Source organism: Mesoplodon bidens, assembly GCF_964165515.1.
Source record: "Mesoplodon bidens genome assembly, chromosome: 9".
In the NCBI taxonomy this organism is placed as follows: domain Eukaryota; kingdom Metazoa; phylum Chordata; class Mammalia; order Artiodactyla; family Ziphiidae; genus Mesoplodon; species Mesoplodon bidens.
Window position 1 is genome coordinate 100,781,280 of NC_138166.1, and position 132,989 is coordinate 100,914,268.

General features: G+C 59.9%; 9 protein-coding genes across 35 annotated transcripts in view; 5 read left to right on the forward strand and 4 right to left on the reverse strand.

Moving 5' to 3' along the window:
* Positions 1–6,123: 6,123 nt before the first annotated feature.
* On the forward strand, positions 6,124–24,415 carry NOS3 (nitric oxide synthase 3; the record flags this gene model as incomplete). Its single annotated transcript, XM_081244500.1, has 26 exons — positions 6,124–6,281; positions 7,553–7,670; positions 7,988–8,136; positions 8,242–8,404; positions 9,975–10,066; positions 10,159–10,300; positions 10,501–10,640; positions 10,744–10,918; positions 11,410–11,511; positions 12,049–12,243; positions 12,369–12,442; positions 12,619–12,763; positions 13,005–13,109; positions 15,942–16,009; positions 16,578–16,694; positions 16,799–16,973; positions 18,732–18,864; positions 18,992–19,070; positions 19,186–19,373; positions 19,904–20,076; positions 20,692–20,902; positions 20,985–21,072; positions 22,092–22,213; positions 23,008–23,156; positions 23,544–23,738; positions 23,827–24,415. The coding sequence occupies 26 exons, from the start codon at positions 6,124–6,126 to the stop codon at positions 23,986–23,988; spliced, it is 3,618 nt and encodes a 1,205-aa protein (XP_081100626.1). The 3' UTR covers positions 23,989–24,415.
* A 1,078-nt stretch (positions 24,416–25,493) lies between these two features.
* Positions 25,494–33,387, reverse strand: ATG9B (autophagy related 9B; the record flags this gene model as incomplete). Its single annotated transcript, XM_081243686.1, is given in 19 exon segments — positions 25,494–25,621; positions 25,708–25,831; positions 26,588–26,684; positions 26,865–26,985; positions 26,988–26,997; positions 27,167–27,398; positions 28,087–28,286; positions 28,467–28,617; positions 28,766–29,048; positions 29,051–29,110; positions 29,113–29,428; positions 29,432–29,509; positions 31,859–31,996; positions 31,998–32,004; positions 32,515–32,676; positions 32,866–32,922; positions 33,066–33,073; positions 33,076–33,119; positions 33,234–33,387. Coding segments are annotated over 19 exon segments (2,370 nt in total), but the record flags the coding sequence as incomplete, so codon positions are not given.
* Positions 33,388–35,962: 2,575 nt separating this feature from the next.
* Positions 35,963–53,273, forward strand: ABCB8 (ATP binding cassette subfamily B member 8). 4 transcript variants are annotated; one of them, XM_081244876.1, is made up of 17 exons: positions 35,963–36,135; positions 40,195–40,507; positions 40,842–40,997; positions 41,073–41,167; positions 41,316–41,421; positions 42,295–42,456; positions 42,537–42,622; positions 42,748–42,845; positions 43,282–43,387; positions 46,560–46,593; positions 46,811–46,947; positions 47,142–47,236; positions 47,381–47,514; positions 48,198–48,345; positions 49,981–50,231; positions 50,930–51,058; positions 53,109–53,273. In XM_081244876.1, the coding sequence occupies exons 1-16, from the start codon at positions 36,041–36,043 to the stop codon at positions 51,053–51,055; spliced, it is 2,142 nt and encodes a 713-aa protein (XP_081101002.1). In that variant the 5' UTR covers positions 35,963–36,040; the 3' UTR covers positions 51,056–51,058; positions 53,109–53,273. The 4 variants fall into 4 exon arrangements, with proteins under 4 accessions (XP_081101002.1, XP_081101000.1, XP_081101001.1 ...); XM_081244874.1 differs by lacking the exon at positions 53,109–53,273 and adding an exon at positions 51,356–53,103; XM_081244875.1 differs by lacking the exon at positions 53,109–53,273 and adding an exon at positions 51,456–53,103.
* Positions 53,274–54,966: 1,693 nt separating this feature from the next.
* On the forward strand, positions 54,967–58,886 carry ASIC3 (acid sensing ion channel subunit 3). Its single transcript, XM_081244877.1, has 11 exons — positions 54,967–55,581; positions 56,339–56,489; positions 56,692–56,819; positions 56,977–57,178; positions 57,272–57,328; positions 57,431–57,578; positions 57,869–57,960; positions 58,088–58,167; positions 58,269–58,340; positions 58,538–58,596; positions 58,710–58,886. The coding sequence occupies exons 1-11, from the start codon at positions 55,048–55,050 to the stop codon at positions 58,786–58,788; spliced, it is 1,602 nt and encodes a 533-aa protein (XP_081101003.1). The 5' UTR covers positions 54,967–55,047; the 3' UTR covers positions 58,789–58,886.
* A 1,073-nt stretch (positions 58,887–59,959) lies between these two features.
* CDK5 (cyclin dependent kinase 5) lies at positions 59,960–63,936 on the reverse strand. 3 transcript variants are annotated; one of them, XM_081243444.1, is made up of 12 exons: positions 63,805–63,936; positions 63,131–63,195; positions 62,948–63,015; positions 62,755–62,815; positions 62,600–62,656; positions 61,844–61,939; positions 61,639–61,713; positions 61,403–61,499; positions 61,158–61,227; positions 60,542–60,602; positions 60,350–60,430; positions 59,960–60,240 (listed from the first exon to the last, which is right to left on the reverse strand). In XM_081243444.1, exons 1-12 carry the CDS (start codon positions 63,839–63,841, stop codon positions 60,154–60,156), a joined length of 855 nt encoding a protein of 284 aa, XP_081099570.1. In that variant the 5' UTR covers positions 63,842–63,936; the 3' UTR covers positions 59,960–60,153. The 3 variants fall into 3 exon arrangements, with proteins under 3 accessions (XP_081099570.1, XP_081099569.1, XP_081099571.1); XM_081243443.1 differs by having other exon boundaries at positions 63,107–63,195; XM_081243445.1 differs by lacking the exon at positions 61,639–61,713 and having other exon boundaries at positions 63,107–63,195.
* Positions 63,937–65,685: 1,749 nt separating this feature from the next.
* On the forward strand, positions 65,686–81,986 carry SLC4A2 (solute carrier family 4 member 2). Of its 2 annotated transcripts, none has more exons than XM_081243441.1 (23): positions 65,686–65,862; positions 68,128–68,241; positions 69,959–70,124; positions 70,284–70,525; positions 70,606–70,724; positions 72,251–72,483; positions 72,583–72,725; positions 74,155–74,335; positions 75,659–75,794; positions 75,911–76,076; positions 76,222–76,336; positions 76,465–76,649; positions 76,781–77,006; positions 77,159–77,374; positions 77,457–77,605; positions 77,744–77,938; positions 79,497–79,757; positions 79,871–79,960; positions 80,162–80,328; positions 80,671–80,924; positions 81,022–81,312; positions 81,473–81,646; positions 81,749–81,986. In XM_081243441.1, the coding sequence occupies exons 2-23, from the start codon at positions 68,191–68,193 to the stop codon at positions 81,778–81,780; spliced, it is 3,792 nt and encodes a 1,263-aa protein (XP_081099567.1). In that variant the 5' UTR covers positions 65,686–65,862; positions 68,128–68,190; the 3' UTR covers positions 81,781–81,986. The 2 variants fall into 2 exon arrangements, with proteins under 2 accessions (XP_081099567.1, XP_081099568.1); XM_081243442.1 differs by having other exon boundaries at positions 65,687–65,862; positions 81,022–81,191.
* Positions 81,987–82,122: 136 nt separating this feature from the next.
* Positions 82,123–86,792, reverse strand: FASTK (Fas activated serine/threonine kinase). 9 transcript variants are annotated; one of them, XM_081243569.1, is made up of 11 exons: positions 86,334–86,539; positions 85,919–86,074; positions 85,371–85,793; positions 84,694–84,873; positions 84,435–84,574; positions 83,395–83,608; positions 83,134–83,293; positions 82,826–82,917; positions 82,619–82,733; positions 82,427–82,560; positions 82,123–82,334 (listed from the first exon to the last, which is right to left on the reverse strand). In XM_081243569.1, exons 2-11 carry the CDS (start codon positions 86,046–86,048, stop codon positions 82,237–82,239), a joined length of 1,686 nt encoding a protein of 561 aa, XP_081099695.1. In that variant the 5' UTR covers positions 86,049–86,074; positions 86,334–86,539; the 3' UTR covers positions 82,123–82,236. The 9 variants fall into 9 exon arrangements, 6 of the variants coding, with proteins under 6 accessions (XP_081099695.1, XP_081099696.1, XP_081099698.1 ...); XM_081243570.1 differs by having other exon boundaries at positions 82,427–82,541; positions 86,334–86,538; XM_081243572.1 differs by lacking the exons at positions 85,919–86,074; positions 86,334–86,539 and adding an exon at positions 86,585–86,792 and having other exon boundaries at positions 82,427–82,541.
* Positions 86,793–87,080: 288 nt separating this feature from the next.
* On the reverse strand, positions 87,081–89,562 carry TMUB1 (transmembrane and ubiquitin like domain containing 1). 3 transcript variants are annotated; one of them, XM_081244389.1, is made up of 3 exons: positions 89,472–89,562; positions 88,138–88,556; positions 87,081–87,840 (listed from the first exon to the last, which is right to left on the reverse strand). In XM_081244389.1, the coding sequence occupies exons 2-3, from the start codon at positions 88,524–88,526 to the stop codon at positions 87,489–87,491; spliced, it is 741 nt and encodes a 246-aa protein (XP_081100515.1). In that variant the 5' UTR covers positions 88,527–88,556; positions 89,472–89,562; the 3' UTR covers positions 87,081–87,488. The 3 variants fall into 3 exon arrangements, with proteins under 3 accessions (XP_081100515.1, XP_081100516.1, XP_081100517.1); XM_081244390.1 differs by lacking the exon at positions 89,472–89,562 and adding an exon at positions 89,223–89,297; XM_081244391.1 differs by lacking the exon at positions 89,472–89,562 and adding an exon at positions 88,910–89,188.
* Positions 89,563–92,324: 2,762 nt separating this feature from the next.
* The window catches only part of AGAP3 (ArfGAP with GTPase domain, ankyrin repeat and PH domain 3), a 58,329-nt gene continuing 17,664 nt past the window's right edge, over positions 92,325–132,989 (forward strand). For 4 of the 11 annotated variants that reach the window (XM_081243628.1, XM_081243631.1, XM_081243633.1 and 1 more), the window contains exons 1-9: positions 121,646–122,659; positions 123,800–123,858; positions 124,118–124,205; positions 124,391–124,476; positions 124,622–124,763; positions 125,171–125,305; positions 125,446–125,573; positions 127,198–127,356; positions 130,794–130,886. In XM_081243628.1, coding sequence (XP_081099754.1) covers positions 121,768–122,659; positions 123,800–123,858; positions 124,118–124,205; positions 124,391–124,476; positions 124,622–124,763; positions 125,171–125,305; positions 125,446–125,573; positions 127,198–127,356; positions 130,794–130,886 — 1,782 coding nt within the window. In that variant the 5' untranslated portion in view covers positions 121,646–121,767. Of the gene's footprint in view, positions 92,939–121,645; positions 122,660–123,799; positions 123,859–124,117; positions 124,206–124,390; positions 124,477–124,621; positions 124,764–125,170; positions 125,306–125,445; positions 125,574–127,197; positions 127,357–129,698; positions 130,630–130,793; positions 130,887–132,989 lie in introns of those variants that run through there. The other 7 variants (XM_081243635.1, XM_081243636.1, XM_081243637.1 and 4 more) reach the window with 6 other exon arrangements.

Genomic DNA, 132,989 nt, shown 5'->3' on the forward strand with positions numbered 1-132,989 from the left:
TCTCTGTCCCCGTGAAGCACATCAGTCCAGCGTGGGGCCTTCTTATAGGAAGATAAAGCTGGTGAGGGTGCGAACGTGACAGCAGGGGCCAATCATGGGGCAGGGGCCCAGAATGTCCAGGAAGCCAGGATTCTGTCTTTCTCCCCTGGGGAAGGAAAAGAAAAGGGCTTGGAGCGCTTCCCCTCTGGATTCACAAGGCAGAACACCATCTAAATCAGGCTCCTCTAAATCAGAGGTGGACCAATTCCTGCAGCAGCCTAGACTAGAATTAAGGAAGCCAGACAACAGAATGAGGACCCAGGAAAGCCCCAGATCACCGTCGACAGCAAATATACCAGGAATGGCTCGTTTGCTGGTCACTGGGGGTCAGGGGGCTTATAATCTGGTTGGGAGGATAGGAAAAAAGATAACACAATGACTGAAGGTGTATCAGGGTTTGGAATCAGGGTCTCTCTATCTCACAAATCAGTAGCAGTGATATAAAGTCTTCTCCGCCCACACTGGTTTGGAGAGAGTGCCTGTCCCCGCCCCGGGCACCTGAGAGGCAGGGGGAAGGGATTCTGCCCAGCCAATCTCCAGTGACGGTTGCTACGGAATTTCCATGCTGGGCACACTTGTTGCTCAAAGCCTTAGTTCCCGAGAGACCCAGCACCACAGCAAACCACACCAGCAAACTGGGCCAGACTGAGGGATTGAAGGAGAGGAGGAGAGGGGAAGGGGGTAGGGCCCGTCAGACTGATCCCTGACACCCATGGCCTTCTACATAGGGCCCCCATGGCCTGACATAGGGGCCCCCATGGCCATCAACCGAGAAGCCTCAGCCTGACCCCAAAAACTCCTCATTTTCACTCTGGATCCCGGGAACAAAGGGCATTTTCAAGTCCCCAAGGGTGTGAAAACATTTATGTCCACCCTGATGTTCTTGGTCCAAATTAGCTTTGGAAGGTCAGGGACCAGAAGGAGAGGCAGGTCACAGACTGAGCCCCAGGTCACACTGCCCAAGGGTACACGCACACGCAGACACACATACACACGTACATACACCCTCAGATATACACACACATCCATACACAATCACAAATACTCACACACACACACACACACACACACATGCACAGAATCCACTCAGGGCCGCAGTTCAGAAGCAAGAGTCTAAACCTCAAGAAGAATCAAGGCCTGGAGGCACCAGGGTTCCTTCAGGAAGTTAGTGCCCTCCCCCCAGGAGCTCCCAGAGGTCGACGGTCACTGTCACTCCCAGGGCAAGGTCTTGGGATTCTCCCATGACTTTCTTACCAGTCTGAGAGCAAGGAAGCAGAAGTCTCCAGAACAGGGCCGATGTGCCCTAGGGAGCCCACCTGTGGGATGGGGTGGCATCTACAAGCACCCTAACCCTAACCACGAGTCCCCAGCAGCTGCCAGAACTGCGTCCTCTCACGGGAGCCAGGGGGCACCTGCTGCCCACACCCCGGGCCCCGCTGGACGTGCTCCCTGCGCTTTCAACTCACCACACCCCTGGGGTCTGCGCAGAAGCAGGGGGGCTCCCCAGGGAAGGTCTGGGGGTGGGCTGGTCAGGGTCATCATCAGGAACTTCAGGCTTACGCAACCGAACCACTTCAGGGTCCCAGAGGGATAGTGTGGACCCACCAGCCGAGCTGGGCCAGAGGCACCCACCGCTGTCCCTCCAGCACGCTGGGTCTCATTGTCTGAGGGTCTGGGTGTCTGAGCTCAGGCCTCTGCTCCAATCTCTTCTCTCCAGCTCTCTGCTGCCCCCATGTGGCTTCCTCAAGAAGGGCCGGGCCGCTTGACGCCACCCCAGTGCCAGCCAGGAGCCCCTTTCCGACAGGCAACGTCTTCCAAAGCCTGAGCCCTGAACACCCCAGACCCTGCCCAAAGCCCCTCCCCAAACACCCAGCCTCCGCCTTGCAGTCTGGAAGCTCAGCAAACCTCTCCGCTCCCAACAGGAGTTACATCCTGAGGAGGACAGGGGCCTCCCTGGGCCACAGAGGGCTGCCCCACTCCCCTCTGCCTGCTTCCCCGCCTCCCTTCCCTGGGCTTCCCACCCAGGCTTGCCAGCAGGCAGGAAGGAAGCTGCTCATAGCGGGGAGGGTGGGGCACTTCCAGCTCACACTGAACAACCCCGGGTTGGGCTATAAAGAGCAAGGGCCTTCCGCTCCTTCCCCCTCCACCCGCCACCTTCCACAGCCCCTGCACACACCCCAGGAGCCAGGCCCTTCCCTCCCCCAAGGTCAGCTCATCCCCCAAGCCCTACGCGGCTTCCTGCTCCAAGAGGGAAGTCAGGAGCAAGGCTTATTGCCTTCTGAGGGGTCAGGAAGCGCCAAGGGCCTGGCTACTCACCCACAGAACGTCTGTCACCCTCCCGGACCAGGACTGATGGGGCTGGGGGCTGGGCTGCCCCCCCACCGCCCCCAGTGGCAGAAAACACCGCCACTGTCAGAGACCGAAGGGCTGGATTCCCAAACAGATCCTCTGCAAAGTCCCTTCCAGCTTGAAATACCATAATTGAAAATTTAAATTCTTGGGAATTCCCTGGAAGTCCAGTGGTTAGGACCCGGTGCTTTCACTGCGGGGCCCAGGTTTGATCCCTGGTCGGGGAACTAAGATCCTGAAAGCCGTGCAGCGTGGCTAAGAAAAGATAAATTAATTAATTTAAAATTCTTTCCTACCAGTGGAAACTTCAACTATGTGGGTTTTGAAATTATTGTTTTTTCAGCAATTACTTTTTTTTTTTGGCCATGCAGCATATGGGATCTTAGTTCCTCTCAGTTCCCTGACCAGGGATAGAACCCCACACCCCCTGCAGTGGAAGGGCAGAGTCTTAACCACTGGACCGCCAGGGAAGTCCAGCAGTTGTTCTTTAAAATGCAATAGCTAAGAAGAGCAGTCAGCCACTGAGCCGCATGAGCCTTAATGCCCAATGGGGATGGCTGGCAAAGAGCAAGGCAGGGCCTGGGGAAGGATGGGAAAGGCCCCATCCCAGAGGTGGAAGAGTCAAAAACCGTCAGGCATGCCAGAGTCCATTTTGATGGAAGTTAAGTCACGCAGGGCAGTGCCAGCCAAAACTCCAGGAAAAGCGGCCAAAGGGAAACTTCCCTGTGGTGAAAGCCTCACCTCTGATTCTCTAGCTGTACTTTTTCTCCCTCTCTTCCTAAAATCCCTGCTGTGGCTTCTTCTACCCAGATCCCCACCAAAAATTCAGGGCCCCCTGGTCCCCGCCATCCATGCAGCTGCGCTGAACTGTCCCCAACCTCTCTGTGGCCAGAGAAGGCCCCCTCTTGGCTCCATCACCTTCACCAGCCCAGCCCGTGCCCTCTGCCCACCGCGACCCGCCAGCCTCACTGACTCCTTTCTCAGCGGTCCCTCTCCTACTGCCTCTGGAACACAGCTGCAGGCCCCTGGGGGGCTGCACACATGTGCAGCTGAACAAGCCAATGTTCACAAAGCACCTGTTTGGTGCAGGAGATGCAGGCCTGAGGAGAGCAAATGAGTAGAACTTGCTCTGTGCTTCCAGAGCACACAAGTTCATTAGGAAGAGAAATCGGACAGAGCAAGCTGCCCAAGAACTGCTGCTGGGAGGAACCAGAGCAAGAGATATTCCCGTGGCCTGGGGAGCCTGGAGGAGGGGGTTGGAGGAAGGCCTCACAGAGGAAACACAACGGGGCCGTGTGTTGGTCGGATCCTCCAGGAAGCACACCAAGAAGGAATTGGAAGCATAGGAGATTCATGCCTGTGAAAGATAACAGGGAGGGAGGGAACGCCTCTGGAACAGGATGCAGGTCTGACACCTGTGAAAGGAGAGGGGAGGGAGGACCGGATGGGAACAGCCTCAGACCACAGGGATCCCTGAGATGGTCTCATCAGGCCAACAGGAACGCTGCAGGAAGACCACCTGGAGAGGCCCCTGGTGGGCAGCGACATGAGCCCACGTACCTCGGGGGCTCAGGGACTTTCTGAAGCCTTGGGGGAGCATGTGGTCTTGGGTTGGCTGCTGGGCAGAGTCTGAGGGCATTATACCTGCATCTCCTGCAGCAGGTCCCTTCTGGTCCTCCTGGGCTGCCAAGGCTGGGCCATGAGGAAGGAAAAGAAAGATCTCCTTTAGTCAGAAGGCTAAGGGAGAGGAGGAGGGGGCGGCATAAGCAAGGGCCCAGGGGCAGGAAAACACAAGGACAGTTCGGGAATCTGTGAGGAAGCCCATTTGTCTAGATCAGAGGGTGTGAGTAGCACATCTGGGAAATTGAGGGCTGGGCCAGTGTGTTGACCTTGGGTTGAAGGTCTCAGGGGGAGCCAAAGCATGACGTTAGCCCTGATTTCGAGATGAATCTGGCCGTAATGTGGAGCGCGATTGGGAGGGGAGACCCCAAGGTCCGGAGTCCACAGGGAAGGGCTATGGTCAGTGCTGCAGGCGAGAGGTCGTAAAGACTTCAGCATCTGATGCTTGTTGCCACCTTGTCCCAGGGGAGGCCAGCCACAGCTCCATTAACTGGAATCCGGAAAAAGGAGTCATTCTCAGTCATGTGCATGTTAGGTGGTGGCTGAATGGGAGCCAGAAGTGGGGTCTGTCTGCCTCAGCCATGGTGGGGAAAAGTACCTGAGAGCTAGGCGCCTGGCTCCCATCTCCTGCCTCCCTGAGAAAGGAAGGTGAGCGGGGTGGGGCCTCGGGCTCCAGGGCCATGGGGGGCAAGCCGGGATGAGCACAGGCCCTGTGCTTCTGCATCTCACCTGCCCCTTGGCTGAGGGAGGGGCAGCAAAGTTTTCTGGAAGCCCAGGAGCTCAGGCTTGTCCGTGTCTACAAAGCCCCCTCACCCTCCTGCCTCCAAACTGGCAGACCCCCCCTTCTTGGTGTGATCCCAGAGCTCCCAGCACGGCCCGTTCCTTCCGGCTGGTCCGCCTGCCCGCCCCCCACCCAGGTCCACACCAATCATATCCTCCACTGCTTTTCAAAGTAGTCCAGCCAACACAAATCTACATGTTTGTTTGTCTGCCGGTCTGCCTCTCCCTGTCTCTGCCTATCCCAGTCTCTCAACTTCCGTTTCTTTCTCACAGTTTCTCTTAGTCTCTGTGGTCTCAAATCCGCCAGGCTTGGATCACTGTAGACCCAGAAGCCCCAGCTCATGGCCTTTCTCCAGCCCCAGATGGCTTAGAACTACAAAGCCCAGCATGCACTACTCCTTGAGGTGCCTGAAGAGTGCCCATGTATACCACTTGCATTCTGGGAATTGTAGTTTCCCTTCACCACCACCACCACCACCACCACCACCCCCCACCCCCGCTCTTGCTAGGGCCCCAGGATTTCCCCAGTGGTCAGTCTCTGCCCCAGCCCTGACTGCTGGGTCTGTCTGCTGACCTACCTCCCCCAGGGAAGCATGCGTCACTGTATGACAGGGTGGGCGTGGAGGCCCTGGATGGCAGCTTCCTGCCCTTTTGTGTCCCCCACTTGAGTCACAGGGGGCGGGGGTTCCAGGAAATTGGGGCTGGGAGGGAAAGGGATACCCTAATGCCAGACCCAAGGGCAAAGGGTCACGGTATCCTTGCTGGGCCTGTACCCCCAAGAACCCCCAAAGACTCAAAGGTAGGGGTCCAGGAGCACTTAGATGTAGGGAAGGTGGTGAAGGAGAGCACCGGGGTGACCCTAGAGGTCCCTGTGGTCACTAAGAGCAGGGACTCGTTGCCTGTTACTGCCACAGTGCCTCCCTTCTGTCTGACCCCTCAGGGCAAGGCCAGCAAGGGTGAGGTGGAAGACCTGCACTCTGGTCAGATACAACAGAAGGGTCTTTCTGGCGCTCTGGCTAGCCCACCCCACCGTCCCCCTGCACCCCAGCTCCTGCACTCCGGCCCCAGGGGTCTGCCAGGCACCTGGGTTCCCACTTATCTTCCCTCGTCCTCAGAGCGGAACCCAGGCGTCCGGCCCTCCACCCTCCGGGCCTGCGGGCATGGAGCCGAGGCTTTCGAGCCTCCCAGCCGGCCTTGTTCCTGTCCCATTGTGTGTGGGACAGGGGCGGGGCGAGGGCCAGCAGTGGAGAGCCCCCTCCCACTGCCCCCTCCCCTTCCTAAGGAAAAAGCTGAGGCTCTGCCGGGAGCCACAGAGCAGACGCGGCTGAAGCCGACATGGGCAACTTGAAGAGCGTGGGCCAGGAGCCCGGGCCACCCTGCGGCCTGGGGCTAGGGCTGGGCCTCGGGCTGTGCAGCAAGCAGGGCCCGGCCTCCCCAGCACCCGAGCCCAGCCGGGCACCGGCACCCGCACCCCCACCCGCGCCAGACCACAGGTGAGGGCTGCAGAGGCTAGGAACAGGTGGCAGGGGGGCAGGTCAAGGCCTAAAGGCCCAGCTTGGAAGGGCTGGAGCCTGCAGCCCAGTCAGGAGGGCCAGGTCGCCAACCCAAACGGCTGTCAGCGTGGACAGAACAAGATGGTCAGGGAGGCTCAGACAAGAGATCGGGATCCAGGCCGGCAGGCAACAGGTGAAGGTCGGGGGTAAGAGTGCCAGCTTACCAGGTGCGAAGGGCCAGGGTCTGAATGCTGCTCTGCTGCCAAGAGCTGTTTGACTTTGAGCAAGTTACTTAACCTCTCTGAACCTCCGTTTATACAAAATATGGATATAGCAGTACTTGACCCCATGGAGTTGTTGTTAAGTTTCTAGTTCACGGCAAGACCGACAAACAGCCATGATTATTTAAGAGGAGTGGAAAGGAGCTGGGGAGAGGTAGGTACAAGGGAGTGAGAGGATGGGGGAGAGACGGAGGCACTCGGGAGGAACTGAGAAGGGAGAGCAGCTAGGCCCTTTTCCCCTGCTCCAGACCCCTCCTCCCACTGGCCATCAACCCCAAAACTGACCCTGCAGTCCCAGACCCCAGCAGGGGCGCCCCTGGGGCAGAGGTCCCTGGAGACAGTAAGGACGCAGCCCGAGGCCAGGTGGGGTGACAGGCCAGCCGGGGTGGCCGGGCTGCAGGCAGCTCTGCGCGGAAGGGCGAAGGGGCCGGGGGGCCTGGCCGCACAGGCGCACGGAGGCCTGCGTCCCTCCCTTCCTCCCCGAGGCTGGGCTGGCAGCCCTGGGAGGAAGTGATAAGGCCTCTGAGGCCGGAGGGAAATCTGGGCTGAGGAATCCCTGCTGGGGTTTCCTGGGGCTCCGTCCCCTCCAGGCCGGGCTCATCTCAACCTCAGGGGGCTGGACACCCCATGTCCAGAGGAGGCAGTGGGGATGAGGACCCAGCCTTGGTCCAGGGCCTCAGGATCCCAGCGCCGCAGCCCCGGGAGCCCACGGTCTGGCTGAGCATCCAGAGGAGTGAGGCGGGCCTGGGTGGAGAAGGGGCGGCTCTGCCCGTGTGGCCCTTGGCAAGATCCTTAACTTCTCCGAGCCTCAGACCTCTCATCTGTAAACGGGGTGCACTATTGCTTACCTTCCAAGGCTGTTGCGAGGGCTGGGAGGAAGGGTGAGAAAGCACATGGCAAGCAAGCAAGCAATCATTGGATGCTTAATGCTGTCGGAGAGGTCTCTGGGGCACGTCCAAAGGGTCACACACTTTTCTCCCATGACCCCAGCCTGGCTCCCAACAGCCCCCAGCTAACCCGGCCTCCGGAGGGGCCCAAGTTCCCTCGCGTGAAGAACTGGGAGGTGGGGAGCATCACCTACGACACTCTGTGTGCGCAGTCACAGCAGGTAAGGCCTGGAGCCCCCCATATCCCAAGTCAAGGTCAAGATGGCTGAGGCCCGTCCCCTCAAAGGGAGAGGAGACCAGGAAGAACCTGACGAGCTAAGGAACGTGCAAGGGGCTTTGATCACTCTCAGCCTCCCTAACCCAGCCCAACCTCCCGGCTATATCCAGTCTGGGGGCGGGGGGGGGCCCAACCCACACCTCCCGGGACCCTCCCTCCCTCTGCCCCAGACTCTGCCTCCAGGCCCTGCCCCCCAGCCCCAATCTGGTCCTGACCTGATGCTCCCTCCTCTCTTGGCCACCGCCCCCCACCCCAACCCAGGACGGGCCCTGCACCCCCAGACGCTGCCTGGGCTCCCTGGTGTTTCCACGGAAACTGCAGAGCCGACCCTCCCAGGGCCCTCCACCGGCCGAGCAGCTGCTGAGCCAGGCCAGGGACTTCATCAACCAGTACTACAGCTCCATCAAGAGGTAAGCCCCTCCCCCGAGACCCGCAGCCCACCCTCGCCAAGCCCTCACCAAGCCTGGGGGCCCTCCCCCGCCCACGGCTTCCTCTTGCTCCCCTCTCCTCCCCAGGAGCGGCTCCCAGGCTCACACAGAGCGGCTTCAGGAAGTGGAAGCCGAGGTAGCGGCCACGGGCACGTACCAGCTTCGTGAGAGCGAGCTGGTGTTCGGGGCCAAGCAGGCCTGGCGCAACGCCCCCCGCTGCGTGGGCCGGATCCAGTGGGGGAAGCTGCAGGTGAGGCTGGCTAGCCAGCACCCAGTGTGGGGACGGGGGACACAGGAGAGGAAAAGATGGGGTGCAACAGTTCCTGAGGCTTCCCGAGGGGGTCCCGAGCAGTGGGGAGACCCCGCCCATTCCCTCTACCCCAGGGGAGCCCACAGCCCGGCAGCTAACACCTGGTCATTAAGCCCCATAGCAGCGCCTTGGCTGTCCGGTGGGGAGAATCACCCAGATGGACAGAGGGACGCACTGAGTAGGTGAGGACAGCTGAGCGGTGATCCCTGGGGGGTGTGGTCAGAGCAACGAGAGCAGTTCTTCCAAAAAAGGCCCCCAGGCTTCCCTGGCGGCGCAGTGGTTGAGAGTCCGCCTGCCGATGCGGGGGACACGGGTTCGTGCCCCGGTCCGGGAAGATCCCACATGCCGCAGAGCGGCTGGGCCCATGAGCCATGGCCACTGAGCCTGCGCATCTGGAGCCTGTGCTCCGCAAAGGGAGAGGCCACAGCAGTGAGAGGCCCGTGTACCGCAAAAAAAAAAAAAAAAAAAAAAAAGGCCCCCGCTTACCCAGCCCAGCGTCCTCACCCCAAACACACTGCTCCCTCCCAGTCCCCCAGACCCTGGGCCTCACACCCTCCTTCACATGCCCTGCCATGTGACTCAAGCTCCCCTGGGCTACTGGAACAGCCTGTGGCCCGGCCCTACCAGAAATAAGCTGACCCACAGGGGAACTGGATCCATGACCTTGGCCTCCTTAGTTGTAACCGGACACCAGAGATTTTGGAAGAAAGCCATGTGCTGAGTAAATCCCAAAGGAGGCTCAAATAAAATCAGAACAATCCTGTCTGACACTTAACAAAACGCTTGAACTTGTTCAAAGCTCTAGCTCAACTCTGAACCCATCAGAGATTCCGTATTTGACCCCGCTGTTGGCCCCAGGCCAGCCACTGTCACCGCTGCCCCTATCACCAACACAAGTCCCCTCCTCCCTGAAGCAGGAAAGGGACCTCCCAGCCTCTTGCTGGGGCCTCCACCCCACCAGTCAGGATGGCTCCTCCTTGCTTTGGAATGTCAGGGTGGGCAGAGTCCCCGGAGGCCACCTACTGCAGCCACCCCCCTTCCCATCATCCGTGTGCTCAAGGAGAGTCAGAAGACTGGCTGGGGTCACCTGCTTTTGCTTGAGCACCATGAGAAATGGGGAACTCGCCACCCACACCCCCAGGTGGCATCCCCATCAGTTGGTGCCCTGCCCCGATCATCAGTTTGGCAGTGACTGTGTCCCTCCTCTGTACCAGGTGCCAGGTCAGCTTCTGTAGGGATGGGGAGACACTTGCCCCGGCAAGCAGATAAGGAACAGGCCAGACTATGCCGGGTGTGTGGGGTGCAGGGCAGGAAGGGTCGGTGTGGGTGCAAATGGTCAGGGAGGCTCCCGAGAGGAGAAAGAACCATGGTTCACAGCTTGTGACCCCCCCCCCCAGCCTTCGAAGGCTGCAGACAAGGTCACTAGTCCCTGCCCTGCGTCCTTGCCTTCTCCTGGGGCTGATACTCAAGACCCCATCTCCCTCCTGTCTCCCTGCCTCGGATGGCTCAGGTGTTTGATGCACGGGATTGCAGCTCTGCACAGGAGATGTTCACCTACATCTGCAACCACATCAAGTACGCCACCAACCGGGGCAACCTCCGGTGAGTGCCCCCCGCCCTGCTCGAGACCCCGACCCCTCCCCCAGGCACAGGCAGTGAACTTGGGCTCTGACCAGCTCTCGTCCCCACGTCAGTTCGGCCATCACAGTGTTCCCCCAGCGCACTCCGGGCCGCGGAGACTTCCGAATCTGGAACAGCCAACTGGTGCGCTACGCGGGCTACAGGCAGCAGGACGGCTCCGTGAGGGGGGACCCAGCCAACGTGGAGATCACCGAGGTGGGCGTGGGCAGGTGGAAGCGGGGAGGCCAGCCCGAGGGCTCTGGGAGGAGGCAAAAGGGTCCAGTCAAAGAGCGGTCAGCGCATCAGGGAGAGGCGACCTCATTGAGACGAAGGATGGGAGATGCCAAAGAAGGAGGTCCCTGAGGAGGACACAAGGTTGGGCCCCTCATTCCCATCTGCGGCCCCTCTCCCCGCAGCTCTGCATCCAGCACGGCTGGACCCCAGGAAACGGCCGCTTTGATGTACTGCCCCTGCTGCTCCAGACCCCAGATGAGGCTCCAGAACTGTTTGTTCTGCCCCCCGAACTGGTCCTCGAGGTGCCCCTGGAGCACCCCACGTGAGCACGAGAGGGGCCGGGATGGGTGGAGGAGGGGGCTGCCCAGGGGGTGGCCAGGTAGGCAAGGCTCCACAGGGCTGATCCCACGCCCTCACGCCCCCAGGCTGGAGTGGTTCTCGGCCCTGGGCCTGCGCTGGTACGCCCTCCCAGCAGTGTCCAATATGCTGCTGGAAATTGGGGGCCTGGAGTTCCCTGCAGCCCCCTTCAGCGGCTGGTACATGAGCACGGAGATTGGCACGCGGGACCTGTGTGATCCTCACCGCTACAATATCCTGGAGGTGAGGACCAGTGGGGCGGGGGGGTTGGGGGCATGTACAGGATGTCGGCAACATGGAGAATCTGAACAAGGTCAGGTCCGGTCTGCCTCCTGACCTAGAACTGCAGAGGAGGGCTCTGGGACCACCAAGGTCAGGGCAAAGGGGTGTATGTGCCTGCGTGCGAAGACGTAGTTATTTTTCTGGGGATAGGAGCTGTAGCTGTAGCTTTCATCAGTTTCTCAAAGCATATTTTGACTCAAAACATGTTAAAACCCATTTTAGAGATGAGAAATTAAGGCCCGGGGCTGAGAAGTGGCCAGCCCCAGGGCCCCTCTCTGCCCTGTGGTGCCTTTGCAGGCAGGAACCTGAATCAGCCCCAAATGAAGCAGTCAGGCCTCCTGCTGGCCACCCACCCACCCTCACCCCTTCCACTCACGAGCTGGAGACAAAAATGTTCTCCGCCCACCCTCCCCCATCCCCTGCCAACCATTGCTGTGCACCCCTGCTCCCAGGATGTGGCCGTCTGCATGGACCTGGATACCCGGACCACCTCATCCCTGTGGAAAGACAAGGCAGCCGTGGAAATCAACTTGGCTGTGCTGCACAGTTACCAGGTACACAGGCCCCAACTGGCCAGGAGCGCAAGGGACTGGGGCTGGAAGAGAGGGAGGCACTTAGAAACTGGGCCGGGGGTCGGAGAAAGCTGGAAGGAGTTCCCGAGTCTGAGCGCCACGGGGCCCGCCAGGCCTGTAGTCCCAGGCGCTGTAATTATGGGAACCTAGCCGATTAGTGCATGCTCAGTAATTCTGGTCCCCAGGGCATACTGGGTATTGCAGTTTGTGGGACCCACTGGATTCTGGAAACTCTAATTCCAGGACGAGGGCGTGCTGAGCATTGTAATTTGAGGAAACTAGTGCCTGCTGAGTACTTCTATGTGGTCTCAAGGGTTTCGGCTATTTTGGTGTGGGAGGCATACAGAGAACACAGATTGGAGCTCCTTTTGCCTGCTGAATTTGGAGCCTGACCACGCGTGCCGCAGTTAGGGACGACACTGGTTCAGGGAAGACCGTAGATGTTAGGTTTGGGGTGACGGACGCGCAGGGTCTGTGGGCTGAGTCTAAGTCCGTCCCTCCTGCCCTCCCTCACCCCAGCTTGCCAAAGTGACCATTGTGGACCACCACGCTGCCACAGCCTCCTTCATGAAGCACCTGGAGAACGAGCAGAAGGCCAGGGGGGGCTGCCCTGCCGACTGGGCCTGGATCGTGCCCCCCATCTCGGGCAGCCTCACTCCAGTCTTCCATCAGGAGATGGTCAACTACATCCTGTCCCCTGCTTTCCGCTACCAGGTGCCCACCCCACTGGCTCATGCGCACCATGCCAGCTCTAACTGAGCAGCCCCAGGGGCCTCCAGCCTTCTGTTCTCTCTCCTTACCTCTCCCTCCACTCCCGCCCCCCCATCGCTTCCCTGTAGCCAGACCCCTGGAAGGGGAGCACAGCCAAGGGCACCGGCATCACCAGGAAGAAGACCTTTAAGGAAGTGGCCAAGTAGGTGCCCTGGGAGGGCTGCCCTCCCTCCCACACACCCAGACCCTCCCCCCATCGCCAGCAGTGGTCTGGGCACTCCACCCCTCCACACCCACCAAGACCTTGCTTGGGTCACGCGCCTGGGGAGGGCCTGTCTCTGTGCGCCTGGGACCCCTTCACCCCACCCTTGCCCACAGTGCGGTGAAGATCTCTGCCTCACTCATGGGCACCGTGATGGCGAAGCGAGTGAAGGCGACAATTCTGTACGCCTCCGAGACCGGCCGGGCCCAGAGCTACGCACAGCAGCTGGGGAGGCTCTTCAGGAAGGCCTTCGACCCTCGGGTAGGACTGAGCCCAGAGGGCAGGGATCTGAAAAGAAGGGGGGGGGTCTGCCCCCACCTTCAGACACACCCTGGAGAACAGGAGAGGGTCACAAGGCAGGGCCCACAAGGAACCCCGGGATCCTCAGGGATTCAGGGACGGAGTCGGGGCCTGAATCTTGCCCTGCTGAGAGGGCTAGAATAAAAAGAAGCAGGACAGCGCAGCACAAGTCCCCAGGACATGGTCTTCTCCTTGGCCACAGGTCCTGTGCATGGATGAGTATGACGTGGTGTCCCTGGAGCACGAGACACTGGTGGTGGTGGTGACCAGCACCTTTGGGAACGGCGATCCCCCAGAGAATGGAGAGGTGAGGCCTGCCAGGAAAGGGGCCGCTGGGAATGAGGGGAGACTCACAATTGGAATGGCTGGGCAGGACCCCCAACCCCATGATGGAAAGCGGAGATGCCGTGAGAGTAGGAGCGTGGACAGTCCACTGGGACCCAAGGGCCTGCACAAGCCACACTCCAGGCCCACCCTTGCGGCTGCCCCCCACACACACACACACACACAGACACACCTGCTTAGCTGGGTCCCCAAGTCATTTCCATTATCAGAGCAAGTGCTTAATACACGGAAAGCACTTCCTGGCTGGCCAGGCATTGAGAAATGGGAAAGACGGCACTTAAAGCGAGATCTCAGCTTTGTCATTTCTTCTTTTCTTAACAAAAGAAAAGAGCACTGCTCAGATGCCAACAGAGATTAGGAAACTGCACTGTCTGAACAAATCTTGAAAGAAACAAACTAGAGACCCACCACTGAATACGTTATTGTTAATCACTGTCCTTCCTGCTTCTCTGTCTCTGGCCACCCCCAGAAGCATTCATTTCTGGAGCCCTTATGTGCTTCTGTTTCTAAATGCCTTCTTAGCACTAAGTACCTCCTCAAGTCCCCTAGAGCAGAATGCTCACGGAAGCCTTCTCCCCTGCCTTGCTGCCCATTCAGTCCTGCTTCTGATCTGCCTTTTAAAGAAACTAGAGTCACTCACTTTTTTCAGTATAAAAGTAAGAGTTACATCCATGTGACCCACAACCCTATCAAGACAGAGAACATTTCCATCACTTAGAAAGTCCCCTTGTCAACTCCCCAAGTCAAGCCACCTCCCCATCTCCCCACCAAAGGCGACCACCGTCCTGAGTCCTATCGCCTGGTCTAGAACATCACAGATAGGGGAGCACGGTATGCTGGCTTCTTTCACTCACCCTGCTTTGGACGTTCATCTCGCTGTTGAGTGATTCAGTGGTTCATTCCTCTCCGTGGCTGAGCCACGCCCGTGGCATGAGCCGCTTATTTCTCTCCTTCACTGCTGACGGACACCTGGGCCGTTTCCAGCACTTGGCTATTGTGAATAAAGCTGTTATGAACATTTCTGTACAAGGCTTTTGTGGCCTTATGTTTTCATTTCTCTTGGATAAATACCTAGGAGTGGGACTGCTAGGTCAGTGGGTAGATGTTATGTTTAACTTTTTTTTTCTTTTTTTTAATGAAACTGCCGTACAGCCAAACCAACTGAACTGAACCCTTAAGTTCCGTGCATTTCAATGTATGTACACTTTACCTCAAATTTTTCTAAATGGAGCAAACCTAGGAATTTGCCCTACAGAAAGTGGCATATATTTACTAACAACACAAACAAGAATATTTATAGCAGCATTGTTCATGATATCCCCACACTGGAAACAGTTCCCCACACTGGAAACAGTTCAAATGACTCTCAGCCGTAGAATGGATAAATACATCACGGTCTATTCAAATGCAATGCAGCAATGAGGTGAACAAAATACAACCACACCCAACAAAACAGATGAATCTCAAACATCACACAGAGGGAAAGAAGCCAGACACGAAAGAATCAGACCATGGGCTCACTTTGTATCAGCTTCAGAAAGAGGCAAAACAATTCCGTGGGGTTTTAATCAGGGGACCGGGTGGTTACCCCAGAGAGGGGGTGGGGAGTAAATGGGGTGGGGTGACCCCAAGGTGACTTCTAGGATGCTGGTGATGTTTCTTGACGGGATGCTGATTACACAGGTAGGTTCAGTTTACAAAAATCTGTAAAGCTGTGCATTTATAACATGGGTGCTTTTCTGTATGTACATTACACTTCAAGAAAATGTTCAACAAATAAAATTAAGGTAGTACTTGCTAATTACGGTGAACCTATAGACTCATCATCTAAATGCATCTACAGTTAACCCTAGGATATTATGGCCTTGCCGCGTTTTGGGTTTTCCTGTGTAAAGATTGTCGTGTGGAGTTCTAAGCTATTTCCGTGGCAGCATATGATACAGCTCAGCTTTCTAGAAGATATCAGTGCCACTAGTGATCAAGGCAATGCAGGGAGACTGAGAGCCATTTTCCACCTATCAGACTGGACTGGTCACATTCAGTGTGGACAGAGCATTCCTCTATCCTGATGCTAGAGGACCATTTGACTGCGCCACCAAGCTTTTAAATCCTCTGACTCAGCAGTTCCACGTCTAAGGACTACCCTACTGAAATACGCAAAGGAGGAAACAGGCGTATATGAGTGTTCGAGCATTGTGCATAGACCATCCAGATGTCCCCAGGCCAGGGGAAGTCTCATACATGATGGTACCTACAAATGATGGGATGCTATGTAGTCATTCGAAAGAATGAGGTCTGGCACTTCCCTGGCAGTCCAGTGGTTAGGACTCTGTGCTTCCACTGCAGGGGGCTCGGGTTTGATCCCTGGCCAGGAAACTAAGATCCCACAAGCCGCATAGTGCGACCAAAAAAAAAAATAAAGAATGAGGTCAATCTTGGTGTGTTGACCTGGAAGGATATCCATGATAGGTTATTGACAAAAAGCAGGTAAACATAATATGATCCCATTTTTACTTTAAAAAATAAACTATAGAAAGTTTAACACCTGTCCATGGTACACATGACTTGGGGGATGAGACTGGAGGGAAGGGAAGGGTAGAGTTTCTCTTTTATTACTTTACACCCTTTTGTAATGTTTTCAAAAAGGCAATACCTCTTTTTTGAAATGTTCAAAACAAATTAAAATTTAAGGTCATAAATAATAATAACAAGGGCCAGTCCAGTGTAGTATGAACTTCTGTATAGTTTGAAATAAAACAAAACTAATCGTGATGCCAACGTTTGCCCTCGCCAGAGTTTTGCAGCAGCCCTGATGGAGATGTCGGGCCCCTACAACAGCTCCCCTCGGCCAGAACAACACAAGTGAGTAGGGATGGGAGTTTTGGGGGTGGGGGGACAGGGAGGCATCTGGAGACACAAAAGGAAAGGAGGGGGCTTCCCCGGTAGCGCAGTGGTTGAGAGTCCGCCTGCCGATGCAGGGGACACGGGTTCGTGCCCCGGTCCGGGAAGATCCCACATGCCGCGGAGCGGCTGGGCCCGTGAGCCATGGCCGCTGAGCCTGCGCGTCCGGAGCCTGTGCTCCTCAACAGGAGAGGCCACAACAGTGAGAGGCCCGGCTCCGCACGTCATTTTCCCAACAAGCTGGAGGACAGCTGAGCGGAGGCCTCAGCCCTCACGCAGCCTCAGGACACCCTCTTCCTCCTCTTCCTTGTGACCCCCCAACTCCAGGCCCTGGGGCTTTAAGGGGCCGTCAGTCCTGAGGTCTTCAGAGACAGGAGGGGAGGCAGGGCCTGGAGGCTCAGAGACACCCTGGGGCCGCAGCCCCGATCCCAAGCCTGCTCCGGAGACCCTGAGGCTGTTCCCCGGCCACGTCTGGGCCCCTCCTGGTCTCCAGTCCCCTGTGACACCCCGTCTCCCTCCTCTCTTGCAGGAGTTACAAAATCCGCTTCAACAGCGTCTCCTGCTCAGACCCGCTGGTGTCCTCCTGGCGGCGGAAGAGGAAGGAGTCCAGTAATACCGACAGCGCAGGGGCGCTGGGGACCCTCAGGTCCGGGGAGGCTTGGCGAGGGGAGCCACGGGGGAGGCAAGCTGCCTGGGCCCAGGGGGAGCGGGGGACGAGGTGGCCTCCGCTGATGGCTCCCTGCACCCCAGGTTCTGTGTGTTTGGGCTGGGGTCCCGGGCATACCCCCATTTCTGCGCCTTTGCTCGTGCGGTGGACACGCGGCTGGAAGAGCTGGGAGGGGAGCGGCTGCTTCAGCTGGGCCAGGGCGATGAGCTCTGCGGCCAGGAGGAGGCCTTCCGTGGCTGGGCCCAGGCTGCCTTCCAGGTGAGCCCCCGGGCTCGTCCCGACGTCTCGCTCCCGCCACCCTCCCCCCCCCAATTCTGAGTCACTCCAGCCTGGACATCTGCTCCCAAGACCTGCCATACCTACAGAGGCGGGGCCCTCACTGATGCCCGGGCTCGTTGGGTTCTCTGGCCCCTTCCTGTTCCTCCAAAATTCACCCTCGTTTTACCACTGCACAGCCAGCCCTTCTGGCTGAGTCGAATGGTGAGGGACGACATGGCCCTGACAGCACGGGTGTCAGGGCCCCTGCAGGCGCAGGCGGGAGCCTCAGGCCTGCTCGGGCTGTCCACCCCCTCCCCCACGGGCACAGAGGGAGGGGCGCAGGGCAGGATGGAGGGAGAAGGGAAGGATCAAGAGAGGGTTAGTCAGAGGCAAGGGCTGAAGCTGAGAAACTACAGGAAGTCTGAGGCTAGGCAGGTTTGGGGCGGTGCCTGGACTGGAGGGGGTCCTAGGCTAGGGGAGTACAGGAGGGGCCAGCCCAGGGCTATGACTTCCTAAGCCTGGGCTTCCTCCAGAGCAGCTCTGCCTGGTCTGGGGATCATGCCCAGAGCTGAACGGGCCTCCTTCTCGCAGTCCTAACACTGCTCCAGGGCAGCGCTGGCCCTACCAAGGTCCCCAGGCTTGAGCTCAGCTGGTCTGGACTGATGGCAAGCAGGAGGGCATCCCAGCAGGAGGGCATCCCAGGAGGAGGGCATCCCAGGAGGAGGGCCGGCCAGCACAGGTGGAGTGTTTGTTGGGGAGAAGAAGAGGGAACGGGAAACAAGACTAAAGAATCCAGACAAAGGGAATCGGCAGGAAGCTGCGAGTGGGGCGAGAGAAGGGAGGAGAGGGCATGAGGCTTGGGGACACCACTTTAGAGACACAGGGCCAACGGGAGGAGCATCCAACCAGAAGCAGGAAGGCTCTGAGCTAAGCAGGGTGGGAGCAGTGGGGGTAGGAAGGAAGGGAGGGGGCCAAGGAAGGAAGGAAGACTTTACACACACAAAAGAAAGATTAGCAGGACTGGTGATAGATACGGCTGGGAGAAACCAGTCATGGGTGAGCCCTAGATTTCAAGCTGATGGCCGGCCAAGCTGTTTGCCAGGCTTGCACCTGAGCAGAAACAAATAGGATACACACCCTCCCAGGGGTCCTGCCCAGGGGCCCCCTCTAGCCCCTGGTGTGCAGTGCAGGGGAAGACAGACCAGCCAGAGACTCCTCCCAAGGCCACCGGAATTCTGTGCCCACTCCAGGAGCTCTTAAGGGCTTTATGTAAGCATGTCATTTAATCTTCAGCAGACCCTAAGGAGGTGTAAAGATGGGGAAACAGAGGCCTGAAGCGGTTAAGTCTAGGAGTGAGAATGTGAACACAGGTCTGAACGCATAGATGCGTTCGCTGAAGCTTCCGTGTGCCAAGCTCTGTGCTCCTTGGGATACGAGATTAACACTCACCAGACTAACTAACAAATGGACGTGACAAAAATACATGCAAAGGAATAGCTAACACAGCGGCCAAGACACGAAATGGGCCGAAGGACACGATGCCGTCGGCCTCAGCCTCCGTTTGGGTTCCGTTCTCCCTCCTGCCCCCAGGGCTGCCTGTCCCACAGGTGCGAGCCTGAGACGGGCGCCTCTGCTCTGGCAGCCCCAGGAATGGGAGGTGGCGACTGGGGCCCCAGCAGGCCCAGCTCCATCCCCCGCATCAGCGCCGCTGAGCTCCTCGCTGCCCAGGGCCTCAGCCCCCACCTCCTCACCCCCCAGGCCTCCTGTGAGACGTTCTGCGTGGGGGAGGATGCCAAGGCCGCGGCCCAGGACATCTTCAGCCCCAAACGGAGCTGGAAACGCCAGAGGTACCGGCTGAGCGCCCAGGCCGAGGGCCTCCAGCTGCTGCCAGGTGCGGCCCTGATTTCACCCTGACTCTGCTGAACCCCCAGCTCCCCTGGGGCCCGGGACCGACTCACTCAGGGGCCAGGCCAAGGTCCCTGGCTCCAGCGCTGTCTCATCTGCCCCCCGCCCCTCAGGCCTGATCCACGTGCACAGGCGGAAGATGTTCCAGGCCACAGTCCTCTTGGTGGAAAACCTGCAAAGCAGCAAGTCCACGTGAGGAGGACCAATGGGCCCCACCACGCCGGCCCCTGCCCCTCGTCCCCCAGACCCTGACTCTGCCCCCCTCCTGCCCAGTCCTCCTATAACTGCCCCCTCTCCCCACCCCCAGCCGGGCCACGATCCTGGTGCGCCTGGACACTGGAGGCCAGGAGGGGCTCCAGTACCAGCCGGGGGACCACATAGGCATCTGCCCGCCCAACCGGCCGGGGCTTGTGGAGGCGCTGATGAGCCGCGTGGAGGACCCGCCGCCGCCCACCGAGTCTGTGGCAGTGGAGCAGCTGGAGAAGGGCAGCCCAGGTGAGGGGGCTCCACCCCTCTGGTCCCCAGGGTCCCCTCAGGATCTGGTGGAAGGTGGCCACCTCCACTCACAGGCAGTGTGCCGCCTCCTGACGGGCTGGCCTTGTTGCTGGACGGTCCACTGAGGGCGGCTCCCTTCTCAGAACTCCCCGACACCCCCGCTGCAGAAAGCCGCCCCTCCCTCTGGGCTTCTTCCAAAGGCTTCCCCACTCCACCCACCTCCGGCAGCCTAGCCCGCTCTGTAGCTGGCAACGGGTCTACCTTCTGCTGCACCAGTACCTGGAGTTCAAACAAGCTGGGTGGGGAAAGGCAGGAGCCCAGACCACCCCAGTCCAGCAGGGGCCCTCAAACACACACACACACACACACACACACACACACTCACAGGGGCTGGCCATACAGGCCCACCACCACTGTTCGAGGCCCAGGCCTCTGATAAGACACCGTGAGGTGGTTCGTCCCCCTGTACTCCCCAGACAATGCAATTCCAGCTCGGCCCCTTCCTCAGAGCTCCCCGTACACCCCCGCAGGTGGCCCTCCTCCCGGCTGGGTGCGGGACCCCCGGCTGCCCCCGTGTACGCTGCGCCAGGCTCTCACCTTTTTCCTCGACATCACCTCCCCGCCCAGCCCTCAACTTCTTCGACTGCTCAGCACCCTGGCTGAAGAGCCCAGTGAACAGCAAGAGCTCGAGACCCTCAGCCAGGTGGGGGCCACCCCAGTGGGGAGCAGGGGCCGGTGAGGTAGGACGAGCCAGGAGGGGAGCCCACCTGGCTATCGTGCCGGGGCTCTAAGACCCAGCTCTGGAGTTCCTACTCACCTCTGAATTCTCTCGCCTTAAAGAAGCACGGAGGGGACTTCCCTGGCGGCCCAGTGGTTAAGACTCTGCGCTTCCACAGCAGGGGGCGTGGGTTCAATCCCTGGTTGGGGAACTAAGATCCCACATGCCACACAGCACAGCCAAAAGGATGAAAAAAAAAAAAAAAAAAAAAAAAGCACGGAGGGGCTTCTCTGGTGGCGCAGTGGTTGAGAGTCCGCCTGCCAATGCAGGGGACACGGGTTCGTGCCCTGGTCCGGGAAGATGGGCCATGGCCACTGAGCCTGCGCGTCCGGAGCCTGTGCTCCGCAACAGGAGAGGCCCGCGTAACAAAAAAAAAAAAAAAAAAAAAAAAAGCACGGAGAAGGTGCTCGGGAAATGTTTGTTGGCCTGAACTACTGAGGAGGGAGAAACCCCAGGAGGCTCAGCTCCGGAGGGGTCAAGAAGGGAGGTCATCAGGCAGGGCTAGCAGGTTCCAAGCTCACTGCCCCCCGGCCCCGCCAGGACCCCCGACGCTACGAGGAGTGGAAGTGGTTCCGCTGCCCCACCCTGCTGGAGGTGCTCGAGCAGTTTCCGTCCGTGGCACTGCCCGCCCCGCTGCTCCTCACTCAGCTGCCCCTGCTCCAGCCCCGGTACTACTCGGTCAGCTCAGCACCCAGCACCCATCCAGGAGAGATCCACCTCACAGTAGCTGTGCTGGCATACAGGACCCAAGGTGAGGCTGGGGAGCAGGGGCAGGGCCACACCGTGACCCCGGGATGGACCCTCACTGGCCCCCTCCCTCCCCAACCCCCTAGATGGGCTGGGTCCCCTGCACTACGGAGTCTGCTCCACGTGGCTGAGCCAGCTCAAGACTGGAGACCCCGTACCCTGCTTCATCAGAGGGTAAGTGAGCACTGCGGGGGAGGGGGGCAGGAGAGGCGCCAAGAAGAGAGTGTCTGTCCAAGCAGGGGTGGCAGAGTGCATCACAGATGGCCGAGGACAGGTGCAGAGATCGGCAGGCCGTTGCACAGGGTGAGGGTGGAAGCTTTGGTGAAGGGTGTGATTGGGAGCAGGGACGCCCCACTTAACATATCCGGGACGGGGCACCCACTTCACAACTCTGGCTAAGTTTGGGGCCTTTCACTAATTTGGACTTAGGGTCCTATCTTGAAACTGCATTTCCCAGAGATGGGGCTGGGATTCGATCCAGCAGGCCCTGTTGCTTTCAGACGGTGTACTGTGTTCCTCCCTACATCTCCGGGGTCAGTCTGATGTTGGCAGGCAGGTACTTGGGAACCGTGCCCTATCTGCATTTAGTCTGGGGAGAACTGGTTAGGTTACCACAGTAACACTGAGCACTGAAGGAAAGTGAAGGATCTCAAGATACCCTTCCCTCCTGCTGTGTTCAGAAGTCCTGCCCCATCCAGCACCCAGGAGCTGGAAGTCTCAGGTGGAACAAAGAAGTGTTCCCAGGATGGCACCAGCTAGGCCTAGTGACCCAAACCCATCCAGCAGGCTAAATTACAGATAAACTGCCAATCTAGTGAATACAAACCAAATGCCAATGTCGAGGCTATGGTTTAAAATAAAGACACTCAGTGAACCTATTATGAACTAAAAGGCTGTCTGTCCTTCCCTTCCCCATACTTTCTATATCTCCTGAACTGAGACATCAAAACATTCTTCAATTCAAATTTAAGCTTTATTTCCTTTGACCCAACCTGCAGAAACCACAGGTCCAGGAGGTTTCTGCCAATCAGCAGAGTTCTTTTATCAAACACTTTGCGTTTACAACGAGCTAGGCACAAGCATTAACTCATTTTCAGTGGAAGCTGAGTTCTCCTCTCTCAACCCTGCTGAGGTTGATAAGAATGGGGGATGTGGGGAAACAAAGTGGGCCTGATGGCAGGTCTCTTGGCTAGGGCTCCCTCCTTCCGGCTGCCGCCTGATCCCAGCTTGCCCTGCATCCTCGTGGGCCCGGGCACTGGCATCGCCCCCTTCCGGGGATTTTGGCAGGAGCGGCTACACGACATCGAGAGTAAAGGTGAGGCTGGGGCCCAAGGGAATGACGGGAAGGCAGGAGGGAGTCACACAACTTAGGGGCACAAAAGAGCAGGGGGCTAGCAGGCAGGAACCAGGTAGGAAAGAGGACAAGGAACAGGGCCACAAAGGTGAAAAGAAGTTTATCAGACCAGGGGGTCGGGGGCCTAGAGGCGAGGGCAGTGCCCTGTTGGTCTGGCTTCCTGGTGCCCAGCACAAAGTAGTACTGGATTGGATCAACAACAAAGGGAACCCGGATGTCTGGAGAAGGTGGGGCTGGGACTCAGAAGACAGATATGCCCCAGGTGGACTCCGGACTGGGTCAGAGGTCACCTAGGTGTGTCTGAGACCCAAGGAAGCTACAGGGTATTCAGGTTGGGCATGGGGTGCCCAGGGCAGCTGGTAAATCAAAAGAAGGGAGCTTGTGACTAAGAGTAAGGTGTGGGAGAATATGGGCTTAGAGCAGGGAAGGGGCCAGACAGCCTCAGACTGCAGCGTTGGATGGTACAAAGGGCATGGAGTCAGAAGCCCCAGACGAAGCACAGCATCACTACTGGCCATGCCACCAGAGGGAAGTCACCACCTCCTGTGACCTTCGGCTTCTCTGTAAATCAGCGTCAGGCAGGATCTTTGTGAAAGCATCCCAACTCTCCTAGAGGCCAAACAGCTGAGTGGTTGTTTCTGCCAGAAAGGGTGGGCCCCTCAGCCTGGGTGAGGGTAGCCAGTGGGAGGTGTCACTAGGGCTGTGTCCCCAGGAGGGGGCTGGGGGGCTCTCCCAAGCCGCAGTGATACTTGCAGGGCTGCAGCCTGCCCCCATGACCTTGGTGTTCGGCTGCCGGTGCTCCCAGCTCGACCATCTCTACCGCGAGGAGGTGCAGGATGCCCAGCAGCGCGGGGTGTTTGGCCGCGTCCTCACCGCCTTCTCCCGGGAACCCGGCAGCCCTAAGGTGCGGGACCCTGAGGGGGCAGGGGTAACCCGAAGCGAGGGACAGGGGAAGAACCGACGTGCGCTCCAGCGGCGCGCCTAGGCCCAGGCCCAGGCCGGCCCCGGCCCCTGCGGTGCGCACCCTCCGCTCGACCCCTCAGCTCCCACCCAGTGGCGCTCAGACGCCCGCCCCCTCTAGGCTCCACCCTTGTGCCAAGGCCCCTTTGGGTCTCACCCACCCTCACCCATGCCCCGCCCCTTGAGACCCCACCCCAGAGCACCAAGGCCCCACCAGGTGCGCTGGGTATCTTTCCCGCACCCAGGACCCACCCTACCCGCTCCCCCCGGGGCATGCCCTTCCCTGCCTGGTGCCCCGCCAGGGCCTGCCCCTGACCCCGCCTCCCCTCAGACCTATGTGCAGGACATCCTACGGACGGAGCTGGCTGCTGAGGTGCACCGCGTGCTGTGCCTCGAGCGGGGCCACATGTTTGTCTGCGGTGATGTCACCATGGCAACCAGCGTCCTGCAGACGGTGCAGCGAATCTTGGCGACAGAGGGCGACATGGAGCTGGATGAGGCCGGCGACGTCATCGGCGTGCTGCGGGTGCGGAGGGGCGGGGCCGGGGGCCGCCCCCACTCCCGTGGGCAACTCCGACTTGGGTTTTGATCTCCCGCCCTCTTTCCCCCGCCAGGATCAGCAACGCTATCACGAGGACATTTTCGGGCTCACGCTGCGTACCCAGGAGGTGACAAGCCGCATACGCACCCAGAGCTTTTCCTTGCAGGAGCGGCATATGCGGGGCGCAGTGCCCTGGGCGTTCGACCCGCCCGGCTCAGACACCCCTGGCCCCTGAGAGCCCTCTTGCTTTCCGCTTCAGTTCGCGGAGAGAGGGGCCGTCAGACCGGAACCAGCCACCTCTCCCTCCCCTCCCGAGGTGCCGTCCCACCTCTGTCCAGAGTCTGCGGAGACTGGCCTGATTCCCGGGAATATCTCTTTCTCTGTCTAGGTCTGTTTCCCTACCCCAGGTCTGAGTAAATCTGGAAGGCCGTCTCCCAGCAGTGGTATTCCAGAGCCCTTTTGTGTTATTTAGGTGAATTTTAGATTCCCCTCACCTCTCTCGGAAGTACCTTATCTTGAAGCCTGATCTCTAAATCATTCAAATATTTATTACTGAAGATTCACCATAAGAGATCAGATCAGAAGTTATGAGAGCTACTAAGATGCCTAACCCAGCGCTGTCAATTACAGTTACAGAATGAATGACAAGCTTTGTCTTTGAACTTGTGCAGACAGTGTGGAGGTGGTAATTCTTTGACAGGGAGTGCTGGAGAACAGTGGTGGTTTCCAGCCAATCACGGGCAGTTCTGTGTTGCCCCCTAATCTGGACTGAGAAGCAGGTGCAGTCGTCAGCTGACAGGAGTGGGGATTCCAAGACTAAGGTCACAAAGCTGTGCAGCAAAGCCATGAGCAAACTTTACTGCTTGTTTCACACAGGATGAGGGGCCAGACCCGCTTCCTCAGACGTCACACCAACGTGAACTCCGAAAACATCAGGCCTCTCTAGTTTTTCCACTCACAGTCCCCATGCCCTTCCATAAGTCCCAAGGGAACCTAAAATCCAGATGTGTCTAAAGAACCTACTGGAGCGTCCCTGGTGGCGCAGTGGTTGAGAGTCCGCCTGCCGATGCAGGGGACATGGGTTCATGCCCCGGTCTGGGAAGATCCCACATGCCGCGGAGCGGCTGGGCCCGTGAGCCATGGCCACTGAGCCTGCGCGTCCGGAGCCTGTGCTCCACAGCGGGAGAGGCCACAACAGTGAGAGGCCCGCGTACCGCAAAAAAAAAAAAAGAACCTACTGCCTTTCAGGTCCAGTCCCTCATGGCTCCCTTATGTGTAGCTTGGCCTCCAACTTGAGGTCACTTGGGCACTTCTTCCCAGGTGACCACTCCAGGACAGATAGTTGTCTCTTAGCCCCTCCATGTGAGGACTGTCTCTAAGACATGTTTCCCGATGCCTTGGGCATCTCCTCTCCTGCCCTTTCTCTCTTCTCCGGGGCGAGTTCATCACTGACTCCCAAGTTTGCCCAGCTAAAGCATCCATGGGGGTCTTTCAAGAGGGCTCGGCGTGCCCTTCCACTCTACCTCGTCCGATCGCCTGTGGCTGGAGAAGAAGCCAGGGAACCTGGGAGAGGAAAATCTCTTGAGAAGCAGTCCAGGGGTTTAGGTTCCAGAGATGACCATCCCCATCACCCCAAATTCCCACCACTGTTCCCATCCCTCCGAGTCTGACTCTGCCCCGTGTCCTACTCATTGCCCAGCCTCCACCCCAGTTAGACAATAGTGGCCGTGAGCAGCCCTCTCAGTCAGTGCTAGTGGCCTGGCCAGGCTCCTTCTGGGTGTCTGTGGGCTCCTGAAACCCTCCAGGGAACAGATTCTGGGTCCTCTGGGTTCTCCACTGCTGTCTGGGGCTGGAAGCAGGACTGGAGCCTGGTGAGAAAAGCCATCAGCTGGGCAGTGCCATGATACCTGCGGTTCACCCAGGGTCTGTCCCCCGCACACCCTGACCGCCTCACCATCACTGAACCAGGATGGCTTCTCCTCATCTGGCGAGAGCGTCTGCAGCGGGCTGGACCAGGGCCTGGACAGGGAGAAGGCTGAAGCCTCGCCCCACAGTTCCTGCTGCTGCTGCTGATGGAGCTAAATGGAGAGGAGAAGAATGAGGGGCTCCCTCCAGCCCCGCAGCCTGAGGCCCAGCCGCCGGGCTCGGTGCAGAGGGTGCTGAAATCTCCTCCCCCACCCTCAGCTTAGAGCCTCTCCCTGGCTGTGCGGGGCTGTGGTTTGGTAGGAGTTTGCTTGCCTCACTCAAAGCAGAGCTGGGTTCCACCCCCAGCTCCACTGCTTGCCACCTGCGACCTCAAGCTAGTCACTTCACTTCCCCTAGCCTTCGTGCCCTCATTTGTCAAATGAGGACAATGGGGCTTCCCTGGTGGTGCAGTGGTTGAGCGTCCACCTGCCGATGCAGGGGACACGGGTTCGTGCCCCGGTCCAGGAAGATCCCACATGCCGCGGAGTGGCTGGGCCCGTGAGCCATGGCCGCTGAGCCTTCGCGTCTGAAGCCTGTGCTCCGCAACGGGAGAGGCCACAACAGTGAGAGGCCCGCGTACCGCAAAAAAAAAAAAAAAATGAGGACAATGACTAGCCAGTGGGCGGGGCTGTTCTCACGTCCTCACCCAGTGTCCCTCGGCACGAAACCTGCCACCGTTCTTTCCCTTTCTGCCCCCTGGCCCTCCCTTCGCCTTGCCACCAACAAAGGCCACCTCTTAGTTCCCCTCACCCTCTTCCGAACTGTGTTCTTTCCTGTTGGGTAATTCCTTACACTCCAGCCCCTCCACACTCCCCATTTCGTTCAGCTGCTTTCTCCCGCATTTCTCTTTCTGGCACCCCTCTACTCACCTGGTGCGGGTAAATGGCGTGGAGACTCATCTCAGCAGACGCAAGCTCTGGGAGCTGGGCCAGCTTCTGGCCCCCAGTGCCTCCTGGGGACACACAGCTAGAACAGAGGGCACAGTGGATGAAAAAAAGACATGTCCCCCCGTCCCCACATGCCCCAGGGAGGGCCAGGCTTCACCTCCCCTTTCTGGTCACCCCCGCCCCCATGCTCCTGCACCCTTCTCCTGGAGGATCAGCCCCACCAGCCCTGCTCCCTGCGTCTCAGGCTCCCACCCCTCACCTTGAGTCCTGGGTCATTCGGGAAACGGAGGCCAGGAGGCTGGCCGTGGCTGCAGCTGGGCAGGGGACTATGGGGCTCAGGTCCTGGGGGGGCAGGAGGGGCTGCATCGAGAGGTTGGCTGGAAGGCCTCCGGCTGGGCGCAAGAGAAGACAGGGTCCGAAGAGAGGACAGGAGGGTAGGCGGAGGTCTAAGGAAAGCAGGAGAGCAGGCTGCTGCGCTAGTGAGTGGGTTAATACAACAGGTGAGGCAGAGGGGGGGAGGGGCCGGGGGGAGGGCAGCAAGGCAGGCAGGCTTCCACTCACCAGAGGGGAGGAAGAGTTGCTGAGGATCCCAGGGCTGGGGGGGCTGCGAACCGAGCTGGTGCCCCAGGCGGCTGCATCTTGTTGCACCCGGCCTCGAAGGTGCCCCAGGAACTTGGAGCTGTGGCCTGGGGGGCACCATTGTGGATGAACCAGGGAGAACCTCATCAGTGAGAGCTCAGTCTTCCCGTCCTCAGCCCGCTCAGACAGTGAGGCCTCTGTCCTCTGAGAGCCACTGAAAGCAACGACAGTCCTTCAGGTGCCGCCAACAGCACTTTTTTTTTTTTTTTTTGGCCGTGCCACATGGCTTTCGGGATCTCAGTTCCCCTACCAGGGATGGAACCCGGGCCCTGGCAGTGAAAGCGCCAAATCCTAACCACTAGGCCACTGGGGAACTCCCGTGAACACCACTTTTAGAGCTGTAGTGGGTGCCACCTGGGGTAGGCAGGAGAGGAAACACTAGCCCCCCTTCCTTCTCTCCAGTGAACTGCAAAGAATGGGGACTAGCTCAAGAACACCCAAAAACACGGCCGCAGAACTGGACCTGGGTCCAGACTCAGAGCTAGGATACGGCGTGACCTCAGTGTTTTGCCAAACCTGTTCACACTGGATACCAGGGCTGGCCTGACTCCAGCCCCGTCCACTGACCAAGACGTTTCTTGGCCTCTCTGACAGTCTTTGTTCCCATTTACAGGTGTTATGACACGCTGGGAACTCTGGTAGGGCTACACACGACATCCCGTGTAATCCTCATAAGAGTCCCACGCACTGGCTAGTCATTGTCCTCATTTGACAAATGAGGGCCCTAAGGGGAAGTGAAGGACTAGCTCGAGGTCACAGGTGGCAGGCAATGAAGCTGGGGGTGGAACCCAGCTCTGCTTTGAGTGAGGCAAGCAAACTCCTACCAAACCACAACCCCGCACAGCCAGGGACAGGCTCTTACCTGAGGGTGGCCATGGCGCTTCACATCCATAAGGGCAAAGGAACAGATGTCCCCAACCCCGGCCACATCTACAGTGAAGTGACGAAAAAAGTCAATAATCTCCAAGGCGCGAGGGCGAAACCAGAAGAGCAGAAACAGTGGGGTGAGGAGAGGAGACAGGAGCTCCTCCGCGAGGGAGACCTGGGGAAGCAGGGGTGAGGCCGAGAAGGGGTTGCTGAGGGCAACCAAACTCGCCAAGCAGGAAACCTCCAACCCAGTCATTCCCCGACGCCCGGGAGGGCCAGCCCTGAGCCCGTTTGTCCCCAGACACCGCGGGCGGCCAAGCCTCCTCCGCAGCCCCGCTACGGGCGTGACCCTCACCGCTCGGTATTGCAGCAGCCGCGCCATCTGCCGGTAAGCGCTGGTCCTGCCGGCAGGGCCGTTCTCCGGGAGGTAGGGCATGTGCGCCAAGGCCGCCGGCAGCAGGATTTGCGGCGGACGACCTTGGCCCTGGTCACCCGGAATGAAAGACCTAGAGGGCGGGATGGGGGTGGACAAGGGGCCTGCCGTTCAGAGGATGTGCGGCTGGGATGCAGGGCTGGGGGGGCCGTAGGGATGCGCGGGAGGCTCAGCCCCAGGACAGAGGAATGCCCCCTCCCCGGACATCTCCCCCATCGCACCTGGCCACGGTGGCCAAGATCCCGAGCGCGATCATGGCGGTGAGCACGTGCTCCACGGAGAGCACGTCCTCGTCGTAGACGGTGAGCACGAGCAGCGCGGCGAAGAGCGCGCCGGAGAAAAAGACGAGCTGGCGGGCCAGCAGCGCGAGCAGGAGCGCGGGGGCGCGCAGGAAGGCGGCGGCGGGGCCGGAGGCGCGGGCCAGGCGCGCGCGCAGCTCGTGCGGCAACACGTTGAAGTGGCGCAGCTGCAGGCGGACCAGGCGGGACCAGCGCGCGTCGCCAGCGCGCCGGGCTCGCGCCGCAGCAGCTCCGCGCGGCTGTAGAAGGCGTGCAGCACCTGCCAGCCAGCACCAGGGGGCTCAGCGCCGGCTTCACGGCCGCCAGCAGCAGCTCCGTGCTCCGCCAGCGCGCGGCCAGGGCAGCCCGCCGGTCGCTGCGCTTGTAGGCGTCGGGCAGCTCCCAGCCGCCGCGGAAGAACGAGAAGGGCCCGCGGAAGAGGAGCAGATCGACGTTGAGCGCCAGGCCGCGGCTGAGGAAGGCCGCCCTGCCTCCCCAGGGCACGGCGCAGCGGGCCGGCAGCAGGCCCTTGTTGGCCAGCGCCACCTGGTAGTTGGTGTAGCGCAGGGTGCGGTGGTGGGCGTCCAGCTTGGTCAGCGGCCTCGGCTACACGCACAGCCCCCCGCTCCTCTGCAGCCCCAGGAGGCGGGACTGCACCTCGGCCCAGGGCACCGAGCTGAGCTCCTCCTGCGGAGAGGGGACGCCTGAGCGCCAGTCACCTGGATTCCTCTCCACGGCGATGCCCAAACTCCCCGTGACCAGAGATGCATCCCCGTCGTCCTCACCCAGTGCCTCTCGGGCACGAAAGTTGCCACCTTTCGCTTTCTGCCCCCTCGCCCTCCCTTCGCCTTGCCACCACCAAGGGGCACCTCTTAGTTTCCCTCACCCTCTTCTGAACTGTGTTCCTCAGGCCCCTGCCCCTCCTGAGGCCGTGAGTCATGTGCTTCCCAGGAACAGCTCCTAAACCAAACTCTACATGTATCTGAGCTCAGCTCCTTAAGAGCAGGTTTTCCTGGCCACCGCTCGCCCCCCCATGCCCACCGCCCTACGCATACAAGGTACATCAGAGCTGCAGGTAACAAGGCAGTCTCTTTCCCGTTCCTAGGGTACCAGCCCGCTGGGCCCAGAAGCCCCCAGACTTTTACCTCAGCATGCTTTGAGAGAGAGAGAGAGAGAGAGACACACACACACACCCCGCCCCCTCCCACTACACACACACACACACCCCGCCCCCTCCCACTACACACACACACACACACACACCCCGCCCCATCCCACTACACACACACACACACACCCCGCCCCCTCCCACTACACCCCCACACCCCCGCCCCATCCCACTACACCCCGCCCCCGCCCCCTCCCACTACACACACCCCCCCGCCCCCTCCCACTACACCCCGCCCCCGCCCCCGCCCCCTCCCACTACACACACACCCCCCGCCCCCGCCCACTACACACACACACCCCGCCCCCTCCCACTACACACACACACCCCGCCCCCGCCCCCTCCCACTACACACACACACCCCGCCCCCGCCCCCTCCCACTACACACACACACACACCCCGCCCCCTCCCACTACACCCCGCCCCCGCCCCCTCCCACTACACCCCGCCCCCGCCCCCGCCCACTACACCCCGCCCCCGCCCCCTCCCACTACATACACACCCCGCCCCCGCCCCCTCCCACTACACCCCGCCCCCGCCCCCGCCCACTACACCCCGCCCCCGCCCCGCCCACTACACACACACCCCCGCCCCCTCCCACTACACCCCGCCCCCGCCCCCGCCCCCTCCATCAGATGAACCTAAGACAGTGGCCGTGTCCCCATCTGGGGTGGAGGCTGTCAGATCTCACTTGGAGCTCATCTGCAAACCTCATTGTAGCCCAGTTTCACCCAGACTCCCCAGTCCAGCTTAGTCAAGTCCCTCCGGGCCAGCCTCTCCAGTCCATCCTAGGGCCTCCCTTTCCCCTGGAAGGAAGAGGGGAAAGAAGGAAGAGGAAGGTCAGGCACCCCCTGGAGGAGCAGTGGTCCAGCTCCTCATCCTCCCTGCCTCCATCCCCAGCCCTGGCGACTCCTTCCCGTGCTATGGCTTGTGCTTCCGTACTCAGGTGGGCTTTCGAGAACCTCTCCCCTTTGCTGCACAGGAGGGTTGTGTAAAAGCCTCTGCACTTCTGAGAGGAGCAGGGAAAGCTGGCTGCTGAAGGTAGCCTTTGCACTGTGCCTTAAAGAAAGAACTTGGGGGGCTTCCCTGGTGGCGCAGTGGTTGGGAGTCTGCCTGCCGATGCAGGGGACACGGGTTCGTGCCCCGGTCCGGGAGGATCCCACATGCCGCGGAGTGGCTGGGCCCGTGAGCCATGGCTGCTGAGCCTGCGCGTCCGGAGCCTGTGCTCCGCAACGGGAGAGGCCACGACAGTGAGAGGCCCGCGTACTGCAAAAAAAAAAAAAAAAAGAACGAACTTGGGTACAGAGCCAGAAGGAGCATGAGCAAGATGGGGAGGAGCAAAGCGTGACCAGGGACAGTGAAGGAGCCGACGAACTAGCTTCCTGCAAACAGGGGCCTGAAAGGAAGGTGGGCTCACCGACGGGGGCCTGAACACTCAGGTGCAGGCTGGTGGGTCAGTATCCTTACTGCTGCCCAAAGATGCTCATTGCTTCCCCCGCCCCCTCCCTGCCTGGGGTCTGGAGCGCCTCCCCGCCTCCTATCCTTCCCAGCCCAACCCCAGTTCCTCCTGTTCTGTGAAGTCAGGTGACTGCCCTTCCTCTAAAGCCCCATTGTTTGGACCACAAGCACGTGACTGTACATCATCTTCCAGAACCATCTACATCAACTAAGCTCCACAACAGTAAGGACCTTGTGTTCTAAGGGTGGTACCCCACTTCCTAACGTTATTCGGGGCCAAGGGTCGGTGTCACTAAGGCCTTCTGGCCTCTTCCCAGTGGGTCCTTCTGTCCGTACAGCCCCCTACTGCTTCCCATCCTCTCTGCCCCCTGACGTGGCACCCCTCCACAGACACGCTCCCCCAGCTCACTTGGGGGACGTGCAAGGCCTCCCTGGAAAACACCTGGACGTCCCAGTAGCTGCAGAGTTTGCAGACCGAGCAAAGCAGCTGGAACAACAGCCAGAAGGCAGCAGCCAGGATCAGCAGGAAGACCAGCAGGGGGCTGGAAGCGGATCCTGTGCCGGGTGGGACAGACCGAAGAGAGAAAGTAGGGGCCCCACAGCAACGGAGACCAGGCTTGGGGAGCGATGGGGGTCCTGGAGAGGGGACCCAGCCAGACCGGTGGTTCTCAAAGTGTGGGCCCTAGGGGTCCCCAGACCCTTGTGAGTGTCTGCAAAGTCAAAACTTTAAGGTTTTCTGCCATTTTTATTCTCCTTCTCCCAAGAGTATACAGTGGCCTTTTCCAGAGGCTACGTGACATCACGGTCACAGTCGATGGAATGTATGTTTGTACGTTCTTAGGTTTTAAAGCTGTTCTCAGCTTTAATCTCTAACAAGGTAAATATAGATAGGATTCTCATAAACAAAAGCTCTTGGGAGTTGGGTTCTCAATCAATTTTAAGTGTATTAAAGGTGGCCTGAGACTAAAAATTTGGAGAATGGCTGATCTAAACCAAGGAACAAAAGGAGGGGAGGCTTTTGTCGGTTGCTCTCCCCCATCACCTCCCCCACCAGCTGTCACTCACCACTGGGCACACTGGGATGAGGGTAGGATAGCATCTGACAAGGTCACTTTGCTGTGGAGCGACCCAGGTCTTGCTCGGTTTTTTGGTTGGTTGGCAAAGAGAACGCTGTAATCCACGCAGCGAAGAAGGAAGGTTGTGAAGGTGACAACGAAAATGAATGGGACAGGAGGGAGTGCAGTGATGAGGCCTGAGGGCTGGGAGGGCTCCTGCCCCAGCCAGCCTCCGGGCTCGCCCGGATTAACCCATCCTGCTGAGCCCCTGGGTTGCCTGGAAGGCGCTGGAGGGCTAGAAGCAGCAGGCACTACTGAGGAAGCAAGGAGAAGAGCTTGGTGTCTGGGACAAGCATCTCACCCCAGCTGGAAGACATCCTCCAGCAGAATACAGGCAAAGCCACTCCTCTGGTGGTAGCTGTAGATGTGGCAGGGCGTCAAGAATTAAGTCTGTGGCATGATGGGCCTTTCCTGAGGATGCCGACTCCTCAGCCCCCAAGTCCCCAACTCACTGCACCCCTGTCTCCCTGCCTCCCGTGCCCTTTCTGCCAGGCAGAGCACAAAAGGATATCTTGGTGAAGAAGCTGTCCAGGTTCTGGACGTGGTGCCAGGAGCCTGGGCACAGACGGGAGAGCGTTGGGACTCACCTGACTCCGTGCCCTCAAGCCTCTGCCAGAGGCCCAGCCCGGGGGACACTGTGCAGCCCCAAGGCCCTCCCCAGCCCCTCACCTCGGAGCCCTTCAGGCACGTGAAGCAGGGGCTGCTGCCCCTCCCCATGGAGGGCTGAATCTTGGGACCCCTCAGGGTCACAGTCCTCCAGCCTCTCATAACCCTGCTCAGGGATCAGAGGGCTTATCCACAGCCCACGAGGGTCCTGGGGGCATCATCGCAGGCCGGGGCTGCGTGGCGGGGGTAGCGGGAGTGGGGAGGGTACTATAGCGAGGCTGAGAAGCCCCTGGGGCCTGCACCGCTGGGTAGGGGGGCCCCGGGGCTGAAGAAGGAGCTGAGGATGGGGTGCTTTTTGTGTGAGGGGCAGGGGCCAGAGAGAAGATGGAGACTCTCCCTCTCCCAGGTCCCCGGAGGAGGAGGAGGAAGAGAAGGCAGTGGCATGGGGAGGAGGGGCACGGATCCACGCCCCAGGTCTCCCCACCGCCCCAGCTGCCCCCTGGTCCCCCACCCCCCGCCCATTTGCCTCACCGTCAGGCCAGCGGCATCTCCTGAAATCTTGGAAGGATGGGAGCTGCTGCTGTTTCCGAAGAGGTCTGCATTGCTGAGCGGGGACTTCAACAACCAGGACGGTGACAACACCAGCCCGCTGACTCAGTTGGGGCAGGCCTCAGGCGTCCCAACTCGGGCAGTCACCAGCCCGACCACTCACACCCCTTCCAGGGCAACCTGCGGCCAAACCTCTTAGGGCCCCGCCTCCATGCCTGGCAGGGCAGTACCTGGAGAGGAGGCGCAGACAGCCTCAGATGGAAGGAGATCCCCACGGTCCCACCTTCAGACCCCCAGTGGGGAGGCCGGAGAGCAGCAGCCTAGAACAAAGAAAGAAAGAGTCCTAGTAAAGATTATAGGGCTATGGGGCCAAGATATACAGCTTTAGTTTCTTAAAACCTTATCTCAGAAAAAAACAAAACAACTTATCTCCCCTCCCTATATACACACGCACACAGAGTCATCAACAGAGAAACACTTTAAGACCAAACACAAAAAGAAAAAAAGAAAATGAAAAAGGCTGCATGTTTTGCTTGTATGACAGTGCTAAGGAATGGAAAAGGGGAGACCGTCTGACTTTGCAGCCAGGGTGGGGGAAACTGAGGAGAGGGAGCAAGTGAAGAGAGGAGAGGCAATTATTTTGGATGAGAGGTGGTTCTCCGAGCTTTTACAGTAGGAACGTGGGGTTCCTCGGAAGCTCCAGTATGTTTGCTTATTTATCCTCCTGAAACACTCTCTACCAAGTTCTGATCCAGTTTTGGGGACCCCCTGAGAAGCATCAGGGCTGACCCAGCAGAGGGCAGCTGAAGGTCTGGAATTTGGAAGGGCAGGTAATTTGGGTGCCCCCAGGGATGAGCTGCCTGAGTTGAGTTCCTTGTTGCCACCTCAAGGAGGAGGCGGAGGCCCAGGCAGCTGGTATGGTGGCTTGTCCAATGCCATTCTTGAGGCCCTGAATCATCAGGTTTCCTACTGAAGTCCATTCCTGAGGTGCTGACTCAGCCACCCATGTGTCAGGGCCTCCAGGGCTTAAGCCCAAGCGCTGATGTAGGGACCAGTGTCCAAGACATGGAGACAGAGGAACAGAGTACAATCCAGATTGCCCACTGGAGGAACTTAGAGGAGGAACCTCTGCTTCCTTCCTGGCAGGGGAATTGTCATGGTAGCTCAGGACTTGCATAGCTTTATCCCCGAGCAGGAGGCAGAAAACAAGACTCCTGGTGCCCCAAAATGGAATCCCACAGTGCAGAGGGGCTAGGAAATTCCCATGATCTCTCTGAGACACCTGTCAAAATCAGATATGTGGGGTTTCCTCTCGTCTCTCCCCAGCCTTCACTCACCCTGATATTCCACCATACTCACTTTAGGACCCTCCCATACAGCCTCCTCACCCAACCCAACCTCAGACTAATCCTAACACGTTTTCCTACCCAGGTTCACTCCAGATTCATCGATGAACAGCCTCCCTACCACCGACCCCAATTCACGTCAATTTATTATTAAGGACACTTTTCCCTGCCAGGCGTTTGGAGGGGAAGGAGGGGACAGATGAATGAGACAGAACCACTACCCAACAGGAAGTCACAGCCCAGTGAGGAGGCAGCTATGCAAACAAGTGATTACACAGAAGAAATAACTAAGAGCGAAACAGGCGTAAGAGCTGTGCGGTGGCAGCCTAACTGCGGTAGGAAGGCATCTGTGAGGGAGATGGATCTAGGGTCGCGCCAGCGGTTCTAAACCATTGAGTAGGGGCAGCTTATCAGAATCACCAGGGTTTTTTTCCCCCCAAATATATGTGGCTGCCGTCCCCGGAGCTCTGACTCGCCTAGGAGAGCGGGGTGGGTGGCAAAGCACGTGCACATGTTTTGAAAAAACTCCAAACGATTTTTGTCCCTTAGTCTCCCAGAACCAGCGGTCTACACTCCCTGGAGACTCCGGAACATCTAGAGTCCGCCGGGAGCACCGATAAGAGAATGACCCGGAGGTCAGCAGCTGACGCGTTACTATGGATACCCGAGGGCGGGGGGACGCAGTCTGCACACCCTCAAAACGTCACCCCACAGCCGGCTCGGACGGCGGGCACAGGGCAGGGCCCGCCCGGAACTGGGGGCGGGAGACAGGCGACTCTCTGCAATCACAGTTCCAGAAGGGGGGGCTAACAAGGTTTTCTCCAATCACAGCTTGCAATGAAATTGATGCTTCTTTCCACCAATCATCGCCGAGTCGCGAAGGGGTTGTCGGGATGGGGGCCGGAGCCAACATGGAGCCCTCTGTGGAGTAAGGGTGAAGCTGCTGTTGCCGGCTGCTCCTTTCCTCCCCCCACCATGTTGGTGCACTTATTTCGGGTCGGGATTCGGGGTAGCCCCGTCCCAGGCAAGCCACTACTACCCCTCCGCTTCCAGACATTCTCGGCCGTCAGGTAAAAAGGGACAAACCTAGTGGGAGCGCGGGCCATTCACCCGCCGGCAGGGCGTGGGGACCGCCGGGAGATGGAGTCCCGGGCTCGCGCAAGGCCTGCTGGGAGTTGTAGGCCGGCCGGGCCCGGCCCGGGGTTGAATGTCGCTCCCCCGGGGATTGGCCTCAATTATTTACAGCGAGACCCAGGTGCCAGCAGGAGGCTCGGCGCGTCTGTATCTGCGTGTGGGCTGGACGGAGGGGGCGCTCTGGCCGGTGACCACGCCAGGTCTCTTCCCACCAGCGGGCGCCGTGCTGCACAGGTGTCGGGCCCCCGTTTCCGGCCCCAGTCCTCGTTCTTGGAATTGGCCGGGCGATGTGGACAAAAATTATTAGTGTCCGGAGACATTTAGTATTGCTGTTGTTCCAAAGATTCAGTGTGAACTGAACAAAAATGGTTCCTAAATCGGGATACTTTCAGCAGAGATAGTCAATTTGGTAATGCGTATGTATGTGTTCTTGTATGCTCTATGCACGTTGGTCTCAAGGGAGAAAGACACAGGTGGGAAACGAACATGTACCCTGAAACTTCCCCTCCGCTGTAAATGCTTTATGAGAAGCGACTTACTCCTTTCTAATCCTGGAGTGAAGAACCCGAGAGCCAGGCAGGCAGCAGATTCGTACGGGCGGGTGGATGTGGACTTGTGTCCTTTGGAAAGCCCGTCTGACTGATGGAGGGCGAGATGGGCGGAGCTGCAGCTAGAAGTACCGGGTGCTGGGAAGTAATCTGCCAGTTCTTGGCAGTGACCAAGCACTGCTTAGACCTTAGTTTGGAGAAGATGAGAAAAGCTGGAAAGTGGCCATGGTAAATTATTAAAAGGCTTGAAAACAGTCCTTAGGAAAAGAGTAAGGGTGTCGATGTTTTTTAACCAGAGCGAAACTCCAGAAAAGACATCAAACGATGTTTTAGTATTTGTGCGTTCAAAGTGTAGTGTTTTTAAAACGTCAGGTCACAACACAATAGATCATAAAGTGAATTTAGTGAGCCTGAATCATTTAAAAGTGAATATAATGGAATACGTGTTAAAAACAAAGTAGGGGGACTTCTCTGGTGGTGCAGTGGTTAAGAATCCGCCTGCCAATGCAGGGGATATGGGTTCGATCCCTGGTCCAGAATGATCCCACGTGCCGCGGAGCAACTAAGCCCCTGCGCCACAACTACTGAGCCTGCACTCTAGAACTACAACTACTGAGCTACAACTACTGAGCCCACATGCCACAATTCCTAAAGCCCTCATGCCTAGAGCCCATGCTCCGCAACAAGAGAAGCCACCGCAATGAGAAGCCTGCGCACCGCGACCAAGAGTAGCCCCTGCTCGCCGCAACTAGAGAAAGCCCGCGCGCAGCAACGAAGACCAAATGCAGCCAAAAATAAATAAATAAATGAATCAATTAATTTTAAAATTAGGGAGGGAATTCCTTGGTGGTCCAGTGGTTAGGACTTGGCGCCTTCACTGCCAGGGCCCGGGTTTAATCCTTGGTGGGGAAACTAAGAACCTGCGAGCCGCACAGGACAGCCAAAAAAAATTGAGGGGAAGTATTGTTTTGTGAAGCCTTTCAGTTTTCTGTGACATTGGGCTGGATCGCAAAGTGAAACATTTGTTACTGTTATCCACAGTAAGTCTAAAACTTTGCAAACGCTGCAGCAGCGAGTCAGGGCAGATTGTTCTGCATTTCTAATGAAAGCATGTGTTCAACAAACATAACCATTTGCTGGACACTGTTATGTACCAGAGCTCTGCTAAGTGCTGGGGATACAGTGGTGAATAAGATAGGGCTTCCCGCCACCAAGGAATATATGGTCTAATGAGGAAGAGGGGCATTCACACAGGGCAGAAGGACATTGGGCTTCTCCGTTTATATTTTGGATAGATATAAAGTACACAGTGAAAGACAGGCAGGTGGATGGGGTCGGGGGAGGTGTAATATAGAGGTGGCAAGAAGCCCAGGCCTCGCTGAAACAAGGGAAGGATGAGATGGAGTGTGTACTGAGGAGGGTCTGGAAATATGAAAGGCCATTATAGTAAAGAAGAAACCTTTCATCTATTTGTTTTTTAAAAGCCTCATCAATAATCTCATTTGGGGCTTCCCTGGTGGCGCAGTGGTTGAGAGGCCGCCTGCCAATGCAGGGGACGCAGGTTCGTGCCCCGGTCCGGGAAGATCCCATGTGCCGCGGAACGGCTGGGCCCGTGAGCCATGGCCGCTGAGCCTGCGCGTCCGGAGCCTGTGCTCCGCAACGGGAGAGGCCACGACAGTGAGAGGCCCGTGTACCGCAAAAAAAATAAGTAAATAAATAAAAAAATAATCTCATTTGGATCTTTGATCGTCCTACCATATACTCTTGGCCAGATAACTTATGCTTCTAACAGGCCTCCCTATAGGCACTCCTGTCCTTCTCCAGCTCACCCCGCTCTGCTATGATCTTTAAAATGCAATTATGGGGACTTCCCTGGTGGTGCAGTGGTTAAGAATCCGCCTGCCAGTGCAGGGGACACGGGTTCAATCCCTGGTCCGGGAAGATCCCACATGCTGCGGAGCAGCTAAGCCCGTGAGCCACGACTACTGAGCCCGCGTGCCACAACTACTGAAGCCCGCGCACCTAGAGCCCGTGTTCTGTAACAAGAGAAGCCACTGCAATGAGAAGCCCGCACACTGCAAGGAAGAGTAGCCCCCGCTCGCAGCAGTGAAGACCCAACACAGCCAAAAATTAATTAATTAATTAGAAAAATTTTTTAATTAAAAAATGCAATTATGATTATGGTCCTCGTTGCCCTCTCAAGTCCAGGTGTTTTAAAAGGACGGTAATGACTCCCCCCACCCCACCCCCACCCTCCAGCCTCAGCAAGCTTTGTCGTTAGTTGTTCGTATCCACACACACACTGAAGCTTAACTACCACAGTGTAGTTACTTGGCCTGTACTGTTCACCTCCTCTTCCTGTTCCTCAGAGCAGAGCTCTGGTGCACAGTAGGCTGGCGGCCCCACGTTGCCATCTACAGGTACCGAAACTGCAGGAATGGGGTGATCTTGGCCTATCCCAAGATGACGATACGTTATTTGGATTTTATTTCTTTTTCTTCCTTCAGCTGACAGGGAGTCTGTCACCCTTTCCTTCCTTGCTTTGTCACATAAGCACTCAAGGCCAGGAAGGAGACAAGGCGATGGGATATATAATAAGCTTCTGACCAGTGTTCAGAGACTTGGGTCCAGTCCTGGCCCTGCCACACGTAACCTTGGGCTCATCACACGTGGCAGCATAGGATAAGCCTGGATTCTGGAGTCAGACCGCAGGGCTCCTCTCTTGTCCTAGTTCTGCTGCTTGGGGACAAATGATTTCAGCTCTCAGCCCTGCAGGATTTTTTTTTTTTTTTGCGGTATGTGGGCCTCTCACTGCTGTGGCCTCTCCCGTTGCGGAGCACAGGCTCCGGACGCGCAGGCCCAGCGGCCATGGCTCACGGGCCCAGCCGCTCCGCGGCATGTGGGATCTTCCCGGACCGGGGCACGAACCCGCGTCCCCTGCATCGGCAGGCGGACTCTCAACCACTGCGCCACCAGGGAAGCCCACCTGCAGGATTTTTTCATCTATGAAGTGAGAATACTGGCATCTCCCTCCCAGGGATGTGAGGATCAAACAGAGCGGACTGATGACTTGGTGAGGCGGGGAGCACTGTCCCTCTCTGAGCTGCATTCACTGGGAACTTACGTGTTCTCCACCGTAAGAGGAGCGCCGTCCAGCTCTGATGGCCTGTGATTCTGAGATAGCAGGGGTTGGAGATGGTCACTGGCTAGGGCCCGCCGTCTGAGAGACGAGCCAGGGAGAACACCTTTACCACTCGATTGCTTTCCGCTGGGCGTGTTCATCTCAGAAACCGAGGTTGCTTAAGAGCCGTCCTGAGAAGGGCAGGGTGGGCCGTCGGGAGAGGAACTGCTGCTCTCCAGAGGGCTGAGCCGAGGGCGCGGCCGCTTTGTTGTTCAGCTGAGGGCCAGCTGGGCCCCCGAGCCCTCAGTGCCGTTCTCTCCCTGCAGGTCCCGCGATGGCCGCCCCAGCTCCTGCCTCCTCGGGGCCGTGGCCCGGCTGCAGCCCCAGCTCCGGGCCTTCCTCCCTCGAACCCCCCCAGCTCCCGGCCGCAGCCCCTCTGCCTGGCGCTGGGTTGGGGGAGTCCTCCTGGGCCCTGTGGTCCTGAGTAAGTGCCCCTGCCGTGGCCTTGTGGCACTCTGTGAGGCAGAAGCGGCCCCTCCGGCCCACTCCGGACCCGGTGTCGTGGAGCCCCGCTTCAACTGGAAGCTCTTCTGGCAGTTTCTACGCCCCCATCTGCTGGTCCTGGGGGCAGCCATTGTGGTGAGGTCTTCTCCCGCCCCGCCCCACGCCAGGGACAGGGAAGAATCCAGCCAGGGGTTCGCGGAAGCCCCAGCCAGAGCCGCCTAGGGACAGCTTTCCTGCCTGGCCGAATCTCAGAGGAGACCTCGGGAAGCAGCGGGGCTGGGGGTCACCAGGAGGACCTGCACAGGGCAGCCGGGTGAACAGGGTCCAGGGGTCCCCTGGGGCTGGCAGCTGGGCTTTAACGCTCCGAGAGACACAGGAGCCCCCAAAGCGTGGGCAGTAGTGGGAGAGGAAGGGCCGGAGGAGGGAAGAGCGTGGTCCCCCTGTAAACGTCTGTCTCCCACCCCCCAAGCTGGCACTGGGCGCAGCACTGGTGAACGTGCAGATCCCCCTGCTTCTGGGTCAGCTGGTGGAGATCGTGGCCAAGTACACGAGGGACCACGTGGGCAGCTTCCTGACTGAGTCCCGGAACCTCAGCACCCACCTGCTCATCCTTTACGGCCTCCAGGTACAGCAGAAGGGAGGGCCCGGGGGCTGCCGGAGGAACCGCGTGGGCGCCCCTGAGATCCGGCCTCTCTCCCAGGGCCTGCTGACCTTTGGGTACCTGGTGCTGCTGTCCCGCATCGGCGAGCGCATGGCTGCGGACATGCGGAGGGCCCTCTTCAGCAACCTGCTCCGGTACTGCCAGCCTCGGGCTGTGGGGTGCAGTGGTGGCGGGGGCCAAGCGGCCCTCGGGGGCTCTGGTGAACGTCTAGGGGCGGGGCCTCATCCTGAGCTCGTGTCTCCCTCTTCTCCCCCACCCGCTGCCCCCGTGTCCCACCGCCAGACAAGACATTGCTTTCTTCGATGCTAAAAAGACAGGGCAGCTGGTAAGCCGATTGACGACTGACGTGCAGGAGTTTAAATCATCCTTCAAACTCGTCATCTCCCAGGTCAGCGCCCAGGTCCCCCCACGCTCACTCACACGCGCACGCTCCCTAGTGCGGATGCAGCAGGCCAGTCCCGCCCACCCCCCGCTCCGCCCCGCCCCACCCTTGGGTCCTGCGCCCAGGCTCCCGCCGAAGCGAGAAGCCTGCTGTCTGGTGAGGGTGTGGGTGAGGGACGAGGGACGTTCACAGCAGGAGGTGCCACGGCAGCGTCCAGGGTCGGGACAGGCTGTTTCTCTCCCGTTCTGAAATCCTGCCTCCCAGGAAAACCTGCCCAAGAAGGAAGGCTCAGACAAGAGCCTTTGCTGGCCCAGCTTGCCCAGAGCAGAATCACCACCTTGCCGCTGGAATGCCTGGCACGCTGACAGGAGAGGGAGCGGTGGCTTTCTGCTCTATTCCTGATGTCCTCTCCTCTTCCCCCACGTTGTCACTGACCCCTAGCCGTCCCTGGGCGGCATCACCAGGCAATTCTCTCTTTTTTTCTTTTTTGGCCGCGCCTCGTAGCTTATGGGATCTTAGTTCCCCGACCAGGGATTGAACCCGGACCCCGCAGTGAAAGCACCAAGTCCTGACCACTGGACGGCCAGGGAATTCCCCAGGCGATTCTCTTTCTCTTCAGTTTCTAGAGCAGAAGAGAATGAAAGCGGGATTTGTCCAGGGGGAGGATGCCTCGGTCCGTAGGCATTCTCACCCCAACTTCACACCTGCTCCTCAGGAAGGGGTTACGCTCTGTGACCCGTGGACTGTCGGTTGGCCTCCCAGGGGTCAGACCTATGGCCTTGGCCTTGTGAGTGGAGAGCTAGCTGTAGCCAGCTGACTCTTGCTGAGTTCCCCACATCATGTTGCTGATGCCAGACAGCCTTCCTGTCCACTCCCCAGGGGCTGCGAAGCTGCACGCAGGTGGCCGGCTGCCTGGTGTCCCTGTCCATGCTCTCCACGCGCCTCACCCTGCTGCTGATGGTGGCCACGCCTGCCCTCATGGGCGCTGGCACCCTGATGGGCTCAGCTCTCAGAAAATTGTCTCGCCAGTGTCAGGAGCAGGTACCAGCATTCCCGCCTGTACTCCTCTGTCACCCCTCCCTGTCTCCATACTGGCTCCCTGACCCCCAGACTCCCCGCAGGTCGCCAGGGCAACGGGTGTGGCAGATGAGGCCCTGGGCAACGTCCGGACCGTGCGAGCCTTCGCCATGGAGCAGTGGGAAGAGGAGTGAGTGCCGGGCAGGGGTGGAGCCCAAAGCGGTGGCAGGGGGGTGGCCTCCCCAGATGCGCCTCCCCCCACCCCCCGTCCCAGCCTGCCTGCTTCCTGAGGGCTGAGCTCGGCTTCTGTCGCAGACGCTATGGAGCGGAGCTGGGGGGGTCCCGCTGTAAGGCGGAGGAGCTGGGCAGAGGCATCGCCTTGTTCCAGGGGCTCTCCAGTATCGCCTTCAACTGTGAGTGAGTGAGGCCCCGCCGGGGGACCTGGGCTGTGGCTTGGGCTGAGCTCGGAGGAGTGAAGGACGGGTCCCAGCAGGGCGGGCGACGGGCGGCTCTCCACCTGCTCGAGGTCCTTTGCATGTCTCTCGAGGGCCAGTCAGCCGGCCTCTGGAGGCTGCTGTCGCCGGCGGGCAGTGGGCAGGGAGGCCCAGTGTCACAGCCAAGCCGTGTACAGCACACCGCTGGGCCGCCCCCGAGGGAGCCGTGGAGGTGCCCCCAACCCACTCGTTGCCAGATGACGAGACAGAGGCAGAGACCACTCAAGTGACTTACCTAAGTTCCAGTCAGTCGGGAGCACAGCAGGGACTGGCCCTGGGGACCAACACGTGGGCCAGGCTCTGTCCTCTGCCCTCCGCTGCTTCCTCCTTGAACCCCTGTCCTTGCCCCACTCAGGCATGGTCTTGGGCACCCTGTTTGTTGGGGGCTCCCTCGTGGCCGGACAGCAGCTGACGGGGGGAGACCTCATGTCCTTCCTGGTGGCCTCCCAGACAGTGCAGAGGTGAGTGTGGGGCTGTTCTCTTTCCTAAGGGGCCCAGCTGGGCCAGGGGCCGGGGGTGCCAGTCTGCTGTGAGGACAGCTACCAGGTCCCCCGGGGAAGCTCAGGGCTGGGGATGGGGAGCCCCTGCCTTCATCCAGAGCCTGCTCGGGGCTCCCAGCAGCCCCCGCAGCCTAACTCGCTGACCGTACACTCAGAAACGCAGTTGCCATCTTCACCTTCCAGACAGTTCTTCGATGAGCCTTTTTTTTTTTTGGCCACACCGCGTGACATGCGAGATCTTAGTCCCCCGACCAGGGATCGAACCCATGTCCCCACTGCGGTGGAAGCGCAGAGTCTTAACCACTGGACTGCCAGGGAAGTCCCAAGCCTTTTTTTCTTTTTTTTTTTTGTGTGGCTGTGTTGGGTTTTTCGTTGCTGAGTGGGAGCTACTCTTAGTTGCGGTGCACAGGCTTCTCATTGCGGTGGCTTCTCTTGTTGTGGAGCACAGGCCCTAGAGTGTGCAGGCTTCAGTAGTTGTGGCTCGCGAGCTCTAGAGCACAGGCTCAGTAGTTGTGGCACAAGGGCTTAGTTGCTCTGTGGCATGTGGGATCTTCCCGGGCCAGGGCTCGAACCCGTGTCCCCTGCATTGGCAGACGGATTCTTAACCACTGTGCCACCAGGGAAGTCCCCCAAGCCTTTTGAAAAATTTTTTTGTAAAATACACATAACAGAATTTACCATCTTAACTGTGTTTAAGTACACAGTTTTTGGTGGGTTTTTTTTGGCCATGCCACACGGCATGCAGGATCTTAGTTCCCTAACCAGGGATCGAACCTGCACCCCCTGCAGTGGAAGCACAGAATCTTAACCACTGGACCACCAGGGAAGTCCCTAAGTACACAGTTTAGGAGCGTTATATACACTCACATCATTGTGCAGTCATCACCACTATCCATCTTCAGAATGTCTTCATTTGGCAAAACTTCAATGCTGCACCTATAGAACCCCCCCTCCCCGCCTCCCGTGGCCCCAGGCAAGCCCCATCCTGCTTTCTGTTACTGTGAATCTGTCTGCTCTAGGTCCTCATCTAGGTGGGATCATACAGTATCTGTCCCCGTGTGATGGGCGTATTTCACTGAGCATGACCTCTCCCAGGTTGAGCCATGTTGGAGCAGGTGTCAGAACTGCCTTCTTTTTTGAGGCTGAATAAGACTCCATGTATGGATAGGCCATCTTTGACACGCTTTTTAAGAGCTGGCCTCCCACCCTCTGCCTGACCTTCCCCTGCAGGTCCCACCCTGCTGGCTCACTGTGTCCATGGCTCCGCCGGCCCCGTCTGCCCGCAGGCACCAGAGCTCCCCGCTGGCTCTGCCCCAGGAGTGCCCAGGGCGGGCCCCCTCCCCTCTCCTGTCCCTTCCAAGCTAAGTTCCTAGCAGCTCCTCCCGCTGTTTCTCTTCACTGTTTCCCCGCCAGATACCACGTATACCAAACATAAAACATAAATGCACGTTAGATAAACAATTACAGTAAATACGGTAGAATAAATAATTGAAGAGTGAAGACCCGTGTTCCCAACCAGCCACGTCCGGAAGATAGAACGTCAGCTCAGACGCCCCTCTGGGTCCCTTCCTCGTTATTCCCGATGGCGATGGTCCTCGTGTCGTGGCTCTGCCCTGTGTCTTACCACCTGTGTGACTGTCAGCCGTTTCTTCCAGAATCCCTCACCATCAGCCTTATTATTATTGTCCTGGGCAGAATGGCACTAAGCCGGAAGCAGGCAGGTAGAAAAGACTCCCTCTCTCAGCCCCAGACCCAGCATTCCACAAAGACCAGATGCCACCCATTTCTGCTCAGTGCTTCCTAATCTGGGCCCATTCAGACACTCTCTTGTCCTGGGCAGCCTCACCCCTCCTTCCCGGAGGCCCAGGAACTGATCCCTGGTGGCCTTGGGACTAAGAGGGTCTGGCTGTTACAGAGGTGGAACTTGGGCCCCCCCCTGCTGCCCCTCCCCCAGTGCCGACCTGGACGAACACCACTGGCTCCCTTCACGGTCACCCCACCCTGCTCCACGGGGCAGGGGCAGAAAGTCTCCCCCGCCGGAGGGCAGCCACCCGTCCCAGGCTTGGCCCCGCTCCCTCAGACTCGCCTTGCCCTGGACCCCCTCCCCTTTATGGCCTGCGTCCAGACCCTTTCCTTTCCTCCCCGCTGCACTGCCTAGCCAGTTAGCAGAGCTGTGTCACAGACTTCAGAAAGCCTCTCTCGCGGGCTGCTAGGTGCTAGGTGGGGCCGCTTCCCCAGCCACAGGCCTCAGGCGCAGACTAACTTGCTGTCCTGGCTCTTCTCGGGAAGTTCTCCGGGCATTTCCTTGCGGGCTCCTCCCCCCTCCCCCACCCCCGGTGCTGGGAGAAGTGAGATCCTGGGGAGTCAGTCTTGCCTCTTCTCTTCGAGAAGAGCCCGCATGCACAATCGGAGACACACAGTCACGGGCTGGGCTGGTCCGTGACTAAGCCAGGGGCTGGTGACTCAGGAGTAGTGACTCACCTTCCTCCTAGCAGCCGGCAGCCCCACACGACGACAAGGAGGTGACCCACCATCTGGACAGATGGACATTTGCCCCTCTGCTCACACAGGGCGGAGCCCGTGATGACATGTCTTCAGGGAATTTTGTCCGGGGTCCCCCCAGAGTTCCCCCTGTGATCCAATGTCTTCTGTTTCCTTCTTTCTCTAGAAGGAGTAACATGCTTTGTTCCACCTTCGTTAGCCCTTGCTTCCCCCGGGAGTAGACAGCGCTAGATCTGACCCCCTTGGTGGGCCTCACAGCCCCTCCCTGCAGGCTGCGGGCAGCGTGGAGTCCAGCCCCACTGCGCCCTGCGCCTGCCTTCCCTGTTTCCTCCCTGGAGCCCGGCCCTTAGGTAGCTGATGACTGTCAGCCGCATCCGGGCCAGGAGGGAACGTGGCTCTGAAAGGAGAAGTTACTTGCCAGGTGCCCTCCCCAGTGGTGCCGGATCCCAGGGCTTCTAGGGCCCCAGGTTTTGGGAACTACCTTTGCATTTGGCCTCCGGCCGCCTGTTTCCTCACCTCACCCAACACGTCCCCCACGTGGCTGAGACCCAGACCTGCCCCTCTGGCGCCGGCCCGCCTTCTCTCAGGCCCTCCTCGTCCCCGTCTTTCAACCCTCCTCTTTTACTCGCAGGTCCATGGCCAACCTCTCTGTCCTGTTTGGTCAGGTGAGTGGCAGAGTTGGGTGGGTCCAAGGATGTGGACGCGGCACCTGGGCTGGAGTCCCGTCAGCCACTGACGTCACTTGTGTGCCGTGAGAATTGGGTGTCAGGCGGAGGGGATACGACAAGCCCCTCCCCCGCCGCCAAGTGGGAGTCCAGGAGGTGCTGCCCATTCCCTGGGACCCCGTGCCTCCCTCACGCAGACTTTAACCCCCCTCCCCAGGTGGTGCGGGGGCTCAGTGCAGGCACCCGGGTCTTCGAGTACATGACCCTGAGCCCGTGCATCCCGCTGTCCGGGGGCCACTGCATCCCCAGGGAGCACCTGCGCGGCTCCATCACCTTTCACAACGTCTGCTTCAGGTCAGCATCAGTGGTGGGCGCAGGGGTATTTCTCTCCGGGTTGAGGGCTGGAGAGGGAGCCTGTCTGGGGACCTGTGGGTCAATGTCTCCCTCTAAGTAAGCCCCCCTCGGGGGTGCAGGGAGACTTCGGGAGGGACCCGGGCAACAAGGGGCCAGGAACCCGGTCTGACTGAGGGTCTCTTGGCTCCTCCCAGTTACCCCTGCCGTCCCGGCTTCCAGGTGCTCAGAGACTTCACCCTCACGCTGCCCCCGGGCAAGATCGTGGCCCTGGTGGGCCAGTCTGGGGGAGGTAAGAGGAGCCCACCACCCTCCCACCTGTGACTTCTCCCTGTGGGAGCCACTCAGTGTGGAAGGAGGGGCCCCTCCACTGCCACCGGGGGCGTCCCTCTCCCGGACACACTCCAGAAACCCATGCCCCCTCCCGAACCCCCAGGAAAGACCACCGTGGCTTCCCTGCTTGAGCGCTTCTACGACCCCACGGCGGGAATGGTGACGCTGGATGGGCAGGACCTGCGGACCCTCGACCCCTCCTGGCTCCGGGGTCGGGTCATCGGCTTCATCAGCCAGGTGCCTGCTTCTCTCAGCCCCTGCGGCCTGGGCCCCTTCCCTTTCCCAGCCCCGTCACCTGCTGCCCTCCTGGGGGCACTGGGGGGAGAGCTGGCTCTCTTCACTGGGGTCCCAGCGACTGCAGCTCTGCCCTTGGAACTCTGTTCCTCGATGTAAAAGGTCCAAGCAGGTGGAAATGGGGTGGCCGCTTTAGGATCCCTGGGTTCTGTGGTGTCCAGAAGGTCTGGACACCCACACGGTGTTGCCGGGCACTGGTGGCTCACCCACCAAGCAAGGCCCCGCAGCCCCGCTCTGAAGCTCTCAGCCCCACTGCTTTCCCAGCGAGGGTCCACCTCCCCCCACCCCCACGTGTGGATAGAGGGCGCCCTTTTGGCAGGAGAAAGCCAAATTGTAAAACCCTTCCCTGCCCATCTCCCCAGAGAGGGGGGACCCTGCCGGGCCAGCTGGCCTTGCTCTCCCAGCCGCCTTCCCGCTCCCTTTCCCGAGGGGCTCCGTGCCGTGCAGGAGCTCGGCTTCTCTCCCCTTTGATGGACCTCTCTGTGTTTGACCTGTAACTTTGAACTGCCCCTACCTGCCCTCCAAGTGGTCCTGTTCTGGCCGAAACAGCCTCCCCTGATGCGCCCCTCAGAGGTTCAGGGCAAAATCAGAATGTTTCCGGTGGACCCTCCACCTCCCACCCCCAGGAGCCAGTCCTGTTCAGAACAACAATCATGGAGAACATCCGTTTCGGGAAGCCGGGCGCCTCCGACGACGAGGTGTACGCAGCCGCCCGGGAAGCCAACGCGCATGAGTTCATCACCAGCTTCCCCGAGGGCTACGACACCGTCGTGGGTGAGTTCGGAGACAGCATCCTGCTGGGGTCCTCGGGGCCCACAAGCAAGGCTGGGATCCGGGGGGCAGGGACACAGTCACAGCATCGGGGAAGACCAGACAACAACCATGGCCGAGTGGGACAGAGGTAACTCTGTGGGGACAGGGGAGACGAGGCCCATGCGGTTCAGGCACAAGCAGGCTGCGGGGACAGGAGCGTGATGGTGGGCAGGGGCACAAGTGATCCGTGACGTGGGGCCTCTTCAGAGCTCGCCACATCGGCTCCCAAGACCTGACCAGAAGCAAGGGGGTGTTACCTCCTTGTAATTGTTTATCCTTCTGTAGCCTTTTGTTTGTTTGTTTTTTTGCGTTACGCGGGCCTCTCACTGTTGTGGCCTCTCCCGTCACGGAGCACAGGCTCCGGACGCGCAGGCTCAGCGGCCATGGCTCACGGGCCCAGCCGCTCCGCGGCATGTGGGATCCTCCCGGACCGGGGCACGAACCCGTGCCCCCTGCATCGGCAGGCGGACTCTCAACCACCATGCCACCAGGGAAGCCCCTTCTGTAGCCTTTTATCCTTCAACAAAAGGTGCTCCCCCTGGCTATCCGTAGGGATGGATTTGGTTGAGCCAGTCTGTCTTCTGACTTACCCAGAAGAGGGCTCTGGTGGTTCTGGAACATCGCAGTACTGCAGCATCACGCTGGAGTCTTCACAGTGCGGCTTGCACTTTGTGTGTTCATCTCAGAGGTCTTTTTTTTCAGCCTTTGGGCTCATGTTTATTGTCCAGAGTCTCTTGGCTCTGTTGCAGAATGTTCCAGCATATCTCACGGCACAGGCATATCCAAGGTTCTCAACTCTTCCCAAAACCTAGTCCTGAGCCTGGCTGAGCTTAGCCTTCCAAGTGGCGCCCCCTCTGTGGGTAGCCGTCCTTCGTGTTCCGTGTTACTCACGGCTCGGATTCCTGCGGACCCCACCCTGACGGGAGGAGCCGGGCCCACTCCTCTCTCGTGCACGCGCCTTGTACCCCTGAGCCGGTGCACTCGGCGGCTGCCTGGGGCTGCAGCCTGCCCCCCTGCTCTGTGACTGCTGCAGAGTCACCTGAGGCTCTCTTTGGCAACCAGGCTGCCACCTCTGCTGTTCTCTGTGGGCGTTTTGGACCCCAATGTGGTCTTCCCAGAATGCCCAGGTGGGTTTTGAATCCCACTGTTCTGCCACCCCCTACCCCACCGCAGGAGTCACATCTGGATCCTGGATGTCCCCACAGCAGCAGAGAGTCAGGAGGCCAGGAGAAGGCGGCTAGCGCTGCAGGGCCAGGGCAGGGGGTGGGACCCAGGCCCGTCATGGCTCCGAGCCCCTGTCCTGGTGCGTGGGTGGAGCTCAGCGACACCTCTGGGCATCACTGAGCCCTGTTGGGTGCACGACCCCTGTCACCGTGTGAGTGCCTGTACATGTTTGCACGGGGATGTGGGATCGTGTTGCCACCAGGCAACACCCCTGCCCTCAGAGAGGCAGGACGAATGCGCACAGGGCCAGGGCAGGGCCCCGAGGGGCCAGATGGGAAGTGCCAGACAGCCCCGGTGACCATCTGCAGGGCCTCCCCCAAGTGCAGAGCTGAGCGCCACTTCAGGCCCTCGCCCTATCCCCTTCCTCCCCAGGCGAGCGGGGCGCAACCCTGTCTGGCGGCCAGAAGCAGCGCCTGGCCATCGCCCGAGCCCTCGTCAAGCAGCCCTCAGTGCTGATCCTGGATGAGGCGACCAGCGCACTGGACTCAGAGTCTGAGAGCCTGGTGCAGGAGGCCCTGGACCGCGCCAGCGCTGGCCGCACCGTGCTGGTCATCGCCCACCGGCTCAGCACCGTGCGCGGGGCCCACCAGATCGTCGTCATGGCCCACGGCCGGGTCTGCGAGGTCAGCTGGGGCCCGGGGAGCAGGTCAGGGGGCTGGCACGGCTTCAACCACGGACACAGTGGAACGGGCGGCTCAGCTGAGCTGTGTGAGGGTCTGGCCTGGCCCTGGGGCCTTGGGCTCATAGTCTGAAAGCAGCACCCACTTGCATTCAGGAGTTCCTGCCCTTCGATAAGCCCTGGCCTCTCGGGGCCCCAGCTTCTTCCTCTGTCCCCTGGGGTGGGGCAGTGAGTAGAGCTGCAGCGTGGCTCCCAGGATCAAAGGGGAAAGTTCTCAGAGAAGCGTTCGCTGCCGGGGGAGGGGCCCAGGGGCCGAGGCACAGAAGAAGCCGCACCAGGGACCCTGATCAGGTGCTGCTCCAGGCAGGAACAGCACCCCAGAGGCTGGCTCTGCAGCAGGGCTCGGGGGCTGTATGGGGCCCGGCTCACAGCCCCCTGGCCACTCGCACTGGGTGAGGGGCACTGGGCCCTGTAAGAAAGACAGGGGGACCCAGATGCTCTTCCACAATCTAGCTCAGCTGACAAGTGCAGATGCGCCAGTGGCAATCCATAATCAGCTGTGCTTTGGTTTCATACTCTCCTCAGGACTGACACTGGCTTAGGTGAAGCCGTGCCCGACGGCTCATAAGAAGCGGGCCCTCCACGGGCTCTGAACTCTGAGCTGGGTTGGGGTGACCGTCTGCCTCTCCTTCCTCTCTCCAGGTGGGGACCCATGAGGAGCTCCTAAAGAAGGGCGGGCTCTACTTGGAGCTCATCCGGAGACAGGCCCTGGATGCCCCGCCTCCTGAGACGCCCAGGGGCCCTGGGAAGCAGCACCCCAAGTCCTGAGAGGTCTGGTCACCGCCGCGCATCCGTGTCCAGGGCCAGGGCTCAGTTCGGGGGGGGATCCCGGGCGCCGAGCCCCCAGGAGGGCCAGCATGCTGGGGCGGGGGCTACTGCCATCGCTCGCCCGCTCGCAGCGAAACCCGGGCCGGGCGCCGGGCTGGGGTGGGGGTTGGGCGCCCTCCTCCCCCTGCCAGCGCTGAGAGCCCTTGGCTGCGCGGCGGGCCCCTGCCCTGTCTCCTCCCTTTGCCAAGCCCTCCCCGACCCCTCTCCCAGCCCTGCCGAGCCTCCCCCTGTACCCGACAGGCTAAAGGTGTGCAGGCCGCCGCTGCAGGGAATTTTCACAAGTCAGCACTGGGGGTGGGAACAGGGACTCACCCCAGGATTCATCCCACACCCGTACCAGGACCGTAGCTGCCTCCGTGGACTCCCGACAGGCCTCTCCGGGCCCTGCAAGAAGGCGCCCACCCTTCAAACCCTCAGCCCACGTCTTGGGAACAACTTCCCTTCCTTCTCCCTGCGCCTTTACGCAGTCCGTGCTCTAGATTTTGCCCTCCCCCCATCTAAACGGGACGGGCGCCTAACAGGCCCCCTGGCTCTCGGGGAGGGCGAGGAGGGGAGTCCCGGCAGCTGTGGTCTGATCAACAAGAGGTTCTGCCCCGGCCCCGTGCGCCTCGAGCCTGTCACCTGGTGAGATTGTGGACTGCCACCCTCTACGTGAGGACACTTAGCTCTGAAAGGGACAGGAGAGGACGGGCACCCCAAACTCCAGCCACGGGGACATTCAGTGCTAACAGTCACCTCACCACTGAGGGGCAGTTGATGCCAAGCGCCCTGGGCTGACAGAATACAGAATACAGAATCAGCCCGGCAAGGAGCGGTCACTGCCAGGCCAGCCTCCCTCGTGTGGTCAGACAGGTTCCCTGGAGCAGGTGGGACCAGAGCCTCACTTCGAAAGCAGATAGGCCAGCTGCCCCGGGTGGCACAAGCCCTGTGACCCCAAAGCTGTGAATGGGGTGGGGCTGGACTCTTGTCCGCTTCTGGGGACCTAAGAGCAGCCAGGGTTTGCCCCCAGCCCTGGTCAGCTCCTAGAACTGGGCACCCCTCCTGCCTTGGTCCTGCTCATGTCACGTCCCACCAGGAAACCTTCCCCCTTCACAGCCACGTCTGGGCTGAGGACTCCATCATGAGTCCTGCGCCCTGGCTTGAGGAAGAGGGGCCGCCCATGCTGGACCTTCAAGGCCAGCCGGACCTTTTGGATTTATCCCGTGGCATAGAAGGATGATGCCATGTTTCAGGGGTTGGCAGCAGGGGCAGGACCAGCAGGGACAGCTGTGGCTGGAGGCCAGCCTGGAGGAGGCTGCCGCGGGCTCAGGTGTGAGTGCAGGAGCCAGGGTGAGAGTGCCCACAGCCTCTTCTGAGTGTGGGTTAAGACCAGGTGCTACTTTAGGGCAATACCCCTAAATACCCCAGGGCCAGAGCCACCCTGGTTTCATGCCCTGCTTTCTTCACGATGAGAGGTTGCACCCCAGGGCAGGCTTGGCCCGGGAAGCAGAGCACGGGCCAGCTCTGGGCTGCTTTGCCGCTCAGCGCCTCCCCAGTGAGGGCAGCCGAGGGCAGGCCTCAACTCCCCGGCCAAGTCCACACGGGCCTGCCTGGCCTCTCCCGGCCGAGGCCAGCTCGTGCTCTACCAGCACCAGCCGCGGCCTCCAGCCACCCAGACGTCTTCTGACACCAGATTCTAGGTCTCTCCTTACCTCTGCAGGGTGGCCTCTCCAAATCCTGCCCCCCACCCCCCGCCCCGCATCCCCTCTTTAGGGAAGTGGTGAGATCCATGGCGAGCCCTGAGCTGGAAGGCCCTGAGCTCAGCTGCACACTTGCTGTGTAGCCTTGACCTCACCCTTGGCTCCTGCAGCTATTCCACGCAGATCGGAAACCTAGCTGCACTTAATTTCACAAGCTTCTTTTAAGAGTTTAATTAGAATAATCTGTGGTAAAGTACTTGGCCTCAGAAGCTGGTTACATCTGTGCAATAAACCATGTGATTCACTCCTTCAAGGTGTGCGTTCATTAAGCACCTGCTGTGTGCCGCCGTGTCTGCTGGGCTGGGGGGGATGAGGACGTCCCTGCCCCCACGAGGCCTGCGGCGGTCTCATCAGAAGGACGGACAGGAGGCCAGGCGATCACGGCGCCACGTGATCTTGTTCAGTTGGCGGCTACGTCCCACTCACCGCGGAGAGCCCGTGGACCCTCGCCTCTAATGCCTTGCGGAGGGACATGGAGCAGAAATAAACTGCAGTAAACACATTAGTGGAGATAAATCTGCTTTCTCTCAGGCCTGCAGTGCAACTCCCAGCTCCACGGGGGCAGGTGAGCGTTTAACCAAACGCAGGGCTTGACGCCAGCGAGGAGCCTCCGCAACAGCCGCAGCGCCCAGCAGCTGCCTCCCGTCCCTTGTACCTTGGATCAGCAGGACCCCCGGGTCCTGCCTGAGGCCTTGTAGACTGCAGCTCTGCCTTTTGGAGATGTCCTCGCTAGCCTCTGGGAGTCCTCCCTAGCCTGACCCAGCGTCTCCTCCTCGGCATCTCAGTCAAATGCCCCGGCTCCGCCCCCTCAAGGCCAGTGTTGCCATGCTGTGCCAGGCACTGTGGCCCAGGGCACTCCAGCCGGTTTTGGGGCAGTGTCTCTCCTCCTTTAGAAAAGCCCCCACACAAAACAGGCACACTCCACGTTACTGATGGGAGCGCACCGTTGTGTAATAACGCCTACGGTGGGGAATTTTGTGCTATCAAATTACCCATGCAGTTGCCTCTTCTTGACCCAGCAGTTCTATTTCTAGGAGTTTATGTCTGTAGGATGTTACTGAGAGCGCCACTGTTTGTAATGGAAGACTGGAAACCCCCCATGTCCATCAACAGGGGTGTGGTTATATAAATGATGGTACATCCAGATAAATGAAATGCTACGCAGCCATTTAGAAAATGAAGTTTTCTAGGTACTGGATACCACATGGTCTCAAGAATATATTGTCAAGTGAAAAAAGATGTGAAATCATAGGGCATCCACAGTACCTGGGAGGGCGCCACATGGGCACCCATGTTATACTTGAAGGGCGACGGGTGAGCCCACCGTCACTACGGCAGAGGACAGCCCCCCAGACACGAGGGCCTGAGCATGGGGAGGTGAGAGAGAGGGTCACTGGGGACAGACCACCTCTGCACGTAGGGCCAGAGGAGACCCTGGCACCCAGAGTAGGCCGGGACGCTGGGGGCTCAGAAGAGTCTGCTGATGCCAACTTCCCACCACTTTCCAGCCTGGTCAGGAGCCAGCTCCGCTCTGCGAAAGAGCAGATGACCCCGCGTGAGGTTAGGGGGAAGGGAGGAGAGGGCAGAGGACGGGGACAGGGCCAAGGGTCAGCGACTGACCCTCAGGCCCGACATACAGGGGCTGCAGCTGAGGATCTAGAGGGCCCCGAGAGCACCCCGGCCCCAATTTCTCTCTCGGCTCCCCTCAAGCCCACCCGGGATTGCTATGGTTTCCTGCTGGCGCCTCTGGTCTCCACAGCCAGGCCTCCCCCCCGACGCTGCACTAATGGCTCCGCCTGGGGCCCCAGGGACCTCCCCGCCCCCCAGGCTGCTCTGCCAGCCCCCTTGCCCCCTCGCCGCTGAAACCCAATCCTCTGCCGCAGCTCCGGCTCAGCAGAGCAGCCTCCAGCAGAGCCGCCCTGCTTGCCTCGTCGGCTGCACCCTACCTGGTCTCTGCCTCGGAGCCCCCAGCCCAGCACCGCGCCCAGCAGAGCCACAGCCAGGTCCTGGAGGAGGCCGAGCTGCACCCGCCAGGCCAGTACCTCCCCACCCTCTCCTCTCCTGGCCCAACACCCGCGAGACCCCTGCCTGACCCTCTGAAGCCCCTCTCGGCCCCTCCAGTCCTCGGACCGACCCTCTCTCCTCCTCCTAATCCTCTGTAGCTTGGTTCCCCCCGCGCCCCGGGCTCCGGCCATGAAGCGCCCCTCAGGGCCGGAGGAGGCCCAGCTGCCGGCCTCAGACATCCGCGTGTTCGCCAGCAGCTGCTCGATGCACGGCCTGGGCCACGTCTTCGGCCCGGGGGGCCCGATGGCGCGCCGGGGGCTGTGGACCACAGCCGTGCTCCTGGCACTGGCCACCCTCCTCTACCAGGTGGCTGGGAGGGTGCGCTACTACGGGGAGTTCCACCACGAGACGGCCCTGGAGGAGCGTGAGAGCCGCCGGCTCACCTTCCCGGCCGTCACCCTGTGCAACATCAACCCGCTGCGCCGCTCACGCCTCACGCCCAACGACCTGCATTGGGCCGGGCCCGCGCTGCTGGGCCTGGAGCCCGCCGAGCACACCGCCTATCTGCGTGCCCTGGGCCGGCCCCCCGCGCCGCCCGGCTTCATGCCCAGCCCTACCTTCGACGTGGCCCGGCTCTACGCCCGGGCCGGGCACGCCCTCGAGGACATGCTGCTGGCCTGCCGCTACCGAGGCTGGCCGTGCGGGCCCGAGAACTTCACCACGGTGAGCCGGCCGCCCGATCCGTCCAGCCAGGGGCCCGGGAGCTCCAGGCGGTCCCTGCCGGGCCTTGCCGGCCCACACTCCCCCAGAGCCAGGGAACCTTAACAGCCGTGCTGGGGGATCCTTTCCTTCCCCACCCCACCAGTGCCTTTCTGTTCAGCCAGCAAGCTGTCCTCCTCGGGCCCCTCCCTGCTGCTCAGCTGGACTGCAGCGTGCAAGGTCACGCCTCCCAGCCAGGGGCACTCACCCAGGCTGGCTCTGGGCCCAAGGTCTGGTCTGTGGAGAGCCTGCTCCTGGGGGGTGGGGAGATCTGGTGTTCTAGGGCAGGAGACCCTCTCCCCTCTGCCAGGGGGAGGGGGCTGGTTTCCCTGCTGCTTCTTCCACATGCTGCCAGACCTGAAGGGGGCAGCTGGGCCCCCCTCCCTTTTATGCCAGCCTCCAAAGAAACGCTTGCCCTGCAGGCTGTGCCCTGGGCTGGGGGTGGAGGTGGGAGCGAGGAACTGGAGGGTCCAAGCCTGTCCTTTCTTGTGGGAAAGGGGCAGGGTTAGCTGGTCACAGTCCAGCGAGGGTCCTACTACTACACGTGCCGGCTGAGGGAGGGTCTGGGGGCATTAAGATGTGGGCTTCAGTGTTCAAAGGAGAGACCCAAATAGAGGATGGGGAGGGAGGGGTCCCACGGTCCTCGCACTGGCCCAGGGGAAAGGGCTGCCTGAGCTCCTGGTTCCCTGGCGAGGTCTGCCATCTGTCTGCCCTGCCCCAGGTCCTCACCCGCATGGGGCAGTGCTACACCTTTAACTCTGGCGCCGAAGGGGCGGAGCTGCTCACCACTCCGAAGGGCGGCATGGGCAACGGGCTGGAGGTGCTGCTGGACGTGCAGCAGGATGAGTACCTGCCCGTGTGGAGGGACACGGGTGCGGGGGCGCACGGGCGAGGCCGGGCAGTGGCAGGTGGGGTGCAGAAGGCCCTGGGGAGACGTGGAGGTGCGGAGAGGGCCCCAGGCCCGTCCTTTCCTGTGGGAAGTGGGTGGGTTTAGTCGGTCACAGCCCTGGGGAGAGGGGGCTGCAGGAGGGGGCCTCTTGGGACTCAGGCCCCAGGGTTCCCCCTTCTCTGCAGAGGAGACGCCGTTTGAGGTGGGGATCCGAGTGCAGATCCACAGCCAGGAGGAGCCGCCACTCATTGACCAGCTGGGCTTCGGGGCGGCCCCTGGCTACCAGACTTTCGTGTCCTGCCAGAAGCAGCAAGCATCCTCTCTGGTGCCTCCAAAGCCAGGCTCCGACCCCCTCCTGAGCCCACGCCACCTCAGACCCCAACCCCAGCTCCTCAGACCTGTCCCAGTGATCTCGCGTTCTACGCAGGCCCCCACTTCTCCCAGAGCCTCCTTAACCTGTCCGCCTACAGCTGAGCTTCCTGCCGCCACCCTGGGGTGACTGCAGCTCTGTCTCTCTGGACCCTGACTTTGAGCCGGAACCCTCTGGTCCTCTGGGTCCCCCCAGGCCCAGCCCAGGCCCCAGCCCTCCCTATAGTCTAATAGGGTGTCGCCTGGCCTGCGAGAGCCGCTATGTGGCTCGGAAGTGCGGCTGCCGAATGATGCATATGCCAGGTAAGGGGCTGGGGGCAGCAGAGGAGGGGGTCTGGGGAGGCGGGGAGGCCTGGGGGGGCCGCTCCTGAAGCTGTCTCCTCCGCCGCCGTGCAGGCGGCGCGCCAGTGTGCAGCCCCCAGCAGTACAAGGACTGTGCCGACCCGGCGCTGGGTAAGGGGCAAGCCTCCCCCGCATCCTGTCCTCACCCCACTCCACCCGCGACCCCGACCCTGCGGGGCGGGCGGCCCTGACCCAGGCGCCTGTGGCCCGCAGACGCCATGCTGCGGAAGGACGCGTGCACCTGCCCCAACCCGTGCGCCCTCACGCGCTACGCCAAGGAGCTCTCCATGGTGCGGATGCCCAGCCGCGCCGCCGCCCGCTACCTGGCCCGGAAACACAACCGCAGCGAGGCCTACATCGCGTGAGCCCCGCAGGGGGCCGGGGGCCCGGGGGCGAGGCGAGCGCCAAGCCTCCGGGCCGAGCCTCCGTGCGCAGCGCCCGGGGATGGGACACCAAGCTACACATCATTACCGGGGTCGGGGACTCTGGGCAAGCTGCTTAACCTTTCTGACGCCGGCTCTTCCGAAAATGGGGACGGTGACACCCCTCCCCAGGGCTCATGACTCAGAGACCAGAGAATGGGGCACCTGTTCCTGCCAGCAGCTGGCACTAGGGGCGTCCAGCGAACACTCTTGGCCTCTCTTCCTCCAGGGAGAATGTGCTGATGTTGGACATCTTCTTTGAGGCCCTCAACTACGAGACGGTGGAGCAGAAGAAGGCCTACGAAATATCGGAGCTGCTCGGTGCGTGCGTGCGTGCGCGTGTGCGTGCGTGCGCGCACGCGCGTGCGTGCAGGCAACTTGCGGTCTGGGGAGGTGTGGGCAGAGCAGGTAGCAGTGAGCTGACAGGTGACCCAGTCGGTCTCCACAGGTGACATTGGGGGCCAGATGGGGCTGTTCCTCGGCGCCAGCCTGCTCACTATCCTTGAGATCTTGGACTACGTGTGTGAGGTGGGTGGACCTGGGCTCCAGCTGTGGGAGGCGGGCAGAGTCAAGCCACAGGATCCAGGGGGCAGGTGTGCGCTGGCCATCTCCAGCACTGCTTCCCCCAGGTGTTCCGGCACAGAGTCCTGGGATACTTCTGGAACCGAAAGCGCTCCCAAAGGCACTCCAGCGCCAACCTGGTAACAGCCCCCTCCTCCCCCCCTGCCGTCTCAGTGCACTGTGTGTGCTCAGCCCCTCCTCCTAAGTGTAGAACAGCCTCCCTACGCAGCTGAGAAAAAGTGATGCAGGACGGGCGTGCAGTGACCTTGGCTGGTCTCTGGGAGGGAGGATCCCCGCCGCCACCACCCCACCCCAATCTCTGACCCTCCTCTCACAGCTTCAGGAAGGGCTGGGCATCCAACGAACCCCGGTTCCCCACCTCAGCCTGGGCTCCAGGTAACAAGAAATGGCCCCCTAAGGTCAAGGGAGATGGGGGAGGTCCAGTCCAGAGGGGCAGGGCAGTGGGTGAGAGGCCTCCTGTCGCAGGGTCGTGGTCCGTGTCTCCCCAGGCCTCCCAACCCTCCCTATGCTGTCACCAAGACGCTCTCTTCCTCCCAACGCACCTGCTACCTTGTCACCCGGCTCTAGATAGGGCGTCTGTGTCTTCAGGGCCGCACCCTGACATCCTGGACGTGGCCAGCCCGCACGTGTCTTTCCACCTTCACCCCAAATAAAGTTCTAGTGCCTCAGCCTCAGCTGTTCCACTTACAGGCAGACCGGCCAGGCCACAGTCAGCCCTACTCGGGCACAAGAAGACCTCTGCCAGCCATCATCCAGCAGACGTGATGTCTGAAATGTTAACCTCCAGAAATCTCTCTACGAGAGAATAGTAAGCGGGCATCGGTCACTTGAGCCTCAGTGTGAATGAGTTTGTCAAACAGACATCTCAGAGTGATCGGAGCCCAAAGCCAGGTGTGAAGGCAGAGGCGGCGGTGGTAGGACAGCCGCACTTGGGGTCCGATCAGGGAAGGGCTGGCAGAAGGCTCTGATCAGAGCCCGGCAAGAAGCAGCGGAGCAGGTGGGGAGAAGCTGGCGTGGCTAGCCCGCTTCCAAGAACACAAGCTGCTGTCCTGTCTTAGGCGTTCGTGACTTTTTCTCACACTTGGGACCGAGTGTCAGCCTGCCCGCCCCGCACAGGAACCGATCCTGCTTCCGCAGCCTTCGCACAAAAGCTGCAGGCCACAGCCTGCGGGGGGTGGGGGGAGCCCAGGCCCTCCCTTCCCACCTCTGCCAGTAAGCACACGCCCAGGCCTGCTTTCTTGGCACCCTAAATACTGGAAAATGACAAATAAGGGAGCCGGGGAGGGGGTGCTCCCAGCCACCGCCTTGGGTGCCTCCTGTCCCAGCCTGGGGGCCTGGGTGTGGGGGGCATGAAGAGGGGAGACGCAGGGCGGGTACACGTGGGACAAGAACCATAAAGAAAGGCCCGGCTCTTTTCTCCCCATTCTGGTGGAAGCCCATCCTTGCCCTCAGACACTGGGAGCCTGACGCCTCCTGGGCAGAGAAAGGGAAGGGCACGAGCGCATACGCACACGTGTGGTGGCAGCGCCGCCCCTGGTGCAGACCTAAGGGTAAGGGTCATAGCCTCCAACCCCCAGCCTCCAGCCACTTAAGAGTAGCAGAGCCAGGGCCGGACAGTTGGGCTGTGTTGGAGCTGGAAGCAGGGTTGCAGAGGGCAGTGAAGCGAAACAGAGCCTCAGGCCCCCCCAGCACCACGCCCCCCACCCCCAGAGCCACTTTACCACCACATGAGCCAGACTGTGGGAAAGGAGCCAATTTATGAAATTAAATAAAGTCCACGGAGGGAGTGAAGAGCACGGGTTAGGGCACCTCCACCCTGGTTGGGCCCAGCACAGCTGGGGCGTGGCACACCGTGCATCCCTGCCTTTCCTCCCCTCCCCAGAGGGGGCTTAAATAGGCCAGGCCCCAGCCTGGCCGCCGGGGGCCTGGAGCCTAGGGGGGGCAGAAGTCGGAGAAGTAGGGGTGCTGCAGGGCCTCTTCTGCTGAGATGCGCTGGACCGGGTTACACTTCAGGAGGTTCTGGATGCACAGAAGAAGGCGAGGCAGGTTCACGCCCAGAGCCCCGCGCTCCCCGGGTCCCTCCCGACAAGTGCCCCGGCCCCAGCCCCCGTACCCTGCCCTTGGTCACCTGCAGCAGGTCCCTCCCTGTGGCATTGAGCTTGGGCACGACGTTCACCAGGGACGTGGTGGCTGGGTACATCGGGTAGGGCTGTGGGGGGCAGGGTGAGTCAGCCAGGGGTGCGGGGGCGTGGAGGCTGCTAGGGCCAGAAGCTAAGGGGGGCCGCTGATGAACCACGCGTGAGCACATTACCCGTCACACCTTATAGTCTGGCAGCTTGGTCATGGCGGGCCACTGCTCCTCAGTCGGTGTCCCCAGCAGCGTGTCCACGGGGTCAAGGATCACTCAGGTGGAAAGGGGCAGGTGAGGGGCTCTTTCCCTGGGGAAGGGGGATTCCTCATACCCACCCCTGCCCTCCTCACTTTAACCCCCAGCTCACGACAGAAGGCGGCCCCCGGCCCATGCGACAAACTCATACGCAGTCCCAGCTGCGTGCTGTTTTCTGCAGGCCAGGTTCTGTAGAGCCGTTAACGACTTTGACTTAAACCCTGAGGTCCGTGGTCCCGATGAAGCGGTCAGCGGTCCCCCACTCTCACTAATCGTCCCCCTGATCGTGTCGGCTCCTTCAGCCTAGGGATTTGGCTCTCCGTTGGAGGAGTGAGCCCTCTTTGCCTACAGGCTGCATGCTCTCCAGCTGGCAGCGGGCACCTGCCCCATGACAACCAAGGCGTCCACCATCCTCTGCCCTCAGGAGAAGCCCTGAGGCACCCCCAGGCCTAGCCCAGCCCACCGCTGCCCTCCCTGCCTGCACTCTGAGCTCCAGGGGCTTCCAGATCCCCTCCCAGAGGGCTTGAGGTGAAGGGAGATGGAAGAATATCGGAAGATCCTCTTCAGCTGGTCATCTACGTCGTTGCCAGGAAACAGGGGCCGCCCCGCGTTGGCCAGCTCTGGGAGAGAGGCGGGGGGGGGGTGGTGACAGGCGAAGAAGCCCTCCCTCCCACAGCCCTGCCGTGCCTCCTTCCCACCCAGAGGCCCCACTCCCTTCCCCAGAGGGGACCCTCCAGACCGTCTTTGTCCACTCAAACAGGAGATGGAGTGCCCCTGCAGACCCCGGCGTGTCACCTGCGAAGATGCAGCCCGCTGACCACATGTCAATGGACGTGGAGTACAGCTTGGCCCCAAAGAGGACATCCGGTGGGCGGTACCACAGCGTGACCACCTGGAGAAGACCCCACCACAGGGATCCCCAGTTTGAGGGCTGGGGAGGAGAGCGCTCAGAGAGGAGTCCCGGAGGAGGGGCTGACGGATGCTGGTTGGGGACTCCCTCCCGCACCCCCACTTCCCGCCCCGCAGCTCACCTCAGCTGAGTAACAGCGAACAGGGATCCCAAAGGCGCGAGCCAAACCGAAATCAGCCAATTTCAGCTCCCCATTCTGAGGGGGAGGGGCATGGAGAGGGGCTCTTCCACAGTCTGGGGGCAGGCCCCCTGCTCCCGCCTTCCCGTCCAGCTCCCCTCATCCCACGCCAGCCTCCCTGAGGTCCCGTCCTCTCGCCCACAGGTACCCTGTTTATGAGCAGGTTCTGAGGCTTCAGGTCCCTGTGTAGCACGTTTCGGCTGTGACAGAATCCCAGGCCTTTTAGCAGCTGGAAGAGGAACGACTGGGGGAGGGGCAGGAGGAGTTCATCGAACTGTCTGGGTGGGAAGCGGGCCCAACGATGGGTCACGCTCCCCTCCGCTTTGCCTTGAAACCCCAGCAGACTTTCAGCACCAAGCTCGGCCCAGCATCACCCCTTCATTATGGAGGACCTACTTCGTTCTTTGCTGGGTACTCGAAAGGTGAACGGGGGCCCTGGTCCCCACCTTTCCGGAACTGACAACTTGGTGGGCCTTCCTACCTTTCCAGCCCACACTGATCTCTCCCCTACCTGGCCTCATTTGAACATGAACATCATAACCAACAACGTATATACTGTGCTGTATTATTATTCAGCACTTCTTTGCCCTGGAACCTGGGCCTAGAACAGTGCCTGGCACACTGCAAAGCATTCAGTACATATTTGTTGAATGAATGAATCTCTCTGAACCTCATTTTCCTGCCTCTCAAATGTAAATCCTATCACTGACATCAGAGTGTTCCCTTCAGGTCAAAGCGATCACGTGAAAGTGCTTTTGCTAAGATGGAAGCTCTCGGGGGCAGAACCAGGGTTCTCTCCTCCCCTCATGCCCCGAGTGTCCCCATGCAGGGCCTGAGAGCACGTCCACTGAATCCGGACACCAACCCCAGCCTCAGTGAGCTCCCAGGAAACCAGTGTCCTCACCTTCACAATTTCAGGATCTAGGTCACCATTGCAGCTGTCGAAATACTTCTTAAGGTCCTAAAAAAGGGATGGGGGTGGGGGATGGGATAGAATTTAACCTCAGTCTGGGTCCCTATATCCTCCCAAGGCTACTGTCCCTCAAGTCCCCCTTTCACCTGGTCACAGAACTCAAAAACCAAAGTCAGCTTCTTGTCGCTGTGCAGGACGTCGTGGAGCCTAGGGAGAAGCAAGTGCTCAGCCAGGCAGGGCCGCAAGTCTGCACCTACTATCCCAGTATCAGTCCAGCCCATCTCTGAAGCCCCCACCACCGGACCACACAGGCAGGGAGGGCCCCACCCATCTACACACCTGACGATGTTTTTGTGCTTCAGCTCCTTGAGTAGGCAGATTTCCCGAAGGGCAGAGCTCGGCACTCCCTACACATTGGAGGGGGCCAGGTGGGCCACAGTCACACCCCACCCAGCCTAGGCCCTCAGCCCCTCCCTGGCCCCAATGCCCCAGCCCTACCTCATCATCATCATCCAGCCTCACCCGTTTCAGAGCCACGATCTCATGAGTCTCCCGGTTTTTGGCCTTGAACACTGTTCCGTAGGTGCCTAGAGGAAGGAGGTCAGGGCTGAGGGAAAGGATGGGGCACGCTTCCCCAACCGAGGAGGTCCCTGCCGGGAGAGCAAGCAGCGTGGGGGTGTGTTACTTCTGATGCCTGGAGGAGTGGGGGATGTGGCAGAGAGGAGCCTGCAGATGGCTCAAGGGTGTCTGCAACAGGGAGAGGCTGCAGCTGCTGGATGAGGAGGTCTATAATAAAGGCCGAGCTTCTGGAGGGTCTGAAAATAGGGAGCAGGGGTCTGGGAGAGGAATGAGGGCCGGGAGGAACGCTGAGGTTGGAGGTCTGCAGCGAGAACTGAGGCTGTGGGGGTGGGTGAGGTTCTGCAAGTGGCGCTGAGGACAGGGGTAGGAAATGCAGCACGTGCAGAGGTCGGAGGTGGGTCTACAGGGGTGCTAAGGTTGGGAGGGGGGCGTCTGTGGGAAATGCTAACGGGGGAGGATTGGTGTCTGCAAGGAGTGTTGAGCTCAGGGCCAGGGCTGCAGCCAGTGCTAAGGTTGGAATCTGTGGGTATTGCTGACGGTACAGCAGCCCGGGCTGCAAGGAATGCTACAGGGTCTGCAGAAGGAGATCTTGCAGGAACATCTCGTGGTCCCATTACCTTCCCCAATCTTCTCCAGTTTCTCGTACTTCTGCATCGCGGCAGCCGCGCGAGGACCCTTGCGGGCCCTGGGTTCTAAGACTCCGGGCCCGGCGTTGCAGAGGAGGCGGCACCCCAGCCTCCGGTCCTGCCCCGCCCCACTGCCTGCGCATGGGCTTCTCGGGCTTGTAGTCCTAGGGCGCCAGGTTTCCCAGTAATGTCCGGGGCCTTAGACAACAAGAAGACTACAACCCCCAGCAGGCTGCGCTCAGGCTCTCTGCAGCACTTGCCTCCCGGGACTCCTGTTCGACCGCGGAGTCGACCCTTGGACTTCAAGTCCCAGGAAGCATCGCGTGTCCGTTTTCCCGGCTCCCCGCCGTCGCGCGCGGCTCCCAGTGTGCCCTGCTAGCGTTATTCCTTTTCAGCGCTTACAACCTTCTTTTGAGAAGGACCTCTCCGGGACTACCCATTCCAGAAGGCAGCAGGGGTGGGGGTGGGGCGCCTTCTAAGGTTTGGGTTTTGGCGGCCTGCATCCTGAGCCCAGGCGGCCCTGCTCTGCCCCGGTTGATGATATTGAGGTTCCATCGACTCCCTGACAATCTCAGCACGGGCTTCCACCTCTCCCTAGGCCATCTGGTGACCTCAGGATTGATTGGGGAATGGCTCTGAGCCATATCTTGCTGACGATGACTTCACAGGGACCAGCTGACCGCAGGGCTGGAAAGAGAGGCAGGTGTGCCCCAGTGGAGACTGGATTCACCAAACGCCAGAGTCCTCTCTCCTGTGAGCCCCGTTTGTCGTCTCGGAGCCCACCCAACTCCAGCCTTTCACTACACTCTGATATCCCGAGGCAAGCTGGCTGGACACTGGGAGGGTGTCCCCGCCCCCTGCAGAGCCCGGGCCCACTGGAGTCGGCCAGGGTGTGGCCGAGGGCTGGCAGGTTGGTTACTGCCCTCAACAGACAGAAGGACAGACAGAAGCTACACTTGAAGCAGCCTCGACCTCATCCCTTAAGGAGTTGATTATAGATTTTTCTTGCGGCTTCTCTCTGTCTCATGACTGCATTCTTGAGGGATGTGAACTGGATGATAACTGCCCCAAACAGCACTCCTCAGCGCCGGAACCAAAGTTGGTGCTAAATATTTGTTAATTAACTCGTTTATATCTGAACGTTTTCTGCATACACATTGCAGTGCTTCAGCCGGTGGCAGACTAAAGAAGCAAAACATATTTCTTATCTGGAGCAAGTTATAATTTATTAGAAAACCAGAAGTACACACAGAGATCTTTAAATGACAGGTGATGACTATGAATAGGGTTCGAGAAGGGAGGTCACCGCAGGGAATCTCTCCGAGGCAGAATTTCCCCGGTTCGTAAAGTCTAAGTCAGTTCAGGGTAATGGGCATCCATCCCCGCCATCACCCCTCTCGCGCTCCCCCTCCACCACCACCCCCCGCCCCGCCTCCCGTCCCTGTCCTCCGGGCAAAGACAGGGGCTTTCTTGGAGGCACTGGGGAAACTGCAGGTGGGAGGCGGGGGACACCCGCGGCCGCGAGAGAATCTTGACCCCGATGCATTTATATTTCAACTTCCTCCGCCTCGAATTTTCTGATCATCTTTGTGCCTCCTTTTTCCTGCCTGGGATCCCCAGCATGAGGCGGGAGCCTTTCCGCCCAAAGGTGCCTAATGCGGCCAAGAGACGACGTCCCCGGGACGCCCGTGCGGGGAAGCCCGGGGCGGCAACCTCGCTGGGCCGCGCCGAGGGACAGCCGGGGCGGCCTCCTCGGCGCTGGGCTCCCAGTGCCGTGCTGTGCCTGGGAGCGCGCCTCCGCCCCCGGGTCTCGGCCCCCACTCCGCGCCTCCCAACCCGCTGCGGCGGGGCCGCGCACGGTGCGCCAGGGGGCGCGCACGCAGAGGGCTGGCCTGCCTGTGGCGCGGGGGAAAGTTGAGTTGGGAGAAGTTGGGAGCGACGGGGGCGCGCCCCAAGGTGGGCACGGGGGAGTCGTCGGGAGCGCGCGAGGGCTCCAGAGAAGGGGGAGAGACCCCGAGACCCCTGCAGCACGAAGTCCAGAGGAAGCGGGTAAGCGGAGAGGTGGCGGAGGGGGAGGGCCAGGGCCGCGGAGGGAGGAAGGGAGGGGAAAGGAAAGGGGGGAACTCGGCACTCGGAGCTGGGAGGGAGTGGAAGTGCAGGAAAGGGCGGAGACAGGGGCGCGGGGAAGCGAGGTCTTGGGGAGAAGGATGGGGAGGCGAGAGGAGTGATTGCTGGTAGGAAGCGGGATCCAGGGTCCGCTTCTTAGAGTTCCCTAAAGCAAGGGTGCCGCGCCCCCTGCCACCAGGAGGGGGTACTCTCTGGGAGGCTCCGCCGGCCCTCCCGACTCCTGGGCGGACTCCAAGACGACACCCCTCCCCTTTGGTCCCCTACTCTATCCTTCATGCCCGTCCGGGGTGCCCTGCCCAGGAGTTGCCCCAAGCCTCTGCCCCCGATTTCGGGGTTGGGAGGCGGAGCCGGGAAGGGGTTGGCGGGTCAGGTCAGGACAAGGGGTCAGACAGAAGAGGGAGCAGCTGGGTGGGGATGGGAAAGGCGAGCGCGGAGAGTTCGACCTAGCTCCTGGGGGGCTGGCTTGTCTGGGTGGGGAGCTCTGTGCTGGGTGTGGGGGGCGGCGCCGCCTGAAATCCAGGGTCCACTTTTCCCTCCTCCCTTCGCTCCCCACTCCCGCCAGGCCCACATCGAAGAGCTGTGGAATGTGCGAATTCACTTGGGGGGTGGTTAATGCCCCCCAAGGGGGTCCGGAGTGCTAATCCCTTGGGCAGGGGAGAGTTGCTAATCCTCCGGGCCGGTCGGGGCTGGTCCCCGGAATGTGCCCCCAGCCCGGATTATCGGCATCGATGCTCTGGACAGAGGCTGCTTTGTGTTCTGGGATGGTGGGGGCGGGGGCGGAGGGGGGGGCGGAGGTAAAGGGAGGAGGGGAGGATGGAGGAGCACACTGAGGGCACAGCCCGGAGCGGGGAGTGTGGCGCCGGCAGGTGCCGGCACTCCTTCCCAGACCGGGTTTCCTCCCCCAGCACCCCTCTCCCCCGCACCAGACTTGCCCTGGCGGAGGGCCTGCTAGGGGGAGGTGAAGAGGGCAGTCAGCTGAGTTGGAAGGCCGGCCAGGAATGTGTCGCTCCAGGCTCCCCACCCTGGACTGACCCCCAGACCTACATTGTTTGACCCTGCACTGACCTGTCTTACCCCCGAATTGGCCCTAAATCCGGTAACCCTGACCCCCCAGTGACACACTGGGGAGCTTCGGTACTTTTGCCGTCGCAGAGCCTTGGGTGTCCCCAGCACCGCCCCCACTAGGAATAGGTTCCCCAGTTGGCACTGGTCAGGTTCCCTAACCGCAGCTCTTTTGCTGCCCTCGCCCCCCGCCCCCCCGCACGGTGTCCTCCCCAGACACCCCTACAGTCACGGTCAGGAGGGCGTCAGCCCTGCCACTCAGATTTTCCTGGCCCCAGGCTTGGGGAGGGGAGGGATCGGGACTGCTCCTGAGGGCAGAACCTCAGAGTTTCTGTGCCCACCCTCCTTCTGGTCGTCACGTGCCCCTCCCCCATTATAAAGCCGTGCCCGGCCTGTGCCTGCCAGCCTCCCTTCCTCCCTCCCACTGAGTGAGTGGAGTTGGGCTCCTGCCCCTCCCCCAGGGAGCCTCCCCCCCACACACTTCGGGGCTGGGCTTTTTTCAGAGGAGGGGGCACATGAACAGCCCCCTTGCTTGCTGTTTGGGGCTCTCTCCAGAGCTCTCTTTCTCCCTTCCTTCATCCTCCCGTCGTCTCTGCCTCAAGGGGTGTCTCACTCCCCCCAGCACAGCCCTCTCTGGTCTCAGCCCGTCTCAGCGTGCCGTGCCACCGCTGGGCCACCGCTCCCACCGCTCCCGTTTCTGGCTCGGCCTTTCCTCCCTGCTTCCTCTGTCTCCCCTCCCTGATCTCCGCTGCTTTCTCTCCGGGTCTGGGCCTTGACTCCTGTCTGCCTTTTCTTTCCCCCAGCATCTCTCACCCCCGGCTCTCTCCCCCTCACTCCTTGGCCCTCTGTGGCCTCCTGTGCCTCAGTCCTTGCCTCTGTCTCTCTTTGTTCCTCTCTTTTCTTCCCATAAATAACTCTCTTTGCTCCCCCCACCCTCCAAGGGCCACTCTAAGGCCTTTCATAGTCTGGGAGGATCCTGTGCAACCAGGAGACCCCTCGTTGGCCAGCGGGCTTCCGTGAAGCCCCCGTGCCCTGCCCTCCCCTGGCTGTGCAATGTTGGGGTGCCCCTGCAGGCCTGGCACCTCTCTCATGCAGTGATTGCTCCTCCCCCGCCCCCACCCCCAGGTTATGCCGCCGCCTTGTTGCCCTGAAAGCCGCAGCTACAGCGAGAAGGGCTAGGACTTGGCCATGAGCAGCGCCCCCGGGCGCCCCGCCTCGGGCGCAGATTCCTTCCGCACTGTGAGTACTGCCCGCTGCTCCCCTGTCCCTCTCCACCATCACCCCTGGGGCTCTGGCCAGGGTTCGGGTCTGTGTCAAACAGGGGCGTGTGTGTCCGGAGAGGCCTGGGAGGGGAGCCTGTGAGGGACTTGGGAGGGGCACCGCCATCCCCGCTCCGGGCCTTGCGTGGGGCACTGGGTCTAGGACAGGTATCCCCCAGGTTGGGGGGTGGGTGTCAGACAGCTTCTGGTCCTAGGGAGGGAGTTGAGGCTCTGTGTCCTGAAGACCCGGGTTGTTTAGCCTCAGCAAGAGAGGAACTTAGGGAAGCCTGGGTCTCTAAGCCAGCGACCCCCCCCCCACACACACACTGGGTCTTAGAGGCGGTGCCAGTCTGCTGCAAGGTAGCTCTGGGCAGACCGCTGCACCCCGGCCCCACGTGCCACTCAGCCCCGCCCCTCCTGGCCCCCACGTGGCCACCGCCCCTCGTGTCTCCCTCCCCATCTTCCTGGGAAGGCTAATGATTAACCCCAGTGCCATAATCAGCCCGTTATTGGTCACCTTGGCCCAGCGGGGCACGTGACCAGGAAGAGGCGCCGGCTGGTCCCCTCCCCCCCGCCCTCCCGAGTTCACCCCTGCCGGCCATGGACTTCCTCCTGCAGCCTCAGGTGCAAGGGGTTCTTGACCCTCCTCCCCCCACCCCGGGCTAGCCCGCGTGCTAATTCTGGTGAGAGTGAGGCCCAGGGCCCGGGGGAGCCGGGCTAGAGCTGTGGAGGTGGGCTGGGGAGAAGCAGATTCCTCACCCCTGCGTCTTCTCCTGCCCAGTGTCCCTGCCACCCCCAGCTGCTCGCGACCCCTCCTCCGGGACTCTCCAAGGCCCGCCCTTCTTCCCAGCCTACCTCCCCCTTGCGCTTCCTTGCTCTGGTACCCCTGCCCTTGGAGATGTCGATGCCCTTCAAGTCCAGAAGCTCTTGAGCAAATATTTAGCGGTGCCTGGGGGGAGGGGGGAGGGGTGGGGGGGCTGGACCAAGGCCGTGGGCTGGGCGGCCGGCTGCTCAGCTAGGCTGAGCTCTCCAAAGCGCCACACCGCCACCACCACCACCACCACCACCACCACCACCACCACCACCACCGCAGTCCCGCCGCTCCTGCAGTATGACTCAGGTGGGGGGAGTGAGGGTGGAGGCAGGGTGGGGGCAGGGCGGGGCCCCGCAGCGGCTGAGGCCCCGGGCTCCGGACTCAGTGCGGGTGGGCTGCCCCTGCTGCCAGCGGGGACCTCTCCTCACAAGGTGAAGCGCTGCATCCCTGTCCAGGAGCTGGGCTCTAGTTTGATTCAGACCAAGCCCGGGTCAGTTAGCTCAGGCGCCTGCAGAAGTTACTTTTCAGGCTCAGCGGCCGTCCCCCAGCGCAGGGGCTGCGTTCACTATCAGCCATGTGAACGTCCCAGATCACACACCCGACCTTGACCTGCAGGCTGGACACACAGGGTTTCTGCTGAGGCTTCCAGGGCAGACACTTTCCCCCTGCCCTAGAACTGACTGGAATGCGCCCAGCCAGGGTCCTGAGAGCCCGGAACCCAGGGGACGGGCTGCTGGGCGGTGGGTGCTGAGTCCCGAGTCCCTGGCACTCAAGGGGAGGGCAGCCGGGGGCGGGGGGGTACTGGACTCTGCCGCTAGGCGGGGTGGGGTTTCGAGGAACGACTCCCGTGCGTGCGTGCGTTCTCACCGCCCCTTCTCCACAGCCAGAGCCGGAGAGCCTGGGCCCTGTGACGCCTGGCTTCCCTGAGCAGGAGGAGGATGAACTTCACCGCACCCTGGGCGTGGAGCGGTTTGAGGAGATCCTACAGGAGGCTGGGTCCCGAGGAGGGGAGGAGCCCGGCCGAAGCTATGGGGAGGCAGACTTTGAATGTGAGGGGGCTCGGGGAGGCGGGGCGAGCGGGGGGCAGGGGTGCTCTGGCTGCCAGGATGGAGCCAGGATGGAGCCGGGGGCCTAGGGGTGGTGCTGGGGGCCGGCCAGCTGAGCGGGGAGCCGTGCCCACCGGCAGCCAAGCGCCCTCCTCCCTGCAGACCACCGGCAGTCCTCCCACCACATCCACCACCCGCTGTCCACCCACCTGCCTCCTGATGCCAGGCGCCGAAAGGTACCCCAGGGCCCAGGACGGAAGCCGCGCAGGCGCCCTGGAGCCTCCCCGACCGGGGAGACCCCCACCATCGAGGAGGGCGAGGAAGAGGAGGAAGAGGCCAGTGAGGCCGAGGGGGCCAGGGCACTCACCCAGCCGTCCCCTGCGTCCACACCCTCTTCCGTGCAGGTGAGCGGGGGCAGGGCTCCTGGGGATGTCTGCAGTACCCCTGGCCTGGCCTCACCTGCTCACACGGGTCCCTGTTCTAGTTCTTTCTCCAGGAGGATGAAGGTGCGGACCGGAAGGCGGAAACGACCAGTCCGTCTCCCCCTCCAATGCTGCCCCACCACGAGGCAGCTCCCCAGGCCGCCAAAGGGGCCCAGACTGGGTAAGTGTCCCCAGATAGGGACCTCCCGTGCCGGCACCAGCGAGTTGAGGTGGGGAGAAAAGCAAGAGCCTTGAGGTCCCCAGACAGGTTCAGAAATCCCAGTCCTGCCGCTGCGATTTGACTTTGGACAAGTCACAGTGTCTCTGAGCCTGTTTTCCCATCTATAAACCAGGAATAATAGAAGCGTGGTATGAACGGAAGTTTAAGTGTGGGTCAGCCTGGCACGGAAGAGATGTGTGGTCTAAGCCGTCTCCTCCCACCCCCTGCCATCCCCCCGCCCGTGGCTTCAGGTGGAGCAGCATCAAACACCGGATCGGGGACTGGACGGGTGACCTCCAGGCACCCCCTGGGACCCCAAGGGTGTGAGAGGAATAGGAGACCCCCTCTCACTCTTGGGGAGCTAGCTGCCAGTCCACCCTGGTCGTGGTCCCGTGAAATGGTATCAGAACAAGTTACTGTGCCAGACGACCTGGTTCAGGGGTAGTGTCGGTACCAGTAGGTGATTGGAGTTTGGGGTTGTTGAACAGAGAAGGCTTCTTGGAAGAAATCACTTTGAACTAGGCCTCAAGGTCACTACTGCCACCTCCCTGTTGGTTTCTGGGTGCCAGGCAGTGCGAAGGACCCGGGGAAGTGAAGGGCCAATTGCCCCTCCAGGGAGGCACAGACTCGCTGGGGAGATAGGACAGTGTGGACGGAGCTGGGTCCGCGTTGGCCGTCTGCGCTGGGGGCGCAGGCCTGCAGGTGGCCGGACGGCCAGCAGGAGGTGGCGGAGCCCCAGAGAGAGCACGGCGTTGCGCTGGAAAAGGGGGTCAGATTCGTGGGCAGGGGTGCAGGCAGAAGCGAGGGCACGGAAGGTAGGTGGAGGTGGAGAGAGCCTGGCCGAGGGGGGACTGGTCATGGGCAGGGGATGGGGGCTTGGAGCTGTGGGAGGTGAGATGCCGGGAGAACGGTGTGGAAAGGTGCGGCAGGGACAGGGACCCACTGGCAGTGGCAGAGAGAGAGGAGGCATTGCAGCTTGGGGGACAGGAGCAGAAGCTGGAATCTGTAAGGGACAGGGGTTCATATCCTCCTTATGACTGTTGGGCAGGATGGGGTGTCTACAGTTTCAAAGGCCCATTTCCAGGTACTTTACTCCATCTGGTTAGAAACACGGGACGCTGTGAACCTCGAGTCCATTGTTAGGGGTGTGCCTGGGAGGGGAAGCAGGTCCCACTCTGGGTACTTTTCCGGACTTCACTCTCCCCACACCTGGGAAGGCTGCCCTCAGCTCCATTTTTCTGCTGAGCTGATGTTCCGGGTGGCTTGTGTGATTGCTTGGGTGGCACAGCCAGTAAATGGTTGAGCCGGATTTAGATGCGGCAGTCTGCTTCCAGAATCCTCACTCTTTCATATCCACACCTACCGAGAGTGGGCAGCGAGGAGGGGTGAGGTCCAGTGGGGTCCCCTTCCTGGGCCCCTCCTGTGTGGCTCCCGGCCGAGGGGGAGGGGCCAGCGTTCTCAGGCTCACGGCTGCTTTGTCTCTCCAGAGCCCTGGTGGAAGAGGTGGCGGCAGTGGCCAGTGTCACAGCGGGAGGTGATGACGGGGGTGCCTCTGGGCGCCCCCCGGCCAAAGCGCAGCCTGGGCACCGCAGCTACAATCTGCAGGAGAGGAGACGCATCGGCAGCATGACTGGGGCTGAGCAGGCACTGCTGCCCCGGGTCCCGACGGACGAGAGCGAGGCCCAGACGCTGGCCACGGCCGACCTAGATCTCATGAAGAGTGAGTGCTGGGCCTGGGCCAAGCCCGGAGCTGCTGGGAACGAGGGTGGGGGTAAGAGGAAGGGGCGCTTGACCCTGTCCCTCCACCCCCCGCCCACAGGTCACCGGTTTGAGGACGTTCCTGGGGTACGGCGACATTTGGTGCGGAAGAATGCCAAAGCGTCTGTGCAGAGTGGCCGGGAAGGGCGAGAGCCTGGCCCCACCCCTCGGGCTCGGCCCCGGGCCCCCCACAAGCCCCACGAGGTAATTTCTCCACTTCACGGTCTTCCAGCATCTCCCCATCTGTCTTCTCACCACAGCCCCCGCCCCTTCTCGGACCTGCGGTCATCTCCAGCACCAGGGTTGTCATGTATGGTTTTGAAGGTTGTACACTGGACAAGAGTGCAATATACACATCTTCGAACAGTGTTGATTTTTTTTTTAATTGAAATATAGTTGATACACAATATCATGTTAGCCTCAGGTGTACAACATAACGATTCAACATTTAAACATATTACCAAATGTGTACTAGGGTAAGTCTAGTAGCCGTCTGTCCCCAGACAGTTATTACGGTATTACCTGCTGTTGCTGGTGTGGGCCTTACAGTTCTGGCTCACGTCTTAGACAGGTCGGCTTCCCTTTCATGCCCGTTTTCTGGCAGCTGGCAGCGAGGTGTTTGAGGACCGTTTGGGCCAGAGGCAGCTCCGTGGAGCAGCGCGTTTCATTTTTCAGAATCCAGTCACCTCTGTGCTCATCCAGTCCTCCCATAACCTGTGAGGATGTTGGCCGAGGCGGCACATCAGCCATAAATCAGGGGCAGTGACTGGTCAAGGCCACTCAAGTTACTTGGCGACGTTGCCCACCTTAGACTCTAGGGCTCTGGCCCTGAACCCTGACCCTTCCAGTGGATTTTTTTGGTTACCTTTTTATTGCGGTCGAACAGACACAGTAAAGCACACTCGGGTTAAGCATACAGCTCTGTGACACTTTGCACGTGTAAATACCTGGCCAACCCTACCTAGATATAGGACATTTCCCACACTCAGGAAGTTCCTTCAGGCCTCTGCCTAGTCACCACCCTCAGAGGTGACCGCTCTGTGGTCACTCTCAATTAGTTTTGCCAGTTCTTGAATGCATATAAATGAATCCTACAGAATTCCAATGTAGGACTTCCCTGGTGGCCCAGTGGTTAATACTCCTCACTTCCCATGGGTTCGATCCCTGGGCAGGGAAGTTCCACATGCTGCGTGGCGAGGCCAAAAAAAATTCCTCTGTGTGTGTGTGTGTGTGCAGTGACCATTCATCAGACAGTTACTAAGAGTCATATACTGTGCTAAATGTTTTGTATACTTTTTCTTTTAGGCCTCATTAGAGCCCTTTTATTATTATTATTATTGTAGTACAGTTGATTTACAATGTTGTGTTAATTTCAGGTGTACAGCAAAGTGATTCAGTTATACGTACATATATATCTCTTTTTTTCAGATTCTTTTCCCTCATAGGTTATTATAAAATATTGAGTATAGATCCCTGTGCTATACACTAGTAATGGGGGTGGTATTACTCCCATTTTACAGATGAGGGCCAGTCTGCGATGGGTTAATAACTCGCCCCGGCTCCATGCCTGTGCCCTCCATCAGGCTCTGTGCCTGTGCCCCCATCTTGCCACGCCCTCTCATCTCACCCCAAGGTGTTTGTGGAACTGAATGAGCTGCTGCTGGACAAAAACCAGGAGCCTCAGTGGCGGGAGACGGCGCGCTGGATCAAATTCGAGGAGGATGTGGAGGAAGAGACGGAGCGCTGGGGGAAGCCCCACGTGGCCTCCCTCTCATTCCGCAGCCTCCTGGAGCTGCGCCGCACCCTGGCCCACGGTAACCCACACCCCACGCCCTGCCCGTCATTGCCCCAGGAGTTCCCTTCGCCCGCCGCGCCCGTTCTCTGAGGACCACGTGGTCCCACATTTGTCTTGAGCAACAGGGTGTGTAATGTCACCAGAGCCCAGGAGGGAGCATCTCCTGTCACGATATCACCTCTCGCGATGCCTGCCATTCCTCGGGCTCTGTCATTGGGTGACTGCAGGGCAGGACTGACCCTCTTCTCTTGTCTGGCATCTTCAGCAAGCAGCTTCTCTAAGTGATATTTTCAGATAACGGAAGCTGGTATGTTTTGGATGCTACAATGTTGTCAAACAGTTTTGGTGGAACGCTTTCTGAAATTCTAGAGATTCTGGGGCATGTGACCTAACCTGTAGTAGGGCTGTGTAAACTTGACTGCACGAGCACGGATGCAGGATTCGCGAGCTCTGTGTCTGATGTTCTGCTGTTTGCTTGTTTCCTCCTTCCTGTTGGGGAATCGCTCCCAGTTGCCGTCAGCAGGCCTGCTTCTAAGCAGCTGAGGACTCAGAAACCTGTCACAATTATTTCCAAACTAGCAGAAACTAACTAGGCTCTGAGTGAGGCTTGAGGGCTTGGGGTAAGGTGCCAAAGTGCGGGTGCTTTATCGCCGGGCTTTGCGATCTCGGTTTTGGCTGCTCGGGGGGCCTTCGGTTCTGTTTGTTCTTTAGTTCTGTGTTCCTGTGAGTTGACCTTGGCGGAAAAATGACCTGGTGGCTTTTGAAAGGACCTTCATTTCTATATGAAATGGCAACTCAGAGCAGTGACGGGGTGGAGAGATCTAGAAACTGTCCTTGAGCAGCTAGCTGCTGGACTTGGAGGGGGGCGTCTTCAGGTGGCTGGCTCCAAGGCTGCCACGGGGACGAGGCCGCAGACCGGCTGTGTCGTGCTCCAGAGGGCAGAACTGGGACCCTAGAGTGAAGTCAGAGGAGGCACTTGCTGGCAGTGAAGAGCAGTCTAGGCCGAGCGGGTGGCCCGGGGCACTTCCTGCTGCATACTTCCCGGAAGGGGCATCTGGGCAGGGCCCGGCCCCGGTAGCCTCTCTGATGGCTGGGGTTCCCTGGCCTCTGCTGAGCCCCACAGCATTCCTGCTGGGAGAGGAGGGTTGGAAGAAATGGGTCAGAGAGGCCGTGGAACTTGGGCCTCGGGCAGAGCTGGGCCCTGCTCACTGATTCCTGGGCTGGTGCTCTGACCCTGGGCCGCACTTATGTGGCTGCCCTCGCTCCCGCTCTCCCTCCCTCCCATCCCCGCCCTTGCGTCTTGCCTGGGGATGAGGACCCCTCCCGGTTGTCCTTATTCCAGGGGCTGTGCTCTTGGACCTGGACCAGCAGACCCTGCCTGGCGTGGCCCACCAGGTGGTTGAGCAGATGGTCATCTCTGACCAGATCAAGGCCGAGGACAGAGCCAACGTGCTGAGGGCCCTGCTGCTAAAGCACAGGTGAGGCACCGCCCGCCGCACCCTGCCCGCCCGTGCCCAGTGCCCACCTGTGCCCAGTGCCCGCGTGTGCCCAGCGCCGGCCGCCGGCCCTCACCTCCTGCCTGCTGCCCCACCAGCCACCCGAGTGACGAGAAGGACTTCTCCTTTCCCCGCAACATCTCGGCCGGCTCCCTGGGCTCCCTGCTGGGGCATCACCACGGCCAGGGGGCCGAGAGCGACCCCCACGTCACCGAGCCTCTCATTGGAGGTGTTCCCGAGACCCGGCTGGAGGTGGAGCGAGAGGTGAGGGGAGAAAGTGACCCTGCCTGGGTCAGGTCCGGCCACCACTGCGGCTGCGGGACCACCGAGCGAGTCGGGCGGGAATGGGGGGGGGCCGGGGGTGGGGGGTGGGGGGTGGCCAGGCTGAGCTGCTCTTCTGCATCCCCAGCGTGAGCTGCCTCCTGCAGCTCCTCCGGCTGGGATCACCCGCTCCAAGTCCAAGCATGAGCTGAAGCTTCTGGAGAAGATCCCTGAGAACGCCGAGGCTACGGTGGTCCTTGTGGGTATGTGAGGCGAGCTCGGGGGTGGGGGGCAGGGTGCGGGTGGCCAGGCCTGCCTCGGTGGCGCCCCCTGCGCTGGGGGCCGGGAGGCGGCCGGTGCTCCCGCGCCCATGCCGGCTGCACGCCCCCAGGCTGTGTGGAGTTCCTCTCCCGCCCCACCATGGCCTTCGTGCGGCTGCGGGAGGCAGCGGAGCTGGACGCGGTGCTGGAGGTGCCGGTGCCCGTGCGCTTCCTCTTCCTGCTGCTGGGCCCGAGCAGCGCCAACATGGACTACCACGAGATCGGCCGCTCCATCTCCACCCTCATGTCTGACAAGGTCAGCCGCCGCCCGGCCGGGCCCCGTGCCCCAGAGCCCGCTTGGGATGCCCCCACCCAGTCGCCCAGCCCGGCCCCAGGCCCCCCGGCCCTCGTCCCGTGTCCTCACTAGCCCCGGTCCCGCTCTGGCAGCAATTCCACGAGGCAGCCTACCTGGCAGATGAGCGGGAGGACCTGCTGGCGGCCATCAATGCCTTCCTGGACTGCAGCGTGGTGTTGCCACCCTCGGAGGTGCAGGGCGAGGAGCTGCTGCGGTCCGTCGCCCACTTCCAGCGCCAGATGCTCAAGAAGCGGGAGGAGCAGGGCCGGCTGCTGCCCCCGGGGGCCGGGCTGGAGCCCAAGTCAGCCCAGGATAAGGGTACGGGCCAGCGCAGGCCGGGGCCAGGTCTGGGCTGCCGGCAGGGGCCTGGGGGGTGAGGCTGGAGGGTGGGTGGCCTGTTGTAGGCGGAGGAGAGCGGGACGGCAGGAAGAGGGCTGTGACGGGCGCCCTGATGGAGGCCCGGGTTGCAGCGCTCCTGCAGATGGTAGAGGCGGCAGGTGCGGTGGAAGACGATCCCCTCCGGCGGACAGGCCGGCCTTTCGGGGGCTTGATCCGAGATGTACGGCGCCGCTATCCCCACTACCTGAGCGACTTCCGAGACGCGCTCGACCCCCAGTGCCTGGCCGCCGTCATCTTCATCTACTTCGCGGCCCTGTCTCCTGCCATCACCTTCGGGGGGCTTCTGGGTAAGGAGAGGCTTCAGGTCGTGGTGGGGAGCGCCCGGGCCCCCCTGGCCGCCAGCCCCTGAGCTGGCTCTTGCCGCCCTAGGAGAGAAGACGCATGACCTGATTGGAGTATCAGAGCTGATCATGTCCACGGCGATCCAGGGCGTGATCTTCTGCCTGCTGGGGGCCCAGCCGCTGCTGGTGATCGGCTTCTCGGGGCCCCTGCTGGTCTTCGAGGAAGCCTTCTTCTCGGTGAGGGGCCACGGGCTACCCGGGCTGGTTCTTCCTGCCCAGATCAGCTCCCCCTCCTCTTCCCCGAGCACTCCCACCCCCACCCCGACCCCGTTAGCCCGCCCCGGGCTCCGAATCTGACTGCCCACCCCGCCCCAGTTCTGCAGCAGCAACAACCTGGAGTACCTGGTGGGCCGCGTGTGGATTGGCTTCTGGCTGGTGCTGCTGGCCTTGCTCATGGTGGCCCTGGAGGGGAGCTTCCTGGTGCGCTTCGTCTCCCGCTTCACCCAGGAGATCTTCGCCTTCCTCATCTCCCTCATCTTCATCTACGAGACCTTCTACAAGCTGGTTAAGGTGGGTGGGCCTGACGGAACCTGGCCCAGGAGGGGCCAGGCTTTGGGACTGGAGGGAGCCGGGGGCGTCCTGCCCCTTTGTTCTGCCCCATGGAGCCACAGAACCTAGGCTGGTCCTTCCTCCCGCCCCGACCCCTTCCCCGCCCACCTCCCTCCCTGTCACCAACATATACACCAGAGCTTCAGATCAGTCTTAAAGACTCATGTGTTTTTTTTTTAACTTGTAAATACATTCTTGCAAAAGTAGTATACATGCTTCACAGCATATAAGATGTATATTTCACAGTATCTTCTGTGAAATAAATTTTCAAAAACTTAAGATGTGAAAAGGGGCATCCTTATGAGCTTACTCTGCAATTATTTCATTACCTGTGAGGCTGAACATCTAGGTGGATGACTCACATATCTTTAATAACGAAGGTAATATGTGCTTTTGTTTTTTGAATAACTTTATTTTTGGCCGCGTTGGGTCTTTGTTGCTGCGTGCGGGCTTTCTCTAGTTGCGGCGAGTGGGGGCTACTCTGCGTTGCGGTGCGCGGGCTTCTCATTGCAGTGGCTTCTCTTGTTGCGGAGCACAGGCTCTAGGCGTGCGGGCTTCAGTGGTGGTGGCTCGCAGGCTCTAGAGCACAGGCTCAGTAGTTGTGGTGCACGGGCTTAGTTGCTCTGCGGCATGTGAGATCTTCCTGGACCAGGGCTCGAACCCATGTCCCCTGCATTGGCAGGTGGATTCTTTTTTTAAAAAATAAATTTATTTATTTATTTGGCTGCATTGGGTCTTTGTTGCTGCGTGCGGGCTTTCTCTAGTTGCGGCGAGTGGGGGCTGTTCTTCGTTGTGTTGTGCGGGCTTCTCATTGCAGTGGCTTCTCTTGTTGCAGAGCACAGGCTCTAGGCGAATGGGCTCAGTAGTTGTGGCACATGGGCTTAGTTGCTCCACGACGTGGGATCTTCCTGGATCAGGGCTTGAACCTGTGTCCCCTGCACTGGCAGGCAGATTCTTAACCACTGTGCCACCAGGGAAGTCCCTGTGCTTTTGTTAAAGCGGCGAACAATCCAGAATGTCAAAGGGAAAGGCCCCCAAGATGACAGACAGGGTCACGGTCTGGGCATCAGACCCACGTCTGTGTCTGTGTCTGTGTCAGGATCAGAAGATGTGCCCCCAAGGCCCACCATGCTCCCTGTGTTGCTCCTCCAGGCCTGGCTGGAGCCTCGTTTGCAGCTGCTTTCCCGAATTAGATCAACCCCTCTCTTTTTTAAAAAAAATTTTTTGGCCACGCCGGGTGGCATGTGGGATCTTAGTTCCCTGACCAGGGATCAAACCCGCACACCCCCTGCATTGGAAGCTCAGTCTTAACCACTGGACCGCCAGGGAAGTCCCAGACCAGCCCCTCTCTTAATTCCTAGTTGTGCTCACATCTGGTCACCTCGGTCATTTTCTTAATCAAGACAAGCTCCTTGAGGGCAGGCCAGCCACCCCCAGCCCCACCTGTCCCGCTCAGCATATAGCTGAGTCCCGGATGTCTCACCAGTTAAGCTGATAGAATCCTTTGTCCTCTCCCCAGATCTTCCAGGAACACCCCCTCCACGGCTGTTCGGTCTCCAACAGCTCCGAGGCAGACAGTAGCGAGAACGCCACGTGGGCTGGGGCAGGAGAAGGAGCCACGCTGGGGCCGAGGAATGAGAGCTCAGCTGGGCCATCCAGGCAGGCGAGGCCCCGGGGCCAGCCCAACACCGCCCTGTTGTCGCTGGTGCTCATGGCTGGCACCTTCTTCATCGCCTTCTTCCTGCGCAAATTCAAGAACAGCCGGTTCTTCCCTGGCCGGGTGCGTGGGCTGGCAGGCCCGAGGGAGGCGAGATCTGGGGGCAGCAAGGGGGGCGACTCGGAGTCAGGGCTGGAGCGAGCTGTGGGGCCTCTGAGCATGGTGCTTGCCCACAGGTACGGCGAGTGATCGGGGACTTTGGGGTACCCATCGCGATCCTCATCATGGTGCTTGTGGATTACAGTATCGAGGACACCTATACCCAGGTACGGCAGAGCGCGCGCAGCAGTGAGGTGGTGCTGGGCTCTGGATGTTCCCCTCCGGGCCTCCATGTCCAGAGCTGCCTCTAAACTGGGCAGACACCAGGCCTTTCCCACAGCACGCCTTCAGCATCCACCCTGCCCAGTGCAGCTCAGGGCACTCCCTCCAAGGTTCACCCACCCCCGGCCCCACCCTCTGCCCCGCAGAAGCTGAGCGTGCCCAGCGGATTCTCAGTGACAGCCCCAGAGAAGCGGGGCTGGGTCATCAACCCCCTGGGGGAGCACAGCTCCTTCCCTGTGTGGATGATGGTTGCCAGCCTGCTGCCCGCCATCTTGGTCTTCATCCTTATCTTCATGGAGACACAGATCACCACGTGAGTGGTCCTGGCAGAGGCGGGGTGCTGTGCAGACAGGGACCACCTGCTGCGTGGAGGGGCTGGAGCCCCCGGCAGGCTGGCTGCTGGAGTTTACTTTGCAGGCAACAGAAAATCCCACTGACATTTGCTTGGATGGGCACAGGACAGGCTGGGAACTGTCCAGGAGGGTGGGGAGGGCCAGGTGGGACTCGGTTCCATGATGGAACCCTCGCCCTGACGGAAGAGTCAGGGACCATCAGGTTCCACAAACAGACGGAGATGACTGATGGGGCACCCTGGGAAGACGCAGCTGTCTGCCAGGCTGGGCCCGGGGCTCAGTGCGCGCCTGTCTCCGCCCAGGCTGATCATCTCCAAGAAGGAGCGCATGCTGCAGAAGGGCTCCGGCTTCCACCTGGACCTCCTGCTCATCGTGGCCATGGGTGGCATCTGTGCCCTCTTTGGCTTGCCCTGGTTGGCTGCTGCCACTGTCCGCTCCGTCACGCATGCCAACGCGCTTACTGTCATGAGCAAGGCTGTGGCGCCCGGGGACAAGCCCAAGATCCAGGAGGTCAAGGAGCAGCGGGTGACGGGGCTGCTGGTTGCCCTGCTTGTGGGTACGTTCCCCTCTTGCGCCCAGCCTTCCCATAGGGGTCTTGGGGCCACTGGGGTGGGGAGCCCTGGGGCCAGCTGTTCCTTCTCCTCCTCCCCCAGGCCTCTCCTTGGTCATCGGGGATCTGCTCCGGCAGATACCCCTGGCTGTGCTCTTCGGGATTTTCCTGTACATGGGAGTTACCTCCCTTAACGGGATCCAGTTCTATGAGCGGCTGCACCTGCTGCTCATGCCACCCAAACACCACCCAGACGTCACCTACGTCAAGAAGGTGAGACCCAGCCCGGAAGGGCCCCATGCCTCTGCCCCGTCCTGGTCTGTGTGGGTCACCCTCCAGCCCCCCATCTGCCCACTCTGGCCACCACCATTCAGCCTGTGCAGACCCGTCTCCGGTAAGCACCCGAGAAGGCGCTTCCGTCCCACCTCTGTGGAGGGGAGAGGGGTCACCGTCCTCTGGGTGTGGCAGGCCTGATGGCCCTCCGGGGACCAGGGCGCCCGGAGGCTGGGGAGAAGCCTGGGCTCACCTGTCCCGCCCTACGCCGCCCCACCCAGGTTCGGACCCTCCGTATGCACCTGTTCACGGCCCTGCAGCTGCTCTGCCTGGCCGTGCTCTGGGCCGTCATGTCCACGGCCGCCTCCCTGGCCTTCCCCTTCATCCTCATCCTCACGGTGCCGCTCCGCATGCTGGTGCTCACCCGCATCTTCACCGAGCGAGAGATGAAATGCGTAAGGCTTCTGCGCCCCCAGCCCCAGCCCCAGCACCCCCTCCTTGGCCTTGCCGAGGGGTCATGCTCAGCACCGACCTTCCCGACCCCGTCCCCACCACAGCTGGATGCGAACGAGGCGGAGCCGGTGTTTGATGAGCGGGAGGGTGTGGACGAGTACAACGAGATGCCCATGCCGGTGTAGCTGCTGCCCGGACGGACAGCCGAGGGACAGACGGACAGAGGGAACAGGGGCTGGGGGGTGCTCTCCCCGTCCTCCTCCCTCCTCCTTTTTATTTAAGTGAATAATTTAAAGTCCCCTTACCAGCCCCCCCGCAATAAAGTGCTTCGGTCCCCACCTATCCCCGGCCGCGTGTCTGTGTGTGTGGTGTGTGTGTAGTGTGTGGGGTGTGGGTGTGTGTGTGCGCGCGTGCCAGGTATGAATGGAAGAGAGATGGCGGAATCCAACCCGCTCTGCCCCAGAAACGACATGTGCGATGGGGAAGGAAAGGGACTTTAATGACAAATCAAAGCAGATGTCGCCAAAGTGCAAACTGTCCACCCCCCAATGGGGGGGCCATCCTGAACCCGTGTGCACGCCCTCACCCCCCTTCAGGCCCCCAGCGGAGGCCCAGGGCCTGGAGCTTCTGCCTCAGGTAGCTCTTGAGCTGGGGCAGGCCTCTCTGTGACTCCAGTTCCTCGAAGGGTAGCTGCAGGGGGAGAGGGCAGCAGGTCACTCCAGGGCCTGGCCGGCCGGGGCAGCGCTACTAGCTGAGTGTGTGAGTGCGGGGAGGGCTCTCACCGGCAGGAGCTGGTAGCCCATCAGGCCCAGATGCCGCTCCCGCAGGGCCCGTGAGCCCAGCAGCACTCTGCCATCCCGGCAGAAATGCCAGCGTTCCCGCAGCATCAGTACCACCCTGGAGGAGAAGTAAGCGACTGGCTCAGAGCTGCTGTCTGTGAAGGCAGGCAAGGCTCTCCCACCCTCTCCCCTTACCTTTGGGCAGGGTCACGGGTTGTGTAGGGACAGGACCGGGGAGGATACGGTAGGAAGGGGTCCTGGGTTCTCACGGGGAGCACAGCCCCAGAGCTGCTGACACAGAGCAGGAAGTCTGCAGGGCATGGAGAGAAAGAGCTGCTGGCCTTCAGCGGAGGCTCCGTGTCCTGGCGAGCCTGGCGAGCCGCTGGCCCACCCGCAGCTCACCTGTGCAGTAGCCTGGAGGCACGGTCAGGTCCTGCCGATACTTCTCCTCCCCCAGCAGCTGGCGCAGCCCCTCGGCTACTATGTCCTTGTGACTGGGGGAGAGGAACACCAGTATCAGGAAAGCCCCCAAGACACTCGTTCTAGCTCCCTCCTGCCTAGTTCCGTGGCCCTGGGAAATGCCTTTGCTGCTCCGCTCTTTCCGACTGCCTAGGGCGCAGCAGCGCACACAGTACACGGGCCCCCGGGTTTGCCTATCCCGTGCTTCTTGCGGGCCGCTCCCCTCCCCTCCCCAAAGCTGCCCCATCCACCTGTACTTGCAACGGGCACGGTCGGTGATGAGTGGCTGGGGGAAGATGGGCACTTGTTGCCTTCGGGGAAGGCGGGGACCCCGATATCCTGGGAGCTCCAGCTCCACGGCCGTGTCTAGCAGGGAGAGGTAGCGCCGCACAATCAGGGCATGAGGGGTGCCTGCAGGAAAGCAGGACAAGGCTTACAGGGTTGCAGATCCCCACCCTGCTTCCCCTGCCCACTGGCTCCCCGGGACCCAGCCAGCCCTCCAGTCTGCGCACCACTGATGTGGCTGATGAAACCTGGGGAAAAAACAAAGTGCAGGGCTCGGAAGGGCAGACACCGCAGCTGGCACAGTGACATCAAGATGTTGACAGTTGCCAGGGGGGCCACCCCTGCTTCCCGAGCCAGGATCCTCTCAAGGCAGGGCATAAACTGCTGTTCCAGAGGCAGGTAGTTCAGTCGCCCAAAGGGCAGGACCAACTTCTGTACCACCTGCGGAGCAAGAGCAGCCCATCACCTGGCGAGAAATGGTGAGAAATGGTTCTCCAGTGTTCTCTACAAGCCGGACCTCAGGGAGGCTTGGCCTGCAAGCTTACAGCATCACCATAAAGGCAGAGCAACCCCTCTACGTACACACCAGAAGCTCTACAGTGTAAGCACTGCTTGAGCTCCACGTGATTAGTCTTCAAACAAGCAGAGGAGACGTGGCTGCGGGCTCTGTCCCTGAAGACTCAGCAGAGTGGGATCAACCAAGCTAAGACAGGGGCTGAGTGTTAGGAGGGCTTCCCTGGTGGCACAGTGGTTGGGAATCTCCCTGCTAATGCAGGGGACATGGGTTCGAGCCCTGGTCTGGGAGGATCCCACATGCCGCGGAGCAACTAGGCCCGTGAGCCACAACTACTGAGCCTGCACGTCTGGAGCCTGTGCTCCGCAACAAGAGAGGCCGCCATAGTGAGAGGCCCGCGCACCGCGATGAAGAGTGGCCCCTGCTTGCCACAACTAGAGAAAGCCCTTGCACAGAAACAAAGACGCAACACAGCAAAAATAAACAATAAACTCCTACCCCCAACATCTTTTAAAAAAAAAAAGAAGAGTGTTTGGAGAAGTGCAGACAACCAGGCATACGTGCTGGGGAGGTGGACAAGCTAGCGAGGGTGTGAGCAAAGGTGGAACCCCACGGGAAAGAGTAGAGATCCTAACTGGGTTGTCTGCTGCAGACAGAAGCAGCCAATCAAGCTGGATGGGGCTTAGGCCTGCCAGGGTGTCTGAGGATGGGATGAGTAGGAGAGGAGCATGGGAAGGTGGGAGGTAATCCCACCTTGCTGTTGAGCTGGGCTTCCTGGGCCACCAGGAAGTGGGCAATGGCTTCCAGAAGCTGGGGCTCCCGCAACCGGTGGCGGGCCAAGTGCTGGGCCAGGAGCACCATCACGTGGGGCGTCAGTTCCTCTGGCCTGGCCTCTGCGAAGAACAGCTCATCACACCGGACCCTCAGGCCAGACCTCAACTAGATTCCACCAGACACCACCTGCCTCCGCCTCAGCTCCCCTCCTCTCATGAACCTTAACCCCCTCCAGCACCTGCCAGGCTGCGGATGAGGTGATGCTGTGGATGCCGCTGGAAACGGGGGCAGCTGAGAGCAGCTTCCAACCTTAGCCCAGCGCGAAGGACAGGCTGCAGAGGGGGAGGCGGCTTCGGAGGGAGGCGGAACCTTTGCTCCTGCTCCAGGGCACACACCAGGGGCCCATCTGATGGGAAGCCTGAGGAGGAGAGGGTCAGAGGAAGCAGTCCTAGCAACGGAGTTGCTCTGGTCTGTTCCAGTCCTGGAGTTTAGTTAATGAATCCCCAATCCTTCTCGTCTCTGTTTTCTGGGCTGGAAGGTTTGCTACAGAGCACGTGGAAACACTAGAGAAATGTGAGATACCACGTGAACTAAGGTATCAGAACAGTCTGTGGGGAAGGCCTCATACAAAGAAGGCAAGTGAGTTCTCAGCTCTTGCCCGTGGTAACAAATTGCAGGGGCTTCCTAGAGCGCTGTATTCGAAGGGACCTGGGGTGGCACCCTAGCTAAGCTGCAACACCTGCTGCTTGACTCGTGATGTCTTCCACGAATACAGGGGGAGCAGCAGCAAGTGTGGCGGCGTATGTGCCATTCCTGGCAAGCCCGAGAGGTGGGTTCTGTCAGCGATCTCGGGTCCTCTGCTGTTTCTCTGTTCTTCCGTTAACGCCCACCCACCCCCCCAGACACCGTCCTCACCAAGTAAGACTGCAAGGTGCAGACACACGTGGATGGTGTGAATGTCAAAGGAGGGGCAGTTTCGGATGATGAGCTGACTCAAGTCCTGAAGTGTGGCCTGCTCCACAGGAGGGGGTCGTGGCTGAGACCCCAAGAGCTGGCCCAGGCGACGAAGTGCCACAGGGTAGTGGTGGGCGCGCACCTTGGTGGGGTTCTGGCCCAGCCAGCGCAGCAGCTCCCCAGGGCTCCTCGCCTGTTCCAGAAGCCGCTGCAACCCCTGCACAGGGACTGCATGGGGGGCTCCTCCAGGAGGCCGGTCTCCCCATTTGCCGGGCCCCAGACAGTAGGGCTGTACTTGTGGGAGCAGCAGCAGGCCAGACAGCCGAGCACTGGAGGCCTGGGCAGAGAGCAGGACTCGAAGCATGGCGTTGGGTGATGGAGACCCTGAGGGGTGGCCCAGAAAAGGGGGTGAGGTATTCTCCAATGGTGAGAAAGACCCGCTATCTAGTCCTCACCTCGCTCCCCATCCAGTGGAGCCCGGGGTCTGAGCAGCCCGGACTCGTGCTCACCCTTCTCTGTGACCGTTCTGCTCCACTTCCCAACCCGCCCCTCTCTGCCTTCTTCCATCCTTTGAAACAGCACTCGTAATCCTTCAGTGTGCTCAGCGTAGGGGTATTTACAAGGCAATTCCACATGCATTATCCCCTTTCGTCCTCCTTACAGGCCTATGAGGAGGAAGGCAGGGCTGGCATTACCTCGATTTCACAGGTGGAGAAACCAAGGCCCAGAGAGGCGAGGGGGTTACGTTAAGCCCGAGGTCACGAATCTGGTTAGTGGTCGCGCCCAGCCTGGAGCCCAGCTCGCGCGACGGTGCGCCCTCCCGACCACCTCCCCCTCCCGCAGGAGGCGGCGGCGGCACGGAGGGTGGAGCGCGGGCTCCGCAGCCGGACGGTCCTGGGTTCCATGCTGGGTGCTCCCACTTACCAGCTGCGTGACCTTGGACAAGTGGCTTCGTCTCTCTGCCCAAGCCTCGCCCGTGAAACGAGAACGCAGGGCCCACCTTGGAGGGCGCCCGTGGAGCCCGAGGGCTCAGCTCTGCCGTGGCGCGGAGTCGGCGGTGTCAGGGCCCCCCCCCACGCCCACCCGGCCCGGGGATGCCAGGAGACCGTGGGCACGGTCGCCAACACCAACTCCCGCCGCCCTCCCGCAGCCCGCCCCGCAGGCACCACCCCTACATGGCTCCCCAGGCCCCGCGCAGGTCGCTCCCTCTGTCGGTCTCGAGGCCCGGGGGCCGAGCTCCCCCCGCGGCCTCCTCATCGGGGGGCCACCGAGTCCGCCATCTTCCCAGCAGCCCCCGGATCGCCACCCAGACGCCAACCGCAGCACAGTCCTCGGCCAGCAAAGACGTGGCTCCCGTCAGTCCCCGCGCGCCAGGTCGCCGCGCGCCCCGCCCCCTGCTTCCGGGAAGCTGCGCGCGCGGCGATGGGGCGGGGCAGGGGCGGGGCCAAAGGGCTAGTGGCTGAGGCTGGGATGAAAAGGTGACGGGGAGCCAGCGGCCGGGCTGGGTAGGCTGGGCAGAGCGAAGTGCCCGGTCGGCGCCCTTCATGCCTTGTCTCCCAGTGGGCAAGAGCTCCCCGGCCCCACACACGCAGACACACACCAAGAGTGAAAACTTCACAGTTATTTAATCTGCACATGTTCCAGAGAACCCCCTCCACCCCTCCCAGCTCCCCTTCTCCAGCCCCTCAGTCTTTGAGTCCCTTTGAGTCCCTAAATCAGCCCAAGGAGCTGTCAGGGACTAGAGGTGGCTGGATTCTCAGGCAGAACACTAAGAAGGGCCCAGGGGCGTGGCCCGGCTCTGCTCAGGGCCAAGGCAGCGACAGCAGCTGTCTGACCCGGAGGAGCCGACTGTTTGTGGGTGCTGAGGGCCAGCTGCCCCGGGGGGCGGCCCAGAGCCGTGGAGGTCACAGGGAGGGGCCTCCGCTGGCCCCTGGAATGCTCTGCGGCGCAGGGCTGGGCTCCAGGGTAGTGGAAAGAGGCAGGTCGGAGAGGCAGGCCTGGGCAGACAGCAACTCCCACCGTGTCGTGGGGAGCAAGGTCCGGAGGGGCTAGCAACACTGCCAAGAGCCCGTGGAGGCACTACGGGCGGTACATGGCAAAGGCCAGGAGACTGAGGAGCAGGGTGAAGCCGGCCAGACCCAGAGTGGCGGTCAGGGGAAAGAAGGGCCGGTACTGGATCTGGCAGTACCAGAGCAGCAGCAGCAGAAGCAGCAGCAGGGGTAGCAGCAGGCTGCCTACTTCCAGCCCGGAGGGGCCTGGCTCTGACCCCGGTGGGCACGGTGGGTGTGAGGGACCCACCCGAGTGGACACGTGGCAGTGGAGAACACAGTTGGGAGGGAGGTGAAGGCTGCCCAGGGTTTGGGTGTCGTCTCCTAACAGTTGCCCTTGGTAGATGAGTCGCACGTGCTGTTCCCGGCCAGGAAATTGGGTCCTGAGGAGAGAGGGACCTGGGTAATAGAGCAGGTCTCAGGCAATCCTGGCCCCTTGCCCGAAATAACTCTCCCACCCTCACCCCTGTCCTCCACCTACCACCCAAGTCAGGGCCTCTAAGGGGACCCCTCCTGCTTCAGGGGAACAATACGGTGTGTGATTTGGGGGCCTCAGTTCCCTCATCTATAAACGGAGGGATAAGTCTCAGATATTGATATCCTCAGTGGCCGTTCTAGGTCTGTGATCATTCCCACCCCACTCTTTAGCACTTTATTCCTGTCCTCTCTTCCCGGCTTACCTTTTCAGGGAGCCAATTGTGTCATGGGGCCAGGCCCTGGCCACCTGCTCTGAATCGTTGAGGAATTTCAGCCGAAGTACTAGGGGCTCCTGGGGGGAGTCTGGAGGTGGCGGTGTTGCTGGGAGCCCCACGCCAGGTTCTGGCTGTGCAGCCTGACCTCTGTGTCTCAGGCTGGGGGTCTCAGCTCCTGGGGCCTCCCCTCTGATGCTGTCGGTGACCGCCATGGCTTCGCTGGGCTGTGTCGGTGTTGGGGTCCCTGACGGCTGGGGCAGTGGATCAGCGCCCTCGGCAGTGTGTGTTGAGACCCAGGCGAGAGCCAGCACCAGAAGGCAGGCAAGCACCGCGAAAAGGATGGTCACCTCATCACCCACCCCTTCGATCAGGGCCATGGCACCTGCCTTGCCCGCTGCGCTACCGAGCTGGAGAGGCACAAAGAACCCATAAGGGGCTGGCTCACCCGCCAAGATCCCTCTGAACTTCGGGGGGGCTCCTGACCCCACCCCACCACAACTCTCCCACAGTCCTCAGACCTCTGCCTGCATACCCGAGCGCCACCGTGGGACACGGACAGCTCTGACACCCAGTTACCCCAAACTTGCCCCACGTACCCCTTCCCATCACCAAATCCCAAGTCCTAATTTTTTGTAACCTGAGATCAGGTCTTCAACCAGCTGCCCAATTCACCCAAACCCTATTCCGAGGTCAGGGCCTTGACCTTCTAAGCGACTCTCCCCTAAATTCAACCTGCACCAAACTTCACCCCAAAGCTTACCTATTCTTCCCGTCTAGGTCATCCCAAAGTTTATCTACTCCTTCGTCTATTTCACCCAAAGCTTATCTACTCTTCCGTCGCTAAAGTTTCTCCAAGGGGGAAGAAAAAGGTCTCTACACACACACACACACACACACACACACACACACACACCGCCCGGTTACCATTTACCCAAACCCCGACCCGCGGCACGGGACCGCTTCCCAAGGCTTCCCCACGCCAAAAGTCAAATTGCGCCCTTTGGCAAACTGGAACCTCCGAGGGCTGCCACCCCCCACCCAACTCGGCCCCTCCTGGTGCACTCAAACCCCACCCCGAGGCGGCCCGACCCCGCGCCTCCTCTAGAAGCCTCTCCAAACTCAGCCTGCTGCAGGACCACAGATCTCGGCCGGGAATCCGAGACTTCGCCCTCCCCACCCTGATCCTCTATCACCCCTCCCATCTTCCCGCCCCCCACACCCATCCCCGAGTGGCGGGAGGGCGAGGGCGATCCCGGGGCGGGGCGAGCGGGGGCCAGCTGAGGTGGCGGCGGGGTGGGTACGGTCAAGGCGCAGGGACTCACCGCCTAGCTCCGCCAGCTCCATAGCGGACCCTCGGGCACTTCCGGGCGGGAGGTGGCGAGGTCGCAGACACCTGAAGGCACCCCCGCCTTCCCCGCTGCCGCTGCGCCGCCGCCGCAGCCCGGAGCATTGTGGGTCTTGTAGTCCGGCGCGGTGAGCAGTCCCCGCCCTCCGCCCTGCGGACCCACGTGCGGGGCTCGGCTACCTGATCTCGGTGCCCGCAAATCGCTGAGGGGCTGGTGGGGGCGTGTTTTGGGGGTTGTTCCAGCCCGCAGAGGTTTGGGCGGCAGCAGCATCCTCCCCCTCCCCCTCGGGCAGCCAGGGCATGTATCACTCCAGAAACTAACGTCAGCTGGAGCGTGTCAGAGCACCGGTGTTTCTCGAGATTTAGCCTTTGGGGAGTTCAGGTGGACCCTACCCCGGCCTACTCTTAAGTCAGAGTGGACGCCGGAAGGCATCCTGGACCCTCCAAATTGACTCTTCAGCCCAGAGCCCAGTATCCTTGGGCTGCCCCACCAGGCTGGCTGAGGATATCCATCTTCAGGGCTGGCCACCGTGGCTTGAGCTGCTTTATTTACCTGGTCCCCTTCTCCACTTTGCCCCTGTAAGACTGTGCAAGAAGCATGGACTTTGGAACCTGGCACAAATGCTGATCCCTTATCCCGTGCTTATCAACTATATGACCTTGAGTGCGTTATTGAATCTCTTTGAACCTAAATTTCTTCATTCCTAAAACATACCTCATAAGACAATTGTAAGGAAAAAATTGTAAGGAAAAAATTAGGTGTTTTATTAAACAAGTGTGAAAACTATGTAGGGGATCTGTCACACAGTAGATATTTGTTCACTTGGTGTTAGAACACTTCCTCCACCCAAATTTGTGCTCAGAAATTAGGTCCTTAGAGTATTGCTGTACAGAGGATGTTGAGCCTCGGCCTGGCCCGGGCCAGTTAATTTCCATGGGTTTTCCCTCCCTCCTCTGGGCTCCTATAGCCACAGAGAGGCACAGAGATCTTACATCCTAGATTGTATAGACCAGTCTTGATTAAAAATAATGCACCCTAGTGTCCTGATAGCAAATGCTTACTTGTGGGAGCAAGCACTCCAAATGTTGCCTTGGGACAGTCAGTTTAGATTTATCATATAAAGAACTAACTTATTTCTAGTTCCTTCCTTCTCATTTATTCATTTATTCTAGAAATATTTTTTAGATGTATACTATGTGCTGGGCACTGAGTGAGATGCTGGGAGTACAGTGAATCAGACTCTATCCCTGCCCTCATGTGGCTCATATACTAATAAAGGAGACAAGTAGCCCACCAGTGCTAAAACAGGTATGTGCTGGCTGCTGGGGCAACATTTCTGAGGGACTCTTTACCCTCAACAGCTCTACTGAGAGGTACCTGGTGCAACTTCTTGCTGTCAATTCTAATTAAGCTTCTAAAAGATACGTTAGATATTGCTCTTAGACTTACAGAACATAGGGTAGGTGATTTGTTCAACCACTGTATTTTTCAGATGAAGCCCAGAGAGGGTGCAAGACATTCTTAAGGTCAAGCAGGTAGGTAGAACCCACATCCCTCAGGAGCTTGGGAGGTCCCCGGTGTTGATTAGCTCGCACCAGCTTCTTTGCAAGGTACAAGAAACTTAGGAACGGTGACTGGGTTGGTACTGGGGTAGAGTTGTGTAGATAGCTGAATGGTGGGCAACTTTTTGCTGGGAAAAGACCCAGCTTGGCCTGGGAAGTGGAAGGATACGTAAAAAGGAGGACTGTGCCAGAGGACATCGGGGTGTAGCCCTGGCAGGCTGATTGGCTGGGACCAGTGCTCTTCAAATGCCCCCTCTTATGGGGTTCAGGAAAGTTGGGGGGGGTGGCTAGCAGAACTGCATACAGCTTTAGCAATGGGGATACAGAGGAACTAGGACGTTGAGGGAACTCCCTGGCCCCAGGAGTGGACAGGAACACAGTATAGACAAGGGAGAGAGGACAAAGAAAATTGAGACAGTCATGTGGACCCTGGTGCGTGTCTTGAATGGGGTGAGTGGGAAAGAAGGCATAATATTTGATTCCTTTCTCTTCTTCCTTCCCCCTTTCAGTGGGGTCCAGCCGTGTTCACTGGTCCTCTCCCAGTCCGGCAGTGGGTGTCTTTTAGGAGAGGCTGGAAGATAAGTGTGGGGACGTTGTTGTTTAAAGTGTCATTTCCAAGGGCCCCTTAGATGAAGCTCTCCTCAGGAAGAACTGGATATAGAATCCGGGAATCCAGATTTCCAGCCTATGTGCTGCAGCCGGCAATGGAGAGTCCAGGCAGGGCCTGAGAGAGAACCCTGGGTCGGCGTGGTCTCTAGGGTTGACCTCAGGGCCCTGGGCCCTGGGACAGGGGAGCCTGTGCCGCACTGAAGGCAGGGCGAGGTAAGGGAGGCGCAACTGGGCCTGGCCTGGCCACCCTCCTCGGCCAATCAGCCGCGTTCATCAGTACCCTCGGGCCCAGGGCACTGTGCGGGCACTGCCCAGAGATCGGACACCCCACCCAGACCAGCGCAGGGAGGCGAAAGCGACAGCCGGGGCCGGGAGGGGGGCAGAGCAGCTGTCCTCCCGAAGCGAGGGGCCCTCGAGGCGGGTGTAGGTGGGGCCTGGAGAGGAGGCGGAAGGGCCGAAGCTGGGTGGGAGGGGCCCGGCCGCTGGGGCTGGAGCGCGCGGCTCGGGGGTGGAGGCTGCAGAGCCAGCGAGCGAGCGAGGGGCGGGGGCGCTGGGGCCCGCGCGCAGGAGGGGCGGGGGCGGGGGCGGCGGGGAGGGGGGCTCGGGCTGCGTGTGCTGGAGCCGGCGGGGGTGGCGGTGCGTGCGCATGACGCGGGGGGAGGGCCTGGGCCGCGCGCTCCCGGTCCCGTTGTTGTTGCCGCTGGAGGCTGCTCCCAGGCAGCGGGATCGCGGCGCCGGGAAGCGCCCGGCAGCGGTGGCCACAGCGTGCTCGGCGGCGCCTCCCGGCCTCGGCCCCCGACCCCCGGCCCCATGCACTAGCCCCGCGCCGCCGGCTCCGTAGTCCCGGCCCCGCCAGCCCCGCGCGCCCGCCAGCCCGCCGCCGCTGCCGCCGCGCCGCCCAGGGACCTGGCCGGGCCCGCCTCGGGCCCCGCGGCTCCGGAGCCATGAACTTCCAGGCGGGCGGGGGGCAGAGCCCGCAGCAGCAGCCGAGCCTGGCGGCGCCGGGGGGCGGCGGCGGCGGCGGCGGCGCGGGGGGCGGCGGGCAGTTCGGCGGCGCAGGGCCGGGGGCCGGGGGCGGCGGCGGCCCCTCGCAGCAGCTGGCCGGCGGGCCTCCCCAGCAGTTCGCGCTCTCCAACTCGGCGGCCATCCGGGCCGAGATCCAGCGCTTCGAGTCCGTGCATCCCAATATCTACGCCATCTACGACCTGATCGAGCGCATCGAGGACCTGGCGCTGCAGAACCAGATCCGGGAGCACGTCATTTCCATCGAGGGTGAGCTGAGCCAGGGGCTGCGGGAGCTGGGGCGCGGTGGCCTCTCCGGCGCCGGCCGGGGCCTTTGCTGGCCCGTTCTGGCCACGCTCTTCCCGTTGGGGGTCCTCGCGCGCCTGAGGTCGGGGCCACGCGGTTTGCTGATCGCTGGCGCTGCATAGCCGGCGGCCAGGCTTCGCCATTTCTCGTCCGGAGACACTTTGGGGCTGGGGGCAGGTCCCGTGCCAGGGGACAGGTTTTCTGATCTTAGTGCTCCAGGGCGTGAGGGTGGTGTCGCTCCGGGGACGGGTGCGCACGGAGCCGCAGAGGTTCCGGGGTCCAGGGGCCAGGTCTGGTCAGGCATGGCCGGGGAGGGTGGGCGCGGCGGAGGGCCTCGGCGGGCCGGGAGGTGGGGCCACTGCCGGAGAGGCGTCTCAGCCGCTGTCCCGGCCCTGCCCGCAGCGGAGCGGTGGATCGGAGCCTCCCGTTAGTGGATGGCAGTATTCCCGGGCCCAGCGCCCGCGGGTCCCGGAGGGTGGCGCTCGCCGAGGCTCGCTCTTCCGACGCACACCCTCCACGCTGCCGCGGTCCGGCGGGCGCCGACCAGGCCTGGCGCGGGGCTTGGGCGCCGGGGCCGCGTGGGAAGCCCCGGCCGGGCCAGTGGCGCTTTCGCTGGGTCCCCCGCGCGCCGGGCACCCGCCGCTGCTCTCCAGGGAGCCGCTCGAGAGGCGGGCTCGGGGCTGGTGGGCGCTGACCGACCTCCAGGGACACAGCGCCAGGCGTCGGGGACTACAACCCCGGGCCACTGAGCTGCCCAGCGCTCCTTTCTCTAGGCTCTCGGGCCCTGGACTTCCGCTACTGAGGGGCAGAGAAAGTGGGTGCACGCTGCTGGCAGATGTACCACGACCCCGGGTGTGGTGGGGACGGGCAGCAGAGGCAGGCACCCCAGCGGCGTGGTGACCTTTGAACGCATGTGGGGCAGATGGGCCTGGTCCTGGGCCATCTGCTTCCTCCTCCGGCTCCATTTGCAGGGGGACGCCCACCAGCAGGTGGTGGGTTCGGAAATGCAGGCAGAGTGCAAGGCCTTTTGCCGATGACTTGGAGTTGTGGGCAGGGCCCTGTCCAGTACTTGGGCCTCAGAGTTAGGGCCGCACTCCCATCTTTCTCTCATTGTGTGAGGCTCTTGGGGGTGTCCTTCACCTGAACACCCCGTTTCTGCTTTCAGAGGTCCCCATGGCTGAGGAAGGCATAGCTGGTCTTTTGGGGGTAGGGGACCCCATTTAGAGCTGGGGTCCTGCTCTGTTCTTGTAGCATCCCCGTCGGCCTTCTTTCTGTCCTTTTCCCAGCTCTCTCGCATCGCATCTCTTTCCTCTCAAGGCTGAGTTCACTGTGAACTAATTAGGTGACAGAAAAAAACTCATTAACATGGATCTGAGTAAATGGCCTGAATCATCAGTGTGGCTGGGGACCAGGAGATGACATTTGTGTGAGCCAGGGGCCCCAAAGAGAGGAGATGACCAATATTTCCTCCTAGATCTGAAGGAGGGGGTGGGGGAAGAAATGCCATTCCCTGCAGCTTCCCTGTTTCCCCGGAGGAAGTAAGTTCCTGATCAGCACCAAGATGCCTCCCCCACCCCTCACAGCCCCTTTTGGAGGGGGTGGGACAGCCCCAGGAGGGGTGAGGGATGGCGTCCAGAGCAGGGAGAGGCAGGACTGGGCTGGATTCCACGTCTAACTCCCCCTTCCTTAACAGTACCCCCGCCCCCTGAGCTCAGGAGGTCTCTGGCCCGGCATCTTCCGTGATGTGAAGGCCAGAGTTCCTGGGACACGCTTGGGTTTTCACCCCCATCTTGAATTCAACATGATAGGCAGAATTTCCCCTCTTGGAGCTCTCCCCCGTGACCAACTTCCCCATTGCGGTTTGGAAGTACCCCACATTCCGTCTGCTTAGCCTGGAAGCTTGGTATCACCATTGCGGATCCTGGGACCCGATGTTTCATTGTCACCAGGGCCCAGCTGCTCCTCACACATCCTTTCCCAGCTCTCCTGGTCCCTACTTCCCTGCTCTTTCTTGGCAAGGCCTCCCACCTCTTTCTTCCTTCTCCCCTCTTTTTTTCCAGCCTCTCTCTTGGAACCCATCTTTATTACCCACCTCACCCTTGCTTTCCCACTCCTGTCGCCCCAGCTTTTCTGCTGTAGGCAGGCATCAAAAAAAAAAAACAAAAAAAAAACAGAAAACTCCTTCTCCAATTTCTGCCGTATATCTTTCCTCTTCCCATCTGCCAAACCATATTGCCGCTGTCCTGCAAAGCCGCGTCGGCACCTTCTTTCTCAGTGGAGGGAGGGCAGCCGCTTCTCTGGCGGGCGTTTCCCTGCTCACTCTCTGAGCCTGACCGAGGCCCCTGCCAGGGCCCAGCGGACTTGGGTCGAGACTGTTACATAAACACATTCATCGCCTGGGAGGCTGATCCTGTGTTTCCTAGGGGTGAGCCTCTTAGGGGGAAGGGATGACATTTTCCTAGTGTGTAAGAAGCCTCACTCAGTAATACTTTAGCGAAGGGTGCGTTTGAGCCCTGAAGGTGACTGCGGAGATGCGGTCAGGATGCACTGGGGACTGAGGAAGCGTGGTGGCACCTTGCCCTCCTGTATTCTCTCTGTCTGCTTGCCTCAGCCCCTCTCACCCCGTGGCCAGGGCAGGAAAAAGCAGAGGAACTTTGAGCTTTCCTGTGTTTCAGGACAGGATCTGGAGGGAGGGAGTTCCTTTTCCCACCAAAGGCCAAGGAAAGAGAAAACCTGTCCACCCTTCGGTCTTAAGGAACGAGCGAAATGTCCCCAGGAGCTGGGACGGAGGGATAGACAGCCCACTGCGTGCGGAGCCTTTGAGCCACTCTCACCTCCCTGGTGGGGACACCGGGGCTCAGAGAAGCGAGGGACCTGCAGGGAGGGGCACTCCCGGGGCTTGCTCGGGTGTCCTGGCTGTGTCCTAGAAAGAGGACACGAAGGAACCAGGCCTTGGTCCAGATGGGGCACAGTCTGGGCACGCAGAACACAGGGATGCTGGGCCAAGTGAGCCGGAAGCCAGGATGAGGTGTTGGGAGAAGCAGCCCTTGGGGTCCCAGCAGGTGGCCTGGAAAGGCAGGCTTGTCCCTGAGTAGATGTGAACCTGGGGAGGTCTGCCCAAGGGGAGGCCCGCATGGAGGGCCTGGAAGCGCACTGTGGCCCCGGGAGGCTACTGCTGTGGCAGGAACCTGGCTTTGTCAACTGGGTGACTTGTTCCCGTGGCCCTTGGTTTTCCCCCAGGGGTTTTGAAGCAGTGAAATTCCTTGGACGGGCCAGCACCCCAGCTGGCCTGTTTCCCCCTCACTCACAGAGGCACCGTCTGCCTGCCTCTGTGGGCTCCGGGCTTGATAACATTCTGAAAGGACTCAGGTAAAAAGAGGTGTGGGTTTTCCTGTCCGGTTCAAAATTAGGCTGAAGAGAGAAGGGGGTCCGGAGCTGTGGGCGGGACAGTCGGAAGGGGCAGCCTCAGCATCCACATCCTTCCCTGCAGGCCTGCCCAGGGCTCTAGAGTTTGTCCCCTGTTTCGTCTGTGTGCTGTGACTAGATCCCAGCAACAGCACTCTGGTGCAGAGAGAAGAATTGTGTATGTTTTGGAGACAGAGAAGCCCTCTCCTGAGCTGATGCTCTTCTGCCTGCTCCTCGGGGTGGGCATTCCCCAGCCGGCTGGTAATCCTCACCTGTAGGACTTGCTCAAGTATGCATTTCTTTTCTTTTTTTTTTTTTTTAACATTTATTTATTTGGTTGCACCGGCTCCTTAGTTGCAGCACGTGGGCTCCTTAGTTGTGGCATGCGAACTCTTAGTTGTGGCATGCATGTGGGATCTAGTTCCCTGATCAGGGATCGAACCCGGGCCCCCCGCATTGGGAACGCAGTCTTCACCGCTGCGCCACCAAGGAAGTCCCATCAAGTATGCATTTCTGAGGCTCCCTCCAAGGGATTTGATTCTGTGGGTTTGGGACGGGGGCCCAGGGATCTGCATTTGTAACTTCCCCGGCCCATTCTGGTGATTAGCTGGTTTGGGGAATGAGTGCCTGGTGGGAGACTGGTTATTTAGGACTTTGCACAGAAGAGCTCTAGGAATTCTGAAAAAGAGGATATCGGTGTGGGTGCCCGTGGCCTGGGAAAGCTGCGTTTGTTCCAGGTGCATTTATTTAGCTCCTACTGTGTGGTCCAGTGGCGTCTAGCACAGTGGAGAGCAGGAGGGGAGGGAGGGGCTGAGCCAGCACTCTGGACCCTGAAGGTGAATGGATCAGCCTGTAGGAGGTGCCGGCGGGGGGATTGGGAGGGGCAGGAATAAAGGCTGGGTTTTAAGAAAAGCAGGGCGGAGATGAGAGACTGGGGAAGCCTTGTCAAGACCCCAAGCCTGCAGGGACTTGGGCAGCCTCGAGGTGCAGCCTCCCCACCCCGCATTCAGCCCTCCTTCACTGCGCTCCAGCTCTCTGCCAGGTGGAAGACGCCGTCTAGATAAGACGGTCCTTGCTCGTCAACACCCTGTGGCTGGCACATACCCTAACTCTCCTCTACCAGTTATTTCTTTAACTGAATGTGTGTGCCAGGCGCACAGTCTGAGAGATGCTCCATGCAGAGGGAACAGGTTGGCAAAGGCGGCAAGGGTCGGGGTTCAAGGAACAGCAGGCTGGTCTGTGTGCCCGGAGCATTGAGTCCACGGGGGACAGGCAGGAGGACCCTGGTTCGGGAGTTTTGAATGCTTTATCCTGTATGAACTCGTTTACACCTCACCTTGTTCCAGGAGGCCATACGCGGTGACGCTTAAGCCTGCAGGAGGTGGGCTGTCACGGGAGGGTCGAAGAAGGAGCCAACCGACGGGTCATATTTGAGAGCTGGTTGCATTTGAGAACTGACTGTCTGTGCAGCGCCGGCTGGATCAGAGGGAGTAGGGCCACCGGGAGAGCAGGCAGCAGAGGCGGCTTAATGAGCTCTCAGTGTCCGCGCCGTACCTTTGACCGTGAGCCCTCCCTAGCAGCTGTCAGCGGGCCTCTGGCCTCAGAACCTCAGGAATGGAGGGGGAAGGTTGGGGGAGGCAGGCCCGGGGCCCTGAGAACTCCTGTGTCTCCGCTCAGCATCTCCTGAACACCCACTCAGGACCCTGTGGCTTTTGCCCCCATTCTCTAATAGGCAGGTAACTCGAGATTAGTTGAACCGGAGAGCGTTCCTCCTGACGCCGAGCCAACTTCCACCGCGCAGGCCAGGGGTGCGGGGCAGCTCATTGTGGCGTGTGGAGCTGAGCTCTAGGGTTATGGAAGCGGGAGCGGGAGGTGACCAGGGTCTCCTGCTTTGAGGATGGGGACCGTGGGCTGTGCAGTGTTCCACCAGTTGACATTCCTCCCCTGCCTGCTGGAGGTGGTCACGAGGCCTCTGCAGTCCTTTGCAGTCTTCTCCGGTATGCAGGTATCATCTCCATTTTGCAAAGGAGATCTCCTAGGACTGAGATGGAGTCACTTCCCAAGGCCACACAGGAGCGGCACAGCCAGGGACTCTGCCTGGTTTTCCAACTCCAGGCCTGGGGCTCTTCCCCTCACATGGGTGGGCTGACGGAGCTTTGCTGGACCAGGCTGGACACCCAGTCAGCCCTTCTGGCTGCCTCTCAGGCAAGGTGTTGACCTCGAGTTGAACTTTTGGAAGCTTTTAGAGTATCACTTCAGGGTGACCCAGAGCTCTTCTCTCCTGCCGTGGTTTTCTTCTGAGTGTCTTGAATCCCCAACTGAATGGTGGCTCTTGGAGGGGGGCTCTACCTTCTATGAGCAGCATGGATGTTGTGTGTAGGAGAAAGATGCTTGGTCAAGAAATACTCCAAAATATTTGAATATTTAAAAATTTTAAGTATATGTTTATTTTTTTAATAACTTATTTTTTAATTAATTAATTAATTTTTGGCTACGTTGGGTCTTCATTGCTGCGCGTGGGCTTTCTCTAGTTGCAGTGAGCGGGGGCTACTCTTCGTTGTGGTGCGCGGGCTTCTCATTGCGGTGGCTTCTCTTGTTGTGGAGTACAGGCTCTAGGTGCACGGACTTCAGTAGTTGTGGCTTGTGGGCTCTAGAGCGCAGGCTCAGTAGTTGTGGCGCACGGGCTTAGTTGCTCCGCGGCATGTGGGATCTTCCCGGACCAGGGCTCGAACCCGTGTCCCCTGCATTGGCGGGCGGATTCTTAACCACTGCGCCACCAGGGAAGCCCCTAAATGTGTGTTTAAATGACAAAAATAATGCATGCTGGTTATCACACATTCAAATGTGGAAAGGAAGTCGAAGAAATGTGTGTGCCCCCCGCCCCTCCCCGAGGTACCTGCTGTTGTCTGTCTGTCTGATGGTGTCTTTCCCATCTGCTTTCTCTCCTATATATATCTACTATCTACTGCTCTATGATTGATGATACTCTTGGCGTTTCACAGCAAAAGTGGGACTTCTGTGGGAAATACTCCACTGGGAGAAGGGGAACCAGAGTCGCAGTTTCAAGAAAGGCATCTGTGTTCATGCACCCGTCTGGCAGCTCCCTGCGGGGCAGTTGGGATACCTGAGTTCTCATTCCTGTTCTGCTGCCGACTGGCTGTGAGAACTCGGGCAAGTCATAAAGGCGCCCCCAATGCCCCCGGCCTGTTCTCCTAGAACCCAGTTCTGGTTTCATCTGCACAGCTTGCTGTGACCGCGCCCTCAAGCATTTGGACCATCTCCGTCTTGGGTCCCTGGTCCAGGGAGGGCAGACCCCGTTCAGTGGGAGGTTCTGAGGCTGCCTTCTTGTGCACAGCATATGACACGCGCTGCCCGGTCATCGCCTCTGTACCTGAGTTTCCTCAGGTGAGAAGGAGGGGTAGTGACAGTGTGATGGGGATAGGCGCGTCAGGTGCCAACAGCGGTGCCTGGCACAGAGCGAGCACCCAGTGCCTGCTCGTGGTGAGCTGAGAGGCTGCGTGCAGTTGATCCAAGTCTCCTGGTACCTAGATCTTTGCACACTTGTCTGATTATTTCCTTTGGACAAATTCCCAAGTAGAAGAAAACAGTGAGGCCGTCGGGCACGCACGACCTTTTGGGGACTTCCTCTGTGCGCCACACTGCCCTGCAGGAAGGCCCTTCCCGTGTCCCTGGGGCAGAGACTGCCTTCTCCCTGCCCACCCTGTCCACTTGAAAGGTGAAGAGAAATGATGAAATGATTTTTGTTGTTGTTTTATCTTGTGTGTACCTGATTACTAGTGAGAGTCAACATGAAACAGAATGTTTTTGGTTGTTGTATTTTGTTGAATTCCCTTCATATCCTTTATTCATCTTCCTCGTAGTTTGTTACTCTTTCTCTTAATATGTGTAAGATCGTTTTGGTTTTGGTTTTGGATTTTTTTGGCTGTGCGGTATGTGGGATCTTAGTTCCCCCACCAGGCATCGAACCCACACCCCCTACAGTGGAAGCGCAGCGTCTTGACCACTGGACCGCCAGGGAAGCCCCTGTGTAGGACAGTTTTAATATGCAAACATAGATCAGGCATACATTGCTGTTTGCTGGAGGGGAGCCGCGGTCTTGATCTCTCTGGCGGCACTCTGGCCCTCCCGGGGCCCTGGGCACTGAGGTGAGTGATCCCACAGCACATGGCCCCGGAGGGATGTCTGTGCCTTTACTGTTCTCGTGCCTGTTTATAGTGTGTATTTTCTTTCTCTTTCTTGTTTGTCAGACCCCTCCTTGCCACTGTTGGTGCACCCGCCCACAGCAGTTTCTCTTTTGCCTTTTAATTTGATGCTTTGTTGGCTTGCGAACCTGGAGCCCAAGCTGGTAGAGTGGGATTCGAGCCCAGTCACGGCCTCTCCGTGTGTGTCTGTGGGTCTGTGTGTGCGGCAGGGCTGGGAGGCCGGGAGAGCTGGACCCCACTCGGGGCTCCTGCTCTGCTCGTGGTGGGAGCTCCCGGCCCCTCCTCTGCGTGTGGTCTCTTCCAGGGAGGGGCAGATGCACCTCCCTGCCCAGAGAACTCTCTTGGTTAAACAGGCCCTAGATGAAGGCCCTTTGCTAAGAAGCACTGTGATGATTTGGTGGCTTTCAGTCCCTCTGAAGCCCCACTCGTCTTGGTTATTGCTTCTAGAGTCTTCTAGACTGTTTTAGGTTGGATGATGTGGTAGAATGGAGCCTGGTGTCATTCCTTCTCTGTCACAGTCTGTATAGGGTAGTGGGTACAATCCGGCTCTGGAGCCAGGCTGCCTAGATTTACATTCCTAACTTAGTAGTGGTGTAACCTTTCTGTGTGTTGGCTTCCTTGTTGGGCTAGTTCCTTGGCTTCCTTGTTGCTAATATGAGTTTAACAAGCACCCATCTCGTTGTGTAGGTGTGACAGTGAAGTATGTTAACGTGTGCAAAGCTTTTAGACCAGCCCCGGCCCCTCGGAAGTGTTCACAGTGGCTCCAGCCTTTGCAGGGCTGCAGGGAGGATTCAGGGAGGGAGGGAGTGTCCCTCGTGGCACCTGCAGCGGTGGCTCCCCAGTCACGCTCCCTGAACCCGAGCGGGCGAACGGGAGAACCTGGCGAACGGGAGAACCTGGCGGGGCAGAGTCTGGGGTAAGTTGGTTTAGCCTGGCAGGCCCCAGGGAGGGGTGTCAGGTCTGGACTTGTCTGACGTTCCAGCTGATTGGAGCAGACCCTGGGCCACAGCTGGTCACAAGGAGTGTGCCACACAGGCACCCAGCATTGCTTTCATCTGATTGCTTGCCCATCGATTAAACTATTTCCTCTAATTCAGCACCAATTACACGTGTGAGTCATGTGTAAATTTAAATTTTCAAGTAGCCATATTAAGAAAGCAAAAAAAAATTATCTTTAATAATGCATTTTATTTAACCCATTGTATCGGAAATATTATCATTTCAATGTGCAATTAACAAATTAATATAACGGGGCTTCCCTGGTGGCGCAGTGGTTAAGAATCCGCCTGGTTCGATCCCTCGTCCGGGAAGATCCCACGTGCCCCGGAGCAACTAAGCTCGTGCGCCACAACTACTGAGCCTGCGCTCTGGAGCCTGCGAGCCACAACTACTGAAGCCCGTGCGCCTAGAGCCCGTGCTCCGTTACAAGAGAAGCCACTGCAGTGAGGAGCCCGTGCACTGCAAATGAAGAGTAGCCCCCGCTCACTGCAAATAGAGAAAGCCCTGCGCGCAGCAACGAAGACCCAACACAGCCAAAAATTAAATAAAATAAATAAATAAATAAAGTAATTAATATAACAATTTTTAATGAGACATCTTACATTCTTTTTGCAACTAAGTCTTCAAACTGTGTTTCACCCGCTCAGTGCCTCTCCATTTGGACTGGCCGCATTTCAAGTGCTCAAGAGCCGTGCATGGCCAGTGTCTCTGGTATTGGAAGAACAGCTCTAATTTTAGCCTATAAGGTAACAAAAGAATTCCTGTTTGTTGGAAAAATTGAATACAGAAGTATATCCTTTTGGATTCATCTTTCTAAAGTATCATATTAAAATTTTTTAAGTAACGTGCTTTTCATGTATATCCTGCCGTTTTCCTTCAGTCATTCAACAAACACTCCTGAGTACCTGCTCAGGCTGTGGTGATGGGTAGCAGATAAATCTATTTAGAAGTGTTACTGAAGTCACAGTAGTTTTTTGTCGCCGTGGATTTTCTTAAAACCCGGAAGCACAACTACCGTTGAGGGGGCTCGGCCCCGAAACGTGTTCCCGTCCAGGGGTTCTCAAGTTTTGGAACCGAGATCCACACAGTTTTGCTCAAGGCGGAAGGTGGGGAGTGAGCCCAGACCCCGCTGTTTTGCAAGAAGCTGGAGGAGAGGGCGCGTGTCTGTTGGGGGGATCATGTCCAGGCCCCTCTTAGCGTCTTGGTTGAGAGTGTGTTGCCCACGGGCCCCAGCGTGGCTCGCGTCACTTGGGTTTGGCAGTTTCATCCCACGTGGCTGCCGCTCTGCCCTACTTAATCCACGCCCGCACCCTCTGCATCACAGCCCGAGGATAATCCTGAATTAGGGTGAGGGGAAGGGAGGTGGCAGGGAAAGGCTCTTCCATCTGCTTGGGGGCAAGGGCCGGAGGGCCCGACCGGGAGTGGACGTGCCAGACAGCGAGCCTGTTGCTGGGCAGAGCTCATGTGAACAGCACAGTCCGTGGACTGGCTGGCCGCTGCGTATCCTCCTCACGCTTGATGGACTAAAGTGCTGGATTGTGAAGTGCAGACCTCTAGGGAATAGGGTGCCGATATGTAGGCCGGCCAGCCGGCCAGCTGTGCAGACTGTAAGCCCAGCCCTCGCTCTGCGGACCAGAGAGGGTGGAAGCCACCTACCAGGGGATTCAAGGTCACTGTTGAGCAGCAGGGCGGGGTGAGGCCCCGGGCCTTTGCACTTCACGGTGGTAGTCTCCTTCCAGCTCACAGGAGAGGCGGGCCGGGTGATCCTGGCCATGTGACCCACAGCAGTTGTGCCAGGATGTGTCACCAGCAAAGTCACAATATTCCCCTCACCCCATCCTGCTGTCTTAGGCAGGAGCTGTTTTTGTAAGCTTTTTTTTTTTGGTTTGTGTTTTGTCTTTAGGCTGAGTCACGTGTATATAATAGCGAAACGTTCGTAAACGTCCACGTACTCTCTGGAAACACGTGGCACAGAATAAGGCCCCTCTCAGCCGGCAGCCTAGGTTGGCTTCCTTGCTCTCTCAGTCCACTTCCAGGCCCTGAAATAAGGAGACCTTCCCCCTCCCCCCTCTGCTTGGAGATGAGATGCTTGTAGAGCCACCCAGGAAGGAGCACCCTGTTGTACTGCATTCACCAACCCCCTCTTGTTAACCTTTGTCCGGGGAGCCAGCAGGGACCCTGCCAATGGGCTGGGCTGGGCAGCTCTCTGCCTTTAGCAGGCCCTTGGTGACTGACATCTTGGATGGGATGTCCTGAGGCCCCTCCAGCCAACCCAGAGAAGACAGAGCCTATCAGCCTGCAGAGCTCTCATTCTCTCCCAGGCTGTCACTCTCGGGGAGGTGGGGCGGGGGGGCCGCGGACACGCCATCCTGAAACTGTGCTAACAGGCTCTCATCTCCCTTCCTGGGTACCCCCCATCCCCTGCCGGCTGTGGCCCTTGGGCCGCGCTTCTCTCAGTGGGCCCTGAGCGCACGGCAGCCCCTCCAGGGCCATTACTGCCCTTTACCTGCGAGAAGAGCTGGGGTCTAAACCTGCCTCCATCACCCACCTTTCCCGTTCGAGGCCCTGGTCTGTTGCGTGTCCCTCCCCAGCCCCTAGTCTCCCCTGGCCTGGTCCCTCGTGGGGCCTGGAGCAGTGGGTGCTCTCCCCACGCTGGCCCCAAGCTGGTGTCGGCCTCATCTGCTGCTTTCCTTCTGGACACTGAGCCGGTGGCCGGTGGGCCTCGGGCCCCCAGCCCAGTACCAGCCTGGCAGGTACCAGTGACCAAGGGCCCTCCCTGCTCTGTACCCAGCCCAGGGGCCCTGTTGGACCTGGAGGTGGCTCAGGGAGCCCTCGCCTGTATCACACTGCTCCTTCCCCTCCAGGGCCATGGTGCTGCCCGTGGGGCCCCTCCCAGCCCGCTGGCCCCAAGCAGCCAAGGGCAGGGGGCCTGTGAGGCCCCTGAGGTGGAGCTTGGCAGCCCCCAGAGCAGGGTGGGGAGGGGGCCGTCTGTGGAGGGGCCTAACTTCTCTCTCTGAGGCCTGTGCCTCCCCGCAGAGTCTGGGCCGCGAGCCTGTGCCTCGCCGGCACTGGGGTGACCAGGAGGAGGGGCGGTGCGTGGAGTTCTCTGCCCTCTTCCTCCAGGGGTCAGAGCTGGGCCGGAGCTGCCAGGTCCTCGAGAGCAAGGTGTCTTGCTTTCCGGCATGTGTTTCTGACTGGTCGCCCTAACCCCGCGACCTGCCTGGGAGAAAGCTGCCCTGGGTTGCGGCCCCGGGAGGCGGCCACATTCTGCCCCAACTGTGTGACCCTCGCCTGGCGACACTGGGTGTGAGGCCAAGGGAGGGACACCAGCCACCACCTGGGTCTCTCCCATGGGTGCAGGTCCAGGGCAGTCAGTTGTATCCAGGTTGGGGGCACCAATGGCATAGATACGGAGACCCTGACCCAAGTCCAAACAGCTTAACACAGACCCACTGAGGGGGCAGGGTCCCCGGGGGGCACGGGGGAGAGTCCTTCCCCTCTGTCTGCAAGAGCAAATCCGTCCTGGAGAGTGAGGGCTGGGTGGTCCAGGCGGAGGGAGCTGTGGGCAGCCGTGGGGTGGGGGGAGGAGGGGGAGGCCCTTCTGAATTCTGAACTGGGTGCCTTGGGCATTGCCACTGCCTTTCCTTCCAGGGTGCCCCCTGAACCCGATCAAGGGTAACATTGATTTGTGCGGCACGCGGGGGTACAGGTCCCAGTGCTGCCTGGTGCAGCCCAGCTGGGAGTGGGCTGTCCCTCTGCTCCGAGCAGGAGAGGATGGGCTGGGTGATGCTGAGTTGGCACCAAAGGAGAATCGTATTTCCAAAAGAGCGCGCTACACGCCAGGGCCTCGATGGGGTTTCTACCCAGTGACCCAGCGTGGAGGGACGTGGGGGGAGCCCTGTGGCATGCCTGGCTGCTTTGATAGGCACCGCTAGACGCTGTTTTACCAGAGTCGTGATTTTATTATGAAAATTGCTGGCGTAGCGTGTTTTTAAACTATTCAGATGTGCCACCCCACACTCCAGCACTTTGTTTGTGCTGCAGACATCGGAAGATTGACAGCTTTTGCTTCAGGTGCCAGGGAGCTGCAGGGTTCTGAACGAAGCGTGGCTGCATCAGATCTGGGATCTCAGAAAGAACTCAAAAGAATAGCTTTCTGTTGGTGCTCCTGATGTGCCAGGCTCTGCCCTCCACGCTTGCTTGTAATTCTCAAGACACTCCTGGGGTGTTATCATCCCCATCTTGCAGATGAGGAAACTGAGGCACAGAGATGTAAAGGAATTTGCCCAAGGTTGCTCGCCTCACAGTGGCAGAGGCAGGACCTGGACCCAGGGAGTCCGTTCTCAGATCCTGTGTTCTGAGCCGGCATGCGCTGCTGCACCACGAAAAAGATAAAGCTCTTAAAAATACAGAAGAAAGTTAAAAGAATATTGTCTAATCTTGGGATAAGAGGTATCCCCTTAAGCCAGACAGGAAACCCAGAATTTATAGAGGGAAAGACAGACAGATTTTTCCCAAAGCCTTTTATTTTGAAAAATGACCACCTTGAATGATTCATAGTTAACATTTACCCCATTTGCTTTCCTTCTGTTTCTCACACACACATATTTTGGTGGAGGTGATGGTCAGTAGTTGTGGGTGCTTCCCCCCAGGCACTCCAGCAGGCATTTCCTACGAACAGACGGTCCTACATCATGTAATACCAGCATCACACCTAAAAAGATGAGTGAGAACTCTCAACCATCGTTGACTAGCTCATCCATAACCAGATGTCCTCAAGTAACCCCCACGTGCCTTATATAATAACCTCTTTGTTTTTCCAAATCAGGATGGGATCAGGATGGCACAGGATCCATCGTGATGCTTTTCCCCACCACACAGACTCTTTTTTTTTAATATTTAAAAAAAATTTATTGAAGTATAGTTTATTTACAATGTTGTGTTAATTTCTGCTCTGCAGCAAAGTGACTCAGTTATATATAAATATATTCTTTTTCATATACTTTTCCATTATGCTTTATCACAGGATAATGAATATAGTTCCCTGTGCTTTACAACAGGAGTTGTTTATCCATCCTATATATAATGGTTCGCATCTACTGATCCCAAACTCCCAACCCTCCCTCCCCTACCCACACCTCCTTGGCAATCACAAGTCTGTTCTCTATGTCTGAGTCTGTTTCTGTTTCGTAGATAAGTTTGTTTGTGTCATGTCGTAGATTCCACATATAAGTGATATCATATGGTATTTGTCTTTCTCTGTCTGACTTCACTTAGTATGATCATCTCTAGGTCCATCCATGTTGCTGCCGATAGCATTATTTTATTCTTTTTTTAATAAATTATCTTATTTTATTTTATTTATTTTGGCTGTGTTGGGTCTTCGTTGCTGCGCGCAAGCTTTCTCTAGTTGCGGCGAGCGGGGGCTACTCTTCGTTGTGGTGCTCGGGCCTCTCATTGTGGTGGCTTCTCTTGTTGCAGAGCACGGGCTGTAGGCGCGTGGGCTCTAGTAGTTGTGGCACATGGGCTCAGCAGCTGTGGCGCATGGCCTTATTTGCTCCACGGCATGTTGGATCTTCCTGGACCAGGGCTCGAACCAGTGTCCTCTGCATTGTCAGGCAGATTCTTAACCACTGCGCCACCAGGGAAGCCCCTCTTTTTTTTTTTTCTTTAGTACATCTTTATCGGAGTATAATTGCTTCACAACGCTGTGTTAGTTTCTGTTGTACAACAAAGTTAATTAGCCATATGCATACATATATACCCATATCCCCTCCCTCTTGAGCCTCCCTCCCACCCTCCCTATCCCACCCCTCTAGGTCATCGCAAAGCACCGAGCTGATCTCCCTGTGCTGTGCGGCTGCTTCCCTCTAGCTATTTTACATTTGGTCGTGTATGTATGTCCATGCCACGCTCACTTCACCCCAGCACTCTTTTTTATGGCTGAGTAGTATCCCATTGTATATATATACCACATCTTTATCCATTCATCTGTCGATGGACATTTAGGTTGCTTCCATGTCTTGGCTATTGTGAATAGTGCTGCTATGAACATAGGGGTGCATGTATCTTTTCGTATTATAGTTTTGTCTGGGTATATGCCCAGGAGTGGAATTGCTGGGTCACATGGCAGATCTATTTTTAGTTTTTTGAGGAGCCTCCATACTGTTGTCCATAGTGGCTGTACCAGTTTACACTCCCGCCAACAGTGTTAAGAGGGTTCCCTTTTCTCCACACCCTCTCCAGCATGTATTATTTGTAGACTTCTTTATTTTAATATAAATTTATTTATTTATTTATTTTTGGCTGTGTTGGGTCTTTGATGCTGCACGCGGGCTTTCTCTAGTTGCAGCAAGCGGGGCCTACTCTTTGTTGCAGTGCGTGAGCTTCTCATTGCGGTGGCTTCTCTTGTTGGGGAGCACGGGCTCTAGGCGCATGGGCTTCAGTAGTTGTGGCTCGCCGGCTCTAGAGCACAGGCTCAGTAGCTGTGGTGCACGGGCTTAGTTGCTCCGCAGCATGTGGGATCCTCCCGGACCAGGGCTCGAACCCGTGTCCCCTGCATTGGCAGGTGGATTCTTAACTACTGTGCCACCAGGGAACCCTGTAGACTTTTTAATGATGGCCATTCTGACCGGTTTATCACACAGACCGTTGAAGAGTCTGGGGGCAGTTTTCTTGTAGAAGGTTGTGCTCTGATTCGGGCGCTGTGGCTGCTTGGCGTTATTTAACTTGTGCCTGTATCCTACTTGCTGCCTATGACCTGAAGTGAGCTCAGGGGCTTGATGAGATCCAGGTTAAACCCTTTTGACAGGAATACCTCCTATTGTGTCACATCAGGCCCTGCTGTTAGTGATGTTAAGGACATAATTACCAGATGTCCTAATCCTGAAGGCCCATCGCCTCCCCCTTTGTAATTCATCGGTAATCTGTAGGCTGAGACTTCTGCACCTTGGAAATCAACTCCACCCCACAACTTCAGTCAGTGGTTTTCAGTGCCTCAGTGATGGTGCCTGAATCTGTTCTGTTGGGGCTGCCACGTGGTGATTTTCTCATCTGGACGTTCCTTCCGCAAGTCTTAGCTGGTGGTACTCTTCTGTCAAGAAGGCCGCCCCCGCCCCCTTTGCCTTTTTTTAGTAACACTCTTGTTTCATGGATTTTTGTTGTGGTTCTTGTTGTTCAGATGTTATAATCGATTACAAAATTAACAGATTTAATTACACTTTTGTAGAGTAGAGTAGGAGAATTTGCTTGCCATGTACACATGCCAGATAAATGGTTAAGATGCCTATTATACAAAGAATTCCTCTAAATTGTAAAGAAAAAGATTTTTAAAACCCCAAAGACAGGGTCTTCCCTGGTGGTCCAGTGGGTAAGACTCCATGCTCCCGATGCAGAGGGCCCGTGTTCGATCCCTGGTCGGGGAACTAGATCCCGCATGCATGCCGCAACGAAGAGTTAGCGTGCTGCAACTAAGAAGTCCGTGTGCCGCAACTAAGACCCGGTGCAACCAAAAAACAAAACAAAACAAAAAAACCCAAAGACAAGTGGACAAAGAATAGGACCAGGCAGACAATTCAGAGAAGAGGAAATGGAAATTCTTGGTGACCATGAAAAGATGCTTAGCCTCAGAGTCATCAGGGAAACACAGATCTGAAGAGCAAGGTACTGGGTTCCTCGTTCAGTAGCAGAAAGTGAGCTGATGACTCTTGATGCTGGTGAGAGTGGCGCAGTGGGTGTTCTCATATGTTGCTGGTGGGGGAATGGGGGGGCAGTGAATTGCTGCCACCTGTTTGGAAAAGTAATCAGGCATTATCCATGAACATGAAAAATTCATATTTTTCTTTGAACCCAACTTTTCTACTTTGGGGCATGGAAATGTAACCTATGGAAAGAAAACACATAGGTGGGACTTCCCTGGTGGTGCAGTGGTTAAGAATCCACCTGCCAATGCAGGGGACACGGGTGCAAGCCCTGGTCTGGGAAGATCCCATATGCCGCCGAGCAGCTAAGCCCGTGCGCCACAACTACTGAGCCTGCGCTCTAGAGCCCACGAGCCACAACTACTGAAGCCCACGCGCCTAGAGCCCGTGCTCCGCCACAAGAGAAGCCACCACAATGAGAAGCCCGCGCATAGCAACGAAGACCCAACGCAGCCAAAAATAAATAAATAAATTTATGAAAAAAGAAAAAGAAAGAAAGAAAACACACAGGTACACAGGTGTTGATTACAGCCTTGCTTGTAGAGGTTTAAAGAAAAAAAAGGAAGCCACCTGAATGGCCCTCAGTAGGGGAACAGCTGGATGATGGATAAGTGAGGCCTGTACCCAGGGACTGGGGAGGCCTGCCAGCGTATTGTGTAAGCAGCTGCTCCTTGCTCCCAGGCCGGGCACTGTGGTAAAATGCTAAGTCCAAGTCCTAGCACTGGGGCTTTGGGGACGGGAGGGGACACTCATTCTGGAAGCTTCCATGTGAAGGAAAGGGAAGGAGGCAGAGGATGAAGAGCAGCTTCCCCAGCGTGTTGTGAATGTGCTTTTACACTGTAAAATATAATTCTAAAAAGAAGGGCAAAGTGCATGTGTATTAGACTAGTCCCAGCCCACTTTCTTCTTTTGTGTCCCGCGCAGAGCTGGAGTTGGAAAGCTGTTGTGAGCCCCAGTCAGGCTGTGTGGTGACCCAGAGCCGCTGCAGGTGTGGAGGCTCGGGGGCCTCTGGGGGCCGAGGGTTCAGCCGGGAGAGCGCAAACCCACGTGTTTTTCTGGCGAAACATTTCTTCCCTCACCCAGCCCTCATTGCTAGGTGAAACACTCCTCTCTGTTTCTTCTGTTTCCTTTGTAGTGTATTCTCTATAAACATTTTAGGAAACAGGGTGAAATGTACATTTTGCAGAAAAATAGAGGCAGAAAAAAACCACTGCAGGTCCTAACCGCCACAGCTGGCCTCTGTCCTCATTTTGATATGTTCCTTTTTCCCTGTGTTTTTTTTTTTTTTTTTTTTTTGCGGTACGCGGGCCCCTCACTGCTGTGGCCTCTCCTGTTGCGGAGCACAGCCTCCGGATGCGCGGGCTCAGTGGCCATGGCTCACGGGCCCAGCCACTCCGCGGCATGTGGGATCTTCCCTGACCGGGGCACGAACCCGTGTCCCCTGCATTGGCAGGCGGACCCCCCAACCACTGCGCCACCAGGGAAGCCCCTTCCCTGCGTTTTTTACCTGGGTCCATGTTATGTACAGTTTTGTATCTTGCTTTTTTAAAAAAACGATCACAAGTGTTGCTGCTGTGCTGAGTAAAAAAGTCTCTACAGATGTTATTTTATTATTTACTTGTTTATTTGTTCATTTATGGCTGTGCTGTGCAGCATGTGGGATCTTAGTTCCCTGACCGGGGATGGAACCCGTGCCCCCTGCAGTGGGAGGTGGAGGCTTCACCACTGGACGGCCAGAGAAGCCCCTGCAGATGTTATTTTAAGTGGCTGCATGATGTCCCACCATCTGGAGACACTGTCGCTTACTCCCTTGTTTCCGTATTGGTGGACACTCTGGTTGATTTCACTTTTTTGGAAGTGCTGGACTTCTTTGGGCCTAAACCTTTGTGTCCATGTCAGACGGTCTCTGTTGGAGTCCCTGTGGCTAATTTAGTATGAGGGGCAAAGGGCTGAGCTGCTGGGGAGGGGGGCTGGGCACATGCACGCTTGCCAGCACTGGGCCTCACGGACACAAAAGTCATGTTAACGCTTTGGTAGGTGAGAAGTGGAACTTCATTTTTTTAAAATTTTATTTATTTATTTTTGGCTGCGTTGGGTCTTCATTCCTAGTTGCGGCGAGCAGGGGCTACTCTTCGTTGCAGTGCGTGGGCTTCTCCTTGCGGTGGCTTCTCTTGTTGCGGAGCACGGGCTCTAGGTGTGTGGGCTTCAGTAGTTGCAGCACACGGGCTCAGTAGTTGCGGCACGTGGGCTCTAGAGGGCACAGGCTTCAGTAGTTGTGGCTCGAAGGCTCTAGAGTGCAGGCTCAGTCGTTCTGGCGCACGGGCTTAGTTGCTCTGCGGCATGTGGGATCTCCCTGGACCAGGGCTCGAACCCGTGTCCCCTGCATTGGCAGGCAGATTCTTAACCACTGCGCCACCAGGGAAGCCCTGGAACTTCATTTCTAATTTCTGTTTCTTTGAGTCCCAAGTGACAGCGAGTGATTTCCACGTGAATTGGCTGTTTGTACTTTCTTTACTTTGTCAAGATTTTATTTATTTTTTTAAGTGACATCTGGGCACTTTGCATGTATTAGTGATATTAACCCATCAGCATAGTCACATTTTTGTCCAGGTGTTGATTTCCCTTTAGTTATATTTCTCTTAGGTTTTTTTGTGGGGTTTTTTTACAATTTTTTAAAAATCGTTCAGGACCTTATTTTTATGCAGTGAATCTATCGATCTTCTCTCTCTGTCCTTTAAATCCAGGAACCTTGTTGCGGACTGTGTCCTGCCTCCCCCTCTCCCGGGGTCCAGCACAGCTTCCCCTGCGGCTCGGCCGTAGCTCCACGCAGACTCCGCGGCCGGTGGGATTCCCCGGCTGCCCGGCCAAGCTGTGCAGGGCTTGGCGAGGTTGGGGCGAGGGCTGGCGGCTGAGGTCCGAGGCCTCGGGGCGGAGGTGTGCTGAGTGAGCCCGTTGCACAGAGGAGCACAGGTGAAGGTGCCGGGAGGGGAGGTGGAGCCGACCCGCCCGCGTGGGGTCTGCAGGCTGTGGACGGGCGTTTGTGAAGATGGTTTGCAGGGATCCCTCCACCTCTGCCCTGAGTGTCGTCCCCACTGCCCAGTTGTTGCTGACGGGCCGGGGACCCTTGCTCTCTGGGCAGGGGTTCTGCCGGGGGCTCCTGGTCGGCTCTGCCTGTGGCGTAAGTTCGAAGAGCACGGCAGCTCTGCACACGCCCTTGACCTCTGCGCCCTTCTCATCTCGCAGCCGAGGGCCGTGGGGAGGCTGCAGTCGGCCACGCGGCCTCTGGGGCTCCCTCCTGGGTGGCCTCCCTTGAGCGCCCATGTGGTCACCAGGGTTCCCTGACGCTGTTTCACAGCGATGGTGTGGCCCGGGGGCCCAGACCTGAGAGCTGACAGGCCGGTGGGGCGGTGAGTCCTCAGGCTGAAGACAGATGAGAGTAGAATTAAGAGGAAAGCCTGAGTCCCTGATGCCTCTGAGGTCACCCGTGCAAGGCCTCTCGCTGCCGCAGAGATGCGCTGCGTCACCTCCTACCTGCCGGCCGCCCTCGGGGACAGCAGCTCCCCCAGCGCCAAGGACATCAAGAAGATCCTGGACATCGCAGCACTGAGGCGGACGATGACCGGCTCAACAAGGTCATCTGTGAGCTGAAAGGAAAAAACGTCGAGGGCGTCATTGCCCGGGGTATCGGCATGCTGGCCGGCGCGCCCGCTGCCGGGGCTGTGGCCGTCTTCGCCGCCCCAGGATCTGCAGAAAGACGAGAATGGGGAGGAGGCCGAGGAGTCAGACGACGATGTGGCATTTGGCTTGTGCAACTAGAGTCCTGCTCCCCTGCAAATAAAAGCACCCTCCCCCCTTTTTTTGTTTTCTGGCCGTGCCACGTGGCTTGCAGGATCTTAGTTCCCTGACCAGGGATCAAACCCGGGCCCCCGGGCCCTCGGCAGTGAACGAGCGGAGTCCTAACCACTGGACCACCAGGGAATTCCAAATAAAACCCTTTTTACATTAAAAAAAGAAAAGAGGAAAGTCTGAAACCCAACTGCCAGGCGCCAAAGCTCTGATTGCCACTCCCAGTCGCTCTGTGATGCGGGAGGACTGGTGGGACTGGGAATGCTTGCTGGCGTTGAGCAGAAGAGTGTGCAGAGTGGGATGGGGGGTAGCCCTGTGCCCCCAGGGGCCTCATCGGGTTGTCCCCACCCCACTCCAGTCCTGTGTGTGGCCCAGGCAGCGCTGGGCAGTGGACCCCCTGCGGGGGGAGGTGGGGAGGGCGTGTCTCACAGTAGGAAATTAACTGTCACATGTTGCTGGGTACCTGAAGGGCTCAGGAAGATGGCAGTCGCCCAGGGAAGCGTCTTCACTTCAGGAGGGTGGTCTGACCTCAGGCCCGGGCTGGCCACTCTGGGCTCTGTCTAATGGCATGAACGTGAGCTGTGCCGAGGGCCCCTCAGCTCCAGACAGCGCCCCTTTTGCCTGTTGAGGTGGCTTCTCCTTTGTGAATGCCATGCATGCCTAGCAGGGCTGGCTCGTGAACCTGTGTCAGCCCCTCGTACTGATTCAGGGCTGGGAGAGTGGGATTTGGGGGCAGCAGTTTGTTTGGAAGGTGGGTGAGGAGGAGCCCTGGGGAGTCTTTTGGGAAGGAGGTTCCCTTGCTGGGAAGGGCAAGGCTGGGCCACCCCGATGTAGGTACCCGGGCAGGAGGAAAGGGAGACGGGTGAGGGCTGCCTGCAAGATGAACTTGTGTGCCAGCAGAAATCTCACCAGGCTCAGCAGGCCTCAGGGCTCGAGGCCAGACAGGTGGCCTAGGTTGGAAGGTCAGCTTCAGCCACCTACCAGCCCTCACCTTAGGCACGTTACTTGGCCACTGTGCCTCAGAGTCCTCATCTGTAAAATGGGGAGATTAACAGTACCTTTCAGGCTTCCCTGGTGGCACAGTGGTTAAGAATCCGCCTGCCAATGCAGGGCTCACAGGTTCGAGCCCTGGTCCGGGAAGATCCCACATGCCATGGAGCAACTAAGCTCGTGCGCCACAACTACTGAGCCCACGTACCACAACTGCTGAAGCCCGCGCACCTAGAGCCCGTGCTCTGCAGCAATGAGAAGCCTGCGCACCGCAAAGAAGAGCAGCGCCTGCTCGCCACAACTAGAGAAGGCCCACGCGCAGCAACGAAGACCCAACGCAGCCCCCAAAAAAACAACCAAACAAACGAAGAAACAGAACAGTACCTTTCGGGACTTCTCTGGCGGTCCAGTGGTTAGGACTCCGAGCGTCCACTTCAGGGGGCACGGGTTTGATCCCTGGTCGGGGAACTAAGATCCCACATGCCGCAGGGCATGGCCAATAAATAAATAAATAAATACTTCTTTAAAAAAGAAAACCAGTACCTTTCTCAGAGGGCTTAAATGGTTTTGTGTGTGTGAAGTGCGCAGAGTAGAGCCTATCATGTTCAGTAAGTGGCCATTATTATCGGGTGACCAGTGCTGTCCCGTGGCTGCTGCCTTGGGTGTATAGGGCACCAAAATGGCTCTGCCGTCCCCAGGGCTGGCCGAGTCTGGCTCTGAGCCACAGGGGCAGGTATCTGTGACCTTTCTGTGCCCGGGAGCTCAGGCCCCCACGAGGTGAGAGCAGGTTAGATATTAGCATCTACACAGACACAAGGTGAGCTGGGGACAGAGAGAGGAGGCCGGGAGGTCCGGGAGGGCTTGTGGCAGCGGGCTTGAGCCGAGTGTTCACTGACAACTCCCGCCGGGCTGGCGGGGGGAGGGGGGTAGCCTCCACGTCCAGGCCCTGCTGGTGTCAACCTGGGTCTGGCCTGAGAGGTCTGTGGCTTCCTTTGATGGGAAGCCCATCCAGAGGCCTCCCGGGGTCTGGGCATGTGTGTTGGATGCTGGGGGCAATGGGCAGGCTTGGCCTTGCCGGTGGGGCACAGCCCTGGGCCTCAGTGTAGCCCCTGCTTTCAAAATTTATAACGGGAGATCAGATGCTTTTATTTATTTATTTGAAACGTTATTCTATTGAAGTATAGTTGATTTACAATGTCGTGTTGATTCCTGGTGTACAGCAAGCTGATTCAGTTACATACGTACATGTGTTCTTTTGCATATTCTTTTACATTATCATTATTTTGGCTGTGCTGAGCAGCATGTGGGATCTTAGTTCCCCCGACCAAGGATTCAACCCGCGCCCCCTGCAGTGGAAGCGCGGAGTCTTAGCCACTGGACCGCCAGGGAAGTCTCTCCTTTTACAATTGTTTATCCCAGGATATTGAATGTAGTTCCCTGTGCTCTACAGTAGGACCTCGTTGTTTATCTGTTCTATATAAATAGTTTGCATCTGCTAATCCCAAACTCCCAGTCCATCCCTCACCCACCTGGAATTCAGATGCTTTTAAACGTTTGTCCATTAGACTCTCAAACTACCTGTCTTTATTCTTAATAGTGTGCACTGACCCTCAGTCCCCCTTTCCCTGAGACCCAGAACTTGTGCATCTGTACTGGAGTTCCCAGATGGGGGCAAAGCTCCTCCGTCTTAGAGCAAAAACGGTGCAATTATTTGAATACTGTGTTGTGTCTTCCCTTTATTAAAATATTTCACTTCTGTAAAAAAGATGAAAGCAGACTTTCATTAGCCTGTTGATACTGCTGATATGGAGTGAAGATCCACAGACTGAAGGCATTTTCAAAGCCTGTTTGACTGGAAGAGGCAGATTTTTAGCTCATGGGATTCAGCTGGACCGTTGCTCAGTTTTGAAGGAAGAGAACAACCTTTAAAGACGGATGAGGGCTTCCCTGGTGGCGCAGTCATTAAGAATCCGCCTGCCAATGCAGGGGACATGGGTTCGAGCCCTGGTCCGGGAAGATCCCACATGCTGCGGAGCAACTAAGCCCATGTGCCACAACTACTGAGCCTGCGGTCTAGAGCCCACAAGCCACAACTACTGAGCCTGTGCTCTAGAGCTCGTGACCTACAACTCCTGAGCCCACGTGCCACAACTACTGAAGCCCGCGCACCTAGAGCCTGTGCTCCACAAGAGAAGCCCGCGCACCACAACAAAGAGCAGCCCCCGCTCGCCGCAACTAGAGAAAGCCCGCGCGCAGCAACGAAGACCCGACACAGCCAAAAATAAATAAATAAATTTACATTAAAACATTTTTTTTAAAAAGACATGAAATGCAGGACACGTGTCAAAATTGAGATGAAAAGGCAAAGTGCCTCGAGGGAGCGTGCAGTTTTACCTTCTGAGTCCAGAGTTCCCTCCGCCCACAGCAGTGAGGCTCACACCACCTTCAGGGTCGTTGGAGGATTGTGAGGGATTCGGGGTGCACACACTGTTCCCTTCTCCTCTGGGGAGAGCTGTTGAAAGGCAGCAGACTTTTCTCGGCGTAAGGCGTGGTCCTCAGCCATGGATGCTTCTTGGTCTGAGCAGGGAGCTGTGTCTCGTCTGTCTGGGTCTGCCTCGGGATTTTAGGATGAGGTTAGGACGTGGGGGGTTGGGGGCGTACAGAGGGATGGTGCCTCGCCCAGACTTTGTGGACAGGAAGAAAAAACGAAATTGCTATCGAGTAGCTATTTGGCGCTGGAAAGCCATTTCCAGGCTGGGTTGACTGCCCCATAGAGTGTGGTCTTCGATCCTCTCAGCTTTCCATGGGGGGAGGGGAGCCCTCTGGCGCCTGAACTTGGGAGATGGGGCCAAATTCCCAGCTCCTCTGAGCAGCCCTGGGAGGGTCCAGGAAGGGGCTCCTTTCTGTGCAGTCATACCTGCCAGGCCCCAGGAGCCCGCCCCCTTGAATCTATAGCTTTTGTGTGGTGTTTTTGTTTGTTTTGTTTGTTTGTTTTTGCGGTGCGTGGGCCTCTCACTGTTGTGGCCTCTCCCGTTACGGAGCACAGGCTCCGGACGCGCAGGCTCAGCGGCCATGGCTCACGGGCCCAGCCGCTCCGTGGCATGTGGGATCTTCCCGGACCGGGGCACGAACCTGTGTCCCCTGCATCGGCAGGTGGACTCTCAACCACGGCGCCACCAGGGCAGCCCCTTTTGTGTGTGTTTCATGTCCCTCTTAAAGCACTAGGGAGGACCTGTTCCGCGCATCTCTCCTTGGCTTGTAGATGGCTGTCTTCTCCCCATGTCTCTTCACATCGTCTTCCCTCTGTGCGTGGCTCTCTGTGTCCAAATTTCCCCTTTTTATAAGGACACCAGGCATATGGGAATAGGGCCCACTCTCCTCCAAGGTGACCTCATCTTAGCTAATTACATCTGCAACCACCCTGTTTCCAAATAAGGTCACGTTCTAAGGTACTGGAGGTCAGGACTCCAAAATATGAATTTGGGGGGAACACAGTTCAGCCCATAAACGCTTTCATCAGATTTTCAGAGAAAGACGTGATCCAAGAGGGCCTCGGGGATCTCTGAGGTCCGCCTCTGCGGTCTCTTGGAGAAGAAGAGATGGAGGGACTGGTGATGCACAGGTCTGAGCTGCTGTGGAACTGCTGAGGTGTCCAGCTAGATTTCCGACCTAAAGAAAGCTGGCGCTGGTCTAAGTTGTTCCTGTGTCCAGTGTGACTCTCTCCTGCCCAGTAGTAATGTAATGGCTGCTTTCGTAGATCACCTGCTGCGAGCCAGGCACTGTTCCGTACCCTCCACAATCACGCCACTGGTCTTCATAGCAACTTCAGCTGGAAAGGTGGGATTGTCCCCAGTTTACAGACTAAGCCCCGAGACCCAGTGAGGTTCAGGTGACTTGATGGGCACACAGCTCACAGGTGCCAGAGGCTGAATTTGAACCCAGTTCTCTCGACTCCAGAGCATGTGTTTTGCCAGCGCACCCCTATAACTCTCCACTTGCGGTCTGATCTCGGCTGTGATTTATTTCAACAGACTGTGCCAGCCAGGGACCTTCTCTCAAAAGCCTGCCTCCCGCCCCACAAGGGGGAACAAAAGCTGGGGTGCACAGTTCATGCTCAGCAAAGGTGTACGTTCATTCATTCATTCACTCATTTATTCACAGAATCATTGCACACCACCTGCGTGCCCGGCCGAGTTCTAGCGGGGGAGCCTTAAACACACCAGAAAAATATCCGAGAGGGATGAGTGTTAGATGAATAATGTGACAGCTGTGGACAACTCCTGAAACTTGTAAGGAGGCCGGTCCTGCAGGCCGCCCGTGTGAGTGGCAGGTCGTTGGGGGGGGCCGCCTAGGGTCTCTGCGGACTCCCTAATCCCCAACCCGGTGACCTGCAGAGAAGACAGAGCTTGCTAGAGACCTGCGGGCCTTGCGATCCTCCGGCTGTGACACTCGTCACCTCCCTCAGCTCAGTGGTCGAGGGGCTTGGCCCACCTGCGTGGCCACTCACCGCCCGCCCACTGCTGGGGTCCTCACCGCCTTCCTCGCCGCACAGCTGGAGGCCACCTGGCTGCAGGAAGATGTGTTGCCGCCACCTTGTGGGCAAGAAGATCCCGGCCGGCGTCGGAGGGCCCCGTGGCTCTTGGGACCACTCTGGCCGCGGGAGGAAGCCGCAGCCTTTGGCTTTCCGCAGAAAGCCAGCCCCTCCTGGGCTCTGAGAAGGACCTCCACAGGCTCTCTGCGGCTGCTGCGCGGCCTCAGCTGGGCGCGCCTCGACACTTATCAATGGATCGCCCAGCAAATATTTGAGGGAGACGAGGTACGAGGTTCTGTGGGATTCCTGGGCCAGAGGCCGCCCTTCCTTTTCCCCCCACCAGTGCACCACTTCTGTGCAGTGCCTCACAGCTCATGCCTTTTTTATGCAGGGGTCCTTCTCTTTCTCCCTAGACACCCTGGGTTCAGCAGTGCACCCCTGCTGCCCCAGGCCACAGCTGCACACGCAGGCGCCCTCCTCTCTCGGGTCCGAGCAGCCAGTCCAGCTCAGCCAGCTCTAGAGTTGGCCCTTCTCCTTCTGGTTTGCCTGCGCTCAGAACAGAAGGGGCTGCTCAGTGCTCAGCCTCTGCACGCTCAGCCTCCAGGGAAGCGTGTCCATGCTCACCCAGGATGCACACTGCAGGCATTGAGAGAGTGCGTCTTTAATTCCCCCAGAAGCTTCTGTGGGGTCTCACCCCTACGCGACAGGTTCAGCCTGGTGTTTCTGATGACCTTAAGAGTCAGAGAACTGACACGAGGGCTCGTTTTATGGGATTTCTGTACAGTCCACGTGGCCCCAGCCTGATGCTTTTTAGGGTTGTCCTAGTTTCCTTTGGGCTGTGTTGAGTAGTAAGCTGTTTGCCACATGTCTCTGGAGTAGAATCTTGCAGATGGAACGCAGAGACCTTGTCCCTGACCCGGGCTGGGGTGTGTGTGTGTGACACCAACGAGGAGAGAGGTGTGTGCCTGCACCGATCTCCTTTCTGGGGTCTTTGACTGGCTGATGTCCTGGGACATTTATGTGCAGGCAGGTTCCCTTCTCTGTCTAGTTTCCCTGAGTCGGGAAAGGTTTCTGGGAAGCAGGAATAGGAAGGAGGCAGCCCCGTGAGGAAGAGGAAGCTGTCCCAGGTTTGGGATTGACCCAGTCTGAGCATTTCGCCTGGACCGATTCTGCAGGTACAAGGGGAGTCAGGAGCTGGTGTGTCCTCTGAGAATGTAGCATGTTCGTTCACCTCCTGAACTGGGCACTGCTGCATGTCCTGGAGCGTGCGTGCGTGCGTGCGTGTGTGTGTGTGTAACTGGGGGCCTTTTACTCTCCTATCCCAGCCTCCTCCTCTCCCCCTGAGGCTAGACAGTTGGGTTCTGAAGCAGCCCATCCCCTGTTCGGCACCTTGTCCCCTGTCCCCCCTCAGTCCCCACTTGTCTCTGATAGCTGTTGTCCTGCGCTTGCATTTTCATTGGCTTGGGGGGAGGGTTTGGAAGGAGCAGCCTTCTTCTCTGGGGCAGGAGTAATCCCCTACGTGTGTGAGAGAAGACAGACAGATACGAAGATAGGGCAGTTCAGTGTTCGAGACTTAAACTTGGGAACGTGAGTCAGGATTCCTGGGTTGCATTCCTGTCTCCACGCCTGAAAGAGCTTGGGGAAGGCTCTTCTGCAGGACCGACTGTTAATGTGGGGGGGTGCGTCCCGGAGAGGAAGAAGCCATCCTCATTGCTGTTAATTACTAGTCCCAGGAAAACACGAAATCAGCCCCGGGGCCTCTCCAGGCCCGGGAGATCCAGCCCAGGACTTGGGAGTTTCCAGCTCTGCGTTCCCCAGGAGCACCTAGGATGGAGAGGCCCTGCCTTTCTCAGGCATTCCCCCACCCCAGCCCCCTCAGGAATGTGCCACTTTTATCTTGTACTTTGCTTCTGACCGGGACCACGGAATTCTAAAGCTGAGAGGGACAGGAACGCTGGGAGATGGGTTGGACTGGGGGTGGAGGAGACCTGGGAGTATCACGTCTTTAAAGGAAGTGCAAGCCCCCTCCTCCTTGCCACCGCCTAAACTGGTTTCTCCTGATCTGTTTGGGGTCCTTGTGGATTATGGTAAACTGGCTCATCTCCAGCGCCTTGGAGAGGACTGATGTTTAAACTGCAGTGGAGAGCACAGCACGGCAACTCGCTGCCCCCTGCCCGCGTCCTGAAGTGATCCCTGCCTTTAATGAGTGTCTCCTGCAGCCCACACACGTGAAATTCACAGGGCATCGGTGCTGAGCATCGGGCTCCAACCAGTACTGCAGTCTGAAGCTTCACCTCTGCACAGCCTCTGGACAGGAGGTGAGAACCAGCCAGCGGGTGGAGGCTGGAGACTTCAGGGGCTCAGAAGTGAGTCACTCGTCCAGAACTGTATGGTCCAGGTCCAGAGGTTATCCTTCGATTTTCTGCTGCCCTTGGGCAGGACAACACTTAACCTAGTACAGATGGTTTTATAATCTCCAGGGAAGAAGACAGCCTCGGTCATTAACAGAAGAGCTGACGAAAACATCCAGCAACTCGGATTTGCGAGTTTCCCAACCTAAGACAGGACTGCCTCGTAGAGGCTCCCTACTTTCCAGATAAGGAGACTCCTGACTCATCATTTAGGCTTTTACCGACTCCCACCCTGGTGGGTCACCTTCTGGTTCTTCCCTGGAGAAAGAGAAAATGGCCTGCTTCTCTGCAAAACCGACCTCGGTGTGCGGTGTGCCGAGGACTGTTACTTATTTGGCCTGCTCCTAATGACACCTCCTCACCTGCCTGCTCCAACCGAGGAGGAGCCCTGGGCTGGAATTTCCTGTTTTCTCAGGGCTCGGGGGCTGCCCCAGCAGGCTGGCTCCCCTGCGGCCGCCGTTCCTGGGTGTTCCAGGCCAGGCTTGCCACGTCTCTCTCGGTGTTGGGCTGGCTCCCGGCCTCTCCAGGTCTGGGCTTGCCGGCTGCGAGGTGGAGGCGTTGAGGGACTCCGTCGGCCGACACCAGGTGCCCAGAGGCCGGAGGTCCGTGCGCCTCGGCCGCGGCCCCGGCCCGGGCCCAGCCCCGCGCCGCTCACCATGGGCCTGGCCCTCGCCCGCGGGCCTTGAGCATGGAGCGCGGCTGGCCGCCAGGGGACAGCCGCAGCCGGGAGCGGCCCGCCGCCTGCCGCCGCGCCCTCAGCGTCTGCGACTCGCTGGCCCTGCACGGCGCCCCGGCCGGCCGCGCCGCCTCCGCCCTGTGCGCCGTGCGCGAGCAGCCGGCGCGGCCGCGGAGCGTGTGCTCGGGCGGCCCGGGGCCACCAGCCGCTGGCGTCCGCGGCCTGCTGTTCGGCCTCCTGCGCCCGCGTCTCAGCCGCCGCGGCGCCCCCGACGGCCTCCCGCCGGCTCCCCGGCCCTCGTCGGCCGCGCCTAGCCCGTCGCCCAGCCCCGCGCCCAGCCCCGCGCCGACCCGGCGCAGCCGCCCCCGGCGGACCCAGGTGCCGCGGCCCACCAGCATGACGTTCCTGGAGGTGAACCGCCTGGAGCTGGCGGTCGAGGCCGAGGGCGCTGGCGCGGGGCTGGGCCGCGCGGGCAGCGCGGGTTTCCTGCGGGGCGTCTCGCTGTGGAGCAGCCAGCGCTGGCAGGTGCTGCGCCGCGGCGGCGGCGGTGGGCGCACCTCCCCGGGCCCCCGGCACGGCCTGTCGGCGCTGAGGAAGAGCTTCAGCTTCCGTCTGCGCCACGGCCAGGAGATCCGGCGCGCCGAGTCGGGGCTGCTGCCCCGGGCGCGCACCCGCAGCGAGGGTGACGCCAGCTCTCTGGGTGCCTTCTCCAGCCGCCGCGACCTGCTGCTGGGCGCCGAGGCCCCGAGCGCCGCGCCAGAGCCGGGCCGGCCCCACACTGCCGCCGGCCTCTGGAGGCTGCTCACCAGCCGCTTCCGCCGGAGGGAGCCCGCACCCGCGCCCTCCGAGCCGCTGTGGAGCCGGCGGGCGGCCGCGGCCTCTGGGCTCCTGGGCGCGCCAAGCGGTAAGGGGGAGAGCCCCGGCCTGCGTGGCCTCCCTGGTTGGAGTCCGGGGTTGAGGGCGGGTGTGAAACAAACCGGAAACCTACCTGGGAGAGGCGGGCGTGCCGTGTGGGCCTGGGGGCTAGCTGGGGCTGGCCGAGTGGGATCAGCGCCGGGCAGGCAAGGCTCTGGGGTCGCCGGTGGGTCTGGAGAAGGTGTCTGTGGCAGAGGCGGCCTTCCAGGTGGGTCCAGGCAGGGCCTCCCACCCGTGGCCCTAGCGTGGTGGAATGAGAGCGGGTCGGAAGGGCCCCTTATCACTTTGGGTGCCTGAGGAGTTGGGGCCCGGAAGGGAGGGATGGAGACTCCCTCGGAGCCAGCGGGCTCTGGGTGGGACCCTAAACAGCGGCATTTCTAGCTCCCAGGCGAGGCTCGAGCCCTCACCTCTAGCTGCCTATGCAGATGAGTTGGGGGAATGCTTGTGGACCCGACTGTCATAAGCACTGTTCAAGACAGCCCGGGGATGGGGGCAAGCCCAGCCAGAGAGGCTGGCCCGGGCCCACGCTGCCCGGAGCTGCCCGCAGGATGTCCATTACAACCTAGAGGATAAAGGAGAGGGGGGCTCTGGGTAGCTGGAGCCCGGCAGGAGCTGAGGATGGACTGGAGAGGAGGAGCCCCGGAGGCGGGTCTCTGGGACAGAGACGGTGGTGGCCTCCTGCCCAGGAGGAGGCTGGGGACGAGGGCTGCTCCCCATTGGACCTGCCTCTCACAGAACAGGGCCAGGTAAGGGCTCCTCCCTCTTCAGCTTCCAGGAATGCGGTAGGTGGCCGCACCCTGCAAGGGTGAGCTGTTCCTACTCGCAGCAGGCCCAGCTTGGGTCCGGCTGAGACCCACTGGAGGCCTCTCCGCAGGTGGGGGGCACCAGGCCGGGTGTGGCTCGAGGTAGTAACTACTCACCTTGCTGGAGCGGTAAGACAGGGGTCAGGGCCAGGCCAGCGGAAGTGAGGGCTGGCATCGCTCCCTCCCGTCCGCGCAGAACGTTCCTGCTGCTTCCCAGGAACCTAGGGCGTGAGTGCGGTTGTCTGGCCTTGGCCTGCAAAGCAGGTGGTGGATAGCACAGGTGTGGGTCCCACCCCAGTCCTGACAGGCGGCCTTCTCTCCCGCAGACTCCTTTGTGAACAGCCAGGAGTGGACCCTGAGCCGTTCGGTGCCGGAGCTTAAAGTGGTGAGTGAGGCCCAGGGGAGGCCCAGGCAGCCCAGGGGCTGGGGGTGCGGGCTGGAGTGGTGGGCCGGCGTTGCTTCCCCTGCTTCCAGTCCCTTCCGTCTCTAGGCTTGGTCTCTCCCGTCTCCCCTCTCTTCCCTGTTTCTCTTTGCTCGCCCATCCTCAGCACTGGTCCCTTTCCTTCCTGATGTATTAGCCTTTCCTGCCCCGTGTCCTCCGTCCTGCCCTCTGACCGCTGCTCTCCCGCCTTCCTGTCCCGCAGGGCATTGTGGGGAACCTGTCTAGTGGGAAGTCGGCCCTGGTGCACCGCTATCTGACGGGGACCTATGTCCAGGAGGAGTCCCCAGAAGGTGAGCGTTGCGGGCCGGCCTTCATGGCCGCCGTCCCTCCTTCCCGTTGTCTGTGCGGGGGGGCTCCAGCCCCTTGTCTTTCTCAGTGCTCGCGTCTTCTCTGTTGGAAGCTGTGGATTTCTTCTGTTTGGGCCCCCGTGGGCTCGCTCTTGTGGTTTTGGGCCTGACCGTGAACTCTGTCCTAGGGGGTCGGTTTAAGAAGGAGATTGTGGTGGACGGCCAGAGTTACCTGCTGCTGATACGAGATGAAGGAGGCCCCCCCGAGCTCCAGGTGATGCTCCTGCCCCCGGCCCTGGTCTGTGGTGCCCCTTTCTCGAGGTTCCCGGTTGGGACTGGGCAGGGTTGCCTGTGGGGAGAGGGGTACGCAGTTCGCCTGTGCCCAGGTGAGGGTGGTAATTGTGCTCGGTCCCCCCTAGTTTGCCGCCTGGGTGGACGCGGTGGTGTTTGTGTTCAGCCTGGAGGACGAGATCAGCTTCCAGACGGTGTACAACTACTTCCTGCGGCTCTGCAGCTTCCGCAACGCCAGCGAGGTGCCCATGGTGCTGGTGGGCACGCAGGGTGAGCGGGCCAACGGGGGTGACGCGGGGGCTCTGGGCCCCCCGGTGGCCGGTACGAGAAAGCCTGGCTCCCCGCCCTCCTGGCGCTGGAGCAGCCCTTTCGTGTCGCCCTAGAGCGGGCGCCTCCTCTTTGCCCCGTACACGCTGGGTCTTCCCCAGCTAAGATCCTGCCATCCGTGTGGTGGTCGTGTCCACAGTTTGAGATGAATAAACAGAGTGGCTGGCTCGTTCCCACTCCGTGAGTCGGTGGCAGAGCTGGAACGAGGCCCAGACACCCGTCTTCTCGTGCTCCGTGTCGTCCGCTGCCCGGGCTCTTTGCCCACCCACCCTCTGACCGAACGGCCCGCTGGCCAGCAGCCTCAGCTTCTCAGCAGGCTGAGTCAGTCCCCACCCTCCCGTCTCCAACAGACGCCATCAGTGCCGCGAACCCGCGGGTCATCGACGACAGCAGGGCCCGCAAGCTGTCCACAGACTTGAAGCGCTGCACCTACTACGAGACGTGCGCCACCTACGGACTCAACGTGGAGCGCGTCTTCCAGGACGGTAACTCGGCGCCAGGGACGCTCCCCCAGAGCGGGGTCAGGCAGGCGGTGGAGGGGCGGTGCAGGGGGTGTGGGGGGTGGCTCTAAGCTGGGCTCCTCCCTCCTCCCCAGATGGGTAATTGACTGTGCTGTCCCCTGCAGTGGCCCAGAAGGTAGTGGCCTTGCGGAAGAAGCAGCAGCTGGCCATCGGGCCCTGCAAGTCACTGCCCAACTCTCCCAGCCACTCGGCCGTGTCCGCCGCCTCCATCCCGGCCGTGCATATCAACCAGGTGCGGGCAGCCTCCCCCCGTGCCACTGCACGCCCCGCCCGCCGCGGCCCTGCCTTGCCATCCTGTCTGTCTGCCTGCCTGTCCCCACCTCGTCTGGTCTGCCGCCTTGCGGATGGTTTGAAAGCACTGGCTCGAGTTCCCTTAGCCTGCACGACTGGCCTGGCCTGGCCTCCTCTGTACCCCGTGGTGACTGCCTTCCCGCTAGTTCCCATCCCTGCTCGACACTCTTCTCGCCCCGCAGCTGCAGCCTCTGAGGCCGCCTAAGCATTTGCTCTGGTCAGCCACGTTAGCGCTATCTCGGTGCCCGCTTCCCGTGCAGCCGTACTCGGGAGGCTCTAAGCTGAGCTCGTCCCTGCTGGCCCTCACCTGCTGGCCCTTCTCTCGGTGTTTGCGTTTAGAACGGCAGCACTTACCCGCAAGGGCCAGTGGCGTTTGTGACGTGTGGGGTAGTGGGGGTGTTCTGAGCCGGGTCCTGCCAGGGTTCCTCCCGTAGTACCACTTGGACACCCACCCACTTCCTGGGCCTACTGCCTGGTTATTTTTTGGCCCTTGGCAGGCAGGCCAGTACTTGCATCTCCCCGCTCAGTCCCTGCTCGGCGGAAAGCCCTGGGCCATCACAGGTGTGCGCGCTGAGTGGTCAAGCCGACAGCCACTCCTGTACTTCTGCCAAGGGCCTTTGTCTTTCTGAGGCCCCCTGGCCCACCCGTGTCCTGATGACAGCCTGGTGGCTTTTCCAGAGAGCCCTCCCTCGAGCGCTCTAGAAGGCGTCGGGGCTTCCCCTGTAAGCACTCGCCCGTGGAAGAAAGGAGGCACGGAAGGTCTTTCTTCACCGTCTCTGAGCGGCTCTGCCGCAGCTGCAGACCCGGCTGTGCACGGGGCCCCTGCCCACCGAGGGGCAGCAGCTCGGGTGGTTGGCTCCCTTTGTACGGCTTAGGATTCGCGGAGGCTGCCAGGGCAGGACACGTCCTCTATTTCGTGATCATCCGATGGGCCGTTACGGGGTGGCCTTGTTTCCCGAGTCCTGGAGTAGACGCTGCCGAGCACCTGATGTCTCTCTGTTGAGATCCTAGGCTGCCCCTCCCTTGCCTGCTGCTTCCTCTGGAGCAGTCTTAGTTTAGCTGTTCTGCTCTCTGCCCCGGCCCTCCTGTATCCTCTGCCCTGTCACCCACACTGCCTAGAAGCAAATCTCATCCTCCCCCTGCTCTCTGAGGCCCGCTGGGCCTCCTGCAGCCTTGCTCTTTGTCACTGACTTGGGGAGCTCATCCAGGGTGACCTGTCACCTCGCATCACACCCACCTGTGAGCCAAGACTCCATAGTTCTCTTCTGGCCTCTGTCACTGACTCCAACCTGCTAGCCTTTGCCTCCGATTCAGCTCCCGGGCTGACCCCGAATGGCCCCTGCTGGGGCCCTAGTGGGGCAGCCCAGTGCGGTGACCACCGGGTCCTGCTGGCCTCCAGGCCGTGCTGCCTTTCCCCTTGGTACCACCTGTAGGAGCTAGTGGCCCCTCTGCTGCCCCACAAGCCCCCCGGCCAGGTCTCCGCACCGCAGGGTTCCCAGCTCCTGCCTGCCGCCCGCCCCCGCGCCCCTCCCGGAGCCGCCCTCAGCAGCCCTCTCTGTCCTTAGGCCACGAATGGCGGCGGCAGCGCTTTCAGCGACTACTCATCCTCAGTCCCCTCCACCCCCAGCATCAGCCAGCGGGAGCTGCGCATCGAGACCATCGCTGCCTCCTCCACCCCCACACCCATCCGCAAGCAGTCCAAGCGGCGCTCCAACATCTTCACGGTACGTGCCCGCCCCTCCCGCCTGCCCGGCCGCCTTCACCAAACGGGCAGGGCCGAGCCCCCAGCCCCCGGCCGGGAGGGAGCAGGCAGGACGATGCCACCTGCCGACCTCTATCCCCATTGACGCGCGCCGCTTCCGTCGGCTCCTTACCGGTGCCCCCCGTCCACACCCAGACTCTTCCAGACTGTTCCTCCGAGCCCACGGGGCCGCCCTCAGCGCATCCACACAGACCCTCCTCCCGGCTGCACACACACACCCTCCCTCTCCCCGACCCCGTAGGGCTTCCTGGCCAGCTTGAGGGATCTCTGGACGCGTCTGCTCTAACTCTGAGGCACCCGTGATTCCGCAGTTGTGGACTGAGGCCCCAAGATTCTTTGCCTGAGGCTACAGGAAGCGTTTGCTGGCAGAGCTAGAACGAACAGGGCCCAGGCCTCCAGTCCACCTGCCCGCTCTTTTCATTCTCACGCTTCCCACCCGCTGTTGCCATCGGCCTAACGAAGGCTTAGCCGTCTTTCCCCAGGCCTCCATCTCCTGATTCCCTCCTCGGTCCCCCCACAAGCTCGTCCTCTCCCCCTCCCCGCAGCCCCCAGCCCCAGGGTCCCATGTGCCTTCTGCCATAGGGGCCCAGCCCGTCAGCTCTTAGATGTCCTGAGCCTGCATCTGACACGCAGTGCCCATCCCCAAACTCACCGTCCAGCTGGGACTTGGCTGGACCATTCCGGGAGTCTTGGGTCAGACACAGGTGGGTGAGCTGCCCGTGTGGACTCTCAGGAGATCGCCCTGTCCTTCTGCGTCACTCCACGTGCCTCTTTCTGAGCGTCAGGGCTTGGCTGTCAGTCCAGCCCACCAGGTCAGGCCCCGGTCAGGCTCTCAGGAACCCTGTCCAGACAGAGCCAGTGCTCCCCAGGCCTCGCCCATTCATCCTCGCCTCCGTCTGCCCGGCGCACTTCTGCCCCGTCTGCCTGCCTCTGTCCGCCCCGTGCCTGCCGCGCGCCCTCCCCGGCCATGCTGACCGACCCCCTCCCCGCTGCCAGTTGCTGCCGTGCGTTACAGCCGCCCCGCCCCCAGCCCCAACCCTGCCTGGACTCGCAGCTCCCGTCTCCCGTGCACGCCCATTGAGACGCACAGCGCCTTGGGCTGCCTGCTCGCGCCCACACCACCTGCCGCTGCCGCTGCCGTAGAGCCCGTGGGCGATCTGTGTTTGCAGTGACTGCTACCCACGCCCTCGGCACCGGCTCCCCGACATCCTGCCTCAGTCACCTGCTCCCTCCACACCATTCTTCACCTCTCGCCTTCCTCTGCCGCTGGTCCTGCACCACCCCAGGGCACGCGCTCTTCCCTCTGCCGCCCGCCCGGGCCCAGGGCCCCCTCGCCAGCGCCTCGGCGCTCCCCGCGCTCTGCTGCCTGCTCCGCTGAGCTGCTTCCGCCCGCCCGCCTCGCTGCACGCGTCCTGGGCACAGCCGGCCCCGGGCCCTTTCGTTCTCTCCATCCTCACCGCGGCAACCTTATTTTTTCTTTCCATTGTTTCCATGGTGACCTCACTTGCGCCATTGTCCCCGAGGCAGCCTCAAGACATGTCCGTCTCTAGAGGTGCATCTCGGGACCTCCCCTTCTCATCGTCGCTGCCGGGGCCACCCCCTTGCCCTCCTCGTCCTCCGCAGCAGGGTCACGCCTGTTCTGTGGCTGGCGCCCCTGTGACTCTCCCGCTGGACGTGGCCGCTGACGTCCCCTGTCTCCCCCATGACTTCATGAACTCGTTTTGTTGCCACTCTCGCCCTGCTTCCCGTCCTGGGGGGGTGCCCCTCTGGGCTCCCAGGGATCCTCTGCTGGTTGGGGCCTCTCTGCTCGCTGGCTGGGACAGCCTGCGCCCCGCTCCCCATGACCGGCTCTTCTGTCTGGGGACCCGGTGGCAGCGGGCCCATCCACGTTCCTCCCCACTGGGCCGAAGGGCCAGAGGCCGTGGCGCCCAGGAGAGGCCCGGGGCGGGCGCTGACAGTGGAGCCGCGGGCGGTGGCCCTTGGCCCGCCTCTTCCCGCTCCTTTGGCTGTGCTGCCCCCGCGCTGCAGCTGCGGTCCTTTGCCTTTTCCTTGTGCCCTTGGCTCCTGGCAGCCCGGGTGAGCAGGAGGATGTAGGGCCCGGAGTGGAGAACACTCCCCGCTGAGATGGACCGCCCGGCCGCCACTGCTGCCGCCGCCTGCCCCGCCCCCCGCTCCCCTCCCCCTCCTCTTCATCCCGCTGCCGCCTCTCCCCAGCCGCCTCGGTCTCTGCCCTCACCAGTGCTGACCGACTGTGCGGGGCTTGAGTATAACTTGCCAAAATCTTTATTCTTTCGATATTTGCAGATATGTGCCACTGTTTCCAACTTTTCATCAACAAAAAGGCCTTTCCAACTCCTTCCAAATTAGAAGACCAGGTGGTGACACACAGCACCTCTGGACATTCTCCCCTGTGCGGGGCCGGAGGCGGGCCGGGCCCTGGGACTGCTCTCAGATGAGAAGCGGCCGCCGTGCTCCCCACTCCAGAGACCCACAGGAACCTTTGTAACTAACCCCCACCCCCAGGGAAGGCTAGGAACGCCGGAGCCCGCGGCTGGGGGCTGCCAGGGACCAGCCCTGCTGGACGCGCTGCGCCAGGCTCGCTGCATGGAGAAGAAGGGAGCTCGGCCCACGCCCGGCGCCGGCCAGCGACGAGGCCCAGAGGCCGGGGCGTCCGAGCGCCCGGCCGGCCGGCGGTCCAGCTGCTCCTGGGGGAGCTCCCCCGCCCCTCCCCCCCTCTGCTCCCTCCCGCATGGACTTCTGCCGTTCCTGCTCCGCTCCGGACGCCGCAGCCACGCCGCGCTTGCCTTCCCCTCTCTTGGCCTCCCATTTCCTAGGATCCGCATTCGGGCGGGCTCTGCCCCAGGAGCCCGGCAGAGGCGCAGGGCCTCTTCTGGCCTCTCTCCTCTCTCTCTCCATCCACTGTGCCCCTCGGGCTACGCCGCCGTGCTCGGCGTAATGTGCCATGTGGTGTCTGTGCCGCAGACGGGCCGCTACCCGCTCACTTCTGGACTTTGCTCTCCCTGGTGGTCATGCCCTGTGCTCCCGGCCATGTCCCTCAGCCCCACCGTCCACCTCTCCTCGCCCCTTCCCGTCTCTTACGCCCCAGCCCCCTGGGCTGCGCGCTCCTCACGCCCTCAGTATCTCGTGTCCTTGCTCTTTTGTAAGGGGCGGGCCCGGCCCAGTGACCTGTGCTGCTCTGTATGGTGCCGTGTGTAAGAATAAACCCGTTGGAATACTCGTGGTCTCAGTTCCTTCCCGGTCCCGCCGCCCCGGCCCTGCCCCACTGCTAGGGCCCGCCCAGGAGGAGGGAGGACGGGAGGGCTGGCTGGGGATTCCAGGTGGGCTGCTGACCCCGCAGACCCTGGGCCCCTTTAACAGGCCTCTTCTGTTCTCTTCCAGTCTCGAAAGGGCGCCGACTTGGACCGGGAGAAAAAAGCCGCTGAGTGCAAGGTGGACAGCATCGGGAGTGGTCGGGCCATCCCCATTAAACAGGTCAGCACTCCCTTCCCCTGGCGCTGGAGAGGAGCTGAGATGAAGCCCAGGAAATGTTAGATGATGGTTCTTTTCGGGGCCTCTGGAAGATGGTGAGAGAGGCCAGCGCCCTGCCCCTGCCAGGCCTGAATCCTTAACAAGGGGAGTTCTCCTGCAGAGAGGAACTCACAGCACAGCGGGGAAGGGTGGCCGGAACCCTTACGCTGCCAGTTCCTCCTCGCCACCACAGGAGGGCAGCAGAGAGCCGCCTGCCATCCTCAGCTGCTCTTCGCTGGTGGTGGTTCTAGAGGTGGGCGGCCCTGGAGGAGGGTTTGGTCTCTCTGGCCTCCCTCCCCTCCTCCCAGAAAAAGAAGAGAATTCTCAAAAGAGTACCCTGAGGAGTACGCGTTGAAGGGCTTACCGAGGGCTCACCGAGGGCTCTTCCTACCCTGGGTTCACTGGCCCGGTCTTACCGTGTGAGCCTCTGTTTGTTTGTAAAGATGAAACTTAGTGGAGGGGCCACGTCCTGGTAGGGCCTCTCCCTCACCTCCGTCCTGAGTCACTGCCTGGCAGGGCTGGGCCACCCGGTGTTGGATCCTCCCAGACCTCCTGTCGTGGGTCTCTCCGCTGGAAAAAGACGTTGAGTGATGGAGGGGTCTTTGTGCAGAGTTGACGGTGTGCTGGGCAGGCAGGACTCTAGAACTGCTGAGCTGGCCTGGTGGTCAGGCCGCTGTACCCACAGGATGCTGCGCCTGGCCCAGATCTTCTTGGGAGCCGGTGGTTAGAGATGCTGTGTCTACAGGGGCTGTGATGTCAGTTTTTGACCACAGAGGAGACTGGTGTGGCTGGAGCACCTGAGGTCAGCCTGGCCAGGGCCCTGTGGTCAGGTTTGGCTCTCCAGGTTGGGGCTCCTGGAGCCTGTAGGTAGTGTGACCAGAATTCTGGTGTTACGGATGGGGGGTTCTGACCCCACAGTGAAGGTCCATTGGGTTTAGGGAAGGGTTTTGGGGCCCATAGGACACAGTGTGGAGCACCGTGTCGCCCCACGCCCTCTGTCTGTGCTTCAGCCCTCCCCTGAAGTGTCACCACGGTGATGCCCAGCAGGCACTGCTCTAGGTGGGTCAGCCTGCCCGGGGGCGCGTGGAGGGCCTGGGAGAATGGCAGCGGGCACTCTCCTCCCCGTTCCTGTGTGTGTTTGGGCACAGAACTGGCCCATTAACCTGTTGATGGTGTGATTGAGTGTCTCTGGGGCCGTGCTGAGGGAGGCCTCCCACAGGGCCCTCCCCAGGCCAGGCAGGGGACTGTCACTCCCCGCTTTGGGGCGTGTGCTCTGAGTACACACACATGCGCACGTAAACATTTAACAGAGACAACGCTTATCCCCACCCCACCCCTGCCCGTGCTCTGAGATAAGTTAGCCCCAGACGCCCCCTTTCCTGCCTGGGGTCGGTCTGATTTATCTGCCCCCTGAGTCCCCCACGTGGACGGGAAGGCGGGGGGTGAAGCCCGGCCAAAGGGGTCAGCTAGGGCATTGGAGTGTCACAGGCCCCCTAACCTCAGGGACACTCTGGAGGAGGAGGCACACAGCCAGGAAGCTGCCCGCTGGAGGCAGGTGCCTAGCCGCGCCGACCTCACGGGGGCTGGGGGCGTGCCTGCCGTTGGGACTGCGCGTCCTTCCACCACTCTCCCCTCTCCGGGCCAGGGGCCATTCCTTGCGCGCCCCCTCCCTCCTTCCCTCCCCCTCCCCTCCCCCTCCCCCCCCACCAGGGCCGGGCTAACCCCTTTCCCGCTCTCCTGTCCCGTTCTTCTCCCCATTCCGTTCCTCCCCTCTCCCCCCCCTCTTCTCCTGCTGGGAGTGGAGATTGCATTTCAGTTGCCATTTGCATTCCCAATCAATCCGGACTCCGCAATTAAGCCGGCTGGCGGAGTTGGGAGGGAGGCGGCGGCGGGAACGGGTCCTCTGGGGGCTGTCGCCTCCGCACCGCTCCCATTCCGCCCCAGATTGCTTCCTGCTCCGCCGTGCGCAGCCGGCCGGCCAGGGAGGGGAGCAGGAACCCCTGGAGCTCACTCTCCCCCCTCGGAACGGGCTGTGAGCGGGCCGGAGGCGCCGGTAGGGCAGGGCAG

Coding starts and splice junctions, on each gene's coding strand:
- ABCB8 (XM_081244876.1), top strand. CDS start 36,041: ATGTTGGTGCACTTATTTCGGGTCGGGATTCGGGGTAGCCCCGTCCCA. Junction 42,623..42,747: donor ATGGAGCAGTGGGAAGAGGA/GTGAGTGCCGGG, acceptor CTTCTGTCGCAG/ACGCTATGGAGCGGAGCTGG. Junction 46,948..47,141: donor TTTCACAACGTCTGCTTCAG/GTCAGCATCAGT, acceptor GGCTCCTCCCAG/TTACCCCTGCCGTCCCGGCT.
- ASIC3 (XM_081244877.1), top strand. CDS start 55,048: ATGAAGCGCCCCTCAGGGCCGGAGGAGGCCCAGCTGCCGGCCTCAGAC. Junction 55,582..56,338: donor GGCCCGAGAACTTCACCACG/GTGAGCCGGCCG, acceptor GCCCTGCCCCAG/GTCCTCACCCGCATGGGGCA. Junction 56,820..56,976: donor TGTCCTGCCAGAAGCAGCAA/GCATCCTCTCTG, acceptor GTCCGCCTACAG/CTGAGCTTCCTGCCGCCACC.
- CDK5 (XM_081243443.1), bottom strand. CDS start 63,841: ATGCAGAAGTACGAGAAACTGGAGAAGATTGGGGAAG. Junction 61,500..61,638: donor TTCGCTGTTACTCAGCTGAG/GTGAGCTGCGGG, acceptor GGTCTTCTCCAG/GTGGTCACGCTGTGGTACCG. Junction 60,431..60,541: donor CCAAGCTGCCAGACTATAAG/GTGTGACGGGTA, acceptor TGCCCCCCACAG/CCCTACCCGATGTACCCAGC.
- SLC4A2 (XM_081243441.1), top strand. CDS start 68,191: ATGAGCAGCGCCCCCGGGCGCCCCGCCTCGGGCGCAGATTCCTTCCGC. Junction 79,961..80,161: donor TCGAGGACACCTATACCCAG/GTACGGCAGAGC, acceptor TCTGCCCCGCAG/AAGCTGAGCGTGCCCAGCGG. Junction 80,925..81,021: donor GCTGGTTGCCCTGCTTGTGG/GTACGTTCCCCT, acceptor CTCCTCCCCCAG/GCCTCTCCTTGGTCATCGGG.
- FASTK (XM_081243569.1), bottom strand. CDS start 86,048: ATGCATGTGGAATTGCCTTGTAAATACCCCTACGCTGAGCACACTGAA. Junction 83,609..84,434: donor AAGCCCAGCTCAACAGCAAG/GTGGGATTACCT, acceptor CTTGCTCCGCAG/GTGGTACAGAAGTTGGTCCT. Junction 82,335..82,426: donor TGGGCTACCAGCTCCTGCCG/GTGAGAGCCCTC, acceptor CTCCCCCTGCAG/CTACCCTTCGAGGAACTGGA.
- TMUB1 (XM_081244389.1), bottom strand. CDS start 88,526: ATGGCCCTGATCGAAGGGGTGGGTGATGAGGTGACCATCCTTTTCGCG. Junction 87,841..88,137: donor ACAATTGGCTCCCTGAAAAG/GTAAGCCGGGAA, acceptor CTCTCTCCTCAG/GACCCAATTTCCTGGCCGGG.